The 144179-nt window shown below is 43.0% G+C and overlaps 4 protein-coding genes across 9 annotated transcripts; 3 read left to right on the forward strand and 1 right to left on the reverse strand.

The window, feature by feature from the left end:
• Nucleotides 1-950: 950 nt before the first annotated feature.
• xkr9 (XK, Kell blood group complex subunit-related family, member 9) lies at nt 951-5380 on the reverse strand. The gene is made up of 4 exons (XM_036522626.1): nt 5143-5380; nt 4414-4901; nt 2045-2253; nt 951-1869 (listed from the first exon to the last, which is right to left on the reverse strand). Exons 2-4 carry the CDS (start codon nt 4692-4694, stop codon nt 1241-1243), a joined length of 1119 nt encoding a protein of 372 aa, XP_036378519.1. The 5' UTR covers nt 4695-4901; nt 5143-5380; the 3' UTR covers nt 951-1240.
• A 5681-nt stretch (nt 5381-11061) lies between these two features.
• On the forward strand, nt 11062-19102 carry tram1 (translocation associated membrane protein 1). Its single transcript, XM_036522055.1, has 11 exons — nt 11062-11333; nt 12559-12622; nt 13916-14037; nt 14198-14314; nt 14443-14501; nt 14943-15027; nt 15342-15412; nt 15503-15607; nt 15987-16130; nt 16404-16555; nt 18492-19102. The coding sequence occupies exons 1-11, from the start codon at nt 11211-11213 to the stop codon at nt 18563-18565; spliced, it is 1116 nt and encodes a 371-aa protein (XP_036377948.1). The 5' UTR covers nt 11062-11210; the 3' UTR covers nt 18566-19102.
• A 3031-nt stretch (nt 19103-22133) lies between these two features.
• Nucleotides 22134-102896, forward strand: ncoa2 (nuclear receptor coactivator 2). 6 transcript variants are annotated; one of them, XM_036518037.1, is made up of 22 exons: nt 22134-22610; nt 53787-53869; nt 69452-69562; nt 70900-71072; nt 75130-75233; nt 77629-77806; nt 78269-78454; nt 80095-80196; nt 80818-80958; nt 81413-81560; nt 82783-84067; nt 89978-90179; nt 91132-91332; nt 92443-92664; nt 93125-93254; nt 94439-94604; nt 95822-96112; nt 97562-97639; nt 98162-98630; nt 99808-100003; nt 100418-100604; nt 102278-102896. In XM_036518037.1, the coding sequence occupies exons 3-22, from the start codon at nt 69474-69476 to the stop codon at nt 102287-102289; spliced, it is 4560 nt and encodes a 1519-aa protein (XP_036373930.1). In that variant the 5' UTR covers nt 22134-22610; nt 53787-53869; nt 69452-69473; the 3' UTR covers nt 102290-102896. The 6 variants fall into 6 exon arrangements, with proteins under 6 accessions (XP_036373930.1, XP_036373913.1, XP_036373936.1 ...); XM_036518020.1 differs by lacking the exon at nt 22134-22610 and adding an exon at nt 26535-26737; XM_036518043.1 differs by lacking the exon at nt 22134-22610 and adding an exon at nt 26535-26737 and having other exon boundaries at nt 99826-100003.
• Nucleotides 102897-110827: 7931 nt separating this feature from the next.
• On the forward strand, nt 110828-115161 carry prdm14 (PR domain containing 14). The gene is made up of 8 exons (XM_036554054.1): nt 110828-111446; nt 111715-111768; nt 111873-112033; nt 112290-112560; nt 112827-113029; nt 113619-113720; nt 114274-114493; nt 114983-115161. The coding sequence occupies exons 1-8, from the start codon at nt 110828-110830 to the stop codon at nt 115159-115161; spliced, it is 1809 nt and encodes a 602-aa protein (XP_036409947.1).
• Nucleotides 115162-144179: the final 29018 nt, after the last annotated feature.

Below are 144179 nucleotides of genomic sequence, written 5' to 3' on the forward strand. Positions count from 1 at the left end.
GAAAGTTAAGTGCTCTTTTAAATAAACAAGTAAAGAAGCCCCTGAGCCCAGCCTGAAAACGGCCGTGTTTATTTGAGAGCCGACTACTGTTTGAAGAACCTGCGGTTCGTCAGCATGCCTCCCAGGTGAGCTCACCAGCAGATGTCAGAGTTGGAAGAAATATCCCAGAGGAAACGTCGTGTTGAATACTCTCCTTTGGCTCCCACAATATTTTGATGGTAGTCAAAACAAAATTAGATTAGTTTATTATCTTCAAATTAACTTGGGAACGGACCTTAGATATTTGATGTTTCGGCCCATTTCGCTATGTTTTCTCTGGATTTGGTGAACTGCTAGGTCAAAGTTGAGGTGTGTATACTTTGAATGTGTAATGCTTTTTGAAGAATGACATACTACCACACAACATAAAAGCTTTTAAACAGCAAAAACACTTTTGCAATTAGCAGCTGAAAGGAGTATTTATTTCAGTCATAAATGAACAGCTATTGTATGACGAAAATAACATATCTGGTTAATTAATTCATCAATAACTTATGCAGTTTAAATAACATAATTTGTAATCTATGCCTACATTTGTAAGTATGCTTACATGTATATATTCCAACAGTTATTTTGATAATATGGCTGTCTGTTTCTTCATATAATACCTTCCTAAAACATGCAAATTCAGCTGAATAGTCTCACAGCTTGCGCCACATAGACTGAGCTAAGCCATCAGAATGTTTCCATTGGCTTGTTATTTTCCACAGCATGTGTTTAGCCTCATCAAAGTGTCCAAATCAACACAGATGTAAATGAGGACACTGTGTGATGAGGACTTGTATTATCAAATGCTTTTTTTGTCATTTCCATATCCATTGGTTATGAATAATATTTTCACAACATATTCAAATATACATTAGTCAGTGTATTTATGTAATATTTAAATGGACTATAACTAGTTATGCAGGCAACAAATTTCAGGTGACACAACAGTGCCACCCAGTGTTCACTGATCGCTGCAGGCATCGTAAATCTTTTGAGAAGGTAGCCACAGATGAGTCCATGAAGCAATCCGATAAACTTTCAGAGTGAAATGTATGTTCCTTTGTACACAGACCATAATACCAGTGTTTGTCTTGTACATATGAGCCACTTTATTCCCCTTTGTGTTTCAAGCTTTGCATTGGCTCACATTTTGGCTCCAGTATATTGAGTCTCAACAGCTGAAAACCCCACCAAAGCCAAACAAATATTTATATCAATGCTGCAAAAACATTTTCCTCCGCCGGGAGTTTTCTGACTCTTCCCCCAGGCCGTCCACCTCGTCAGCCTCTCGGCTCTCACCCCGCGGATGCATGAACGCGTAGAACACAGACAGGCACATCAGTCCTGCCAGCAGGCTCCCTGCTATCGCAAAAGTTACCAGCCAGAAATAGCTGGACATCTCATCTGCAGATTTCAAGAAGAAAACCATCACGGGAACTGCTAGGTTTTGTAAAACGTACAGCGTGTAGTAGATAACCATTGGCACTCTTGTGTTTTGGCCTTTGACGTTGAAAAATGTGAAGATGAGTATGACTCCAATTACGCCCCTATAAAACTCCTCCAGATATTCAGACGTGCAGAAATCTGTCTGAAGTACGTGGGTCCACACTGTTCCCAGCAGCCAAACAAAAGCCAGCACCAACGCACAGTAGGCGTTCCACACAACCAGCAGACTGAGGCTTAAGACGCGAGACAGGATAGTGAGGAGCTTGTAGAGCAAGTACACCGCTGTCGGAAGACCAGAGGGCATCTCTGTTAAATGCGGCAGGGATCTTCGAAAACATCTGCGGTAGTCGACAGTTGCCCAGGCAATGCTGAGGAAGGATCCAGTGACACAAATATCTGAAAATGTAACAAGTTTTTTTTTTTTTTTTTTTTTTTATCAATACAACATAATAAATATTTTTTTCCAATCTTACGTGTTCCTCATGGGTGGAATGGGCAAAGTAATCCCGTACAAATCAGGGATATAATAACACGCACAGAAGATCTAAAAGATAGAGCTGGGGAAACTTACACTGTATTATGGATCTGTGGCTGTGGCCCAGGATGATGTAGACCTGGAGGAGCAGCTGAGGGGCGCTTTCCAGGAAGGTCCTGAACAGTTTGAGCATGCTCAGATCGGTGGCCATGCCGAACAGCTGCAGGTGGAGTGTTCTGTCCTGGGAGCCCAGGGAATGTTTGGTCTGGATTGCTGTGACGCCCTTCTTCAAAAGCTGATAATACCTAGGAGGGAACAGAGAGAGGGCCCATATGCTCACTTTCACTGCCTTATTAGACATCACTGCAATGTCCCGATGATAAAAAGTAGCCCTTAAATTTTCATCTTTCAGTTGTGGGATGTAACATTTCTAGAGGATGGAGACCGCTAATCATTTTATCTTCCCCAGCATTAGTCCCAGTACATAATTAATTCTGAACAGCACAATAATGCATAAGAAAATTTTCTGCCAGAGCAGTGACTATATTCAGCAGGGTTAACTGCATTTCAGAAGAAGCAGCAGATATAACATAACACTGACCATTATGCAATGTGACACGGAGATACGTACCTAATCATGTGAAATTCAGATTTTTCAAATTTATTTATTTTTATTTTTATTAGAGTATCATCTGCTTTTATGTTGATTACAGCATGATTACAGGAGTTTGATTTTTTTGATTGATATTTTAATTAACCAGCTGAAATATATGCATATTCAATAACACTATCACCATGAAATACAGCTTCTTGTGTCATTGAAAGGTAGCTGTCAATAAACCCGGCTGTAGATAGTAGTAAAATACAGCCCACAGTCTTTACTACTGCCAGCATAGCAACTGCTGTTGAACTAGAAAAAAATCTGAGACGAATTCAAACACCAGTGAGGAGCCATTGAAAGGAACAGCAGAGAGACAAGTACTTCAGGTCTGCATGAGACAGAGCCCAAAGCTGAGACACGCAGAGAGAGAATTCAGAAGCCATTGCATGATCAAAGATTAGACTCAGTGTTAGAAAGGGGGTGCATCCCACGAGTGCTATACCAGAAGGTTCCGTCAGAATGCATTGAATAAAAAAGAGATATACTGAGTAAACATGGATGACTTTAGGGTGGTACCCGTGTTTTCAACAGAAGGGGAACAGAAATGATTGAAGGACTCTGGAAAGATAGAGAGGTCATATCTGGCAGTTCAAACTATGTTTTGAAACCTTCAACAGGTTGCCTGTTCGCTTAACTGTGTGCCCTATTTGTATACACAACTGAATCCCTGGCTGTGGAACCAGATCTTGTTCTTAGAGGGCCACTTTACCAACCACCCCCACCAGATCTAAAATTATTATTTACAGAGAGGTGAAAACCAAGAATGCAACCATTCAAGTTTAAGTTTCGGCCTCCTTGGTAATGTAATAGCTGTCTGTGTATGTACGTATATGTGTGTTTGTGTTTGTCTGTAGTTGTGTGTGTTATTTCATAAATAAAATCTGTCATGCTATCATACAAATATACATAGCTGAACTAGACATTGGCAACAACAGGTAAACAGGTAAACGTCTTCTGAAGCAATGGTTGTTGTTTGGTTTGTTTGTTTGTCTGTTTGCTTGATTTTTTTGGGTGGTTGCATACACATTCTTCGGCAATCTTTGAAGCCATTTATCATAATCTATTGTGCTGGTTCAAAGTTTGTACCAATGTTTTCAGCAGGTGAATAGAGCAACCCAATAAGGGATGTTTTCAAAGTAATACAAAGAAGGGTTTCATATTTCATTTGTGGTTACTGTCTTACTCAGACAAAGAATAAGAATATAACAGTTATAGCTTCTTATGAGAATGGTTCATTCGGTATTTGTATTGCAACTGCTCCTTGACTCACAAGTGAGATAAATGTTTAAACATCTTAATGGAACTTTGATAGGTTACGTAATTTTATTACAGCACCTCACATGGACCTTAAAGGTGTGACGCAGGCTTCCAAGTAAGAGCAATGCGCAAAGATAAGCATATTAATCACTGCAAATCATGGCATTCCTAGTGTAAGACTTTTTTTCTTATGAAATAGTCTGTTGCAGGAGCTTATGATGAGGCATTGGGCGTCACCCATTCACAGTAAGAGAAAAAGGTTACAGCTGCTCAGCTTGTGAACATTGATGTAATGTCATGCAGACAACACTGACTGATCTACCTTCACTAATACCTGTTTCCTCTTCACAAGCATTAGTCATAGGATTTTTACCTCTGGATGGTGAAACCTGGCGGTTGGTCTGTTTCAGTGAGGCCACACTACAGACAGTGGATGTGAACCTTATGCCATCATGTAGAATACCTCCACTGTTTCCTGAAGGTAGGGAGGAAACATCAGGTAGTAAGCGGGGATGAGGCTTGATCCACCTAAATTGACTGGACATACCTTGTAAATGTGCCAAGCTGCAAGACATGTAGAAAATTGAGTTGTGTCTTGGTCATTCCACATGCCAGATCCCCTTGTTCAATGTCGTCTCTGAACCAGGCGTAGCTGAAGATCTGAGTGCTTACAGACCCACTCAGCACGAGTAAAAGAGTCAGTGCAAACCAGGCGTAGTGTCCATCATGGTAAAACTGCACGGCGACCCAGATGTCAGAGCCGATGTCCACCACGTAAAGGACAATCCCTACTACCGAGCAGAAGTACCGGAGTTTTGTGAACCTCATGCTTCAGCGTGAGCTTTTCCTTTCTCGGTCTTGGTTTGCTCGCTCCTCAGCTCTGAAAGTGTTAAATCTTCCCCTCCTGCGAGATGTGCCCTACTGTTGCATCAATGCAGTTCCTCCTTGTTTCCAAATTCGGTGTTTCCCATGTGCTCCTGGCTGCTTGTCAATGGCCGTTTGCATAAAACATCGCAATCTCTCACCTGCGCAAATCTGAAAATGTAATTAAAGGTGAGGAAGTCATCCAAGACATTCATCTAACGTTTAAAATATATATTTTCAGTTATAGCAGTGAATAAGATAAAAAATAATCCAGTCTGGACTTTACATTGCTGTGCAATGACAAGTGCAAATGTATCAAGTCCTGTATCGCAATCATGTAGTCAACCTTTGAACTTTCTTCAAAGTCTTCCAAACTTAAGCCCAGACAATGTCAAAGTAAAAATCAACATACTCATGATCCAGCTGAAGTAAAACAGGATCCCCACTGACTCCAAACATTTTGTCTCTCTCCTCTGTGATTTTCCAGGTGCAGGTAACTCTTCACTGCATGCGTCTCCTCTTCTGTCTTCTTGTAACTCAGCTGACGAAACCCCACCCGCTTCTCTTCCAGCCGGAACAGCTGCCAAACCCTATTGCCAAACCCTATGATAGCCAACGTCATCAGGCTCTGATACAGGACCATATCTATGTTTACAGTAACTCCATGTCCTCTGTTAGTGACTCTGTGCTTCCTCCAAACCAACTGCATCTCACACAGGTGTCCTTCCCTTGTGTACCTTTTGATTCTCTAGCCGTCAGTACTGAAAGGAAAGCCCGGCAGAGTGGAATGAGAATACATTCTGAACATCGTTTCAGTTCCATGAAAGGTATGTATTAATTGTGTACAGTGCTAGGGGCTGGTTCTTTGGAAAGCAAGATTACGCTGCCCATAGTATGTTACCTAGCTCGTTTTGGGTGTGAATATTTATTTATGTGTTTGCTGTTGCTTTCCACCTACAATGCAATCTAAAGAAATACTAAACTGGATTTATTGCAGTAAAAAAATCATAATCTCATGCATTGTTCCTAAGCTTTGCAATAATTGTTCTACCTTCTTTCGGGCCTAAAACCAAACAGGAAATTCCAGAGTTGAGGTGTCTGTCGCCTGGTAGGAAAGTTTTCACCAGACGTGTGCGCATCCATCTATACATTCTATCTAGATGGTGTGCAAGCCAGCAACATGCAAGAGATTGATTAGATAAAATAAGATAAAATAAGATCAGAAATCTGCACTGCTTTTCCCCAGGTGCATGACCCAGAATCCTGGGTTCTGCTCAAGTGTTTTATATATATTTTATATGCTGTGATGCATAGTGGTAGTAGTAATAATAATAATAATAATAATAATAATAATAATAATTTAGACTATATGAACAATTATAATACATTTCGATAAATGTATTATGATATTTGCTGCTCATCCTCTAAGTAAACTAGAAAATCACTGGGCGATTGTCAGTGTCTTTAGATTTTCAGGAGTGCTTACGCCATCAGATTGTAATCCTCAGTATGTGTTGCTGTCATTACAATTGCGCTGTGACAAAAGCACGTGCTTGTACAATTCAAAATGGGGACGTGTTAATGTAGTTAATGGCAAGTACAAATCACTAGGTGGCACTGTTGTATAGACTGTGAGTAGATTTCTCAATATTGCACATGTGCAACACCTTTGTAATGCACACATCTGACCTGAATGGGCATGAAATCACTTGCAATTTAATACAGTACTTCTTTGCATTTATAGCTGGTGCATTCAGTGAGGGTAGCCAGCTAAGCACCCAAGTATGGTTCTCCTCTGCACGCTACAGCTTCTTGATACCAGCATACTGTAATCAATTGAAATAGCCACTACTTACATTGCTCTACAATAAAAAATAATAATATTAATTCTTACAGATGAGAGAAATATGATGAATAAAATTTATAAATAAAATAATAAGAAATAAAAAAGAGAGAAACAGCAGCTGTGTGTGCCAAGTGGTTATCTTTCTGATTTATTGACCATTTTTAGTACAGAATCAAGGATATCATGTTTATGGTCAAATATGTTATAATAGTAAATCACATTAGCTTAGTGAAAAGTGAAGCTGGTATGTTAATGTTTTCCTTGTAATGCAACACCAGATAAGATTCCTTTAGAAATAAGAGCAGTTATTATTCTCCTATATATGCTAATTCCACAAATAGAGTGATACATAACTGGATGCAACATTAATACTTGATTGAATACCTCAGATAATTAGTGTCTCCTTTTCATTTTAGAGAGAAGCACATTGACTAGTGATTCTTCACCCTCCCTTCCTTCAGCCATCATTTATGGAACAAATCTATATCTGTCCTTTGTTTCCATGACAATTCAAAATAGGTCAAGTGCACAGAATCAGTGGAACATTCCTTAAGAACACTCTTTGGATCACATAAGGACTGTCTCTTCCTCTGTGACTGGGCATTGCTTTTCAATATTTGTATACACAATGGTCCTTAAAGTAAAAGCTTTTTAATTAATTAAGCATTTTGTCTGTACTGCTGAGCAGTACAGACAAAATTGTTAATGTCCTAGTCATAAAATTACCTTCATTAATGCGGCATGTTGTCTCGTTTATAGTGAAACTTTCTTTTCGTTAAATGACACCTTCTGCACATCCAGTAAGCTACAAAAATCACTAGGCAATTGTAAGTGTCTTTACATTTTCACAAGTGCTTACACTATTAGTATTAGTTAGTTAGTCATTATGTGTTATGCTAACTACAATTTTGCTGTGACAAAAGCAGTCTGTTTAGACTGTTGTTATTCAAAATGGTGATGTGTTGTTATCCTATAGTTAATGGCAGGCACCAGTCACATCTACTATGACTTTAATTTTTCCCATTGTGTCAAGGAGCAAGCCTTCAGAATAATTATTCTATATGAAAACATAGACCAGGTCAAGACCTGAGGGCATCAAAGTAGATTGAGATCATTTTGTCCATGATTTAAAGTCTCATTCAGTTTGACCTTTCAAACACATTATAAAAAACTGCTATAAATAATTCGAGAAATGGTGCATTTGAGCAAAATGGCTAGGAAGACCTCTTTTGAAAGTCAGGTCATCCAGCCCCTAAGACCCCCACCACTACCTTTGATTTGCAAACTGTTGCCACTTTTTTTCATGCCAATTAAACCCAAACTGATCAATCCACAGTCATGAAATTGCAGATGACACAATCAGGCCACATGGCACAGCAGGAATCTTGAATTTTATTTGAAATTGCAATCAATAGTCACAATTTTTGTCCATTAGGTTTTGTCCACCATCATGTATTTTCTGCTGTTTTCAGCTTTAGATATTGATAAAATTACATCTCCCCTTTAACTGATCTATAGAAATGAGACTTTCTCTAAAATGTTCTTTCAACTGTGCTCTAGTAGTTGTGAAAATTCCCTACGTGAAAAAAGTTACAAATTGTCACTGTCCAGACAGTTTGCAGCTTTCCTATGTTATCATACCTGTACATCTGCAATAAAACCCAAGCTGTCAGAGATACAGACATGAAATTTGGTCAGACTCAGGCTGTAGAAAGCAAAAAAGAAGGCAAACATTGGGTTAGATGGTAAACTACCATCTATGGTTTTGTGTTTGAAACGCTGCTGTATAACAAGACCACCATAAAACAATCAAATTATCTTTTACTATCGTATATTTTGTAGTAACCTGTTTGTATTGTAATGTATTTAAACATCTTTGAATCTGGTCAGACTGTAGATACGTATTTGCATATACCAGTATGCATGAAATGCATCATAATGTCTTTAACACTGTAACATGACATTATGTCAGATGCAGGCACCTATTTTCAGTCCTGTACAAGCAAAAATAGTGATGTTAGATCACATGGTTTGGTTGCCACTTAATTCTGGTGGTGGCCATGATTTGTTATGACATTCTTTGTGAACACGGATCCTTTCCACTTTAAAATGTTAACAAGGAGACAGTGTTGTCCCCCGGACTGAATATTCTTGCTGAAAATATCCTTGAAATTAAATTTTAGTGCAATATAGTGAAGAGAAATGAAGCATTTATACCACTACATATGTTCATTTGAGTTCATCTGCCTGCCTCCAAAATGATCTATAGCCCTTCATCATCCTGTTTTTCTCATCGCTTATCTAAATAAGAACCCTGCCAGGGGAACTGAATGGTCACAGGTGGGTAAATTTTCTTCAGTCAGCTCTATTGCAGTTCCAGTGTAATGAATTGTAGCAGCTTCTGTCTTCCATGTGAGGAAGCAATTTTGATGAATCATTCATTGGATGTTTTATGAAATGGAAGAGGTCAATGTTTTCTTCAGGCTAACAAACTGTAGGAAAATATTTGGTCACCAATGTAAAATGAACTGATTCAGTTCAGATTGATAAATTGCTCAACCTGGATCGACAGAATGCCACAGATGATGAACAGCAGACGTATATTAGGGTAATAGTATTAGAGAGCAGGAGCACCTGGCCTTCTTGGAGACAGCAGCACTAACAGTAGAGGTTTGCATTAATTCCATGTAATTGGCTTCTCATGACTGCTAACCTCAGCTGCAGGCTTGCAGAGGCCTGAATAAACCCCTCTGAGAAATTACTGTTAAATAAGCACTTATTAAATACCTGCCTGGAGATCTGTAGATTCTGAAATCACAATGAGATTAATTTGTTTCTAATTCAAGAGTAAAACTAGGACAGAGATTGTTTCATACCCAGCTGTTATACTCTCTCTGCCTGTTCGGTTCTTGAACCCAAGCCATTCGTAGAAGATGTCTGTCTCCTCCTGAAAGTGAGAAATATTAGATTCATAAAAGGATGCATAGATAAGAGATTTTGATCTCCATTTTGGGTAATCAATACATTATACTTTTTAAAAAAGCACTGATTTGATTAGGTTTTTGTACATCTTTGCAATGTATACACTTATTCTTCACAATTGGGGGGCTGTTTTGAAATAACATTCTTGTGTGTCTCCATTCCTGTCTATTTACACAAGTGAGCCTTAGACATTAGACAGCTGTTATGGTACATTAGTTTCACAGATACTCGTACCCAGAGTGATTACACAGTTTACAAATTTATATGATTTTGTTTGACTGATTCATTAAGCCTATTTTATTACATAGCATACGACTTACCTCATATTTGTGAAGAAGAAAGCTGTCCAGATGTGCCATTGCAAGGACACAAAGTCCAGGGATCAAAGACTGAGAGGATACATGCAGAAAAAGAAGCATTGGCAACAGGACAGTTCATTGAACCATGTGTCCTTGTCCACAGCTGTCTACAAATTTCACTCTGTCTTTACCCTTTTCCTTTATGTACCATTAGAACACAAGAAAACAGCATTAATTCTGGTTTTCCGATTGTTGTCCAAGGTGATTGGTCAGATGAGGAGGTCTTTCAGCATGAGAGTTCTAAACTATTCAAAACTTTAAACATATGTCACTTTTTCAACCCATTTCTTAATCTTCACTCCCTTTCAGAGAGACAGTGAGATCAGGTAGCCCCTACCTATAACACTATTTGTATCATCCTTAAATATTTCTTAGTAATAGTTGACAGCTACATATGATGTGCAGCTTTGTTCCTGCATATGAATATTTAGATGGTCTCTTTTTTGGGACTTTTTAAAAATACACATCTCTAAGTCTAACCCACAAACTAAAAATTGATGCTCTTATATTATGCTTATGTTAATAATGCAGGAGCTGACAAAGCTATTTGGAACATGATGGTAATGGTCTTTATTAAGCCTTTTGGTGGGTTTACTGTTCCATGTGACATGGTACTGTAATGTTTCCATCATGGCTATCTAATTTCAAACCTGCTGAAATCCATGTACAAATGGTGAATGTCATACCATGTTAGTCATACTACAATATACTGCAAGAAATTACAAATGTAATCTTCATGAACACTTTACAGTTTGATCATGCAATACCTGTACAATGTAAATAAAGTGCTATAATACCAAACCATGATCTTTTTCTTAATCATAAATTAATTTCCTCTCAACTGAGTCGTGTGAGGCTCCCATTTTTAAAAGGTTATTCTTGAGCGAGAGCCAATCTCTCTGATAGGCCTTGTAACCTACTGTTAATCCTGATGAAAGCAACCCTGATCAAAGCACCATATTTATTTCTTTTTTTCAGTTGTTCGATCGTCAGTTCAGCAACTGATCTCGAGTGGCTCGACATTTCTCAACTAAAGTTGCGTTGTGAACTCCAGGCCTACATGAGGCGCTAAAGAGAGGAGTCGATGTAGCATGCTCTGCTATCCCCTAGAGGTGGAGACCAATTTGTCAGTCGGCGTTTCTGATGAGTAGGAGGGAATAGTAGTTAGCCAGCTACGTCGGTTGGCAGAGGAACTGCGCGCATACCAGATATCTAGCAAGCCGAGCTGGAGACGTGTTCCTCATTTTGCAGTGGAGCTGCACGGGGGGAAAAGTTAGCCGAAAATTTACGAACATGGCAATCCGAAAAAAGAACAATAAGAACCCGCCTGTCCTCAGCCATGAGTTTGTCATCCAGAATCACGCAGATATTGTATCATGTGTTGCTATGGTGTTTCTTCTCGGGCTGATGTTTGAGGTAAGTTCGGAAGATTTGGGATGTAAATCCTTGCCTTCTTAGTTATGGGTGGGTTATTTAGTAAACGTTACGCGAATGTTTGTCTTTCAATAAGGCAGGGAACAAAAACATGAATGAAATTAGCTAGATGCGAGCTGGCTCTTTCAAGATGGACCCATTTCCTTTTTAACGTATTGCTAGCTAGCTAGTTAGCTGGTAAGTTTCAACAGGCGTTTGATCTAGCTAGGTTTATATTTATGTATGTCTTAGGCGCACGCTAGCTATTCTAACTACTGAGCTATTCTCGCTAGTAGCCTACCTTTTAATAGTTGTTCGTATCTAGCCACCGCCACACTTTTTAGAATACAAGGTTGAGTTAGTCATGATCTGTGACGCAAGGAAGTAGACCCTGATATGATTTAACCAAGCTGGTATTGTTCACTTAGCTATCTGTCTTTTTAACTAGCTAACTTGCTAGTTATTTGAATAAATCATTGCATAGCCGACAAACTCCACCGAAACTGTTACAGCCCTTGAAGGTGAAGCAGTTTGCACAAGGAGCGTGTTTGCTTGTCGGCAACATTTGTAGCTAGCACGGCAGCTAGCCTAGGTTATATTGTGCTCTCAGTCCAGCTGGATACTTTCGCTCAAATCAAGTGTTACGTGGCATTCACTGAGCGATTGAGGAGGCTGTCATCATGTAGGCTAATCCGTTCATTGGAAAACGGAAGTTGGACGTTGCAGTCTATGGTGTGGTGGAACACATTTGCTCGTTTTCTCACACCGTGGTTTATTAAAGGCTACTTATATTTGCAAGGTGTTGGTATTAAAATCAGCGACAGAACCAGGAAAAAAAAGAAACGGCTAGAAATGATGCATCCTGGGAGTTGAAGTTTTCCTTACTCAATAGCGACACAACGTGCTCAACATGTAGAGTACAGCTCCCAGGAATTGTCCAGATGCACGTTAATTCTCGTCATCCAGATTAAAAGAGCAAATGCCTACCTCTTTAACTGCATTGACTGTGCCGTTAACAAAGCCTGGTTACTTTTACCTGTCCTGACCCGAATAAATATGTTTTAACAGCTTGTATTTATTTCTAGTTTTTCTCACCATTCACTAACTCTTGAAATACTTTTATTACATGTCTATGGTGCAGGACGTCATAAATTAAAGCTATAGGTAAAGACAGCTGTCAATGTAAGCAGAAAGTTTCCCTAACGTTACGTATTCTTCTGTGATACAGGTCACTTCAAAAGTTGCGGTTTTGTTCATCACAGTCCAGTATAATGTCACCATCTCCGCAAATGGTAAGTTTCTTAGGTAGTTAGATAACTTAGATAATATCTGAACATAAGCGGTTTTATGATCTCCTTCCATTGGTGCTGGTTTGTGTGGTCACTGTCATGGTATCAGTGTGCGTTTGTCACGTAAGATTATTTCACTGAATCATTTTGTCTTTGATGATGACCTTTAAATTTCTGTTTATTTTAATGTAGTATAGAATACACTTATCTGATTTGCCTGCTGGGGTTAAAATGACGTGGCATTATTTTTCCAAGTTTCCTGGAAATGTTTGATAAGTCAAGCTTAAGTAGATTCTTTTAAAGTGAGACTATTAAAGTTGAGTATGAAACATGCTGGTCAAAAACACTCCATTTTTTATTCTCATTGATCTGCTACAATGATTCCTCTCCCAGGTAGCCTGACATAAAATAGAATCTTCTATTAACTTAGCTGGTACCATTATCAAGGCCAAAGCACAATAGTTTATATTTTTACATTTCGCCCATTCATACAGTTGGATATAGTATGCAGTGCTTTGGGTTAAATACCTTGCTGAAGGGTACAACTGCAGCATTGTACTTGTGTTCAAACCTGCACCCTTCTGGTCACAAGCCAAGCTGCAGAACCACTGCTCCACATGCCTCTTGGCAGATAATACTTATACTTCCAGTTTCTTAAGAACAGTTGCGTAATGCTTTTCCCCCTTTTGTCCATTTAAAGACAAATGCCGTGTTCCCACCAGAATCAACTGAAATTCACGAGTGCTGTTTTTAGAAGCCATTCGAAAGGTGATTCTCACACTATTAGGAGCTCTCTGCCTTTGTTGTTGCTATATTTAGTTTGCCTGGTTTGTAGTGAAAAAAGGAAAGAGGAAGAAGCATGCCAAGGCCTGCTGGCAGAAACCAGGTTGAGGTGCGATACAGGCCGTTCCAGTCACATATTTATCACGGCCTTCTAAACTTCGATTTCAAATGGCATCTGTGGAATTCTGAATCATTTTCAGTTGGATGCTAACTGAACAAGGCAAGCCATGCCTGGGAAAAAAGGTCTAATTGCTAGGTTTTTGATACAGATGTGAAGCTATGTCATGAGAGTCTAAATATTATATGGAGAATATAGCACTGTCTATTCCTCTGTTGTGCCTCTGAGATTACTCTCTCTGTTGGACTGCCACTCCATTGAAGGATTCTTTGTCAGCATCTGCTTTGCTTTTAACGGTCTATATTGTTTTCAGCACTCGAACAAGCTGCTTTTAGAGAAACCGGTGTCCAACTAAGCCAAGGCCTATTAACTTGTGGTGTTTGTGTCACTCTCAGAGGGCCCAGATGAGACACCTGTGAACTACTTCCATCATGGACTGAAGGACCTGGCGACTGTGTTTTTCTACATGCTGGTGGCCATTATCATGCATGCCATCATACAGGAGTATGTGCTTGATGTAAGCGATGTCACATTTGTGTTACGTGGCAGTATAATTTAGTTTCATTACCACATTGTTAAAACGTTGTATTTCCTTGGATAATCAGTTTATGCTGAAAATTTAAGTAGCTGTAATTTGAACCAGATGATATGTGTGTCTTGCTTGTACTCCTATAAAGAAAATCAACAGGAAGATGCACTTCTCCAAGACCAAACACAGCAAGTTCAATGAATCTGGTCAGCTCAGTGCCTTCTACCTCTTCTCATGTGGGTGGGGAGCAAGTATACTGCTGTCAGTAAGTATGTTCTTTAAGTGTTTTTGCTTGTGGCTCTGAATTATTTTATTGAAGTAAAGTAGCCCGGACATTTGCCTCCATGGCATTTGATTTCCTAGAATGACCAATATGATTTAATTCATTTCTAGGAAAACTTTGTGTCCAATCCTGTCAGCCTATGGGAAGGCTACCCTCATACCTTAATGTCGTAAGTAGTTAGGCCTAATCCCTTTACACTGATTGAAAAAATAGTAATGTGAATAATTACCCATATTAAGACCAGTTGGATTCCTGATACACTGATGTTTGATGGCTGACATCTCTTTTTTCTGGTTGTGCGAGTTTCCTTTGGAACCCATGAGTTTTTTGTGAGACTTCAATTGCATGGCATCTAAGAAACCATGCAAATATGGTTCTGTAAAGTAGATAAATCAGGAAGCTATCCTTATCAATAGAAATAAACTGTTCAGTTTATCTAAATCACATGCGTGCCTGTTACCAGGGGCTGTTTCAGCTTAAGTAGTGCCCTCAGCAACCTTTATAACAACCATTAGTAATTGTATTCCAATGCAAACTTATGTAATTTAACCTGATTTTTTATTTTAGATTTGTTACATTAAATGTTTATTGTGTGTGTCTATAACACCAGGTTTCAGATGAAGTTTTTCTACATCTGCCAGCTGGGTTATTGGCTACATGCTCTGCCTGAGCTGTACTTTCAGAAGACCAAGAAAGTGAGTTTGTAAGCTTGACATGTGCTTTTAATACAGCTTGTTTTGGGATGACCGGGACAAATCAAACACTGAGGAAGGCTGACTTCCTATAATTGTGACCAGACACAATTCCTATTCCCAGTGTCCATTGTTTGTGTTAACTTTGTTTTCGCTTGTCTGAAAAAATACCTCTTCACTTGAGAACATGCCTTTAGAATTTTTTTGAGGGGGTATACATTATTACCGTTTGAAAGCAAACATTTGCATCAAAAAACAAGTGAATCTCACTCCAGATGATTAAAATTTACAGTCTCGCTTTTGTTTTTGTTGTACAGGAAGACATCCCACGTCAGCTGGTGTACATCAGCCTGTACCTCGTCCACATCGCAGGAGCCTACATCTTAAAGTATGAGCTTGCAGAGTGTGGCTCTGAGTGATGCGCTGGGTCTCTGGAGGTGTGCAGACACAGTAACTGCTGGTGTTCTGTGCTTTGCAGCCTTAATCGCCTGGGTCTGGTCCTGCTGGTGCTGCATTACTTCGTGGAGCTGCTCTTCCACATCTCCCGCCTGGTCTACTTCAGCAACGACAGCCGGCAAAGCGGGTGAGTACGGCCTGGGCTCCAGCTCAAAGCTGCGTGTGGAGCCGGTGCTGACTGCGGGCGTCGCCGCACGGTAATGCATAATTCGTCTCTAACACATCTGTGATTGTGCATTGGGGGGGGGGGGGGGTGCATGTATATGGCCTGCTTCACATCTTACTGGTTTTATTTTGAAGCATCTTTTTTTGGCATCAGTCCAGCGAATTGCGTGCTCACGTTCTCTCAAGCACGGATGTCTTGTTCACGAGAACATAAAAATGAGCTAAACCGAAGCAGTAGACCTGGGCCTGTTGCTGTTGAAGGCCGAGTGATGTGGGGGGGGGGGGGGAGTGGAGTTGAGCCTGTGTTTACTATGGAGGTCTCATGTGCGACTGTGCTGCAGGTTCACGGTGTGGGCCATCCTCTTTGTCCTTGGCCGGTTGCTCACCCTGTCCTTGTCTGTCCTCACCGTGGGCTTCGGCCTTGCGGGGGCCGAACAGCAAGGTCTGGATCTGGCCGCAGGAAACTTTAACGTGCTGTTTGTTAGGTAAGCTGGGGGAAGTCCGTGTATATCTGCCAGCTGTTTGTTGGCATTTAATAGCAGATTCAAAGGAGACTGTACGGTGAATGAACAACAAATGGATGTAGGACTTTGGTTGTGTCTCCTATGAACATTCATGTCAGTGTTGAGAATGACCGTGTTGCTGTTGAACTTAATTTTTATGTCCAGGATTTTTTTTTTTTTTTTTAAATAAATAGATAATGATTTCTGTGTCTTTGATTTGCATTGTGACTGAAAGGAAATATCTTTCCTGCCCAGGATCACTGTGCTGAATACCATCTGTGTGACCCAGGTTTTCATGATGTGGAAATTCATCAACTTCCAGCTGCGCAGGTGGCGAGAGCATGCACAGGCCCAGAGCCTGAAGAAGAAACCTGCCCCTGTTAAAAGCAAGTCTAAGAAAGACAAAGGTGGGTCAGAGCTTTCTCTTAAAGTTAACAGGGTGTCACACGTCTTCCGTCTTACACTGTAAATTCTGTCCCCACCATGGCTGAACCGAAGTTCAGTCACTAGATGTCATGTATTTCAGCTTATGCGTGTTTTCCCAAGAAACAGACTCTAGGTAGGTAGGTAGGTAGGTTATTTAAACAATGGCATCTACCACACCTCCCACTTAAAAGATAAGGTGCATCCTGACACCAATATTGATGTGAGATCTGTTTGATTTGTTTGCCTTTCGTACTGCATTGCTTATAATGTTTCAATTATTACCAGGGAAATAGGTCAGAACAAGTGTCTGCCTTCAACAAGCCGCCTCCCATTGAAAAACCTGCCCTGAAATATTCCACAATAACTGACATGTGGGATACTCAAAACTGTATAGCTTGATTTTACAGTTCTGTCATGTTAATTTTTATTTGACATTTTATATTAAAATGTTTGGTGGAAAGTAATATTGTATATAGTTAAATCAATGCTTTGTGCTGGACAATTTGTTGTCACTGAATAACATTCTGCTATTGGTCACTGGCTGATTTATACGTGTTACCTATTATTGACAATCGTCATCATAAGGAGTCAAAAAAGGGCTATAGACCTTACTGAAGTCATCCTTAACAGACCGTGTCATATCAAATGCTTCCTGAAATGGAAATGGATTTTTATTGGCTTTAGAGTATTAATCTATTTAAAATGGTAATAAATAAAAACTGAGTGAAATGGGGGGAAAAAAGGATGATGTCATGCAATAGGTATAACCTGCTCTGAAGCAGCATGATATATGTGCTGATGTTTGTTGACAGTTGATGTCATTACCTAACTTGGCAAATAGTGCATAAATTTGTGATTTATTGATTTGAAGTGTCATTCAGTCAGCACTTCACTCTACATATTGTATAGAAATATTTGATTTGATTTACCATTTAGTCAATAGCTTGTCAACCCTTTATCAGTCTTTTACAGAGGAGAGATCCTCTCCAGCATTTCACAGCTGAAAGCAGTTTCTTCATCATACTCATTTAGCCTTAGCCAGGGAGATTTGCTGTGTGGCCTTGGAAATTAAACTGATCTTGCTGGCGCATGCAGTCTGAAGGACAGCCTAATTTAATTGACATTCAAATGAATCATGCATTTTTAGTTTGCAGCTGCTTGTTCGAGATGCTGAATTTATAATCGCAGAAAGAAAAATGGTGGATGGTATATAAAGGGAGGCAGCTTGTCAGTGAAAATTACTGAAAATGCTGTCAAGTAAGCAAATGCTGACCATGTCCACTGCTGACGTGAATACATTTATATTGTTTTATACTGAGCAGAAATTGTAATTGGCTAGCTACATGAATCAACATGCCATAATCCAGCAGGTAGATGGCTATTAGGGTTAGCTGGTAGCATGCCTCTATCATGCCTTTAATACCATATGCATTGAGAGATTCCTATTTCTATCAAAGCTGGCCTAACGTTCAAGTGATTTGTGTTTAACAAGTCAGTGCTTAACTGAACACTCTAGAAAGCTAGGTTCATGGTGTTATTTATCAGGAGTTGAACATGTGGCATGAAGATGTCTATCAAATGTTAGCGCAAGAAAGGTAACCTTGTCAACACGTGTCAATGCAGATTGATTCCATCTGGCCTGCCCTGCCCCTTTCCCACGCTTCCTTCATCAGACAACCCCAACAGCCATTCATTCTGGTTTGATCAAAGGCCCATGATAATGTGCTCTGATACTGTCAAACAGTAGTACACAACTTAAAGAAAATGTAAATGCAATTCTGTAGAGCTATCTGATTTACCCCACTAGACATATCAGGTGTGGCACTCTTACACATTTGTAGTAAGAGGTATGTTATATTGACTTGGTAGATGCCATTTGGTTGATTGTTTCCTAATGTGTTTCTGTGGTAATTGCAGCTAACGGAGTGAATGGAGCACTGAGCTCCAATGGAGCTGACTCGCCAAGAGCAAGGAAAGAGAAGTCGTCTTAATCTGCCCTCGACCCCTTCTCCAGAACCACAGCCAGCCTTGTCATTCCATAGCTCATCCACTTTGTTTGTCTGCAACTCTTGTAACAACTGCAAGGACCCAAACTCATTCGGCTTTCTTTATTTTTTGTTGAACACCAATCTGTGACTCTGAAATCATGACAAAAACTGTGCCATTGTAGAAAATTGAGTAGAAGTGTATTTAAAAGTGCCTAACAATACATATGCTGTACTTGTACGGATGCTGAAGACTTAATCTTTCAGGAATAATATTGTTAAAATTCAGTGTTTTAAATCTATTTCAGATCATGTGTGATGCCATGCTTTTTCTCAAGTTCAGTGGATACTTTTTTCCACCCTGTTATATATTTGTTGCCCTTAATAGAAAGCGGGAGTATCCAGTAACCATTTTGCTCAAATGTATAATATTAATGCTCTCCAGGGACCATTGTTTCAACTTTATTATAACATCTTCCTTTTACTCAACACTCAGACATCATATATGTATTGTTTTGAAAATTGTTAAATCAGTGACTAGAACAGCATGTAAAATGTATAATTAGCCAAGTATAAGTTCTCTTGAGCACATTGTCAGCTGATGGAAAACAGAGGGTATAAAGGCCTGAAGTTGTCCCTCACTTAATGGGCTGACACCAATTTCCTGGGCACCACTGATGCATTTTTATGGCTCCTGACAAACCCTAGGATATGCACACGATTGATGCCTGTTCATAGTTTAAATTTTTTTGTCAGCTAACCTTTTTATTCATTTTGTTGAGTAGTGCCTTCCAAACCAGTAGAGGGCCCAGACCATATTTACAAGTTAATGAAACTTCCAGGGACAAACATTTCACCAATAAATCTCTTCCCTCTGATAAACTGGACAAATTGCAAGTTTAGGTTAATTTCCCAAACAGGAACAGGAGACATCTATGCACATATAAAGAACTGAATGCATCCTGTTGTCAGCAGTAGTATTAATAGATTTACTAGGAATAAGTATTGTCATTGCAGCTCTGCCTGATGTACTGCACTGGATAGAGGAGTAGAGGAGACTTTAAAGGTGTAAATCCTGTACATTTGATTAAAATGGTTACATATTCTTTCAGTTAAGTTATGAAATCTACAGAACTAAAGCTGAATTTAAAGAATTTGCTTTAAATGTAGTATTTAGGAACCTAAAGGGAATTTGATGTATATCAGGGTTGGCATATACACAGACCAACGTTTTCATTTCCGTCTTGAAAATGTAAAATATTTGAAAATTGGTTATACAGGGACTGCTTTTTAAACAAATTGTTATGCACATCTCTGAAATGTCTGGTTAAATTATAATGTATAAAACCAAATGCACTCAGACTATTTCTTCATTGTATGCAGATTTTGAAATTGCATATATTTCACTCCTACAAAATTACTGTAGATTACAAACAAGGTGATTTCAGTTGCTCTTTAAATATTTTTTTATTGTCTGGTTGATTGAACACATCCATCACTCAAGAAAAGTAATGGTTGGTTAATATTTAGATTCTGTTGAGTAAGATTGATACCTGGGCCCTACCGGACTCAGAGGTCGGGGTGACCCGATAAAAACTTCTGCAGGCATTTGTCTCCTTGCATGGTGCCAGCCATCTGTGATCAAATTCTGCTTTTCATCATCATGAGCGCTGTCAAGAGAAAGGTTTACTTCAACAAATGCTCATATTTACAAGTTAACATGTGCAAATGCTCTCAAGGAATATGGTATGTTTGACCTGGAGTTCTGATTGATTTGTCCCAGGAGGCAGCGTCCATGTTGGTCATAATTTTCAAGGTGTTCTTGACTGGTCCTAATCGAAAATTTTCCAAGTAACGTGATGGAAGTGTTTTAAGTTGGCACATGGTTTGTAAATGGCGAGGTTGTATTTTGTATTCATCTGTGTTTGAGAGCAACTGGGGATCCTTTCATGAAATCCAGTTAACATGCATGTGTTACCTCCTTTAACCATGCGTAGTTATTACCATTAACATCAATTCTGTGTTGGCATTAGTTAATTTTTAGCATTTGACAGCAAGACAAACTATTTTGTTTTCATTGACAGGAAACTGACTGATCCCCAGATAAATCAAAATTAAATATTTTTGGTCAGCCATTACTTTTTTTCCTGACTGTCAAGACCATACAAGACTGTAATTTAATTTTGTAATTTAAGGTCTATATAGAAGTGATGTTTTAAGGCTAAATGTAAATGTTTTGTGATTAGAGTGTTTAGATTTTAAATGTATCAAGACACTTTTTTGTGAAATGGAACAGCCAACATCTTTGTTTGAATTTCATCACCAAATTGATACCCAGGAATAAGTGAGTCAGCCACCTCTTCTTATGACGTCAGTATTCAGAGATCTGCTCCACTAAACCAGATTAGTGTCAAAATGTAATAGAATATTAAAGACTGATTCAATGAACCATACTGTGCTACTTTTTAAATTTCTATATGTGTATATAGCAATCTGCTGATGGGAGGAAATGCTTTACCTTGTACTCAAATGCCTGGACAGAATATTTTCAAATAGAGATCTTTATATTTATACAATTTTGAAAATGAAGTTTTCTCTCTACAGTCGTATGCTAGGTAAAAATATTTTCAGTTGCCAAACATCTATCCTTGCACATTTGGGGGAAAATTGTTGCTGTTTGAGACATACCCGGTTCTTGCATGATTTTTAGACTGCTATTTGTGAATACTCCCTTCAGAGTAGGCCTTGCGTGGCGATGATGGAGTGAAAATGCCTTGTTTGCTAGCTAAAAACCAACCAAAAAAATATATATATATGACCTTCGGAATAAAGCTGTAAATGAGACGTTTATCAATAAAGTTCATTTATTCATAGCTTTGTGGTTTGATGCATATTTTCTGATGCAGAATTAACGTTGAAATGAAACAACCGTAGTTGAAGCGATATTAAATTGAGCTTATAGTAAAGTGGCCGTAAATTTTTATAATCTTAGAAACTGACATAGACTTACTTCAGACGTTCTGCCACTTTTTTTATGTTACTGTTAATTTTAAACAACATCCTTACTAGAAAAGGCTGCTGATAAACCCACAGAGGAATTGCTTATTTCAATGCTTATTAAGATAAAAGAAACTGTTGCCATGCAGTTAGCAGATCGGCCTTGAGGTGAATGATGGGGCAGCCAGTGTTGTTAATTTCCTTCACTTATTCGAACGATCTTCTCTGATAGTCATTGTTGGTAATACAATATGATCCATGTAAGATCAATATTCAGAGATCTCGGAGGTATTGCCTAATACTAATGCAGTCGTTTTGCCTGATACATATCTCCAATCCGTCTATGAATCCATCAATGAAAGTGATTTTGTACAGTAATCAAAGCATGATACTAATTTATATTATCATTCATGAAGTGGTACTGGTGAGGTGATACAACTTGAACTAAAATCATGATACTCCCTGACATATGGTTCAGCGTCCTCTCTTGTTAAGTAAGAATCCATATGGTGGCGCTATGGTATAGCTTTGTATCGTTGCTGACCATAATAAATGCACTTTGCTGGGTTCTGTTTAACCTTTCTTGTACGTTCGAATTGCGTTGCGTTTGGGTCACTTTTATCGATGTTAAGTTTAATGTATTTCGATAAAATGGTAAACGAAAGAAAGAAAACCGCGATCAAAATATCCACATTATAACATCGTGTGCGTTTATGGAAGTCCTCTAGACGAACTCTTCATGGCCGCGTTGAAGACAACCTAAATCCCGATTCTTGCGTGTTGCAAAAGCAGATGCGTTGGAGTGGTCAGTGAGTGATTCTTCAAATTGAACAAATTGCAGCATTAAGCAACTATTGAAACGGCAACAAAGTTCAATCGCCCAATTCACACTGGATCATTGCAGATACGGTATCCCGGCGTGGTCAGCTACTGTGGTTAGCTAGTCCCTACCATCGTATGAAACGGCGTTCTACTCCGTGGAATTCAAGACTAACGTTAGCTTTAACTTTGGTGTTTTGACAGAAGGGGAATAAATCATTGTCAAGTGACCCAGGTAGGTTCATTTTATTATTTATTAATTATTTTTGGTATCTCGCATGGAAGAGATGCAAATGTCTTGAGTCCGTGGTGTGTTGACATTTAATCGTTCCATAATATCCTGACAGATGCAAGCCACCAAGCAATCTCTTGTGTTTGCAGATTGCTCTGGTAATACCAGAGATATGTAAATAAGAGTGTTGAAACACCAAGTTACACGGTGGTTAACACAGGTCAGTTTAAAATACGACAGTTTCTGGTTAGCCCCAGTCTAGACACTATAGGGAATAATAAATAAAATACTGCAGATCTTCGGGAATGTATTTTACATTTACAAAGTCGCTTTACTGTAATCAGTGTGGTCACATCACAGTATGAAGGGGTTTGTTGTGTACAAGCAACCTCTCACCAGCATTAACGCGAACGCACTGATAGTGACCTATATAATGAAAGCTGAACCATTGTTGCTTCACTGGTTGGAAATTCTTAGTCCCCATTTCCTGTGATCACTCCACACCTTTTGTACTGTCACGTGAAAAATAGGCAAAGTAAATACTTCTAAGTCAAAGGAATCTACAAAAATCGACATGGCATGTCATACTCCAGTACTGTTAGTGGATAAATAAGGTGCAAAACGAACTATTTTTGGACACCACGGTTGCTTCATTTTATCAAAATTACGAAAGTCACACAAACACACTCAGATATGCTTACTTAACCTAATAATGTTGTACAACTCTACATTTTACCATACCTCAACCTGCACTTGCTCTTGTTGGTGAAATTCCTTACTTCCTTGCATCACTCTGCTTTGACAAATTCTGAAAAGTTATAACCTAATACTGACAAGGTGTATACATTTTGATTAACATATTGAGATTTGAATGGGTAGTGCTTGTTTGTAGTATGTTAGTGGGGTGGGGTGCTTTGTACAACTTTAATTAGAAACTGAGCTTAAAAGTTCTTGCACCATTGCACATTTCTGTATTTCCTGATTTCCAGGCTGGATCTTGAAGAATGTCAAATTAAAACCTTCAGACCTAACAATATTATGAATTCTCTAGTGAATGTCACCAAATGCTATGTACAAGTCTGAAATCAAAATTAATTGAATGGATGTAGCATTCACACAGTTATCACCATTAGAGGTAATGATTAAACAACTCTTGTTGAAAATATGAGCTGAACTGTGTTGGTTTCTCTTTTTGTTATTGTAAAATTCCTTTTGCGATTGTGGTTTGTTTAACAAACTCTTTGTAGCTCCCTGGCATTTTCAGTTACTCAGATGACTTTCTTGGATCTGCCACAGTTAAGATGAAACAGTCATCATTTTGCTTATTCTTGATCGGCACTGCAATGGCAAGTTGTTTTTCTGAAAGCTTTTATTTCCCTCGCGGAAATGGTTTGTGACACCCACATTTGCCTACTTCTCCATATCTTCTCTATTTACCATCGGTACCTTTCCAACTTCTCCATTTACCACTGTGTGAGGGGGATAGGCCATTCTGTGTAATTTTACTTTCACTATCAAACGAAAAAGTAAGGAGTGTTTTGTTTTGTCTCCTCTGAAGGTCTGCTCAGCTCTGCTAAGATGTGTGTGCTTATTCAGGGAGATAAACCTTCATTCATTTTTCCTCATTCAAGCAATGTCACTTCTACGTACTTTGTGTTTGGTGTGGGTGTGTAACAAACAAACAGCCTTAGTGGTCTTCTTTTGCGTGGTTGACACACTGAATTGAAAGGCTGTAGCAATGGAATAGGAAGGCTGCGGAATAGTACACTAAGGCTGCCCCCGTTTGCCTGAGTGGCTTCCTGCTACAGCAGGGCAATCAGAAACCACACACAGTCTTTCTGGCATGAGTCCATGAGTCAGGTTCCAGAATGCTCTACTAGAGGTTTGTGCATTGCTCATTATTGATTTCATTTGGTGGAAAAGGAATGATTGTGATGTATTTTACCTAGTCTATCTTTAATAGCATTGCAAGTATTTATATCAACTAGGATTTGAGATAATAATCTGGATATATTTCATAGTACAGCCCAGGTGTAAAACCTATCTTTGTAATCTGCTGAATGAAGAAGTCTGCTAAGTAAATGACCATCTAATAAATTATCTGTAACTTTGTTTTCTATGTTGTCAACCATGCCATACTCACATTTTAACAGCCGGAATGAACTAGAGTCTTGAACCAAGATGAACATCTGTGCAATATTAACCAATGAATCAAATAAAGCTGATTTATCTTTACAAACACACATGCTGTTAAGAGTCAGATGAAAGTGCATGTGCAGCCAAACTCATTGTTGAAAGGAGACACTGCAGTAAAAAAGGACCACCTTTTTCCCTTCATTATCTGTCAGAAATTAACATCTAGCTTTAAGACAGTTGCCAAAGCTTCCGTTTTTGATTTGCAAAGGCAAAGACTGCAGCACTGCTGTGCAGTATTGCATGTTGTTAGACTGGGAGTGTTTTGCATTTAACATGATATTATGCAAAAAAATTCATAGGCTAATGTTTTGTATGGGCTTCACTGAGGACAGAATTAAATGTGGTAAATATGTTTGTAAACAGACATGAGGAATAATTAATATCCCAACACGTGCAATGCTGAATAGTGGACTGTGATTTGTTATCAAATGTATGTATTCATCTTCAAGATCTCTGCAATGTCGACATGGAATTTTCTTTAAGGAAAAAGAAATACTTTTAAAACTCCCTTGTACGGTGCCTTGAGGATTGTTTTTCAATCCTAGATACTAGGAGGCTGTAGTCATGGTGACTGGTAGATTGATCCTATATATAGCAGCTGACACCATAGCCACTTTATGTTTGTCTGTTTTTTCCCAGTGCTCTTCTGAATTACACAGGGAGTATATTGGGCAATGCATACAAAATACCTAGCCAAAACACGGCAGAATTTGGAAATGGGGATGGGAATGGATGTGCTACTTGATGTGATGCCTGTGCCTTTACTATATGCAGTATCTGATAAATGTGTGTGTGTGTGATAAAAATCCATCTGAACTTGAATATATTTGATCTCCACACTTTTCTGTTTACATATTTAAGTATTATGCTTTGCAGTGCACCATACTGTACACATTTGTATACCTCCCTTTCAAAGATGACACAGCCAAACAGTCTGATAGTGTACTTCATATAATATTGCTAATGCTGGTGGCAAGTGCTGAGTTTCTTCAATGATAAACAGTTACCCGTCAGTTGAGAAAAATTCCAAGTTACAAAACATGTCAAACCATTAATTATGGTAAAATACAGATTTTGATTTTATTAAAGGAAGAATTGAGAATGCGTTACTTAAAGCCATTATTGATTACCAGCAGGTCTTTTGAAAGCTTGTCAAATGAAAATATTTAATTTTTAAGATGTGACCCCCCCCCCCCCCCCCCCCCCCCAAAAAAAAAAGAAAATGGACGAAAGTAGATAATGCAGCTGATTCAAATAATATAGCAATAATTTAAACTTACTGGTGTGCTTTGTGAAGGCTTTTCAGCACATTCGATGCAGACTTAACAGTTAATCAAACCCTGGAAACCTTAATGTAGACTGTACTAAAAGACACCTTAATAAAAAATGCCAATACCAATTAGCACAATAATAATAATAATAATAATAATAATACATTATTTTAAAATTACTAGTTGTTTTATACTTGTGTTTAATCGGCATTTTATATTGACTAGCGATTTAAAAGTTGCTGCCCTGACATTTTTTTAAGATCGTGTTCGATTTTTCGTTTTAAATAATCTCTCGCGATGCGCTGAAATTTACACTTGTTTTTGCTTTTAAAGTAAAAAAAAAAGAAGAAAGAAAAGCCGCCGCTGATACGTTTTCCAACCATCGCTGACTGTCTCACGAGGTCTCCTCTCCCAGAGAATGCTTGCTGTATCATCAGTTTGCCTGTTTGCTCGCCGCAAGCTTGCTGTAGTAAATGAGTAGATAGACTGGTGCCCTTAGTGTGTGGGGGAGGATTGCTGGCGAGATAAACAAGCAGAGCCAGTCATCACCAGGCATCAGGCAGTAGGAACATGGCGGCGGCACAGTTAGCAATAGTGCTGTTTCACAAATCCGAAGGTCAGAGCCGGACGTAACACACGGGATTTATGAGAATACAAGTCACAGTAAGTCTCGAAATGCAGCTCCTGGCGTGCTCTTTCATTGTGGGGGGTTCTTTCCGATGTTGTTTTTGCTGTGCAATTTGGTCCGGAATCTGCGAGGGGTCCAGTCTGTTGTGTGGCGACAGTGTCGCTGTGCGTGTGTGTTAGCTCGCCAGCTAGCTAGGTAGTTATTTTTCCTGTGTCACTTCGGTTTCGGAGTGAGTCGTTTTAGCGCAGTGTGGTAGCCCCAAATTCAAGCTAGTTGTACTGACAATGTAGAACTTGCAGATATGCACTGGCATAATAAACAGCATTACTTATTGCTTTGTAATACTTTATGTTCGTATTTATTTTGGCTTTAGGGGGGAAATACAGAAGTTTAATTGGGTTAGCTGCGCCTGCGATTTGACTGAGCGTGATGGAGGTATTTAGAGGAACGGTGCTAGTGCTGCGGTATTTCCATTGTGCAACACCAAACGTGTTTAAAATCTTCACGAGGAGCACAGCTGAATCAAAAAAGCATGTGATCCTGTAAATGGATAGCAGTCGGCGAAAACCAGCAACACGGCGCTGAACCAGTCACACAGTATTGTTTTCTCTTGATCAATGAGTTTAGCCAGCAAGCTGTGGTGTAGTTTTACTAACTAAATTTCTGTGTCTGTTACTGTTAGTTAGCTCGCTATACCAGTTTATCGATTGTCTCAGCAAAAAGTTATAAAGTAGCTAGCTGAATGCAGCCCTGCAGCCTTTAGACTCGTGATACAGTATCATTTCAACCCCCAACTTACTCATCAACCTTTAAGGATGACGTGAAGCGGCTCTTTTTTTCAAGGAAAGAAAAATGACAGGAAGAAGCTGGCTTTTGATGGACAGATTTACTGTCCACTCTCTGTTGAGTTGCTATGCGATGACGCGCTTAGTGATGTTCAATTCCATAATCATGGGTTTCTGTTTACATCAGTTTTTTGATCTCGGCGTTTCTGTAAAGCTTTTAATGTAGCTATTATACAACATACATGAAGACTTTCGATTGCCTTGGTTTGCTGAAAGGCAGTGCGTTTTCAGAATGGATAGGTCACAGGTTGTTTATCAGCGAATTCTGCTCTTGTTTTGGAGAAATAAAACCCGCTTGTTTATTAAACAAATCTTAATTGTAGGCCTAGAATTTGTTTTGGGGTGATCAACGATTGGGTGACATGTGGAGATTTTAATAGCTAGCGCAAACTTTAATTCGCTTTACCTCAAAGCGAATTAAATTAACTCGTACTTATTTACGTAATCAGTAACTATTAACTATGTGAATTATTTTGAAATTTAGTGGAGGAAGCTGAATAAGGCGTTATGAAGGTAGTGATGTAATGTCAGATGAAAGTTTCACTTTTTTTTCTTGCGCCCTCGACGCTGAAAGCCATTGTAATTTACAACAATGATAACGTAAATTGACCATTATGCCCGCGTAGGCCCTCCCCTGACTTTGCCACCGCAGCGTGAGTTTCGAATGGTATGACTACATGATTCAGCTGGATTCATAATGAAATTATCTCAGCATATGAACGTGAAGTAAGCAATGTTTAAAAGGAAAACTCGCTCAGTGAAATAATGAGTTTTCTTAACGATTGTTTGATTTTGGCAAAGATTATCAGGGGAAATACTAAGCATGATCTAGAATGTTTTGGTATTCGTTTATTGATGTAATCGTGTACGGATTCGAAATACGCATTGTTTTCAGTGTGACTGGTGGTAGTAGCCTCCTAATGTGTGTTTGTTAGTTATTATCAAAAGTGAGGATAATATGGAGAAGGCAAATACAAACAGAATCTCTGGAAGCAAATTTTGTGCTCATGTTCCAGTCCTTGTCTTTATATATATAAAAATATGTTGAGTCCAGAAGATGAATTTCAGGAGTAACAGATTTATTTGGTCGTGTATTGTTATTTGTCAGTTAATTTGTCAACAGGATTTAAAACAAATAATAGCTGTTTACAGCTGTTGAGTGTAATTGTGATGGCAAATCATACAAGACAACATAAGCAGCTCATTTTGTAGCATTGCAGCCTGGCTAAGTGGACACTTTCATTGTATCACAACTAATTTGATGTTTTGCATATTCTGTGCTAAAGAGATTTGATAGCAAGAAAGGTAAGTCTCTGATTTTATGGAGATATTCAGGAAATGTGATTGTTTTGCTAAAGCAGACATATAAATGCACACTAAGCTACCTAGGGAATGGTGTGGTAGATTGCATGTAAGCAGAGGTTTGACACTAAGAACGGGTAACTATCAGGTCAACCTCACTACTGGGTATGTCAAGTGTACAATGCATAGAAGCTATGAAAAGCACAGATGGCCAAAGAACAAAGGAGGAAGGGGGAAAATGGAAAACACATCGGGCTTAGCGGCGTTAATTGTCCTGAATATGAGTATGGTGGGCTAAGTATTTTCAATAGGTGAGAATTAAGTATTTCTTAAAGGAGAAAATACAAGTTTAAAGGTGGTTTAGATCCTGGTGTTTTCCTACTCAATAAAAAGCTTGTTTGCTAATACGGTTCATCCATATGTCATCTGTCATTTATCTTAAACTTGCCTAGTCATTAGTGAAAAAGAATTTGGCAATTTTTCTGACTTCTGATCAACAGTGAACAGCATTTTGATGCATTTACTTCTGTGTTGCTTTCATTTAAATCTAGTTTGCCTTGGGGAAGTTGTGTCATTAGTGTTTTCCACCCAAGAACTTCTGTTTGGATTCTCCAAGGCAACAGACGGCAGGTTTTCACCTCATATTTGCATCCATTCAGTTAAAAGAATATGCAGTTGAACACAGCCTGTTAGACCAGTGGTTTAGTTTTGTGAGAGGTGTTTGTAAGGATAGGTGACATCATTCTAACATTCCATTGGGTTTGTGTTGGATACCATTATGCAATTGCATAGCAAAAATTGCACCATATCTAGACAATTATCTAGATGAAGTTTTTCAAGGTTTTGAAATTCAGGCAGCTGTCAATGTGTCATATAGTTTGATAAATGAAATGGTGAGGTCACTTGTTCAGAACTAGAAATATCAGTGCTAAAGATTAAGATGAATTCAAAACAAGTCTGAGCATGTAAGAAGTTACTTGCAAAACAGTTTCTCTGCAATTTCAATCTGTTGACAATTTACCAGCTATTTACTGCCTGCTTGCTGACAGAATAACGTCAGGAAATAATGGTAAGTCATGGTTAACATGTATTGTATGGAACCATTTAGCAGTAAAAACAGGCCTGTGAAATTCTATGTGACAGCCAAAAAGATTCCAGTTAATTCAACTGTAGAGTGTCAGGGCAGCAAAAAAACCTGTCATTTCTGCTTTTTTTTTTTTTGCTTCTTTCTCCCTCAAATCAGGCATCAGCCCTACCTCGGTAATGGACTTGTTTAGAACACAGAATTATTTAACTGTAGTGCCACAAACAAACAAAAATCATTTAGACTTGTATGTGGAAAGACAGAGTGTTCAATTCACTTTACAAATAATGTTTGTTAGTTTCTATACAGTGTGCACCGAAACAGGAAAATGCACAGCGACCTTGACCTTCAGTGAAATGTTCATATTGCAGAGTAACAGAAGCTTCTGTTTGTCTTGTTATCATAGCGCAAGAAAGAGTGTTGGTTGAAGTGCCTTGAGCTTTGCTCAGATTCTGCTGCATGGTCTGTGTGCAGACCTGTGCCTGACCTTCGGATCCGCTGTGGTATTTGCGTTGGATTGGATTGCTTAAGCAACATTGAATAAGGTTTTACTGTATATTGAACCGCTGATGAAGATGTTGGAAATTCTTCAGTCCCCTTAGTAAAATTCAGCTCTTTCAAATTACAAAAAATCAATACATTCTTATTTTTAATTGAGATTGATGACTCTGTATAAACAAATGCTAGCTGGAGCTTGTGAGTGGTAGAGGGGTCACCAACAGTTCAGTTGAGGCCCTGTGTCACCAGGAAATGAATTCCAACCATAATGATGACCTTGCAAATATTAAACCTTGCTATAAGTTCAGTACCTCAGTAAAGAGGGCTTTAGTGAAGGAGGTATGGTACAGAGGTTTTGGTATAAGACACAGCAATGAACACGCCAGGCATTCAGCTTGTATTTCATCTAATTACAAAGACTGTGTAGATTTATTTTGAAGAATTTAAGTTCCAAATCCTAATAAAACCCTAACCCAACTAACTGGCGTTATATGTGCGTGGTAATGATGGGACAGTTGTGTTGTCACAGTGTCAGGCTGAGTCAGCACAAGTACAGGATGACACCTGAAACAGGAAGAAGAGGGGGCTTTAATCCTTGCAGGTGGTAAACTGAGTGTGGAAACTGAAACAGGCATGTAACCAAAGCGTAAGGATGAATTAAAGAGGAACTCTGGTCAAAATCAACAAACCTGTGTGCAATAATAAAAAATAAAATGTAGATCCAAATTTGTATTGATGTCCTGGTAATATTACTGAACTCCCTAATTTCCTGGTTTTAACTGTGCAGAAGTGTTTGCGCCACTTTCTAGCCCTGTGTGCTACCCCATGGTTGGTTACTGATTTTTGCACTGACTGTGCTTTTATTACCATTACCCTGTTTTTACCATATGGTTTACGCTAACTTTATCAAAACAATGCTGTGTTGTGTTTGCAGTGTTGTTAGCTTGGCAGATATTTTCGAAATGTACCTTTACAGTAAAGTCATTCTGTTAAGTTTGAATTTTGTGATCGATGGCTATCCGTAATACAAGGTAAAATGTCTTGTGCTTACATAACCATATAGATCATAGCCTAAGTCACCACTCCAATGTGTTACCTACAGTGTGCTACTATCAATTGAACAAACTGGTTAAACCCGTTGAAGAAGTATTTATTGGAGAGGGTAAAGGACTAGATCCGGGCACAAAGTCAGGACAGGAAGATTGGAGGCTCGCATCCAGTGTCTCATTCAGCACTAGTGTACCTTGAAGTGCATTTGTGGGCAGAAGATGTAGATTGGTGCTTGATAAGTGTAATGAGCCAGCTATGTGTCTGTGTCACACAACTTTTTTTGGCACTCAGGGAGCATTTTATTCATAGCTATACATTGTAAAGCATCAAATTATTGATTTTGATTCCAGTTCCCATCAAATTAGTCTGTGCATAAAACAAATGTAGAGTATTGAAATTGGACCGAATATTTCTTTAAAACATAGAAGTCCTCCCATAGTTTTAGATACGAAACATACAGTAATGCTCACAAAGTAGCTGTACTATAATCAGTTTTGATTTCTTAGTTTATTGACAAAACCATACAGTATCTTAATCTATATAGATTTAAAATTTTTCCCCTAATTTTTTGGCCATTAATGAAATTGTCACTTCATAATCACGGTTATAGAGGAATCACATGACCAATCAAAGAGCAGTTTATTTTGAAGAATGCCAGGTGTGGCTCATCATTTGGTATTTAGGTGTCTGGAACCTTGGTAACAGTCACCATATTGACAAAACTTGAGTATCTAGTTAGTACCATGTGAAGGGTTTTTTTTTTTATTTTGTTTTGTTAAATACACTGCTAGACATGTTAGCCAGTGGAATCACTTCAACAGCTAAGTGAGTCTTCCCAGTAGTCACTTGTGTAAGTATGTGTAGTTTGCTAGCTTTGTTGATTATTGTCGGTTTATTTGTTATATTTCTTTTTAGACCTATCATAGACCTCTTAATAGAAATTCAGTTTCAGTACAAACAGCAAAATTAGCTAGGTTGTTGGCAACAATCCAAATGACTGTTCATTAACTTACAAATGGGGTAAGACTGTGTACATCGGTTAATTGTTTAATTCTTAACTAGCTATTCATCTAACTTGCTAACCTCCCACAGCAGTTTTAACAAGTGACACATATAGAGGTTGAGCCTTGAGGTGATGGGCACATGTCTACTGCTTGATGATCATAGTTGTCTGGTTACACCATGACTCATTTTGTCCATTCGTTTTCTCACTGATGATTTTGGGGAAAAAAGAGAAGAGTCTAATTATTACTGGAGATTTTTGCTAAAATGATATGGATGTTTTTATAATAATCAATGATTAATATAAAGTACAGTAACCTTTGTTGTTGCTGTTGAAAGTACTGATTCAAGGCACAGCCACTGTGGTGCTAGTGTATTAGACCCAGTTTTGTCAGTGCTGTACCTGGCTGCTGTAATGTTGCTACTGTTAGGCAGGATTGTTCAAGTGTAGCTTGCTATTACATCTGTTACTACTACTACTGCATGAATGCTGTGAAAAGCCTGCATTTTGTCGCATGCAGACAAAAATTTATTTTCACGAAAGGATATCGTAATTACGTCGCCTTTACCGTTTTAATGGCTGTTTTGGTTTCGTGACGCAATTCAGCAGTGACAGTGAACGCTGTAAGTGAAACGAAGATCAAAAACTAAATACTTAAAGCTGTGCTGATACGTACAACAGACACAGAAGCAATTACGTTACTCTATTGTGCGCACAATGTTGCCTCGTTGTCACAGTGTCTAGGTGTTGGATGAAATTGCAGATGTTGAGTGTTCTTTTTGTCCTCCAACCATTTATTTGGTTAAAACACTATAATTACGTCTGCACTTCCACTAATTATGTAGGCCACAACAAAATATACCTTATCTGATGTAACCCTCAACTCTCCCTTGCCACAATGATAAAATGTTCTTATCACAGCACATGTATGAACTGGTGAGTTTGGAGTTAGTAGGAACAAGAGTTCTGATAAATTAGGCAAACAGTGAAAATGTGTATATTCAGATACTGTCATCGACTTTAAAAGTGTTGATGTGGAAAGTATGGCTTTAGTAAGTAGCATGGCTTTAGGGATGTTGTCTGTTTGGGTCCCACATAAAGGCTACAAGCAATGCAGTGGTATCCACTGTTGATGGATGAATACAGCTGAAGTTGAATGTGACATCAATAAGCAACACTATGTCAGCAGTTCCAGTGAAACGTTCCAAAGGCCAACTCCAGTTTTCCAAATACAAGCAGCCAATCGGCACACAGCTGATGGTAGGGCGCTGTTATGCTGTTTTAGTACCGATTCGTTAAAAGCAACACAGAATGCAAGCTCAAAATATTGATTCTGTGTCTCAGACCTAAATGTATTTCCCATACTCAGCTGCAGTAAAATTATTTCATTTCACATAGGACATTGTTTTAGTAATTTCCCCCTAAGGATGTATGCTGTCATGAAAATGTGCATTTTCCTCTTAACAATAAGTAATATTATTATGTAGGTCATTTTAAAAAGACATTAAGAGGAACTTCAAAGAGGCATTGGGCCGCCATTCCTGGTGAAATTACGCTGGTTCGTGTTTGTTTTAATAACCCTGAAAGCGTGCTGTACAGGTCACAAAGGTGCTGTTTCGCAGCAGCTTGGCACCTGCCATGTGAACACGTCTTTCCCCCTGTGCGCCTTCGTACGCGCAAGCTGCGATCTGCGATCGGCGACGAACGTCCAATGTCCTGCCAGCTCAGTCTGACTGTGAGGCAGGTTTCTGTGGCTTAGACGTGAGGATCTAAATATGGTAAATCCTCCGGTGGTTTCCATTGTCACATGACTGGGCTATTTCTCCCTGTCCTGTCAGATGAAATGGTGAGCTCACATGCAGAGTGAGCCGGGGAATCGTGTGCATTATTCGAACACTTCTAGCCTCATACTCATTAATCGTTTTGGCTGCATTTATGTATGTTTGATCACTCTCCAGTATTTGACTGAGATCACCGATCAATTACCCAGATCGGTGTTCAGATTCTCAGATGCATGATAATGAACAAAAAATGGAGAGGAAAGGGGAGTTGTTCTGTTCCCATCAATATTCATGAGTAAAAGCCTAAAAATGGTTAAAGTGACAGATAATTCATTGAAATTGTTCATTTTCCTGCGTGAAGGTGAGAATGGCAGTGTCATTGCAGTGAGTTATTATGTCCACCAAACTGATGTTTCAGTGCTTGCGGGGGTGGGGGTTATATTGTTGAAATATTCAGTTGTAGGATTGCAGGCCATATAATACTCAAATCAAAATACACACGTAACATACACAATATTTCACTATTTGACTATTTTTTTTAATCTTTATTTGATAATCCGATTGTGTCAGGGGTTTATAGTACAATGCTACCTCAACATACACACTTGTTCACCGCCGGTTGCGCCTCAGGAACAAATGTCTACCAATAAAAAAAGTTCAGCTGATAACATCAACTGTGTAATGCCAGCAATGTTTTCTTGCCAGTTTTAAATTGAGATAGCAGGTGTTATATAGAGGACCAAGTGTATGATATATTGTGCTTTAATAATATTGGAAATGGGTCTCAAATGACACTCCAGTAAATGACTCCTCTAAATTTGGTCAAATCGACCAGTCATGTTGTTTCTTTAGTTTGGGAATTGAAATTGGTCTGGAGACAGAAGTAACTTTTTGTTGTCTCTGTCTTTCGTTGAGGGAACAGCTTGATAAATGCTGGCCAGTGGTGCTGTAATTAGAAATTATTGCTAACTGGCTTCAAATCACATGGATCCTGACCAGGCAGAATGTCATCGAGCTGCGCTTGGAACCTCCTCACTGCAGAAAAGCCAATGATCATGGAAACCCTTCCTGGATAAGTTTTCCCGTGCTGTATGCCTAATGAAATAAATTGATAAAATAGTCATGTCAGATATTAAATTTGATATTTAAATTTGATATTTATTGCATTTAAAAGGAGCAATTGTGCACCCTCAGCATCGCACCAAGTGTTCCTTGAATAGTATTGCATGCACGCCCCTACCATAGACGTCCTACCATTGCAATCCACTCCATGCCATTGCTTAAATAAATGCGTAAATGATGTCGTCACCAAACAGAAATGATGTGGAGTGTCGTCAGCCATTTTACTCATGTCTGTATGGAATCTCCCTCCAACGCTCGGCAGCTTCAGTCCCCCTGCTCGACAGCTCCATCGCTGGGGAAAAAACATTTTCGAGGGGAAACATTGTTTATTGCATCATGGTGAGTTCCAGTAATAAAAGAGGTCTAGCTTTAGGATGACATCATTTGGAAATTTGAAGGCTTTAACTGCTCTTCAGCGGTAGGCCGCAGCGAGCCGGCTGAGGATCGTTGCAGCCAAATTGAGTAATTGTCATCACTGTCTGCTCTCACTCCAGCGTCGTCTCCTGCAGGTTGTTTTGTGTGGTGCTGAGCACGAGCGTGTGTAGTGTTCACAGGCTCCATTATTATGGTGCAGGAGAAGCATGTCAGCAAAAACAGAGGAAACCCGGACTGTTTGTAATGGCACAAGTTGTTCTCTCTGCTAGAAGAGCCAGCTTTTGCTAGTCATATTACTTTGTATTCCTACCTTGTTGGGTACCAAAGATTATAATTGACAATATCCTCTCGCCCTTGTCAGATGTGGGAAAACACGCTTAGTGTTTCTGTTGTGGATTAATGAAACTTAAATCAATAAACATGACTGTTATATTCATATCTTCATCTTGTATAATGCCCCTTCTCATAAAAAAGGAATGTTTTGAAGAGTTCAATATCATTTACACCAATGAAGACTGCGTGTGGCCACTGTAGCACCTAAAGGAGATTAAAGAGGAATCCCACCTGTGATTGGCATCTTGTGGGGAGCATTCATTATGCTGTCTGCAGTGTGTTTAGATGTGTGGAATTACAGCAAGGGGCTCCAATAGGAGGAAAGCCGACTTTGGGAGTGAGTTGTTATGGAAACAGTGGTTTGACAGAGCTCCGGTCGCGGTGACGGATGAGCCGTAGTATAATGACCAGGTTCATCCCAGTGTAGAGAAACTGGGGTTGCGTTTCTGCTCGAGTGCTGTGTCCTTGCACCGAGAGCCCTGAGCACGTAGGCCCTGTCTCTCAGAGCTGAAGGCCTTCCGCCCCCCCCCCCCCCAACCCACCCCACCCCACCCCCCGTCTAATGGGCCTCTTTATGTAAATACGATTGTATTTAGTCAGGAGAAAGCAGAGCTCCCGTTACACTGCAGCTGCAGGGAAGTGCTCTCTGGGTTCATTCGTATTGGTCATCTGTTTTCTGCTCTGATGTGCCAGTGAGTGAGAAATGCATGAGTACAGTCCAGGCTGGAAGGCTCGCATGTCTTTATGACAGAACATTTTCCCCTTGTAAGAGGCTGGGAACTTTATTTGAAACTGTTTGTTATCAAGTCAAACTAATGATAGAAACAAAATGATTTTTTTGTCATGCTGTTTTTGATATCCTCTGCCACTGATAATGTGTTTGGGCTAAAGCTTTATTTCTACATGGCCGTTTACTTGCATGATCCTGCAACATTGCAGACATACATCTCCATAACTTCCTTTGTTTCCAGTATTCCACCATATGCGTTTAGTAAGCCGTTTTTATGCGGCTCAATACAGCAGTAATTGAGATTCAGCATTGTACTCGGGGGTGTAGTGTCCCAGTTGGGAGGCAAACCAAGCGAGCGCACGGCTCCCTCACCACATTACAACATGCTGGTGCTCTGATGACGAAGGTGCAGCCTTTCTGTGTCGGCAAATAGACACGCCTTCCACACTGAGCGGACGTTTTCACAGGGTTTAAAGGAAGAATAATTGCATTACATTTGAGTAAATTGATTTGGCTGTACCGCCCCAGCTGTTGCCATTGCCATGCAACTTTTTCCCTTTCAGTAAGAACGCACAGCAACCGTTCTGCTCCTCGCCTGACCCGCCGTAACATTGAAGCTGTGCGATTCATGTACAAAGTGAAACTCGCAGCCATCGTAAATGAATTGCAGTTGGTTTAGGAGATATATAAAAAAGGCTATATATTGTTGCACAGACAACAAGTAGCCTTTATAAAGTTTGAATGGCATCTTTGATTTTCTTCATTATTACATGGTAGGTTAGCATCATGTCCAGTACAGCTGCTTTTTCGGGATTATTGTGGCTGAGATGCCTTCCTGAAACTTACCAAGGGGGGAGTCTTTGACCCTTGCAGCACAAACCTGCACAGAAGGGCTCAGGTTCTCTTCTCCTCCCTACAGGTTGATACTTCAGTCCCCCTCCAAATGTTGGCCCGGATTTAAAGAACAACAACCCGTAATCAGATCTTTCACTCATGATTTTAAAAGCAGTTAAACAGATCACACTGGCTCGCAAGTTACACTAGGAGCAATGTGTCCTGTCCTTCCGTTGAAGATTGGGGGGGCGAGTTTGCTGGGATTCCCTGGCTGGTGGGGGCAGCGTGTGTTTTGAGTGCAGCCTTCCCGCGGCCGGTGTAGGCGAGGCTGACGGGCACAGCGAGATGGCGCGCTGCCTGGCGAACGGGACCTCACCGCTCGGCTCAGTGACTGCGGCAGTGGGAGAGAGCAGTGCTCCTTACATCGCTGTCTCTCGTATCGGGGGCTGGGATCCTAGCATGTGCTTGGCAGCTCGCCGCGGGTATGATCCTTGGCAAAGATCACTGGCTCCAGTTCAGGATACCTTTTTTATACAGTTGCGGGGAGGGGGGTTACAGCCAGTCCAGATATAGGGGAGAAAGTCTGATTTCAGAGGTTACCAGCAGGTTGCCATAGGTTTAATGCGAGGCTGAACAGCCAGGGAGAGGTGCGATTCACTTTCACAGCATAAACTCTTTTGGAATGTGTGGATTTAGTTTTAGGCATTCTTTTCCATGCTGTTGTAAGGACTGTACATGAGCTGGCATCAGTCTGACGTATTTTAATGGCTGCTATCTGACATCGTGGAATGGACACAGCCTTTAATTATTCTGCTTTCGTTTTAATCCAGAAGCATGAATGTTTGAATATTGCTTAGTCTGATCTGTACTGTATTTACAAAATCAGATGAATGTTACTGTTTTATGCCATATCCAAGTCTGTGCAGTCATATGTACTGGAAGGAAACATTAATTTTGAATGTTGATGGTTTTACTACATACCCTGTCATTCCTAATGGGTGCTGTCAGATGTAGGCTCCTTTCACGTACACCCACAGCAGCTGAATGTGCCCCTGTTTGTGCTCCTTTCTAATCTGTTATGGCTTGAGATGACTCTGAGGGATACACATCAAGCCATCTTGAGAGGCCACTAGCATCTTGCTTTCACACTGTACCTTAACACAAGGGACTGAAGCGACACTTTGTCACTCTCGACAGTAATATGCTCGTGTAAGTAACCAGGGACTTAGCAAGAAACATTTGTTGGGGGGAGAAAACAGAAGAGATAATTTGTTGCGATTTCACAAAACGGGCAAGATTCCTTTAATACAGTCAGGTTGGATTTGCCTTTAGCCTGCAAAACATGGAATGTCAGAAGTAAACAGTATCATTTTGTTCATTTTATTTGGTAAGCATTACACATACACAACCACAGAGTTGTGTGTGTGTGTCTCTGTGTGTGTTTATATTAAAGGGTAAGTGAAAACTGGCAGTCATGTTAACATCTCCAGGCCTGTGATGAATAAGGATGAAAGGTGGCTTGAAAGTGCTCAGCCTATAGATGCTCAGCATTTCTACGGCTGTGAGAGGAGGCGGGCACAGAGTTCTTTTAGTGTACAAGATGAGGACTCTGGAGGGTTACAGACTCTCAGTTGTAACATGTTCTTTTTGCCCAGGCCTCATTACCATGGTAGCTTATCAGATAAGCTTTCCTCGAAAGTACTCTTCTGTTTAAACAAACAAGAACAGGGAATTTAAAAAAAACAGGTTAATGTATTCATACGTTTTCCCCCACCCCCTCTTCTCTTGGTGTCCAGTGATTTAATAGGTAGTTGTGGAGCCGTTGCTCATTTCTGTACTGTTGCTTATAAAAATGTTCCTGTGATGTTGTGTAGAAGTAGAAATGTTATCATCGCCCTGTATGATATGCTATTTTATCGCAGACTTGTTGGCTTGCACTTTTTCTTGTCGTCAGGTTAGCGTCTTTGAATTTGTCTTTCTGTGTTTTTCCCTACTGTTGTCAATAGTGCAAGCCTACAAAACAGGGCTTGCGCTTATGGCATTAGTTTTAATGCGTCAGTTGTGATTGTACCGGCTACAATCTGGTAATGTTTTTGTTGTTGTTGTGTTGGTCATATTTTTGTTTCTGCTAGTAAACTGCATATCTGATGTGACCCGATGAGAGAATGCAGTTCCGTTGCTACGTGAGGGCCCTAACGTTCCAGTATGGCATGTTCTCTGTGTTACTGACTGTCCCTTTTCCAGGAATGAAATGTTTCAGCTGGGGCCCCCGGTCCCCCTCCAGATTGTCCGACCCACTGCTCAGGCAGCATCCTTCCTGCTGCAGATTGAACGATTTATTACCCGTTCACTAACACAGTAAACTGGCCCACTAATTTAATTACTCTTTTATGCAGCACAGTCTGTGATGGAGATGGAACAGGGGAGGGCCCAAAGCCTGCGCTTGCTCACTGTTTGTGTGCCGTCGGACTGAGGAGGGTATGGCTGGAAGGCGCAGGTAGAGCCACCTCTGAAGCGCTGGGGTAGCTCTTTTGGATGCACGGTGACCTGTCCACAGCGGGAAGTGTTTTTAAGGATCGTTTTCTGTGGTTCTTTTATTCATTTATTCACGTGGTTGGTCAAAAGCAAATTCACATTACTTCTGGTTGAAGTGTTTGGTCAGATAGCAGGACCTAATAATTTTCTCTAACGGTATTAGCTTGCATACAGTTTGCAAAAATACTGGTGTTGATGTGTGAAGAATTTTTGTATGAACTCAAAAGTGTGGCCTCTTACAAGTGTAGCATCAAAACTCACCAGCTTGGTGGTCACAGAAGGTTTCCCAGAATTCAATGCTTTGTAGAAGAAAGTAGTCTAATTTTACACTAATGCCCAGCTGTGACAGACAAGGCTTGTGTTCCAACAGATTTGTGATAGTTGGAGTGCGCTGCGCTGTGTTTATTTGAGTATGAGTCATTAGGAGAACTTGGCTTCCTGTCACGGCATATCCTTTCAGTGCTTACAAACAGATCCAATGTCTGGCCAGTGCCACTGTAGCTCATGGTATGTTTCACGTAAATTGGGCATAATCACACTCCTCGATACCATAACAGTCGGAACGATCCAAAGTTTCTCTCCAAACAGCATCTGTCGGAAACCATCTCTCCACATGGTTAGAGGCGAGTGTCCCAGAGAGCTTGTGGGAGGTTGTAGTTGTGGTTATTCACATTGCAGTAAATCAAAGAGGAAAGTAAAGCAGTCGTGTTGGGGGGAAATGAGAAAGTTGGTCTGTGCCGTAATCACGAGGCAGCACTGTTCTCAGCTAGTTCGCTGCTAGTGACAGAGCGGTCCTCACTTCCCGTACTGTCCTCAGGCTTACCTTCAGCTGGGGTGGCAGTGATCTTTCCTGTCTGTTAATCAGGCCATGAAATTGAAGAAACCTGTGCGAATTATCAAAATACCGCACCTGCGATTTCATTCAGTAGCATTCTTTTACAGGGGCATTGTTTTGGAACAACTAAGTGTACTATAACTTTTACATTTTGGAAACAGTATTCATTTCCAAAGGAGGCCTGCTTTTTCGTATCGGTATAAAGCAAGTATGTTTAAAATGCAGCTGGGAGCCAGTCATACTACTGAAAGAATGCCTTCAGGTGCTCTAGTTGTTTAAGAACATGGAACATGTACCGACAAAGTAGAAATAATGCCGGGTAAATCATAGCTCCGTGCTTCCTATGAGAGGGAATTTCCACAAGCTGAAAGGTACTCCCTTGCAATGACAGGCCGCAGAAGAGTCTGAGTATCACTCTGAGGCTAGGGGTGCCGCCACTTCCACAATGTGCTTTTTAGGCCCGCCGGCTCCACGCAGTTGTCCCCCTCTCCCCTCCGGTGCCGGGCGCATTCTGCGGTGCCGGGAGGTTTGAGGCGCAGAGAGAGAGCCCCTTGCAGGTGATTACCTCTCCGGTCCCTTTTCATCTGTCCGCTCCAGCTACGTCTGTGGTTTTGGCACCTGGAATTGTAGGTCGTCAAAACAAATCCACGACTTTCCCATCTGGCACGAGAATAAAAAAACAAGTGCACATGTGAGAGGCGGGGGGGAAAAGGCCTGCAGGATTGCACTGTAAACTTGCCAGCGCTACTGCCTCTCGCTTTTATGAATCAAGACCATTTAAGTCCAATCTGGCACTTTCATCTCGGTTGCCATTAAATTGTGTCAACACACCCTGGGACTGCTACATGGTCTGTGTGCACAGTAATCCAAAGCAGATCCTGTGTGTGTGTGTGTTTGTGTGTGTCCCATTTATGGTTGAGAGTGTGTTTTCTGTGTTACACTCCTCAGTGTGCTCCTTAGCCGTGGGCTAATGTTACTGCAGCACAAAGGTCAAGTCAGCACTCCCTTAGGACACCAAGCTATCTAGCACAGAGGGGAAACCAGATTTTTCTGTTTGACCATCAGCTGTTTTCTCCCGACACACCTCCCCACGTGTGTTGTATGTTTCATGCCTCCTAGTGTTTTGGAGATGCGATGCAGTCACAGTGAATCCTCAGCTTGCCGTCAGTTGAGAACCCTTGAGTAAATCGTTTCATGAGGGGCTAGAAGGGGTATGCTTTTTCCATGCATGTAAGATTTTTTCTTCCCATCAGAATGTAGCCCCAATTGCCCAATGAAATGCAAACAATACGTGACATGGTAACAAGAGTAGTGCACTTACACAACATTTGATCTCTGATTTGAAGCACCACTCAAAGTGAGCTTGAAACCGTCCCAGAAGAAAGCTGTCACTTTGCTAAGTCTCAGTGTCTTGTCCAATTACGTGTCGCCCTGGAGAAACAGCAGTGTTCTTAATCAGGTAATGGAGGATTTGCGGTCATCCCTTGAACCTGTGCTGCATACACGCAGCAGAGCCGAACATTTAAACAGAGTGTAAAACGCTCTACATAGTGATGTTACGTTAGCAACCGATCCGAGTCTTTTGAACGGCTCTTTGGTACGAACGAAGGGATCCGAGTCGTACTTGAGAGCTGTTCATTTTGTCGTTGTGCCGTTCTTTTTATTGCGCTCATATTTCACTGCGTGCCCTAAGTTCAGTCAGTGTAGCATAGTGGTTATGGAGCAGGAATTGTAACTAAAGAGTCGCTGGTTCAGTCCCTGCTGTGAGTGAGTGAGTGAGAGAGAGAGAGAGATTTTGCCTTCTGATTGTTTAATGGCAGTTACGTTGTGAAGCACAAATACACAATGATATTAGGTCTGGCAATACGAGTGTCATTATACGATATGATTATTTCACAGATAAACCTAGTAATCCCCACACCCTAAAAGAACAACGAGCCGTTCTTTTGAATGGCTCTCGGAAAGGAACGGAGCCATAAGATCCGGCTCCCTTCAAAGAGCCATTATTCCCATCACTAACTCTACATCCCGGTCGCCTTTTTAAACACTGGCGCACTGCATTCAGCGGCACTACAACATGCTGCAAGCCACTGCCGTTTTTTGCAGATGTTTATGCAAATTAAGTTAAGAATGGGCACTTGAGCCATCGAAAAAAAAGGGCTCAGAAAGCCTCAGCCGTCAGATCATCCCCCGCCAATATGCCAGTGTCCCGTTCTTGTCAGCATCCCTAATCAGATGGTGGATTCCAGCTGACCACACTTGAGAACCAGACTGAAACTGAACACTGAGACCTGTGGTTCTCGGTAACGGAGCGAGAAGGGACGGACAGCCTGTGACTAGCAGCTGCGCCGAGGGGCCTTGTCAGGTCAAGCCCCTTCCGTGCTGAGCGATCTTTCTCCCGCCCTGGGAACAACACGGAGCGGTCCGTCAAAGAGACGACTGAATCACTGTGCTTCCTGCCTCCCGCAGGTTGGATCTGACAGGAGTGAGGAGGATGAACGGGTTTCGGTTGGGGTTTGTTCAACTTGCTGTTCTGCAGTGCAGCTAGGCAGTACTGTTGCTGCACAGAGGTGGGGGCCTGGGTCACTCACTGAAGTCTGCACTTAGCTCCCATTCCAAAATTTCACCCACCTGTCCTTGGATTCTCCTTTGCAAAATTGGGATGCTGTCTGGCTTTGGACGACATCATCATCATTTAGAACAATAGTGTCAAGGATCATTTCCCAAATACAAGGGATTTAATATGGCTGTTAATGGTAAAGATTCACACTCAATTAGAACTGTTGGCAGTTGTTGAGTAGCTTCAGTCCTAATTGTCCCTTCTGTATGGTGCAGCCAAGAGAATGGGGTTAGTAGGCAACATTGGCCCAAGTAAAGGTTATGTAACCTTTGCTAATTTGGTCTTGTGTTTTCTGTGTGTTTTTTTGACTTCCCCTGTAAGTGAACAAGCACATAGAACTGTGGGTAATGCCCGCTCTGCTCTTTGTTGCTGCTGTTCTGGAATCCCACGCAGTGTGAAGGGTCATGAGTTGGAGCTGCCCTTTGTCCTCTGAAAGGCTGCTCCTGGCTCATTGGAGCTCAGGGTGACATCAGCTCAGCAGTATTGGGATCGCTGTGGGACAGTCAGTTTGCATCAGGTAGCCATGTGATAATGGGCATCACATTGTTACAGGGGTTAGAATGTACATCCTTGCATTGAGTAGTGTGTGTGTGTGTGTGTGTGTGTGTGTGTGTGTGTGTGTGTATATATATATATATATATATATATGTTTTTTATCAGTCTACATAGTTGTTCTTAGATTTCGGATTGTCTGCAATAATTGCTTTGGCAGCGCTGCTTTTGTTTGTCCTGCCAATAAAGCACCATTGTATTGAATATAAGAGCTTCCCTCTGGAAGGAGCCCCTGACAACCCTCTGGCTCATTTCAGCGTTACAGTCGGCCGACATTACAGTTCCCCTCGCTGGGTTATCAGCCAGGGCGTGATCGCAGCTTGGCCTGCCAGAGGAAAGGTTGTTTAAACAGCATCGTGGTGAAGTGTTTAAACTTGATATCCTTGTTGACCGTCGCTTCTCAGATGCGTGGCATTTCAGCCCCTGCATTGCAATTTTACTTTCACCTCCTCCCCCAGTCCCTTCCTGATGCACGAGCAATCACAAGACTGGTTGTGTAACTTTTTGTGACTTGTGTAGTTTTTTTTAAAACATGTAGAAGTCACACTCTGCTGTAGCTGTGCCATACGTGATCTCTGAAGTCCTCTCAAGTTTCAGTCACCAATGATGTTTGCTTTCGGTTTGAAATAATTCACCCAGTTGAGTCATCTAACTATGACTGCATGACTTTGTTGCAGTCCACCGCTGCTGTTGTGATCGTTGTCATGTTAGCTGGTGGTTTATATTTTGTTGTAAAGAATGATACGAAAAACATTGAAAGCACCTGAAACAATACACTGAAAGCTCCTATTACATACCTTTACAAATTCTGAACTCCAAATGACACAGTAGGTAATCAGTTAAATAACAGGCTGTTCTTATATACTAAACATTCTGGTTTAAGTTTAGTTCTGGTGCTGTCATAATTCACCCAACTATATTGGCCAATAAAGATATGGATAAATGCAGGATCACGTAATAGCTGAATTCTTGTTAGCCTTTAAACTTCCTGCTTCCGTTAACTAGCTCAGAATCTGTCAGAATCCTCTGCTCATTAGAGTGAATCCTCTGGCACAGCACCAGCTGCATGCTGTCGGCAGGCCACCCTGCTGAAGCTATATGACAGTGACATTTCCATTAGACAGAATAAATTCGTGGAGTAATGATGAATAATCCTTACCTCCTTGTGTTTAAAGGATGAAAACATGGTTCTTGTTCTCTTGGTCTGGAGCGTAGGTAGGAGCAGTGATGGCCATAGGAGCATAGAGTATTTTAACCTTTGACCAGACAGCCTGGCAAACATTATGATGAATGCGAGTGGTAATATGTAGTGAATTGTGTTATTAAAACAAGGATATTGAATGTCCTTGTAGTGGTGTGTTTATGGGTCTTGTATGTTTGACAGGCATAGAGTCTGGTTTATACAAATAAGAGTGGCGGTTCTCAAAACATTACCACATTGTATTGTAGTTTTGTGGAATGCTTCACCTGTGAGTTTTATTTACAAAACAGCTAACCCGTTGGTGGGGTGCATGCCTCGGGGTGTGTCACATTCTGTCAGTTCACTGCAGCTATATGTGATATGTGTAGATACCAAGGTTAAAATATAAAGTCACTTTTTATCTTTAGCTAGCAGTTTCCAGAATAAACTAAAGCACGCCAGCCTTTCTGAAATGATTTTGGTCATTTTACTAATTAAAGCTATTTAATTTAATCTTACCTGGTTTGAAAAAAAAAAATAAAAGAGGGCAGTATAATAGATTTAAATAACATAATGGGTTAGAAATTATAGCCACATTTACAGTAATTACAGATACAATTATTGGACCATCTTACATTTACATTTATTCATTTGGCAGACGCTTTTATCCAAAGCGACTTACATAGGTTACAGTTCTTTACAATGTTATCCATTTATACAGCTGGATATTTACTGAGGCAACTGTGGGTTAAGTACCTTGCCCAAGGGTACAGCAGCAGTGTCCCAGTGGGGATTGAACCAGCAACCTTTCGGTTACGAGTCCTGCTCCTTAACCACTATGCTACACTGCCGCCGAAAGTTCTTCACAGAAAGTTAGCTGCTAAACGATTGAAGTCAAATGCTTCAACAAAAAATGACATGTTGGAAGACGTTGTTCAGGAAATCACTGGATTGATTAGTTAACAAAAATCAATGTTCTCTGGAACCAGAGTGAAAACATATTTTAGCTAGATTATAAGCTAAGACACAGCTGACCAACAAGGTGATTTAACAGCTAACCAGCAAAATATCAGTACCAGAGGAAGTGCACAATGGATTGCTTTCACAAACTTCCAGTTCCACAGTTTATGAGCACTGCCCCATAATGCAATGCAGCAGTGCCATTTCTTCTCCCAGACTACCCTTTGGTGTGAATAGTCACTATTATGCACAATTAGAAATGGCGATTGATATGGTTGGGGGCTGCCCTCGTCATCTGACCAGACTGATGGGTGTGAGTCTGAACAAGATGGTGCAAACGTGATAGCACAAAACCGAAGCCAGAAATCTGTTATGGCTGAATAGCTGGCCACATTGCGTACGTCAGCCTGATATTAATTCGCGTTTTCTTCAGCAGTAATTACCACACTGAAATCTCATGTCGGTAATTTGGTCAGAATGTCCTTGCTTCTTCTGAATTGCTGTCTTAAGTCCTGCAAAAAGCTTGTGTGTCACTGGGTGTGCGGTGCTAACACCCTGGCCTCTCTGTTACCAGCAGGGTTGCTTAGTAACATACATTAATCATAGTCTGGAAGTAGGCCTCCCTATGGCCGGGAGTGTGTCTGTGAAATAATAATGTGGGCAGTGCAGCCTGTGAGAGCCCTGGCGCGTGATTCAGTGCTCAGGTATTTACTGAACCCGTGTAAATACGGACGCTGACGCAGGAGAAGGGCCAGCAACACGCATCAAAACGTACCTTTTTTCGTGGGGTTGTAGATAATTGAGCATGCGTAGCAATCTCACGCTGTAGCTTTCGCACAGCTTTCAGCGTACAGTGTTTTGCAAGCACAATCATTTATTCTAATTATGCGATTGGTGTCGATTATTCTGTGAATTATTTGTTTTTATTGTTAATCAAAGAGGGTAAAGGGGAACGGGTTGAAAGTAATGATAGATTTAAAGGTAGTGTTCTGGCTTCCCCTGTTTCCAGCCTACCCACTGTCACTGCTGGTATTCGGTGTTGATGTCACAGCAACAGCACTATGCTGCTTCCATGTGGTAGATGGAAACACGTGGCTATAAAGATAGAAGAGTGAAAACACATGCTATGTGTTTTTTCAAAGCTAATAGGTAAGTTAACCAACATATAGATACAAGTGATATTCTTCTGCCCCGGAAGCATTTCACTGAACTTTGGAGGTGTGCTCCCACATCAGGTATGACTAAAGGGAAAACAATACGGGAAGAAACCTAACACCGCATACCGGGGATAGCTCTTATGGCGGATAGCTGTTATAGCGGCTATATCGCCCAGCCCCAATATGCGTGCAGGTGAAAATGTTGGTAATGAGCGTGGGCGCTGCATGCAATGTTGTTCATGGATGAAAATTCAGATTCTTAAGTGAACGTTGAAGTATGAGTTGTCACCTCATTCTGTTCATGACTGCAGATCAGAAGCGGAATTTGATTTAAGATAGGTGACATTACAGTCACAAAGGCATCCTGCCGTATGGAAAAGGTCCACAAGCCCGAACTCTTGTTTGGGCCACTGAGTCACGGTGTCATTAGCCCTGCGGATTCTTAAGACACCGGCCCGTAGTGTTTAGCTCATGAGAGGGGGCAGCACCTGTTCAAACAGTTAAAGATGTCAGCCTATAGCCTAAATACCAAAAGCTCAGGATTACCTTCTTTCAGCTTAAGGTATCCCATTGCTCTTATTAAGTGAATTGGGCTGAAAGCATGAAAGCTGTAACGGATACGGGCCCCCGTTTGGTTTTCATTGCGGCCTCCTATTGACAGCCCGGAGCTCACTGGATTCCCTGTTGATATGTGTAAGCAAAGGGGCGGTTGTGTCGCTCTGGGAATGTTATATGTGTGCTAGCCACTAAATGTGACAGATGACCCACTGAAAAGAAAGTAGATGCTGGAGTTTCATTTCCTCAAAACCCAAGAGCCCAGTTTCATGTGAAGACCAGCGGTCTCATCTTCACGAAACTCCTGACTGTTGGACCAGGTGCATTTTCGCTATACATCTATATTTAGATTTGTTTTAAAGGTCTATGGCATTCTGGCTTCCTGAATATTGCTTCTGACTATTGCCTTTTTTTGTTTTTATTGTGGGCTCTTACATTGCAGTTTTAGCCTGACAGAAAACGCTTTGAGCGTAACATGGAGTTTGGCTACTGCAGAGCCTCGATTCGATTGGCAGGGAGCAAGTGAAAATGCTGTAAACTTTTGACCCTCTGTCAGTGGCAGTGGCGAATATAAGTTTGCAAAGCACCTACAGATGGCAGGATTGTGAGGCCCATCCCCCCTCCTGCTGTCTCCCCTCCCCCTCCTGCTGCTCTGTGGCGCTGATCGAGTTACACCATGAGGACCAAGGAGGGAAGCACTGCCACTCCAACAAACGGCAGCACTGAGGAGGAACAGGCCAGTGCGGTCTCTTGCTGTCAGGGGCTCTGTGTGTGTGTGTGTGGGCTACACATGGGTCTATGTGTAGGGGTGTGTGAGTGTGTGTGTGTGTGCTACACATGGGTCTATGTGTAGGGGTGTGTGTGTGTGTGTATGTGCTTTGCAGAAGCCCAGTGTTTTCTACACCTTGCATCTTTTTGAAATACTAGGGCATATGCTGAGCATTTCAGAGGGACCAACAGCAGCAAAAAAGCCAACTGCATTTTGTTGTCTCTGAGTTTTCGAAGCACCCTCTGCCCGGTCATCAGAGCTGTACCCATCTCAGCGCCCAGCTCATTCTTCATGAATGGTCTTGGGTGACATTAGAAGCTGGTGTCCCTGAGAGGTTGTTGGAATGCTGTGTCACTCGCTTCCGCAAAGAAGTCAAGTGGCAATGTGCCGTTACGAGCCAAAGCTGAAGCCAAGACTGAGACAGTGCAACTAAAGCGAAAGTGTCTGATTGGTCCCGTCCAGAGCCGGACAGGCTCAATATCTCTGCAGCCACCGATCTGGTGGGCAGGCTGACAGGACTGGGCAAACCTTGTGACTCAGCGAAAAGCTGCGAAAGGAAATTCTCCAGAAGTAGCAGAGGGGTCACAGAGGCACATATGGAGACAAAGGGGTGGGGGTTGGTGGTGGGGGGTGGAGTCAGATTTACATGGATGGATTGGGACATCCAAGGCATTCGTTAACCAATACGTTATTGCAGAGCCAACAGCTCTGTGCTTGCATAATTGTTGTAGATGGACATTTTTTTAACCGTTTGTGACACTGATTGGAAGCAGATATTGTGCAGGTTGTAGCCCGCTGAGGTGGTAAAGATTGCTACATTTTGAGTGTCAAACCCAGGGGAAACGATAGCCAATTAAAGGATTTGCATGCAAATTCCTTTATTCTTCAAAAAGACATCCATGGCTTCTCAGCACGATTGTAAGCGTTTACTATGGAATAGCCTAGCGTTCCTTTAGATCTTAGAGGAGCAACGTGTTTAATCCTGGGATCAGGCAGATGAGCAAGAGCTGGTTTTTCCCTAATTAGGCTATTCGCCGAACGTAATTAAAAAGGCGTACTCCGTGCTCTCATCTAATAATTTTGAAAAATATCCCAGGAGGAAGCACAGGCCTGAGGCCAGGAGCGCGCTATTAAAATGCCTCACCGGACAAACGTTGATTGACGTTTGCCTTTTTTTCCCCTTTAACTGTCATCTTTTTTCTTTTCTTTTTTTTTTACCATAATCACTGCAGTGTCATTTTGTGCTTATTAACGGAATGAGCAAAGTTTATTTTGAACGTATGTGTTTACCCCCGGCCAGTCATGTGGGACACTGAGCTTGGCTTAATGTGGAAGGATTTGCACTGCGCCTGAATTCCGTTAAAGGGGATGGATTAATTGTGCAACTGTTGCACGGCCCGGCGCTGCCCTGAGAGAGCGTTTGTCTTGCTTTGGCACAGGAGGGTTAGCCATCCTGTGAACTGACTCTCCAAACAGATGCTTGGAGGCTGGATTTGAAGTGTTCTCGGCTTTCGAGTGCCAAGCTGCATAAGCTTCTTCATTACTGCAGGATACCTCTTGAAAATTGTCCTTTGCCCCAGTGGGCTTTCCCCCTATTGTGTGGCTGGAAATCAAAAGCACATGATTACACGAACAGAGCGCGAAAGGAAATAAAATGGATTCGTTCAAACTGATTAAGGGGGCTGTCCCCCCCCCCCAGAGCGCTTCGCAGCCAGGGGGCGCCAGTCTGTTCAGATTTAGGCCTGCCTCCCTTACTCCACAATTCACATTTCCATTCAATACAGTGACAAAATGGATTTCCATTGACCTTGAGCCAAATACACATCCTCAGCACAGACATTGGATTTGTTTTTGTCAATTGTCAGGCCTCTCAGAGAAAGATACATTTGAAACAGTGAAACCTTTCCCAAAGTACTGAATCAACACGCCAAACACTAAATGTTGAAAATGCAGATCTATACTGTTTTTTTTTTTTTTTTGTATTGTAACTAGTAATAGTGTTATTGCCGTTGTTTCATGACTGCTGCATAGGTGTGTATCTCCCATCTTTTTAGGCATGTCAGTAATCCGCTTGCTTTTCAGGAACAGTAAATCAAAGGCCCCTTGATGTACCTTGTGAGAGAAGCTCCAGTTCTTTTTTTTTCTTTCCATTTTTCATTTTCCAACCCTGCGTTTGCATGTTATTCCTGGGCTGCAGCTTCCACGAGGAGAACGAGAACACCCCCTGTGCCTTTAAATGAGGCCTAAAGCTTTCTGGTTGCAGCCCAGTGAGAGAGAGAGAGAGAAGGAGGAGTTATCCTGCCGATAGCAGGAAGGGCATACTTCAAAACGTACATTACACCAATGTGGGTAATGAGGCTAGGAGTAAGCACTGCTGCTTATATCCTTTTGATTTCCATTCCTCCCGGATATCTCTTCACGTCACTGTATTGCTTCAGGTGTACGCCAAACATACTGTGTTTGAATGGTTAAAGTTGCGTGTGTATATGAATCCTTTATGAATGTGGTGTCTGAATACAGGCATTCTCAGATCCACAGCCTGCTTAGCATAAAGATGTTGCCTCTTTGACACGCTGCAGAGGGAAGGAAACCCATTTCTGTTAAGAGCTGCATTTTTCTTGCATACTTGCCAGGTTGACAGACAGCGCTGTGTGTTTTAATGGAAAAACCTATTTGACAGCAACCAAACAGCAACAAAGAGAAAAAATACAGTCGAAGATCTGGGGGAAAAAAAGTAGAAATCCTTCTGACCCAGAACTGCACCTGTTAAATTTTCAGTTAACGCGCTTTGACTTTTTACATTCAGAGCCTCATTGTTCATAGTGATGTCTCATTTTTAATGTCACAAATCTGCTAATTCCAAAAGCCATTAGCAGCTCATCCCTATCTTGACTGGCCCACTTTTTACAAAAGAAAATGGACACATTGCTCCCAAAAATGTATTAGCTGGAAGTGAATTACAGGGTTTTGTAGCCGTCATTACTCTTGTCTTTTGAAAGGCATGATAGGTGTTTCCGATTCAAATGTGTGGATGTCACAAATACAGTAATACCACATGTTCTGTGTGGTTCAATATAGTTGGCTAATTCTTGTGGCCATTGAAGGAATATGCATAAAAATAGCAGCTATAGGGATAGGGTTCAACAGTGGTGTAGTGTTAACAGTTGTGTTTGTTAATAGTGAATTTCTGCAGTAATTACGCAAATAGTGCTAGATCTGAAACAGAGGTACACACGTACCATTTGGCGAAAAGACCATTGTCATTTCATACACTGATTTTCTCTGGTACTTAAGCAGTATATTTGTGTTAGTAATTTATGTACAATTGAGAATGTTTGTTATCCCGAATGAATGACATTTGATGTTTTTTTTTTTATTTTCCAGCTAAGCTTTTCATCTGCAGTTCTTTGAATTCATGAGTAATAGTTATTCATCCTGTGTGACCACATAGTGGGAGGTGATACAACCGCTTTTTTTTTTTCTTTTTTCAAAGCGCGCAATAGCGGAGAACTTGATATACCTGTTGTACAGTTCCAGTTTACCTTGGCACAGAACCTGACATTGTTTTTTTTTTTTTTTTTAAAGTGTGGAAGGCACGAGCAATGGAATGCACACTGGAAACTGAAGATACAACTTGATGTAGTATTCTGAACAGATGCCAAGTGTCAGACCTGCAATACAAACGCACAGACACGCGCAAATGAGCGCGAACACGTATCCACATAGTTTTGTTGTCCATTTTGACAGTCGTCTTTTTCATTACACGGCGAACGTCTATGGAAATGATCAAACGGACTCTCTCTGTGCTACCAGCGCACACTTTCACTTTGGTGGCCGTTGAAGCTCCCCACACCCCCCCCCCCCCCCACCCTGCTGTGGCTGAGCTTGAGGGGGGGAAATTTCCCCTCCGCATGTGTTGTGAGAATCAGCAGCGGAGAAGGGCAGAGAGCTTAGTGTTGGCTTGAAGCACCACCTGACCGTTGACTCGTATCAATTTACTCAAAAGCCGTTGAGTCAAATTGTCTCAAAAGCGCGGGCTCCTCAGCCGCGATGTGTCGTTTTGGGGGCGGCCCCCTCACTCCTCACAAGTTCGCCGGGCGTCCTCGGCACTTCCCTCATCCTGCGGTCTCCTGACAGGCACAGGCGCATGGGGATTCGCTCGGCGCTCTGGGATTGGGAGGCCAGACCCATCCCTCGTCCCACAGACGTCCCCTTTGCGGGAACTGCTAACAGATGTTGCTGACAGTCATTTCAGGAGGAGGGAAAAAAAAGTCACACCCTCCTCCTATTTTCAGTGAAAGCACAGTGAAATTAGTGTGATTTAAGCCAGTTATCTGAGTTGCACTTTATCATATGCAGAGTTTTGTGTGTGTGTCGTGTGTGTGTGTGTGTGTGTGTGTGTGTGTGTGTGTGTGTGTGTGTGTGTGTGGAAGGGGGGGGGGATTTCATAGACATGAAAGCACCAGAGCTGTTTTGAGTCTGAAAATCTTTACTCTCTGAAAAACTGTCAAAAAACGTGCCGTGATTCAGCCGTTCTGTCACATTTGCTAAGTTTTAGGTTGTATGATGAACAGCCTTTCACGGGAGGAAAGCTGATCAAAGTTAACATTCCTTTCCAAAGCGATGACATATTTCCAGAGTGTGAAGTGATTGGTGTAGTTCCAGAACACTGCGTGCTGTGTGATACATCATATTACCACCCTTACGCTTGGTGATTTCTGCTTGGAATCTGGTTCATTCAAAAGTGATCTTTATTTTCTATTTAGAAAGGGCCCAATAACATGCATGTGTTATATTTTTGGAAAATTTCAGCAGAGATATATCAAATAGCACTATGATTTCATTAGTTAAGCATCCACTGTGGGTTTACCCAAGAAAATGAAAGGAATGCAGCCAACACCTTGTTTGAAATATGTTGTGTAACCTGAGAGTAAATCTTAACTCTGCGTGTCTTCTTCTAACAGAGTGAAGTGGATGATGCCTAAAGAGAACCAAGTATTCCCCTGCCGCAGAAATGCCTTAGGGCTGTTTTTGGACTAAAGCCAAGGTGAGCTGGTCAAATGTTTGCTCAGGCAGTTACCTCCCACTCTCCACGAGCAGCATCACAGTAGTGATATGATGGCCGATCGTTTTCTTACTCTCCTGGCACAGAGTCTGGGGAGAGCAAGGAGGGCCACACAGTCCCAATTCATGACACCCTCCTTATCAGTTAAGGTGGCAGTTATATCTTTCCCATTAGTTTACAGACATCTTTGAGGTAATTCTTTTACACAAAATTTAGCTGTGTGCTCTGTGCGTCATGATTGGTTCACAGCTTTATCACCTTTTAAGCAGTCTTTTACCTTTAAATCAGTTTTTAATATTCTTCATTTTGAAATGTTTCTTACATGTATAATTTGGATGCGTTCTGTATTGTGGGTATGAATGTGATTGCTTAGCTTTGTACGTTTGAAGTGACTGTCACATTAGAATCTGATAAACTGCACGATAGAAACTGGAAAAACCTATCCCCCCACAGTTTGCCTATAGTGAAATCTATGATGAAGAAAGTCTTACAAGATGTGGTTTATGTGGGAGGTCTGACATCATTTCCTTTTGGCGTTCAGCTTGAGGAAGATGAATGGAGAATATTTCTTCATTTACAGTATGGGGCTAGATCCCTGAACAGTTACCTTAATGAGTCTTTTTTTTTTTCTTATCCACTTAACAAGCATTCACCAGTTTGTTTAACTGGGGAATTCTGATTTTTTTTAAAAAGGCTAGAAGAAAGACAAAGTACTTGCCTTCACTACAATTTGTGAAGAGCAGAACAAAAAGGCAAATTTTTACAGTGAAGCTTGAAAACAAAAACATTTGTTTGTGTATGTACGTGTGTGTGTGTGTGCACGTGCATGTGTACCTCTGTGTGTATATGTGTGCACCACGTTATATGCTCTGTTGCTACGAGGCAGCCATTGTTGCTGCTGTGTCATGTGACAAAAGAGCAGGCCATTATCTTGGTAAAAAGGAAACCACTTTTCTGAGCTAAGCGTCAGAAGCGAGAGGAATTTTCGAGTGCTCTGCCGGGCTGGATTTTCCGGGGGGTGGGGGTTGGGGAGGGGTGGAGTGGGGGGGGGGGGGGATTCTAGCTCATCAGCAGCTCGGAAAGGATTTGCATTGGTAGTTTGTCAGCTGCCATTAGAAGCAGATGACAGAGGAGATAAGCTGCCGTTTGCGCACGTCCTTGTTCAGCATGTGCTTCAGTTTACATCATGACAGCGCACTCTCCACCACAGAGGGAACCTCACATCGACGGTCTGCACTCCCCCCCTCTGAAACAGACCGCGGGCCCTGCACTGGAGCCGCGGGGCTGCGGCGGTCACGCTCAAGGGGGTGAGTGGTCATGAAAGCATAAACAAAGAGAAGTGCCTCTTCTCCTTTTTTGCGGCGCGGCCCTCCCAGTCTTAACTTCGCGCTGTGCGTCACAGTGCCTAGCCGAGCGCTTTAAGAAGCGAAGGCCGCGGAAAGCGTGGAGGGAGTCGTGCATGCGCGTGCACCTGTGTCCTCAGTGCGGATCCACCTGTTCCTCACTCTGCTCTCCACCTGTTCTCCAATGTCTGCGCTCAGAAGAAGAGTCCGGGAGAGAGCAAGGCTGTTCGACCCCCTGCAGGCCTGCACTGAGTCTTTGGGGTCAGGGAGGAGCTGCAGCCGACTGTTGCCTGCCACTCAGAGTGGGCCCACTGACCAGAGGAATTGTGTTTTAAGCTGACAGTCAGGGATACAGTACCAGTCAAAAGTTTCGACACAACTTTCTTTATTTTTACTATTTTCCACATTTTAGAATAATAATGAAGGCATCAAAGCTATGAAATAAAACAAATGGATTTACGCAGTGACCAAAAAGTGTTCAAAGCTGTCTTTTGCTTTAGATTCCTCAATGAATCTCTTTTTAGATATTTTCTTGGAAAGACATTCATGCAAAGACAAATACAGATAGCAAAGCTGATGCCAACTAAACAAATTTCAAGCATTTACACAGATTTCTTTAGATCAAAATGTCTTTGAATGCATGTTTCCCATTATCTTAATCAGGTGTGTCCAAACTCTTGACTGGTACTGTAAATGTATGAATGTACTAAATGTATGACAGTCCTATGCCTCAGCCAGTGTCAGAGACCTCAGAGACAAGGGCTGTAGTGTGAGATTGCATGATGGAACTGATTTCTATGCTTCATATTTTAGACTTTTTTTTTTTTTTTTTTTTTGAAGCAGCGGGCGGTTAGAGGTGCAGTTCCTTGACGCAGAACACCAGTAAATGCACATGCATTGGTCTGTTGTGACATGAGTCTGAGAGTGATACGTTGTAATGTATAATCTGAGGCAGGAGAGAAAGGGTCCAGTTCATCACAGATTGAATTCGGAGCACACAGATTTTGTTGTGATGGTAAGGAGCCACAGCCCAAGGAATGAGCAGAGCAGAGCTGCTGTTGATGGTTGGTTTTTTTACTTTAGGCTCAGAGGAGAGGGGAGTGTTTTTACTGGTAGGGCAGCTGGGAATTATGTAGTTTGTGTCCTGCTGCCTTGTTTGTCAGAAGTGTTGATACATCTGGCCGAGGTGTTGACGTGGCTCCACCGCTTTGACTCATTTTGACACAAAAAAAGGGAGCACCTGCTAGTGTTCTCACGCTGCGTCAGAACAGAAAGGAAGCGCGTTTCCAAACGCCGCGTAGACCACACTTGTTTAACAGCCGCCCATAAGTTACAGCCGCAGCCCCCCAGGCTTCAGAGACCAGAGTTACGGGGAAAAACATGCAAATGCAAAAAGCATGTCTCTCTTTTTCTTTCTGTTTTTTGATAGAAAGTCTGCTGTTGGCATCACGGGCCCTGCTTTGTTTCCACGGAGACTCCTTCAGCACTCTCTGTGCTCGATGTACAATCCTGTGTTTTGATGGGTGAGATTTTTGGTGAATGGACTACTCTGTCACATGATGTGTGATCTGTGTCAGAATGCCCAGGTGTGCGCTACGGGGCTGAACAAGCCTTTATGAGCTGACTCTACTGTTGACATCACTGTCTGTTTCAGACCACCAGTACAGTTGTAAAAATATCTGTTGATCCCTTGTGAAGGTACACTGTCACTCTAAGTTTCAACCTTCTGAAGACAAGCATTGTCATCTGGATGAAGTTAGTTATTTTATCCATTTCAAATTAACCCATTATAACGACACAAACTGGCTAAGTAAAGTAAGCTTTTCATTTATGTTTGCCTTCTAATTTCATTTAGCAAGTCAATACAGATGCTCATCATTTCTTCTCAAAATGAGATGTTTCTTTCATTTACTTGGTAACATTTCAGACAGCATCATGCTTAATCCCATTCTGTTAAAGTATCTGTTTATTTTGGGTGATATTATCATTGGTTAGGGGATCAATCTCTTCCTGTAGCGCTCTGTAGCTTGAGGAGAATGAGAGAATAGGTGAATTCTGTGGATGCACACACTGTGACTGTGTTTTGTCATGACCTCAGAGAGTTGTGAACTGTGTGCCTGTTTGATCCTGTCATTGGTTAGACCAATGGGATTGCAGGGTTTTTTCTCAGTTACTGAAACTGCTGTTTTTCCAGGTGGCTTCCAGTAATGAATGCACGTTTTTTTTTATTTTTTTATTATTATTGTTCATTTGCATTGAAAGCATGATAGCTAACCGAGAGATTCTCGACAGCGCTGAAACTGCACTCTACTGCTTAACAAACAGTGCTAGATCACAGGCGGCGCATTCCAACACATCGGCGTTAGAAACATTTAGGAAATTAGGAAAACCGAATAAATAGGCTGACAGATTGCCGCTTGTAATTAAGATGGTGCAATTTGGGAGGGGGGGGGAGACATTTTCGGTTATCGCCCCGGTTTTGTCAGTAAATTGATGTCGGGAAGCGGATTTCCCGCTGAGGTGGCGCTGAAGGGACCGTCTGAGGATCGGTTTGCTAGTCCGAGGTTTGCGCTGCTGCCTGTGTTGTCGCCACACAAAAGGCTGATTGGGGACGCGGACGTTCCGTCCCGGGCTGAAGGTCTTTGTGGTGGCCCCCTTTGTTCGAGGCCATCAGTGGCTGTGCATTTCACATGGCCAGATCCTTTGTAACAGCCTGCCGTAGCCTTTTAATGGAAGGCAGAGAGCATATGGAAGGGTAGACTGCGTAATGTGGCTAAGGCTGGAAGGGCCCCCCTGATTCAATTTAACCACAGAGCCTGGGTTGATAATAGGTGGCTCCGGCTCTAACTTATCGCCTTGTGGCATCAAGAGATTTCAGGCTGTGGCTGTAGTCTTGCTGTCTGCACACATTGCTCACGCCAAGAAGACAAAGGGGGATGCGTACATTTAACATCATGCAGATATCAGAAGCATAGATAGCACTGCATTGTGTACTGCTCTTAATATATGCAACACATTTCTCTAAGCTGCTCATGAAGATTCCCCCCATACTTAGAACCCAATGCGCAATGCTCAGAGTGAGCTAATAGTGAGTGTACCAGTTTCCAATGATGATCAAGGTTATACCCTGCAAAGGAAGACGAATCAACTAAGAATATCACTAGACAGTATTTACTCTAAAAACACTGTGTACTTTAAAACGTCTGTGTACAGGAAGAAACTCATTCTCATTTGTTCAGATTATTTTCCAATGGGGAATGCTTCTTAAAAAATGTTCTGGAGCCAGGAAATATGATAACAAAACATTATGAAACATCATAAAATTTATGAAAGTCTTTTTACTGGCTTATCTTCTAAACTAAAAAACATAGTGCCAAATTAATTTTCCTAGTGCACTATAAGTCCAGGTATGATTGACATGCCCAAGTACCCGGCAGAGATGGAAGTCAGTTCTTGACCATTGATGTAAGCTCGCTAATGTGTTTCTCCCATCATCCATTGTGAGACGTTTCTGTTTGTCGTACTGCATGTGCTTATTCCCCGTGTGACCTCTCCCTGCCCCTCTCCTTCTCTGCACTTGGAAGAAATTGATGGGGAAGCAGGCGGGAGACGTCCGGAAGCACATGCTCACAGGTTAACCTCATTGCATTTACTTTAGTGCCAAACAAGTCGGACCCAACCACGTGTGAAAGAATCAATGTCTGGCCGTAATGGTAGTAAATAAAAGTTTATCACTTGTGTAGTGGGATGACGCATTTCCATATCAGAACCACAAACAGAAGAGCATGTGATGGCGGGAGGCATGAGGGCGGTGTGGCCGCACCTGTATTGGAGACACTGGTCTCAATGAAGGTGCGTTCAAACCCCTCTTTTCAGTGACGCATACAGGGGTTACTAACTTGTTCTAACAGGGTGGGCGCAGGTACATCAGTCAGTACATATTTGCCCTCTTTTTAAAGCCATTTTCAAATTAGATGTGATTTTGTTCCTGGAAGCAGTAGGTGTCTTGTTATGCAGTGGACTTGTGTTGACACTGGGAGAAATTGACAGAAATAGACCCTTTTCTCAGTTCTCTCTGCCAGCCTCTGACGGCCTGCGCCGAGTAGCCCGGATCTACCATTTGCAGCTTAATGTGTTTATTATACAGTTCTTCCCAGTGGCATCTTGAAGTGGCTGTCAGTTTAAAAGATTCATGAATGTGATCAGCTTTCGGTAAATGGAAGTTGGCTTTTTGTTGCTGTCTGACGCTGGCACTTTAAAGCCATTATGTGCTGGTAATTGTAGGGAGAGCTCATGAGCGGGAGCCCCCTCTCCTTAGAGCTGCCTTACCATCTGGGACAGAGGCTGGAGACCGGGCCCAAGGCCCGGGAGGGGAGACCACCACGCTCCATCCCCCCCAGTCCTTTTGGTTTCCCACTCTGCGTCCCTCCCTCCTTCTCTCCCTTTCTGTTCCTCTTTTAGTCTGTCTTCAGTCCCATGCTCCCCCCACCAACCTCTCTTTTTATTTCTCTTTTTATCGTTTTTTTTCCCCTCTCACTTTCTCTTTATCTCACTTAGCAGTACTGCAAGTGATTGAGGGGAAGGAGCGTATGAACGAACTAAGTTCTGTTTTTTTTTTTTTTTTTTTTTTGATGAATTGGAGTGACAAGAGTTTTTAAAAATTTAACTTAAGCCATTACTCAAGATATTCAAGATCTTACCTCTTCACGAAACCTCCTATCTAAGCACACTTTCAAGGTGTAAATCTGAATCCTTCGATACTGGTCGGCTGATGGCACAATGGACAGAGGAGCAACTGATGGAATCTGACGACACCCAGACACATTTCTGTGGTTTTTCTGCATTTTACTAGTAAATGTTGAAATCATTTTACTTGAAATGCGAGGAGGACAGATCTTTCGTTTGAATGCCTTTAAGTCATTACTGAGGTTTGAGGACATGGTGTGTTTGTGTGTGCGCCTGCTCGCGTGCAGTCGTTCAGAGGCAAATTCTTCAGATGAATTCTGCTCTGGTTGAAAAAATAATGGCCCTGTGATGCAATCGCTGCCAGCCGTGATCCCGCCCTTTTCCATATGGAGAAGGCTGTCAGGGCTCAGGGCAGGGACATTGTTCGTCGCTACCCGGATCTTTTAAAAGCAGCGTTTTTCTGGTGGCCGCTCCTTTGAGGATTGATCCAGGAGCCCTTTTGAAGGGGGAGTGCGGACAGTGCCGGTCGTGCCGGGGCGGCGTGTCGGCACCCCATAAACGCTGGGTGTGTCTGGAGAGGCTGCCGCTTCCAGCCCACAGGATTACAGAGATGGCGCAAGCACTAAGGACTCGAGCCGCCTCCATACGGTCCCGCTGTGTGCAGAGAGGGCACTGGGACTGCACCGATAAGAACGGGGGGAGGTCAGTTATCAGGGCCCCCCTCCCACAGGACTCGTCCCTCTCCAGGTTCTGGAGTTTGCATTCTGACTTTGCATTCTGATGAATCCAGACTGAGTGGCTCCTTCTATTCCAGAGGAAGTCTGCTCCTGTTTCACCTCAGTGGTAAACAAGGCACACACACACACACACACACACAGACACGCTCACTCACACAGGACTCCACAACCCACTTGACTGAAACGCTGCAGCCCCCAAAGTCAATTGATTTTCTCATCTTGGAAAAAATTGAGCTTTCGTTTTACAACCTTTGTGTGCGTGAGAGGAGTGTGTGTGTGTGTGTGTGTGTGTGTGTTGTCAACTGTACCTGGATATGTTGTTCTGTTCAGTTTCTTATACCCAGTGGAACGTACCCTAAATCGGTAGATCAGAGTTTTAAAGCGCTCACCAAAATGTTCTCTGTGGAAGAACCTCTGGTAGGTTCTTGTTTTTCAAGTCCTGGCCGTCTTGTGATTTTGATTTAGATCCAGAGCATCCGTTAATAACAAATGTCATTGCCGGAAAACCTGAAGCATGCCGGCAGGATGGGAATTGGGTAATCACGCTGGGTAATTGGCTGCCCAGTGACTGGCTTACACATTGAGGGGGCAGGGTCACTGTGTCTGACTGTGTTTGACTTTGATGTCATTGGAGTGTCCTCCTTCAAAATGATCCAATGGCTGTGTTCTGGCTTCCTACGCAGTAACCGAAAAGGACATTGAATAGCACTGTCTGCTGATCTTTTCCAACATAGCGTCTGCCTGCTCAGACACTGGCTGCACCCTCTTACCCTGTCCAGCAGGGGACGGCTGAGTCTGAAAAGGTTTAAAGGCAGAAATCACAACTACCACTGAACTAGCTCACATAGGAATTGTGGCTACCAAGGAATTAGCACTGCTTTTTGTTTGGCATCCAAAAGTGGTGGTATATCTTTTATGTATCCTGCATACTCCCTTCCTGTTTTATTGCGACTGTTGCATGTTCTGTAGGAAGAAAATGTGGCTCTGTGCATGTCTGTGTGGAAGGTGGCGGAAAAAGGATGTGATGGAGGATGTCCTCTCATAACGAAAGAAGACACAACTGTTTCTCTGGAATTGAATTTCTGTGAAAGCAGGGTTTTGTGCTGAATTTGGAAAAAAAAATGCAGTGCACTATGTCACAGTTGGACTTCAACACCACTGGGCCAAAGGGTTTGAGGTGGGAGACAGGCTCAGTTACTGCTGCGGTGTATAGCAGCATCATGTTAATATATGGTTGTGTAAGGACACACCCACCAAGATTTACATTGTAGTTAATATTGTTAATGTACTACACTCATCAGGGAAAAACGATCGTTCTTCAACCAACTGTAACTCAGCACCGGTCTGATGAAGAACGGTAATGACATCCACTCACTTTTCATCGCCTTGTGTCGTAGGACAGGTAGAGTTGTTTTTCTTCATAACGCTTTACTTTATGCATCCTGCATTGTAAACCTGACATAGGAATTCCATTTGAAGAAAGCGTCCATGTAAAAACGTTAGCGCGAAAATGAAGGCCACAAATCACTGCAGAGGTTCGCGGAGCAAAATGGCAGAGGATGTGCTTTACAACGAAACAGAACAACAACAGTCGAGTGGCCCTGCTAATCAGCTCGGAGTGAATATCCAGTAGTTCAAATGCACTAATCAATCTGCAGACTAATTCATTTACGGCCCAGCTGACCTGTGAACCCTTTTTCTTCTGTCTTCAGGAATTATTTGTAAATGGGTCTACTTTGCGAGACATTGGACGGTGATAATTCTATTAGAATTGGATTACAAGGAGGGCCAGGCTTGGGGTAAGCATTTGTAGGGTGCTTCATTGGCGTTAATTTATTAAAAGCATATGCCTACCTTTCACATTTAAGGGAAAAGGGTTTAGCCAGTGCTATGTTTTTTTTTTTTTTTTTCTTTTCTTTTTTTCAGTTTAAGTAAGGTCATCATATTAGATCCTAAAATGGTCCCGGGGTCCCAGTGCAGCGCTTATCATGGAATCTGCACTGCATTCAAGCTTATGAAAATCTTCTGGTTGTAAAAACTCCAGCCGTCCATGTTACTGAAGGGATCCTGAAAGTCCTGCGAGAAACAGTGTTTTTGAATGGCGCTGCGGACCGTCTGCTTAGCAACGGCAGGTGGGCGCAGTTGGTGTGAGGGCCCGTGATTGAGCCACAACTCTTCATCTGCCCAAAGCTCCCCGCATATTTTATTTATGGTGTCCTCTAAATGTCTGACTGACGGATTTAGAATTTATTGCTTTTCATTTTAGCTCTGAAATCAGCCCAGTCTCCCTTCTCTCTCTCTCTCTCTTTTTCTTTCCCTCTCTCTCTCTTTCTCTCTTTCCCTCTCTCTCTCGCTCTTTCTCTCTCGCTCTTTCTCTCTCTCTCTTTCCCTCTCTCTCTCTTTCTCTCTCTTTCCCCCCCTTTCTCTCTCTCTCTCTCTCTCTCTCTTTTTCTCTCTCTCTTTCCCTCTCTCTCTCTATCTCTCTATCTGTTTCTTTATTTATTTATGTAATTATTTAATTTTTGAGCTCTCCTTTGGGGGGCGAGCCCGCTGTCCACGCTGCGTTCCCTTTGAAACTGTCTGGGCCACGGGGCCCTGCGTGTGGAAGGAGGCGTCCTGCTTGCTGCCTGCCTGGACGGAGCTCGGCTCTATGTCAATAATTAATACTCCATATCACTGCAGGCCCGGCCTCCCTCTCTGCACTCGTCTCTCTTGTAAATGGAGACTCAGAGCTGGCTGTTTACACAAGGAGGCCTGTGCCTGGAACCAAACAAGAATGACCAGCCTCTGAAAAGTGGCGTATCCATGTGTATCCACTGTATACGTCTGATTTGTTTCATCGCCACTTTGGCTGTAATTGGGAGGACTGCATTTTGTTACAACAGCTGCAGGTGCAACATAATTAATTTATAATCCAGTTACTGTAGACATAGAAGGCAGGTATAAGCTCTGGAAGGCATTAAACAACTGTGTCATGAAAGGCTTAGTGCGCTACACTGCACTGCTTACAGCGATATCCTCACTCGCAACATTTTATTCTGTGTATTGTGCTGTCAGACTGACAGGATCAGTCGAGAATTAACCCACCAGAAAAACGGTAATAAATGTGTCTTTCCAACAAAGTTGTCCAAAAAAAAAAGAAAAAAAATCAGGTTTTCTCAAAGACCTATTTAGACTGAAGAAATGATGCATCGATTTTTAACAGAAAGAATATTAACGCCTCGTAGTTTGTCCTTGTAGTGTGACACCAATCAGACATCATGGCACCGCTCGCTCACTCTAAGAGGGTGGTGATAACCTTGACCCGACCTGATATAAACGCTCTATTGGGGTCACGGGATTCACTGACTGCCAGGAGCTGGCCTAAATCCACAACTTCATCTCACCAAAGGGCCCTGCTGAAAACGCACTGCCAGGGTTTATTGAGCTGTAGAGAAGTGGGTTTCCCTCCAGTGTAACCTCTGCTGTGGCCGAGCTCCCGTCCTCGGCTGCTGGTAGCATGGCACACGCTCTGATTTTACCGGAAAGCCAGGAGGCACTTCAAAGTGTTTATTTGCTGCGGCCAAAAAAAGCGAATTAGAGAGGAACTAATTCTTTGTCGGATAATGTGAACTGAAGAGCTTTTCTTTCTACTGTATTTAGCCAATTATGCTATTAATGTCTGTTGTTTCGTTCCAAATGTGAACTGTCTCTGTAATACAATTTTTAAAGTGTGACTTGGATCCAGTTGCAGTACCACTCGGTGGATGTCAGCCATCCAGCAGAATGTTCCCTCATTTTTTTGGGAGGGGGTGGGGTGCTGTTGATAATTGAAGTGAGTTGTCAGAGTGGTGTGGATCGTTACAGGCACATACCACGCTGGGAATTTTTAGCCCCGGGTGAGTAGCGTACATGGTGGGTGGGTGGAAGGGGCTTTGAATCATTGTAAATATCAGCACACTTAATATCTGAGCAGCCTTTTCCCCTCATGTTCTGTAAAAGACATCTGAAGTGGCAGTGCAGCATTGTGGTTAGGAGCAGGACTCATAACCGAAAGGTTGCCAGTTCAGTTCCCCCCTGGGGCACTGCTGCTGCAGCCTTGGGCAAGGTACTTATCCAAGAATTTCCTCAGAAAATATCCAGCTGTATATATGGGTAACATAAAAAATTGTAACCTATGTAAGTCACTCTGGATAAGAGAGGGCTGTGATCTTTTTCAGAACGGGCAGATCCGATTGGATGATCTGGATACCATTTCTCTCACAGGTCAGTGCATTTCGCTGTCAAGTGATTCGCAGTCGTCGCCCGACGTGACACATACAGCAATGCAGTGACTGGCGAATGTCCCCTTACAATGGCAGTGTCCACTGCAGCTGCTGCTGATCCCCAAACAGACTCAACTGCCCGAGATGCTCCCCGACTTACCTCCTCCTGCACCCCTGTGAGAAATAGGCTGTGGTAACACACACACAGCTCTTTTATTATTGTTTAGTTTATGCATTGTTAGAGTGTTTGTTGCACTTTACCATTCATACCATTAAAATATCCACCCTGGTTATTTTAAAAAGCCTAGTTGCAACAAAGTTATTTATTGCCCAAATTTATTTTAATGTTATCGTCTGCTGGAAAAATGATGTGGGTTGTGGGTGTATAACAGAATGGCCTGTTTAACACCCTCTCAAGGAGACGAAAAAGATTTGATCAGTTGAATATGAATTCCATTATATTAACTCTAATTAGACATGGTGTCTAATAAGATTATGTTACATCTTGATAAAGGAGGTGCAATCCAATTGTAGTGTGTAATCGCTAATACATTGAACATAAGGATAAGATGTTAAGATTTGGATGTGGCTATTTGTAAGAAGGTCTGCATGAGTATACAATGTGCTTTCAAGTAACTGGGGGGAAGGGGCCTCTTTCTTTGGAGCAGTGAGTTTTTGATAGCAATCTTCTGATTTTTGGGAAGAACTTTGTATCATGTATCAGGAAAGTGGATTCAGCATTCCCACTTTATTTACAGTCCACATTTTTTTCATCTCATGGCTGTAACCCCCCCCCCCCCCCTTTGATATTTGCCGCTGTTAATCTTTTCTGTACTTTGTCCTTTCCTTTTATGGTAAAGCATCCTCGACCAATCCAGTTCCGGCAGCCGTGAATGGAAGCAGCCTCTCTTAATTCCTCACTCAGAAGCTGCCTGCTGTCTCCTGCCTGTAATTATCAGCTAATTTGCTGCTCAGTGTTTGATATTTACATTTCAATCAGTCATGTTTTTATTTCGATACAGTAGCTTTCTGCATGAATTCTTACAAACATCTTTTGTAGTAAATTGATTTAGGTCAACAGTATGAAGGTTTACGGTAGTCCAGCCTGTTATAAACAAAGGGCTGTAATGGAAGACTCGGAGCTAATGCTTGAATGTCGCTCATGTGCGGGGAGAACCAGCGCCCAAGTGCCAGCCTCTCGTCCGTCTGTCATTGAAACGTGCGCGGTGTCAAGGTGGCTTGGTGGCTCTCATTGCCGGCGCCGTTTACTCAAGGTGACGGCACGGGCAGCAAGAGCCAATCAGATTCTACACCTCATCGTAACTGCATTGCTTTAGTTTCATGGTATGCTCCTCTACGAGAACAGTGTCATTTATGGAAACCGTAACCCCAATATACATCACTGCACTCTCAGAGGACACTGCATCTCTGATAACGGTCACTGTCCGCTGAATCATTTAACTCTTCTTTTCTTAGATGACAGTCAAGGTGTTTTGTGTAACATGTAACAGCAAGTATCTACTTAGAGACAGGTCGTGAGGGACCTTACATTGAAGGAAACACTCCACACCAAGCTCATCAGTGACATCTCTTGTTGCTGACACCTCTTGCAATTCAGTATCTCACAGTATCTCACAGTATCTTGTAACAATCAGCCTCTTATAATATGAAACATACAGCACCAGTCAAACGTTGGACACACCTGGTTACGATAATGGGAAACATGCATTCAGAGACATTTTGAGTCCAAAGACTTGCGCTTAAATGCTTGAAATTTGTTACCTAGACAATAAATTCACTATAAATAGTGAATTTGTTGCCTATGCATGAATTTCTTTCCAAAAAAATCTTTAATTTAAAAAAAATATATATATATTTTTGCCTTGTCATTTTACATGTTTACTTTTGTGGTCACTGCATAATTCCACATCTGTTATTTCATAGTTTTGATGGCTTTACTGTTATCCTAAAATGTGGAAAATGGTACAGAAAGAAAGTGTGCCCAAACCTTTGACTGGTACTGTATTTACAGCCTGGTCTGGTTTTTAAAATGATCATTGACTGTGCCTCAGAAGACAACATTTTGCAAGCATTTATTCATGTTTTGCTATTGAGCTACTTCAATCACAGGGAGTCTAAGATGCTCCGGACACATGATCACAGGAAAACAATGAAACACTGAAAGCACCAGATATAAGGGTAGAATACAAGGCCTGCAGAACATAGCATAGTACAGTTTTTTGATGAAACAGATTCCATTCGGTGAGCAAATTTGATAATTAAATGAATGCCGCTGTCCAATTTAGCACATCTGACATCAATTTGAAATGTGCCACTCACTGAATATTGGGATCTATTTTACATAACTAAGATGTTTGATTCAGGACAGGACATTTCATATTTTCAGTGAAGTTCCATCTTTCTTCTCTCAGCGGTACATATTCAAGGAAATCAAGGCACCATCATTTCTTATAAAACAACTTTCGCACTAAGATGATATTTTGCGCTACTGGTGGTTTGGCCTTTTGCTGGTGTTTGTTGTAGGGGGAAAAAATTTTTCATTTGATGAAGTGGAAACTTTAAATTTAAAAGGCGGAAGAGAAGAGTATGGATTAAGCAATACCCATCTCAAGATCGCTGATGCAAGATTTCATCACTCAGATCTAAAACAGAGGACTAGAATCACAAATCCATCTCCATCAGAAACTAAATTAAACAGCCTGTGGAGCTTCGATCATTAAATATGTTTTTTTTTTTTTTTTTGCCCCACTCTTCTTCCTTTTACTGCCACTGCTTTGATTTCGCTGCCTGCCTGCCGGTTCCGGGCTTAAGTAGGCCACTGCAATCCAGCAGGGATCCCTCCCGATGCTCCGTTCAGACTTGCGGCTCGGGCTCTCTCCCTCGGCTGCGGCGGAGCGAGGCTGCTCGGCGTTACGTAACGGCCGGGCGCCGTGGTGGGCCCCGCTCGGTGGCAAGGCCTCGCGCACGGCGCGGTGCGCGCACCCGGCGCGGAGGTAGAACCGCGGCGGAGACGCGAGCGCTTAATTATCGCGTGCGCGCAACAAATGTCACCGTGCCATCTGACAGAACAGAACAAGACACGGCGAGAAATGTGCTCCGCATCACAATGGCCCAGCCTTTTTTTTTTTCCCCTTTACATAACCCACCACCAGCAAGGCGGCAGCAGTGGCATTGTGGGATTCAACAGATAACCAGCCCGCCCATTGTTTTTGCTCATCGCCGTAAATCTTTTTAAGTGCTGTTGTTCTTAGACAGTTCCCCTAAAAAAGGTAGGATGAGCATGACATGCTTAAAATATTACAGTTTAATATTTAATACCTCTCTTTATGTAAAACTGTCCACGTAAGAGTTTCACTCCTTTGCCCCGCATGCTAAAAAGCAGTGCTTTTTAACAAGAAATTAGGGGACACTTAAGGAATTTGCACACATTCAAAAGGTTCCCCTAGGAGTTCCCTCTTCCACCTCTGTTAGCGCTGTCCTTTCTCTCAGCTTTGTGGTATGCTTCTGTGAGGATCAATACCAGCATATAGCAAGTATGTACTTCCTTGTCTGTCCAGCGCCTTCTCAGAGCCAGCATGTCCAACATGAAAAAAAAATTTCATTTGTAATGATCTCTGAAAGTCCATTACCCATTAAGCTAGCTCCTGCAGATGGCTCTTTTTACCTCGATGTCAATTATTAAAAAGCCATTTCCTTTGCATTAATTGATTATTGTTAATTTAATGCAGTGGAAGGTCAGGCCATCGTGACATGCGAGGCTTGATTATGGCTCTCCTGGTGAGACACATCTGCCTCGACGGCAGGGAAATCTAGCACGTGGCGTCAATTGTGTTCAAACACCTATCCAGTGGGGTCTCGGGTTTGTAATTAGCAGACTAATAAGGAAAGGATATTTGTACAATGTGTCCCCAAGTCCAACAGCCAAATGCTTCCTGTTCAGTCTATGTCAAAAAAGTGATGTTAAATGAACCATGTCAGAACATCATGTGTCTGTACATACAGACTGTGTGTACCATGGAAAGTACCCCTGCTTCATTTATTTATCCCCACATAACTTGCTTGTGTTGAAGGGGTGTGTTCTGTGGCAGTGAGAATCGGGAGTTATCGCTTGCTTGCTGTGCTCTCATTTTGGTTTCTCTGGGGAACCCCTCTCTGGCAGGAAATAATTGAATCCATTGCTTTGCTCCGATTTCAGATATCTCATGCCATCGGTCAACTGATGTCCCCTAAATTCTTAAGTTTGTTTCCTCCTAATGATCATTATGGGAGACAGAAATAACTTTCTTTGGAATTTTGAAATGTCAGGCTGCTCACGAGTGGTCTGGAACCAGGGAATCTGCTGGAGTATAGACTTACCCAACAATGTAATAAGAAAAAAAATTGTGTGTGTGTGTGTGTGTGTGTGTGTGTGTCTCCCTACAGCCCAACACCCTGGCCATGCTCACCCACCAGTATGGTATTAAGATGTGTTTAGTATCTAACTGCATTTGTAGAGTGTGACCTTGCTTAATGTTATGCTTTCTCTGTCCTCAGCAGTTGCTGATATGCATTGAAGATGAGTGGTGTGGGTGAAAATACCTCAGACCCCGCCAGGGCGGAGTCTCGGAAGCGCAAAGAATGTCCATCCGATCTCCTGGGACCCAGGTGAGGAACTACCTGTTCTATGGTATAGCAGTAGATTTGGCCTGACCTTCAGGTAAGGAGCAGGTCTTGTAACCTGAAGGTTGCAGCTTAAATTTCCAGGTGGGGCAGTGTGGTTGTGTAATGCTAAAATGTAATACTTAGAGAACTCCCCCCCCCCCCCCCCCCCCTTTGAATATAATTTAATAATAATATTAACCTGAAAGTGGTATATACGTGTCAATGTTTTAACCATACTCAGTGTATTCAGATGATGAGCCAGAACAGACCCTTGCCAGAGGTCCAGACTACAGTCTTCTCAACAATCATTTAGTTTTGTTGACTTGGCATTAAAAGCATTGAAAGTCATTTACTAAAGCTTACAGCACACCTTGGGCGTTGTGCTGTGAGAAACATTTCTATATAAAGCCTTCCACTCAATCGCTTGGCGGGTCAGTCTAGCGAGGGGGATGCCTTTGAATCTGAATTATTCAGGGAGGAAAAAGTTTTCCATGCCACGCGTTATCGACACTACTTTCCATGAATGCTGAGGTTGCCAGAACGCAAATTAAAACTCAACCTTGATCCAGTCAACTTCGAAGCGTTCTGCAGCCTGAGCCTTGCCTCCACCTGCATCAAGGTGACGTGAGAACCCCTTTAAATAGGTTGATGCGGTGACTGAATGTTCTGTCCATGGACGTCTCAAAGTGTGTGCATGTGTGGACACTAATAAAAAACTGGACGAGTGCAGCTTGTAGCGTAGCGGTAAGGAGTAGGGCTTGTAACCGAAAGGTTGCTTGTTCAATTCCCCACTGGGGCACTGCTGCTGTACCCATGAGCAAGGTACTTAACCCAGAATTGCCTCAGTAACTATCCAGCTTTATAAAACGATGCAAACTGTATGCCAATAATGTAGTGTTAGGCAATGGGGCTCTCATTCAGTGGCGTATCCTTTTACATCTCCTGTTTTCATATGGATGATTTTATATTGATTGGTCATCCATGCCAATACAGAAAGTTGTGTCTTATAAATGTGATCATCTAAAAAAAATGTGTTGCTTCCAGAAATGGAAAGTATGTCGTTGAGATGTGCTGTGTGTGAGTCTATGTAAAAATTTGACCAAATGAAGAGATACTGTATCTCATACTGTGTCATAGTAGAACACTAATGTTTGTGTTCATAAGCATAACATTTGGAGGACTCTGAATCTGCTTGCCCATACATTGATATTGATTACCCTTGTCTGACTTTGATCAACAAAATCAAAGGGCTTAGTATTAGCTGTCTACATTTTAAGATACTACCTGGTACATGCGTCCCAGCGTCGTCTTACACAATGATTTTCCTCTTGTCTCCACAGCCCTAAACGAAGCACTGAAAAACGAAACCGTGAGCATGAAAATAAATACATAGAAGAACTTGCTGAGTTGATCTTTGCAAACTTCAACGACATTGACAACTTCAATGTCAAGCCTGACAAATGTGCAATCTTAAAAGAAACTGTGAAACAGATTCGTCAAATAAAAGAGCAAGGTAAGTCTGTGTTTTTCCTGCTTTTGGACACTGGGGGGCAGGCACCGTGTCTCCAGGGGTTACCCGAGCTGTCTGTTTTTTTTTTTTTTGCTGCTGTGACAAAGCATTCAAAGTGTTAAATGTCTGATACATTAGGCCAGCCTCACTTCCGACCGCTCAGTGGGGTCCGCGTCGCTGGCTCTCCACAGAGATCGGCCTTCTGGGAAATGTAGGTTGGCCTGCGCGCAGCCGGGGATCCGCTTACATGTGCGAAAACCGCGCCGGACATCTCCTGGCATCTTATCAGCAAGCTTGCGGGGGCCGGGAGGGCCTGGAAAACGCACCCTGTCAGACGAGCCATCAGACGCCGATTCGTTTTCATAGAGCGCATAAGTAAAAGGACGGGATGGGCTAACGCGCTAATATCGTTAGCTGCCCTTTAGCCTCGGGCCGCGGCGTTGTATAACTGCAGAGTTGTTACCGCGCCTCTGCTTCCCTCTGCGGTGACTCAGTGAGACAGGCAGGCCCCCATAGGTTTAAAGCACACCCATAAGGTGGACGCAGAGGGGGGATCTGATGTTTGCCCGCGTCCAGGCAGAGACCGGGGTGCACAGACAGAAGCACCTTAGTCAGGGGCTGATGATGTCGGTTGTTTGTGATTCACTGGGCAAGGGGTTATGTAATGGTGAGCAATGTGATGCAAAATGCACAAAGCAGCGGCCCGCGGTCTGTCGCTCTCCAGCGGTAGAATTACACCCCCTAGCTACCCTCGGCCTCGTGCTAGACTGGGTGAAAAAAAACATCATCTCTGTGCTTTTTCTTTTTTTTTTTTTAGATCGGCATAATTGCGTTTGTACATCGACCAAGTTTAGGAAAGGGGCAAATAGGCTTGTTTGTGTTCTGTTAAGCATGGCTCTTAGTGTGAGTTTCACAGGGCCAGTCGCTCACAGATGCAGCACATCCTGTTCCTTTCACGGAGACAGCCCTTAAACTGCAGAGGGCAGACACATTGCACACCCCTGTCCCTTCAGACCTTGTTTCAGAACACATTATTTTGTAGAAGAATTGCATTATGTGTGTGTGTGTGTGTGTGTGTGTGTGTGTGTGTGTGTGTGTGTGTGTGTGTGTGTGTGTGTGTGTGTGTAAATGCATGTTTGTTTTTTCAGTATTTTTCCAAAATATACAGCATACATTTGCGCGGACCTCAGTGCATATATTCGTTAACCCTTTAACCACCTTTAAGGGATACTTTTTAATTGCATAACTGTTTGTCTTTATTAGTTGTTAGTATTAGGGTACACCATAGAAAACAAAATAATTACAAACCTATTCATTCATAATAATTAAAATATCATCCAACTACTTATTATCTAGATGTATGCAAGATATTATCAGTTCTCATGAGTTTGTTATGTGGGAAATTCAGACAACAGTATCTTTACAACAGTTTCCGTCAGTGAATATTGTTTTTGGAATAGACAGACAGCAGTGTTGATAGCATGCACGAACTTTGTCCACGTTCCAAAATTTCCAAAACTGAGTGAAGACAGTAACAGAAGATCAATTCTGGCTCTATAGAGAAAAGGAAAACTCTGCTCTGCCTGTATTTTGCAACGTATGTAATGTGCAATATCTTTGATTTTCATCAAAGAATGTTGTGCCCCAGTTAGGTAATACGTCAGTTAAAGAAGTTTAGTAATATTAGTACATTTTTAACATTTAAATTTAGAAAAGTAGTAAAATTTCTACATGTAAAGTGCATTAAAATCACAAGGTTGGTCTGTGCCACTTAATCCCATCTTATTTTTGTTTCAAATGATATTAATTGTATTTTCAACCACAGAGTTTCTGTGCATGACAGTTAACACACAGAAAACAAGCTGTATGTTCTGTATGTAAACATTTACTTCAAACACAATTTTAGTGTATTTTCCGTATTAATATATTCATTTTTAACCAGTTCACTGTGTCAATATGTTCATAATACATTCATGAGATTTTTACCTAAAGAAAAATCAGATCTTTCACATCTGACCTCAGTCTCCTCCAAGTGAGGATTAGTAGACATGCTCAAACTGAAATACAATATGTCTTGTGAGTACAGTATTCAATACCTTGAGCAAAGGTTTCCATGTACAAATGAATTTAGCACAATCTCATGTGCCGAGATAGACTAATTAAGACATGCAAAGCACTATACCTACAAATGGAAGATACCAAGGATGAGAATAAAGGGTTCATAAGAGGAGGTGCGTCATGCGTGGATATAATGAGTGTAAACGTAGAGTATTATAAATTTAGATGAGACAGGCAGTCGGGGGAACAGAAACAGAGAGCCCTGTGCTGAAAGGAGAAACGGAAGGGCTCAGCTCGGATTGGCTGGGAACCTCAGCACTAGCAGGGATGGGGCGCCGAATCAGGGAGGGCGTGCGTGTGGAGGATGGAGGCGGAGGCACGACTCCTGGCTCGGTGTGGGAGCAGCGGACTCCTGCTCCTCGCTCCTTACTCGCTCCCCGCACAGGCCGCAAGTGGTCACGCTGGCGAGAGCGCAGCTGCGCCGCTTTACCGGGGCTTCCCGGAGCCGAGCGGCGTGCCGTACATCGGCATTAAAAACGTACACACACACACACACACACACACACACACACACACACACACACACACAAGATCTCATCCTATTGAAGCAGATTCAGCAGAACGGCGCACACAACCATGTGGCCTCTTTTCACATCGTACGCTGTCCAGTATGCCCTTAGTGTTATACTGCAGCACATAGACTCAGATGCCATTTGACAGTGCTCACTGTCTTGACACTGCCTACTGCTGAATATATTTTGAAAATGTTGTCAGTGCCAAGTTAAAGGAGGCAAATCCTTGTCAGAGCATAGTTAACTGTCATTCTTGTGGATAAATACTTAAAGCACTTGACTGCATGTCGCAAAATATGAAATGATCATCTACAAAGTGATGAAAGAGAAACGCTGTTTTATGTTGCTCTGACAGTATAAAAATCCATCTGGATGCATACTAATTAGCATTTATTACTCTGCGTTAAAAGAAAGATACGGAATTGTCTTCTCTGAGCTAAGCATTGTACCCCGGGGATGGCGCGTTGGCAGGCTGACTCGTTGGTGGAGTTGGGGGTGTCTGACAAGGAATGCGGGTACAGGGTGTCACAGCTGGCAGCGGTCATGTGGCATGACCTCAGCTACACGCTACGGTTTCCGTAGATCGCCGCACCGTCACACAGCGTTGCGGCAGTAACCTCTCACCTGCTCTCCCGGAAAGCACCGAGCTCCTCACAGCCAGCGTAAACTCGCCACCCCAGTTTTCCCCAGGAGTCCTTTTTAGGGTGTCACCGTTATCCGTTCCCATGCTGTTTTTAAGAAGGCGCAAATGTTGTTCGCACCCTCTCAGGAACGTGTGTGAAGTTAGGCGGCGGGAAGGTAACTTTGTTTCAAAGTGCGACGCCCCTCGTCTTTACATAATGGCTCTCTCTCTCCGGTGACAGTGCCATCCATCTCCCGGCTGCTACCGGCACCGCAGCTGCACAGCTTCAGATGGACTCGTTTGCAGTGACCTTTCACATCGCTCGGTTGCTAAGTTCTCGGGTGCGCGCCATAGCAACGCATCTTAACAATGCGCGGCGCATGGGAAGGCTTTGTGCCGTCAGTGAAAAAAAAAAAAAAGATGTTTACAGCATTCAGTTTTTACTGATGAGAGTCCACAGGCAATGCGCTTGCTTTTGAAAAGGGGCAGCTGAAGCATTTTATCAGAATGGTGTATTTTATCTGCGGCAGATAGTCGAAAAGTTATCGGTTAGATGTGGGCCTGTGCAGCTGTTATTTACTCTCAAGGATTGCGTGCTGTTTGTAATATAATGAACTGTTGTTTATTTATTTATTTATTTTATTTAAGGTCATTGTTATCTCTTTAAACATTCAGAGTTTGTGACTGGAGACAGAATTCATTCGACTCGAATTCCTCTGCAGAGCGGTTGTGCCTCCAACCTGTTTGTTTCTAGCAGGGGGTCACATGGTTGGATGTGTCTGATCGGCTCTCTTCTCCCCGCACGCAGAAAAAGCTGCTGCAGCCAATGAAGAGGAGGTGCAGAAGGCTGACGTCTCGTCGACAGGCCAAAGTGTTATTGACAAAGATGCCCTTGGACCAATGATGCTCGAGGTGGGTGGAGCAGTTTCGCGCTTCCGCAGGTTCGAGGGGCTGCGCACCGACCCTGGAAGCCCGCTGTGCTGGGGTCAGCTTGGACCCTCGCTAACAGAACAGAACGTGATTGTGAACGGAGTGCGAGACGCTGCTCATTTAGACATGCCTGTTTCGGAAGGTGTTTGTGCATCATTCCCCCGTTTGTACAGTGTGTATTCATGAATATTCGGTCTCACATGGATGCTGTTCAAAGGGAAGAAAAGGCTACGGAAACAGAGCTGACAATAGCTGATGAGAGAAATGCACTCCTGTACACCGCATTGCCAGTAAAGGCAGTTTCTACACTTACGGAAACAACATAAATGGAGCTGTAACCTATGTAAGTCACTCTGTCTGCTAAATGACAGTAATGTAATGTAGTGAAAGCATTATTTCACGTGCAAGCCATGCACGTAGCATTCCTCTGAAGCTAACTAAATGTAGGGGGAAAAATACCAATTATGGGAGTGTGCATAATAAAACAACAAAATAGTTTATTTCTCCATGAAGTGACTGTAAATCATAGTGGTTTGCAGTGGCTTTTGTTGTTTCATTGAGGGAAAATGAAGTGCCGACATCTAATGGAAAAGCGAGTGCCAGAGCCCCGCAGAATGAATCAAGCCATTCAGGCCCCCTGCTTGCCTGATTCCTCTGTTTCAGTATCTAATCTGTCTTGTCAGGGAATATTTATAGCTCCTGAGGTCCAACGTCACCGCATTGATACGCAGCACATTCTAAATATAACCCGGTCTCGCATGTTTTCTCGTCCCCTTCGAAAATGTGAAACGGAGGGACAATCTGCAGCCCTGCACGGAAAGGCACTTGGTGAGCTAATTGAAAAAGAAAAAAAAAAATTACGCACCCCGCGCCAAAGGCCCGGCACGAGGAAATGCGCTGATCTGCCCTTTACTCCCGGCAGCCGTAAACTGTCCGCTTAAGTAGAGCCTCGGCAGTCGCTGAGTGGACAAACAAGTCGCTGTCACCCCCCCCCCACACACACACACGCGCGCGCGCACACCCCACTCCGTTGTCTAAATGGCTTTTGCAGTTTTTACGGCGCACGGGCGCTCGTGAAAAAAGCTATTGTGTGCTGACGGTGGAGCAGTAGCACCCGTAGGAGCGGTGAAAGAGGATCTGTCTGGAGGTGAAGGATTGCGGCGATCTTCTCCGTAAAGCGCGAGTGGCCGAGAGGTCCAGGCACGTTAAAGCTCTGCTATAAACGTGTATATATCCCTTATAAAATTGTGCCGTATGTGCTCCTCTGGGCACACAGGAAGCATAAGAGGGGTTAGGGGTACACCACATCCAGTCGAGCCTACATTATTTATGTTACAGTGTATATGGTGAAGATTAGCTTGGCTTAAAGAAGGACACGTTGGCTAATGCTGTTACATAAGCTGGGCTAAATAAAGGGTGACATGGCATGCATAATTGTTTTCTCTGTTATGTGTGCTTCATTTGCCCAGTAGATATCCAGAGCAAAACACTTTACTCTCGATCAAAACACCACTCTGTGTTTTTAGAGATGGCTTTCCTGATATTAATTTCATTCAGGCTTTTGTTGCAGAGGGGATTTGTAAAGGATTCGGGTATTTCAGCCAGCCAGAGCTGTATCCGGTCAGAGCAAAGAGTGTGGCACCTTGTTTGCTTTGGGTGCCAATTTAGAAGCTAGTCCCTGTGACTGATGCACACTTGTTTCCTTGCGCCCCTGACTAGGAGAGTGATTTTGGCACAAGCGCCATGTCTTCAAACATATGTAGGCTTTTATTGTGATTGAAACACCCGCAGGGAATACTGCCATTTGATGAGCTAATTGGCACCATCTTGCACGTAATGGTTGACTTGGGGCTGTATTCTTTCAATTAAGACTTGCAAATATTGCCCTTGTCACACACAATCAACTGGCGTGCTTGTGGCCATGGTCTGTCGCACTCAGGCAGACAGGAAATGTGAAGTTCCTGAGATTTTACAGATACTGCTCTTGTAGTCTCTAATCTGCATTTGGAACGAGGGCGCGCAGCTGTTCCAGTTTGCCTGGCTGTCACACAAAGCAGTGGCGTTCAGCGGAGCGCTTTTTAATAGACTGCTAACAGGCTGCGATGAGACTTCCTTTTTTTGCAGCTAATTAGTTCGTTGCGGATGATTGGAACGGAGAAGTACACTTACCGAAGTGCAGTTTATTTGGAAAATGAGAATAAGGGTATCTCGGTGGTGGTGCCCAAATTGAGGGCTTCACCATAACCCCAGAAACCAAGCACCGCGCCCGAAGTATCAGAAGGTGACCTTACCTCAGTGTTTTGAGTGATTTGTGAGTACAAATCTAAAAATGACCTTCTCTTCTCTTTCTCTTTTTCTCTCCCCCATGGTTGCACAGGCCTTGGACGGGTTCTTCTTCGTGGTGAACATGGAGGGGAACATTGTGTTCGTGTCAGAGAACGTGACCCAGTACCTGCGCTACAACCAGGAGGAGCTGATGAACACCAGCGTGTACAGCATCCTGCACGTGGGCGACCACGCCGAGTTCATCAAGAACCTGCTGCCCAAATCGCTGGGTGAGCCTGCAAACCCCCCCCCCCCCTTCTTTCCTCCCTGTGTCCCTCCCCCGCCACTGTGAAGCTGCCTCTGTCCATCCCTCGTCGCTAAAACACGACACCCGATTTTCCTCCGAAGCATATTGTGTGTGTTCGGCGAGTTCAAACCGAGGTTGTTTGTCTATCTGTCTGGAAGCCTCTGTGGAAATAATTAGTGGAGCTGTGTCCCAGATATAGAGGCTTATCAATGAGAAATGATGTAGTTGAACTAGATGGGGCGAGAGGGGCTGCAGGGAGAGGCCATACTGGCAAGGGCATTTCAAAGGAGTTTTCTCTCGGATGCCAGCGGCAGCAGATAGCGGGGGAGCGGGAGGGAGGGGCGGTTTTTAGACGTGCGCAGGGAGCCTCCCTGCGGCTGTGGTCAGCGGCTTCCACCTCGGTGACCCTCCCCCCACCCTCCCTGTCCTTCCCCCGTGTCCCCAGTGAACGAGGTGCCCTGGTCCAGCGAGAACACACGCAGGAACAGCCACACCTTCAACTGCCGCATGCTGGTGAACCCCCACAGCGAGCTGGACGAGGAGGCCCACGACCACGAGGCCCAGCAGAAGTACGAGACCATGCAGTGCTTCGCCGTGTCAGAACCAAAGTCCATCAAGGAGGAAGGCGAAGGTGAGAGGGCGAGTCCGAAAGGCACCGCAAGCCCTCCCCCGGCTGGTCGGTTCTGTCCATGGTCCGTAATTGCGTTATGAATCCAGTCTGGTGCTAATATGGTATAGGACAAATGAGGCAAAAGCTGTTCATCATGTAATTCCACTTCATTATTAGGTGGTGATAACCTGTGCTTGATACTGAATATGGATGATATTGTGCATTTTACATTAAGCCTGAAGTAATTTTTAGGTGTAATATAAATTGTTCATTTAACGCTAAAATATAAATTAATAAAATGATTAATAATCATTTAGAATTTTAATTTTATATGTGTTTAAATTAAAAAAGTGCCTAAAGAAATCAGCGTAGCCATAACGCGGGTAGATCCACTGTAATTTGTTTTTTTTAAAAGTTTCTTAAAAAGTAGATATAGAAAATAAGGTTCACATACATGCCATTTCATTTTAATGGTGTCCCAAGTAAATGTTCATGCTTTTTTGTTCTCGTGGAGCAAGTAAATCCATTTCAGAATCAATTGATATAAGGTATTTCAGGACCCAAGAATGTTAGTGAGCATGTTTGTGTCATGGTTAAAAACCTCTGGAAGATTTCTGTTATCGGGGGCAGGGTGGACTCCAACTGGGAGTCCTCTGCTTTATAGCACCGTAGATGCAGTGCACAGCTGCTGCCCTGAAAACGACACCGGACTCTGGAAGTTTCAGTCTGTCTGCCTTTGTTTCCCTCCTTCCCGTTCCCTTACACATGTCACCCAGAGTTCAGCCGGCTTATTTTAGGCCCACTTTGCCAGTGGATCGAGTTAGTTTTCAATTGAGCCTTGGCGGCGGCCAGTGTACTGTCTGAGAGCCAGGGATGGGTGTGAGGAGATGGCAGAGAGGCGAAACCCTGAGGTCATGCTTTGTGTTACTCTTGTCCAAGTTTCCCCCCCCATCGGTCTCCCTCCGTCCCCTAGCAATGCTCAGTGTCTTCCAAGCTTCGCTCTTCCGCAGAGGAAATCATTTTATTACAGCTCAATGCTAAACCGTGCTCCCCCCGCTAACCACCCACCCGCTTAAAACTGTAAATGAAAGGGAATAAAGTTGTCCCCCTTTGGCCGTTTCCAGCTTGCTGCTTGCCAGGTACTCTCCAGTTTTCCCCTCCCACCTTTGAAGCCAGTTAGGACGGGAGCCAAGCATTAATGCGAGGGACCCGCTCAAGGTGCTGACAGGCATGTGTTGATTGAATATGAAAAAAATTAAAACGCTGCCCGCAAGCAAGGCCGAGACCTCCGAGGGGAGAGGCGATCACGTTTCCGGGAGCGTTCCACGAAGCCCTTGCTGGGCGCATGCGAGTCGGCAACCTGGAGTTGCCCCGCCTTCCACTGGGCAACCTGGCAGGCGTCGACTGTCAGTTATGAAGGATTACCTCTGTAAGTCTGGGGCCGGATCTTGCATCTGGCGAGAGAGCGGCACAGTGAGGACCTGTGGCATAATGACACACATTCCAAAGGTCGCATTCCATCATGTTCCCAGCGTTGGCTTCCCAGCGGCTCAGGTGGGAACGACGCCGGAAGCCTCTCTGCTGGCTTGGATGAAGGAGCGTTTCTGCTTTGTTTCCTTTCGGGTCACGCGTGCTCGTCTTTGAATCTGCCCGTTCCCCAGATTTCCAGTCCTGTTTGATCTGCGTTGCACGGAGGGTCCCAATGAAAGAGAGGCCCATGCTCCCGGCCCACGAGAGCTTCACGACCAGGCAGGACCTGCAAGGTAAGAGCGCGCAGCCTACATGCCTCTTTTCTCAGTCTGATTCCCGGCAGTTAAACTGGTGAAATTGTTCCAAAATCTTCAGCTTGTCGTCATTTCTGGTCAGACTTTCTGTAGTAGGAGGGAACTTACCGAACATAAATCACCTCACGCTATAAAATGTCATGCATTTATTGCAGAAATTATAACCTAGGCAAAAGCCTTTAGGATTTGACACTTTGTACTCTCTTGGAGGTAAAAACATGTTGGAGCACTGCCTCAGTGCCTCTCCTTTTACAAGAATCTAAACAGAACAGATCCCTGTCTGTTAAAAAGTCTCTAATGCTCTGCATGTGGTGCTGTTAGCCCTCAAAGGTTTAAACCTTCTCAAATGGAACTAAACCTCACAGAATTCATTGTAAGATCTCAGGCTTAGTCATATCTACCAGGCTTCTGCCACTTCCTCTCACTCGATGAAGTAGGGCTTGAACAGTCACCACACTCTACTGGTTCCGAGGTCTCAAGGGGGCAGCAGGGAGACCTAACCCAGTTTAACAGTTTGACTCTGTATAGGGAGCGAGTAGGAACGGCTAGCCTGGCCCTTCCGCATCGTCACTCCTTAACCTGTCTGGTTTCTGTCGCTAGGTAAGATCACGTCACTGGACACCAGCCTGCTGCGAGCCTCCATGAAGCCCGGCTGGGAGGACCTGGTCAGGAGATGCATTCAGAGGTTTCACCTGCAGAACGACGGGGAAATGTCCTTCGCCAAGCGGCATCAGCAGGAAGGTAAGACCCGAGGGCTTCCTTAATCAAGACTAGGTCCGCAAATGAAGGGTCCAGTCCGATGTCTGCACATTTAACCGAAAGCCTTTTGACAGCCGTGGGAGCGAGCCCTTTCTGTGACCACACAGCAGCTCGGTCTGCTCAGTAAACTGCATAGTTACAGGTTGATAAATGCAGTGGAAATGTGTCCTCTTTATTGCCTGTTTTTACAGTTGTTTTACAGTATCACTCATCGTGGATTTAAGGATGACTGATACTCTACTGCAGGAGCAGTAGAACATTCCAGGAGCAGTTCATAGATGTGAATGTTTTTTCAGACAGTGGAAGGTGGCATCTCCATATGAAGCCAGGGCAGGAAAGCTACACTGGAATGCATAATGTTTTTCTTGATGTGGCATTGTGTTCTGAGGTACTCATTTTTAAAAATCTTCCTCTTCCTGTTTCCGCCACCCTCCAGTTCTGAGGCAGGGACAAGCGTTCAGCCCCATCTACCGCTTCTCGCTGTCGGACGGCACCATCGTCTCGGCGCACACCAAGAGCAAGCTGGTGCGCTCCCCGGACACCAACGAACCTCAGCTCTACATGTCCCTGCACATCCTCCAGAGGTACGGCCTCGTGGACGCACGTACCCTCGCACCAGCGCGCGTCTCCGCGCCACTCGACAGCCTCGCGCGCGCGGGGCGCGGCACACAGACGTTCGCTGTTCGTCTCCAGGGGAAGAGAAACGGAGCCAGACGCGGGGGGGGGACAACAATGAGAGGCCTGTTGGGAAGGGGAGCCCGGAAAGTGGATAAACACAGAGCTGCGAGTCGGCTCACTGAGGGGAATCGTCGAAGAATCGTCATATTCACGCTCGTTGCCGATTCGACACAATGGCGCCTTTGTTCGTTTACTCCTTGCCGCCTGGAGTCGGCCCTGTGCGGACAGCTATTAGAGCATCCTCGGAGGGGGTATGTGCGAGGCAGTTACGCGCGGCTTTCGCCTTGTTGGCCGCTGAACTGTTCGGGAGACCCTAAGCGCTCTGGTTGTCTTCGTCTAATGGTGAACCCTCCACTTCTGTTAAGTATGCCTTAGAAATGGCAGAAACTCTAGTTTTTCAGATCACAGTGGTCTTATTTTACCTGTCTTAAATCTGTGGCTTACACATATCTGTTAGCAGGTTCAGACTCTAAAGATTTACTGCCAGCTTTAGTCAAGTTTGCAAAAAAAAACCAAGCACTCATTGGTAGTAGTAAATTAATTCATTAATTCATTAATTCATCTAAACGGTTTTGTAAGCAGAAACCTGTATACAGTTAATGGTAAGACAGCACTCCCTTTTGTTTCAGTAGTTAGCAGGACACACTGGTGGATCTTGGGATCTTTATTTTTTCTCCCAGGTTTGCTCTTCCTTTACTCTTATTCCTGCCGGAAGGTCAGGTTGATGTTATGAAAGGGGCGAATGGCAGCGTGCGCTTGAGTCTCAGCTCCAAGTGCGCTTCCACAGTGCATCTCACAATAATTGCCTATTTGTCAAAATCACTCCAGCCAATAACATTGCATATTACATTATCGGCATTTAGCGGAGGCTCTTATCCAGAGCAACTTACATTGGGTAGAATTATTTTTCTTACATCTTACCCAATTACACAGCTGGATATTCTGTGAAGTAATGCTGGGTTAAGTGTCTTGCACAAGGATACAATAGCAGTGCCCGAGTGGGGAATCAAACAAGCAACCCTTTCGGTTGTGAGTCATGCTCCTTACCGCTATGCTACACTGCCGCCCAGTTGAATGGTGTTTGCTAATAGCTGCGTGTGCTTGGTGTCCCTGTGTGACTCTTCCCAGGGAGCCGGTGGTAGGCGGGATGAACCAGGATATGGCCGGACAGGGGATGGGGAAGCCGCTGACCGCCGTCCCGTCGATGACTCCTCCCACCCAGGGCGGCATGTCCGCAGGCGTGCAGGGACAGGACGGGAACTTCCCCGCCGTAACGGGCCCCAAGGAGGGGCCGACGGGGGCGGGCCAGGCCCAGAGCTACCGGTTCGGGTGCCAGGGGACGATGAGCCACGGCCCCGGCATGCAGGTGGCCACTCCTCAGGGTAGTAACTATGCACTCAAGATGAACAGCCCCTCACAGAGCAGCCCCGGCCTGGCCCCCGGGCAGCCCAACTCCATGCTCTCGCCGCGGCACCGCGTCAGCCCGGGCGTGGCCGGCAGCCCACGCGTGCCCCCCGCCCAGTTCTCCCCGGCAGGAAGCCTGCACTCCCCCGCGGGGATGTGCGGCAGCACAGGAAACAGCCATAGCTACACCAGCAGCTCCCTCAACGCACTTCAGGCCCTGAGCGAGTGCCACGGCGTCACCCTGGGCCAGTCTCTGGGCTCGCCCGACAGGAAGATGGGCTCCCCGGGCAACGCGGTCAACCCCCACCCGCTGGCCAAGATGAACAACTCCGACTTCAAGGACCCGCTGGGCTCGTTCGGGGACCAGGTCCCGCCCGACCCGCCCCAGGAGGAGGCCGGCGAAGACCAGAAGGAGGAGAAGGAGAACAGCCTGGGCCAGTTTGGCGGTGGCGGTGGGGGCACCGGTGTTGGCAGTACGGAGGGCAGCGACGCCCAGAGCCGCCTCCACGACAGCAAGGGTCACACCAAGCTCCTGCAGCTGCTGACCACCAAGTCAGAGCAGATGGAGCCGTCCTCGCCTGTCACCGCCCCTGGCGGGGACGCCGGCTGCAAGGACCCGGCGCTGTCCGGGACTGGGGGCGGCCCCTCGCAGGGGGCAGTCGGGAGCCACGCCACGTCGCTTAAGGAGAAGCATAAGATCTTGCACAGGCTCCTGCAGAACAGCACCTCCCCGGTGGACTTGGCCAAGCTGACCGCGGAAGCCACGGGGAAGGACCTGTGCCAGGAGGCGGCGGGCAGCATGACCGCCGTGGCGGACCTGGCCACCAAGCAGGAGCCCACCAGCCCCAAGAAGAAGGACAACGCGCTCCTCCGCTACCTGCTGGACAAGGATGACACCGGCTCTGACAAAGGCATTAAGATGGAGCCGGCGGACGGCAAGATGGACGGCTCAAAGCTGACCAACATGAAGAGTGAGAAGCTGGACAGCGGCTATGACAGATCAGAGCAGGTGAGCGCAAATCTAACATAGTGGAGCTGTAATGGGACCGACGTTCTAAACAAAAGCACAGCATTCAGGTAGCTGGTCAGCATATAAAATGAGCAGCGAAGGAAAAAAAAATTACAGGGTTATTTCATTCTTAGTTTAATTATTTTTGTCATATAAGAATAAGTGGCCATATTCCAGTTGGCTACACATATCCCGAATCATAAATGACTCCATTAATCATTGCTTAGTGCTTACCTATTGAGATTGTGGAAAGGAGATTTAGAGCACAGCTTATTGGTGGTTTAATTACTGAAAGTTTAAATCATGATACATCTAAGTCCATGAATGATTTCCAAATAGGTCTGTTGCTCTTTTGAATGTGCATAGCTACTCGCACAGACAAATGATGAAAAGGTCCACGTGGGTTTTCATCAGAAGTCCAAAATGCAGAATGCACAGATCTGTTCAATCTGTGCATTCTGTACTAGCTGTGGATAGACAGAGGTTTATGTTCTGTCAGTTTTCCCTTCATGATCGTCAACGGGGTCAGGAATTTGAGTGTGATCATTCGAATTCAGAACGTGTTTCAACAGGACTGTGGCTGTTGCGATACGTGAATCCTAGTCAGCGAGATGTAATGAAAAAGGCTTATAATGATGTGTCTGAAACAGTCCCCAGAACACGTTGTTCCCGCAGCCAGTGCAGCCTCCAACTTGTTTCATAATTGCTTTTGTTACCGTCCTGCAGCTTAGGTGTTAATGAAATCACTGACTGCTTCAGTCTTCCCGGCCAATCAGGACTCAGCAAGGTGGCAGTGGGGAAGTAGGCTGGCATGGTCAGCCCTGAGATGGTCGGTTTTCCCTTCTAGTTTTTATTTTTCCCTCAACGCAGCAACTGAAATGTTTAAGAAATAAGCTATTTGAAAAACAAGCGGCATTTGAAAAAAGCCTGCTGGCACTTGGGGCATTTGATCGCAAACGCAGAGCACGGCCAGCTTTCCAGGCTTGGCACCGAGCTCGAATCAGGTTTGGCAGGAGGAGTGCACTTTGTAACCTTAGAAATTGCCAGGTGATACGCGAGTAAAAGTACAGCGGTATGTTTAAGGATGCTTGCACACCGAGAGGACCTCCCGCAGCGTGCCAGCGGTGGGCAACGTCGGCAGGTTTTGGAACGGACCGTGTGAACGTTCTCATGAAGGCACACAACACCAATAAAACACTCAGATGAAAGCAACAGAAAGGCAGCGCTCCAATACAACAGGGGCAGCGAGGCGGTCCACCTATTACAAGTGACTAAAAAAATTGAAGAACAGTGAATGATGGCGTTATCAGTTGTTGTGCAGTTGTAAACGGTATCGGCAAGATTCATTTTAAAATGCCAGGGCAACCAAGAGCAACTTAAAACGACACCACCAAATATTGACTTAATTGCCTTTTGATTTTCTATGAAGAAGGTTTCTGTTTTCCACAGGGGTTTAGAAAGAACCGATCAACACACACCCATTGTCTGTACCCTACATATGTACTGATATACAACACCAGTCAAAAGTTTGGATTCTTTCCTTTCTTTATTTTTACCATTTTCCACATTTTGGGAAAAATATTAAAGACATCAAAACTGTGAAATAACAAAAATGGAGTCATGCAGTGACCAAAAATAGAGTTATAAATAGCTCAGACAAACAAAACTTAGATTCTTCAAAGTAGCCAAAAAATATCATTTAAATTTTTTTTTAAATTTTGAGAAGAAATTCATACATAGGCATCAACTTCACAGGAACTTCAAATTCCCTTCTGTAACCTGACGCGTAAACATTTCTTCATGAAGTTGTCAGCAAGACAGCTTGGTCTTTGTGTCCATATTCAGGAGCTCAGTCCCTTTACTTGTGATTTGATCTTCAGGGCATTTGCAGTGCCGTTATTTTCCTTGTCGGGGGAAAAGGAAAAATGAATTGTCCAGAAAGTTACACGGCTGTGTGCAGCTATGACAGTTTGGGAGCTAACCTTCCTTGAATTTCCAGGAAACCAGCACCTCGCCGTTTTCAACTTTTGGGTGCAATTATTTTTATTCTCAGAGAAGGAAAAAAAATTATATAATTATATAATTATAAAAATTATTTAGCCACATCACATGTTCATTATTGGACCAGGTAGCGGGCCTCATAGTTGGCAGGGGAGTGAGTTTAAGTATGGTGTTTAATACATCTATACATTTGCCAAAATGTTCTTGAGCACCATTCAGATGGCCCTGGACAGCACTATGTGATGCTGATTAGATGTGATGAATTAGGAGGAATGGCTGCAGACAAGGCAGACGCTGACATGCAAGACCTACCAGTCTGACGTAGCCGTTTGTTTTGTTTATCCAAGGAAGTTGGGTCAGTGTGCAGGCAACTTAACACTGGCACATGTTTGAGGCCTTCTCCATTCTTTGACTCAGCGCTGTCAAAACAGTTGTGACTGGAGGTGCGAACAGTGTCGGTGTTTACACAACTGTCTGTGCTTCCCATTTACCTAAAAAAAAAAATCCCCCCCCCCCCGAACGTTCTGCAGGGGGCGATGTTGAATATTAACAGTGCCGGAAGAAGAAGAAGCCTGTGGAAGCGGTTTTGTACATGCCTGCTCAGGTTTTAGGCGAGCCAAAGTAGGCGATGATTAAAAGGAAAGAGATGCACACAGCGGGAGCATGCTGGCTCTGTAGTCATATAAAAATCATGAGCCATATGCCGCCGCGCGGTCCATGCTGCCGGGTCGCTGCTGGACGAGGACAGGGGCTTGGGGACAGGGGAGGACAGCAGCAGGACCAGGGGCTGAGAGGAGGAGGAGGAGGGTCTGTGGGTCAGGGATTGCAGTCTGAAAGCATGGCATTGTGGGTAGTGGAGAACAGGTTAAGCACATGGGGTTGTGGGTAGAGGATTACAGTCAGAGCTGGGGGCTGTGGGTGACGACAGGTTGAGGGAAGGGGGTTGTGAGTAGTGGGGGACAGGCTTTGAGCAGGGGGTTGTGGGTAGTCGGGGACAGGCTGATAGCAAGGGGATGTGGTAGAGGAACACAGGCTGTGAGTCGGGGGATGGTTCAGAGGAGCCAAAGTACAGAGTCTCAGTCCTCATACCTTACTGTAATTGTAAAAACAAGATTAAAAAAGGGGTTTTACTGCTGGATGCGGATTAAAGCATTTGGATGTTTAAAGTAACAAGGCATTGACTAATGTGGTTTTAATGCCAGGCAAATGGTCTCTAAATGATCTAAATTTGCTCATTTCTTCCTCAGCTTCCAAAGTGGACACTGGTGAACCGTTAAGTAAACCATGACTTCATAAGTGCTTTTCAACTAGTATGGCACGGCTCCTTTCCTCAGTGGTAAAATCTTTAGTTTGGCGTTGTTCAAAGTCCTTTTGCTGCCTTCCCTTTCAGCTCTTCGCTCTTTGTTTTAAGGGCTGAATTATTGATGGCTTAAACAGAACTAAATGAGAAATCAAAGCGCGGCGGAGCGGGCGGCCCCGGTGAACAGCGGGCCGAGGCCTCACCTCGGGGAGGCTGCGGTAGCAGTCCCGGGGTTTTATTAAAGACAGCAGGGGCGCGCTCCCCACATCAGAGGCAGGGTGTCGCTCGCCAGTGGCCGCGGAGTTCCGAGGAGGCCGCGCTTTCCCCATTCCTGGGAACCCTTTCCGTGGCCACAGAGACAGGTGCGCCAGCCCTAGCGGCATCCGATTAACGGAGCCGGCCCTGCCAGTTTACCCCCGCCCCTACCCCGGGCGGCTTCACGCGTGTCTCCGTGCGTGCCTGCGGTAGCTGGCAGGAGCGAACGCTCACTAACATTATATCGGTTTCGTCGCAGATAGCGCTCCCGTCATTCTGCAGGGGGTCAGAAATGCAGAACAAACCCCTAGACGTCTGAGCGGGGCTGACATCGCGCTCACCTCTCAGTTCTGCGTTTTGCAAGTCGCGCTCGGACCTCGCACCTCTAGCTCGAGAGCGAGCAGCAGACATAGCAGCACAAGGCGCGTTTGAAGTGCTTTGCGAAGCGGGAGGTATTAAAACGACCCCCCCCCCCCCCCCCCCCCCCCTCAAGGGGTTCGGGAGGTTTCCTCGCTGGCGGGCTCGCAAGACAGTCGCGGGGTCCCTGCCGCCGGCACGTCACACTGGCGAGGCTGGCTCGCTCTCTCCCGGCCTCCGCGCATTCCGTGGTCGGGCCGGGTCGAGCGCTCCTCCATCCGGCCCCAGCCGAGCGGCTGCCATTTCCCCTTCAGTTGGACAACTTTCACCGCGCAGGAAAAGAGTGACACACCGCGGGCCTGAAATAGGAGAGAGCAGTAGTAAATAATCAACAGCAGGTCTCGCTGGCAGAGCGCAGGGAGACAGACGGTGCGAGCGCTTTGGAGCCTTACATCATCCATGACCTCATTAGTGCCCCCCCCCCCCCCCCTTTATTCATATCCTGCCTTTGAACCGCGCTTCCTTACTTTTTAAAAAATCAGCACCGACACAGCCGAAAAATCACTAACACCGCTGCAGAGACGCCTGCTGAGTGTTGCTGCTGATTAAAAATGTCATAGTGTTGTATTCTCGTATTACTTCTGGTTGGTTTGAAAGGTCTGTTTTACAGTTCATTGGGCTGGTATTGGTTTTCAACTATGAGAGCTCCAGCTGATAGATAAATACCTCGGAACTGGTGTCTTTGTTAATTTTAACTGTAATGTGCAGCATGTTGTTTTTGTTCATTTGCAAACCCCAGTGCCGTGATCAGACACTATTGCGCAGTGTAATAGAGACGTCTTGTTTGCTGCCCTCTTGTGGCTGTTAACAGAATAGCCGGTTCTCCCGTGTTTTTCCTCAGTCCCTCAGGTCTTGTTTATTCTAAGAAATTACGTAAACGTTTACACATGATGTGGAAGTATTGCTTTGCCAAAGGTTATTTAATTTTTTGTCTCCTTTATACTCACTGAATATTGTTTCAGTATATTTGTCCTATTGGTTTATGTGCTAGATGTGCATGTATCAGGGGATAAATGCAATTTGAATTCGGCTAGGATTTTGCAACAGCTTCTCAATAGATGGCCTCAATACAAGGGGAAGGCACATGTAACATTTTCATGTCAGCTAATATGCTGCTCTAGTTCAAGGATGGATCACCCCTTTGTGTCCTAGCTTATATGTGTTGAAAAAGTGTAGGAAAATGTTTACAAAATCACTTCTTACATTATTCTCTACTTATTGTATCACCTACAGCTGTCATGATTTGTAGCATCTTTACAGTCGTGTATTTTTTTGAGAAATGGTATAGTTAAAATGTGCAATCCATGCCAAATGGCAGTGTACAACATAAGCATTTAAAGGTATACCAGCTAAATCAGTTTCTCTAGATATCGTATATAATAGCTGTGTGTGTACACTGAAGTCCAGATAGGCCAAGTGGCAAGTGTTGCATAAACCAAAATGTTTGTCCTGAACTATGCCCACTTGGCAAATGTCAGACAAAGGGTCTTGGTACTAAGGCTTCAGTGGTCGCCCATACCTCAGAACTAGTACAGATGGCTGCCGATAGAGAATTATTCTGATAACCTCCTTTTTCTCTGTGTGAAGGCTGGCCTAGTTTCCAAGATTCCATTTCAGAGAACGTGGCGCATTTCTGCGTCGGGCTCACAAGTGTATTAACTACACGCCCTGCAAGAGCTCCTCAGCATCAGAGATACCACATGTAGAGGCCTCTTCACAACACAGTGCAAAGGGATTCAAACCGCACTCCTCTCTGTCAGTGTGTATTCAGAGAGCAATGTTTGAAGCTGCTGTATGAAAGGGTTGTGTTTCCTTCAGTTGCCTATAAATTGGAAGTGACTGACTGAGTATTGACTGAATTAAGTGAACGATAGCCTGTGTGTATATATATATATATATATATACATGCCCATGTGTTTATGTGTCTGCGTGCGCAGTCCAGCGAGCTGGACGACATCCTGGACGACCTGCAGAACAGCCAGCCGCAGCTCTTCTCTCAGTCCCGGCCCATGTCCCTCCCCGCCGCCGTGGACAAGCAGTCCATCATCAACGACATCCTGCAGATGACGGGCGAGGGCGCGGCGGCCGCCGGCAGCAGCATGCCGCCGCAGAAGGCCTTCCCCGGCATGGCCCCCGGAAGTGAGTCCCCCCACCCCCTTCCCCTGCACCACGCACGCTTCCCCTGAGCACCCGTAGAGGAGAGACCTGCTCTCCGCAGCCTGTGAATCAGCCAAACCGTTAATCAGCACATCTCAGCCGTGGGCTGCTTGTTTGTCAACAAAACTGACTTGAGGTCGGCGTTTTTTTTCCGAACCTCCGTCAGCAGCGCGTCACTCTCACACACCTGCACTGTCAGTCAGAGGAGACGAGGGGGCGACTTTCCAGTCCCTCCCCAAAGCGCTTAGCGCGGCTCAGTGTCATTATCATCCTCTGGGACAGCCATATAAAGGCTTAGACTGCCCACATGATATAATCCCTCTAAGGTTCTGCCTCTGCGTTTGGGGGCATTTTACAGCAGACGCACATACTAGACACTGCAGTTTAAAGCTGAAATGGTCTGCTGTACACAGTCACCGTGTTGTTCAGAATCTGAGTCTGTGTGTGTGCACGTGGTTGGATGGTGAGTTGCATTTAACTTGTTGTGGGCAATAGAAGAATGAAAGATGTTAATGAATGTTGTGTGTATAAGTGTAATGTTTAAGGTGTTTAAGACTGGATGAATCATATTTCTAGTACGTGTTGTGTATAATGTATAATGTGTATAGTGTGTATAAAAGTGTGGTATGTGTGAAGGTGCTAGTGAAGGTTCTACATATATAGATTTCATTAATTGTCGTGCGTAAAGGTGATGGCACAGGTGTTTTGTAAAGGTGTGTGAATGTCAAAAGTGCCACAATAGTAGTGAAAGTTGTGTGTAACAACAGCGGTGTGAACAATCTGTGTAAATCTTTTGGTGAATAGTGTGTATGTAAAGATCTTAGTGAGCATTGTATGTAGTGCTGCTAGGTAATGCTGGACGTATAATGCTGTGTCAGTGATTGCTGTGCGTGTAATGCTGTGTGAATGAGCGCTGTCCCCACTGCGTCCCTAGACTTCAGCGGTCCCAGGCCGGGCCAGCCGGGCAGAGGGCCGCCGGTCCGCAGCGTGTCCCTGGACATGAACATGTCGTCCCAGGCCTCCGCCGGACCCTTCCCTCCCATGAGGAACAACAGCCCCTACTCCGTCATGCAGCAGCAGGGCATGATGGGAAATCACGCCATGATGGCCAACCAGTCTGGCCTCGTCAACGCAGGTGAGTCAGTGCGTCGGACGCATCACAAAGCCATGTGTCACGTGTCGTCATCGCAGGGAAGTCGTCACAGCGCGCGCTGCCAGTGCCTTGGCCTGCGTCCCCGTGCACTCATACCACATTTCTTTTGCTTTATGTCATCTGTGTGTCACTTTGGCGAGTTGGAAATAACACAAGCTGAAAATGGATCCCACTGCGGTGTGTTTCATCCGGCCGGAAAAAAAAGGTCCTTCCTCCTCGACCGTGTGCAATTAGAACTCCGCCAGCAGCTACACAGCAATAATAAGGGAGCAGCCAAGTGAGAAATTAAATATAGATGAATGTGATTTTCGGTTTGTTCTTTGATGGCTGACAAAGTATGTCAATAGAGTGTGTATGAAGAGAAAAAGGGCCAGGGTCACTTGTAGCCACTCTCGGAGTTGGTCACCATCCGTGGTATTGATTGTTGATAAATACCTCGGGATGCAGATCAATCCATGATCAGCGAGGCTAATTTAAAAGGACATAAATAACCAAGGCGATGCACTTCCTCTTAGTATTTCTGTGTAATCATAGGGTGGCAGAGGCTTGTTCCATGGCGCGGGGCGTGGTAAGAAAGTGGAAGACTGAAGGGTTTCCCCTGGTGGGCCTTCTTCTGACAGGAACGATCGCTGGAAAGTTCCTCTGAGTAATTTCGCTTCCTGTGCTCGGCAGCTCTTTAACACCCTCCTCAGCTACCAAGCATCAACGGAACACAGGAACACAGAAACAAACAAACGTGAGACTAAGCAGCGGTACAGAGCCATGATTAGACGATTGAAGCATTTGTACGCGATGACTTGTAGCAGCGAGCTGTGTTAATCAGAAGCTTCTGAGCAGCGCTCCGTAGGTAGTGATCTCTCAGAGGGGGGAAAAAGGCAGGCTTCATGACGTGCGTCGGTGCCGTGACTCACTTCCTGAGGAAGGAAGCCGAGGGTTACCTCGCACGTCCGTGAGGTGTCGTCGTCAGTCGCCGCCGCTCCGGCTCGGAGGCAGAGACGCGCATCTGCACCCAGCGCCTGTGCCCCTTCCATCCCGGGGCATGAGGATCCCGCCTCCCGCGGCCAGCTCTCAGGTGCGCCTTCTCTCCCGCAGGCATGCTGGGAAGTAACCCCCCGCGCGCCGGCCTGCAGCCGGACGCCTGGGGCTCCCACGGGCCCGCCGCGAGCAGCGCCGGCCCGGCCGCCGTCAACCAGCCGCTGCAGCAGGGAGCGGGGCCCGGACGCATGGCGCCCAGCGCGGGCGCCGGAGTTCCCATGAGGCCCGGCGGCCAGCCGGGACCCAGGCAGATGCTGCCGGCGCAGATGATGGCGAGCGGTGAGTCGCGGCTGCCGCCCTGCCCCACATATCCTCACGTCCCCAGCGTCACACCGCAGCATCGGGGCAGTCTGACCACTGGACCAGTCCAGTCTGTAATATGGCTCTACTCTAGCTTTTATTCAGCCTGCACAGACCTAAGGTATGCACAGTATTTGTGATGTACGCATTCTACAAGAGCCGACAGGCGGAGTATCGACTTATTTATTTCTTTGGCCATTGTTTTTACTCATGATTTTTGTTTCACTCATGTTTGTGTGGAACCCTGTTCATAAGCTACTGATTAGCATCGCATTTTCAGTCAATGAACCAGATCATATCCTGACCCCCACCAGTACTGACACGCTAACGATCGGCACTGATTGTCAACACTAATTATACCGCTGCCGTGTTCACCCAGTTTCTCGCTCGCCAGCCGGGCCGCGGCTAACAGCAGCTCCTTCTCTCCTCCCGAATCCAGCGCAATCGGACCTGGACCTGGGCATGTCGGGGCCCCAGTTCTCCCAGCAGCAGGCCCCGCCCAATCAGACGGCCCCGTGGCCCGACAGCATGCTGCCCATCGAGCAGGGGCCCTTCGGCAACCAGAGCAGGTACCCCCGCCCACGGTCCCGGCGCCGCCCAGACAGGACAGATTCGCAGTCCTAGAACCTCAGAAATTAAGTAGGTCACGCTATTATTCTCTGCCTCCAGTGTAAGCACTGGCAGGACTTAGCTCAGCATGAGAGAGGCATATGCAGGGAGCATTTGGCTGGAGTGTAAAATCACTCCAAAGATGACGGAAGGTGATGAAACTGCTGCATTCGCTGTGTCACTGCGACCCATCAGTTTCTAGTTGGTGACTAATGACTTTTAGCCCCGCAATCTGGGTATTCAGCACACGGTTATATATTGTAAGGTAAAATGGCTATGGCAGTTATTATAGAGGTTATCACTACGTTACACAGGGCACTGTTTTGAAAGCTCAAAAGAGGACCCAAGGGCCATGTATTGGACTCACAGATCTGACAGTGCTGTTGTAAAATGCATAATTGTGTTTGACTGAGTATAAATTGCAGCCATATAAATGGATCATAGACTGCAAAGGATACAAAACACTGAGTATGTCACTCTGGATGAGGCAAATTAACCCATCACTGGTAATGTAGGGTGTATTTTAATCAGCTTTGAGTCTGAGGAGAAGTGCTGATGGATATGCCAGCAGCAGATAGATTTTGTTTAGTTTTGTTTTATGGTACTTATATTTCACCAGCCGTCATCGTATACTACTTCCCTTCAAAATCAGAAAGAATTGTATTTATTGCTTAGCCTTCATCACTTCGATTTGATGTTGAAAAGATATTGATTTGAGATTGATCTTGATATTTTGGAGCTGTTAGGTATGCTATACATAGAGCATTGAAATATCAGTGTTGTCATGTTATGTGTTTGTGCATGCAGGTGTATTATATTTTTCAGGGAAAAATGTAGATTTTGGAAACACTCCTGTGAAGACTTATGACTGAGAATGCATTTATCCAGTCTTGAGCATCATGGGATTGCTTCATCATGCAGCATTTTATTTATTTGTATATTTCATTTTCTCATGGCTTGAAAGAAGGAGTAGGATATTGTCACTGAGATCCTGAGTGAGAAATCATTATGAAATGTGTTATTCAGCTTATCCACAATACCTTTAACGTAGCACTCTGTGCTGTGCGGATGAGTGAAAACCCCCTGAAGCCTGCAGTGAAGGAGAATTTAGACCCTAGAGCTGAGCCGACACTTGTTTCTGCAGACCGGTGTACACCAATCCCCAGGAGGAGGCGCTGTGTCCGCCTGCCACCACGGACAGCCAGGCGGACGAGGGAGCCCTGCTCAGCCAGCTGTACACCGTGCTCAAGGACTTCGACGGCCTGGAGGAGATTGACAGGGCCCTGGGCATCCCTGCGCTGGTCAGCCAGGTATACCTTTAAACATCATATTTATTGCCATTTACCCGGTGCTCTTATCCAGAGCGTCTTACATACAGTGGTTTACAGTGTTGTCCTTATATACAGCTGGGTATTTACTGCAACTGTAGGTTAAGTACCTTGCCCAAGGGTACAACAGCAGTGCCCTAACAGGGAACTGAACCAGCAGCCTTTAGATTATAGTGGTAAGGAGCAAGGCTCATGCCACACTGCTGTTCCTCGCACTTGCATTACTGAAATGCCCCAATGAGGCAGCATGACATGTGCTGTAGATGCACTGCGGAGAGGCACCTTACCATATCAGGGAAAGGAACTTGCTCACTCAAAGGGCAAACAAAATTTTGCCATTATCCCATACCAGAAGTAAACAAAGAGAGAGGGGACATTGAGTTTGCAATGCAAAAGCCCACAGTTTGGGAAATGTGGACTTCATTTACTAGAAAGCTTTGCTTGTGTATACAGCTTCAGAGTCATGTTTACTGTTGACTTAACATTCCCGCATTGGTTTAAATGAGAGTCAGGTCCACCCGCCCAATCTGTTTCCCTGCACACTGCTCCTTTTCCCTTTGAAGCGTAGCACAGTGTGGTTGAGTCTCAACAGAGGAGTGCTCCAATCCAAACCATGATTTAATATGTGAGGAAAGACTCATCCCATTAGATGTGTGCAGAAATGCTTGAATGCACTCAGCGTAACAGAAGGTACGAGTTTAGAGGTCAGGCGCATTACTTCATTGCACAGAACTGAAGAGAACCGTGCCAGTGTGCCCAGGCGGTGAGCTTAGTGTTGGATTTGAGCAGTGTGAATGTATTTCTCATAGGAGTGCAGTGAATGGGCTGCAGTGTGGAGTAGTGGTAAGGAGCAAGGCTTGTAATCAAAAGGTTGCTGATTTGATTCCCTGCAGGGGCACTGCTGTTGTACCTTTGGGAAAGGTACTTAACCGACAGTTGCCTCAGTGAATATCCAGCTGTATAAATGGAAAACATTGTAAAAAACTAACTGATGTAAGTCGCTCTGGCTAAGAGCGTCTGCTAAATACCAATAATGTAATGTAATGTAAATGGATAACGTGAAAAAACTGTGACCTATGTAAGTCTCTCTGGATAAGAGCGTGTGCTGAGTGACATTAATGTAGTGATAATGTAAGGAATAAATGAGAGACAGCCATGAGTATGCGCATTGCATTGTGGGTGTCTGTGCGCCTTTGCAGGGGCAGTCCATGGAGCAGGAGCAGTTTCCCAACCAGGACCCCGGCATGATGCTGGAGCAGAAGCCGCCCATGTACGGCCAGCAGTACACCCCTCCCGCGCACATGGCCCAGGGCAACTACGCCTCCATGCAGGACGCCAACTTTCACGCCATGGCCTCCCCGATGGGCCAGCGGCCGGGCTACCCCATGCTCCGCCTGCAGCCGCGGCCCGGGCTCAGGCCGGCGGGCGTGGTGCCCAACCAGCCCAACACGCTGAGGCTCCAGCTGCAGCACCGTCTCCAAGCACAGCAGGTACCCGTTCCCCTGAAGCTCCTCACCGCCGCCGCTGCCGCCGTGGCTCGTTCTGCGTCTCCTAGCCGGAGACCCCCATCAGACACACACCCTCATGTTAACAGTGCACAGCTCCTCCCAGCTCCTAATCAGTGCTCCATGTTAATGGTACCTGGTTCCTCCCATTTCCTCAGTGGTCGTCCTTTAATGGTACTGAACTAATCCATACTAATCCATATTAGCACTCCTGTTACTAGACCCTTCCCAATTCTTAACTTATGTCCCTGTTAAAGACGTCTGACTCCACCTAATGTGAATTCCATCCTGTCCCAGTGTAAGTATTCAGACTGGTGCCAAAGATTTTTATAAGTATTCTTCATTCTATAATTGCAGTCAAAGTTCATTCTGTTTTTTTCTATAAAGATTGGCATTTTAAACAACAAATTGAATAAAGCTAAAAGCTGAGATAGCATAGGTTTTTGTACTCTCTGGTAGTTAATATTTATTATTATTCAGTCAGTTATTAGAATCAAGTGCTGTGCTTTGTTATGAATGTCATTCCACTCCATTGACTCAAGCTTACCAGACAATGCAGGTTTTCAGACTCTGAGTAGTTTTGAGTGTTATTAAGTCTGTTGCTGAAATAAAATGACATTGTTTCTAGTACAAGTGCCATTTACCTCAAATAATTAAATGAATTATCTCTGCGACAGTATAGGCTTGTGATACCTTTTTTTGCCTTTATTCATTAAGTTATTGGAGTCAAATTGCATGCTTGTTGCTCTTAGAAATGTCATGTAACTGAAATTACTCATTTTGAGAGTGTATCAGGCAATGCAGGCCTATGACATAGTTGTGCATGACAAAGATCATTCTAGTAGTAGTCTACGGTTGTGTCCCTCCTGCAGCAGCGATTAGCGGATATTAATAGACTGTACTGAATCAGTTTGATATAGCTGTTTTCACACTGTAAAGAGGCTTTCTGACCCTGTTTACATCCACATATCCATGTTTTCTGCTCACTGTTGCCTTCAATTTGCTTCATATTTCTTGGTGAAATTTTGTGCAGTTACAGTGTACCATTTTGCCCAGTGATGATCTAATAGGTACAAAATATGTTTAACTCGTTGCACTTAAAAAGCAACAGTTAAATCCACCCATCCAGAGATCAGAGCAGCGTTTTCTCTAGTCTCTACTATGTAGATTGTTTTTTTTCTGCCATACAGTTTAATGTTGACTGCCATCTGCTGGACGTAATGGGAACATATCTGGTGCATCTGCTGTGTGGTCTTAAGGGTATAGTGCCATCTGAATTGGGTCATTATCATTCTTTCAGTTTGGTTACTTGTGAAGCCTAATTCTCATAAAACCATAAATGTATGTCCGTCAGACTCCTTTCAATGCATCCTTTAGCTTTATTCTAATTCAAGGAATTGTACCTAAGTGTTGCCTTTCAAATGCCCCTTCCAGAATCGTCAGCCGATGATGAACCAGATCGGCGGAGTGTCTAATTTGAACCTACCTCTACGACCCAATGTACCCACCCAGGTGAGTCGGGCTGGTCACCCAGGCAACGCGGAGCATTCCAACATAACATATAACGATATCTGGTAACAGGTAGCATGTTTGGACAAGTTGTGAGAACTGTCAGGTTCTTACATTTGAAAGCTTTGTTAATTACTGGGCAGTAGTCGATGCTTTGTCAAAAGGCAAGTATGAGTGTATACTGACACTGGCAATGAAGCTGCACTTACGTGAACATGACGAACAAACTAAGCTATGTATAGGCACAGACACACACGCACACACACACACACAACATATACACACACACACACACACACACACACACATACACACACACACACACACACACACACACACACACACACACACACACACACATTGATTCTCTTCCTCTCTCTTCCCTGTTCTTCCCTGTGTCTGTTGCTCTCTGTCCGTCTCTGTCACTCCCTCTGTCTCTCTCTGTTTCTCCTTCACTCGTTTTTCTCTCTCTCTCTTTCTGTCGCTCTGCTTCTCTCTCTCTCTCCCTCTCTCCTCTCTTCTCAGGGAACCATCAATGCTCAAATGCTGGCTCAGCGGCAGCGGGAGATCCTGAGCAACCACCTGCGCCAGCGGCAGCTGGAGCAGCAGCGGCAGCAGCAGGTGCAGCAGAGGACCCTGATGATGCGGGCGCAGGGCCTCAGCATCCCGCCCAACATGGCCGCCGCCGCCGCCGCCGCGGCCTCCGCCGGCATGCCGGGCGCCATGAGCAACCCGCGGATCCCCCAGGCAAACCCCCAGCAGTTCCCCTACCCGCCCAACTACGGTACCGGACTTGCGTCCCCGCCCCCCTCCACCAGTCCCTTCTCCCCAGTGTCCCCCAGCCTCCCTGGGTCACAGCTCCTCTCCCACAGCTCCTTGCATGGCTCCCAGATGAGTCTGGCTAACCAGGGAATGATGGGAAACATGGGAGGACAGTTTGGGGCTGTAATGAGTCCCCAAATGCAGCACAGTGCCTTCCAGTTTCCCAGCTCAGGTACTGCCTTTTACTCGGAGTGCTTTGTGTTGGTCTGTCCCACAACGATGTGACAGAGCAGGCTTAACAGTGTCGCCTCATTTCTGACAAATTTGTGACCGTAATCGTGGCTCTGTGCCCGTAATGAAACGTCAAAACTCAGGAGCGCACAAAAAATCAGCATGCCTTCCTGTGCCCCATGACTTTAAAAGGTAATATCAGCTTTTGTCCACAAGAGGGCAGTACATGCTTGGCTTTTGTGCAAGACATGATTTTGTTTTGCACTAGCTGCAGATTAATGCTATTTTCAGTGCGCTGTAAATTTTCTGCAGAAAAATTGAATGGTTGCCATCTTATGCATGAGCGCCGATTTATTAACAGCTTTCCCTCCTGTGACTATGAATCTCAGTCATTTCAAATGAACGCTCTGTTTTGGATGATTAAATCGATTTACAATAAGGTCTTTTGAAAGTGAGATTATCTGATAAGCCTGTGTATAAATTGGTGTTACTTGTTTCACCCGTGTTGTGTGTTTAATGTACTACACCTAGACTAATTGGCTGATGCTTTTCAGTGGGTGCGGAGCTGTTGATTTGAATGATCTTTTAGGAACCTTTCGACCTCGTATTCCCTCACCCCCTTCTAACTCACACAACACTTACCTGCATGTAGTGTTCCATCTGCAGTGCCTGAGAATAACCAAGCGTATTAACTCTACACTTCTAACCTGTGCACTCCACACATTGTAACCTGGGAGGTGAATTAGTCAAACACCAAAACGGATTGGCCTTAACTCTTGATACTACATTTGAATCATCCTCCCTCAAGTCAGAAAGTGATAAAAAGATGCCCTTCTCTGCTGTTCTTAAACATGCTGAGGTACGCATCTGGATTATTCCATCTGACACTCGCGTAACAAACAGTGTCAAAGGTGCTTAGCTTGAAAAGACACGGCATTGTAGCGTCTCATCAGACTTGGAATGATCAGCTAATTAGTTTAGAAATAAATGGTGCATTTCAAAAGACTGTATGGATTTCATTCCGAAGGAGCTGTTCTCATCAGTCATCACATTTACCACGAGTGCAGTAATTGTCCTTGTGTACGAGCGCCCATCGAGGGGCGCTTCTGCGTTGCCCGGCTCCCCCTGCCAGTCAGTGACGCCGACCCCCTCCCCTCCCCCTCACGCCCCACTCACAGGTGTGTCCGGGCCCTCAGGTATGAATCAGCAGCCTGACGCAGGGTTTGGAGGAGCCACCACCCCCCAGAGTCCCCTGATGTCCCCGAGAATGGGTCACGCCCAGAGCCCCATGATCCAGCAGCCACAGGCCAACGCCACCTTCCAGTCCTCGTCCGACATGAACGGCTGGGCGCAGGGGAACATGGGAGGGAACAGGTGAGGCTGCGGAGCTCCCGGTGCCCAGCCCTCTGCGAGGGGACGGTCTGAAAAAAATGCTTTTCGTGTCCTTGACCCAGCATAGAAACGTCAAAGCCATGCTGTCTGCACACGCTGTCTGGGGCGACAGTGTAGCATAGTGGTTAAGGTGCAGGACTCATAACCGAAAAGTTGCCGTTTCAATCCCTGCTGGGACACTGCTGCTGTACCCTTGGGCAAGGTACTTAACCCACAGTTGCCTCAGTAAATATCGAGCTGTATAAATGGATAACATTGTAAAGAACTGTAACCTATGTAAGTCACTCTGGGTAAGAGCGGCTGCTAAATAATGTAATGTAATGTAAAAAAGTTAAATGAGCCATAGAACGAAGGTTTCCTGATCCTCCCCCCTGTGCTCCGTTTCTCCGGGAACAGCATGTTCACACAACAGTCGCCACCTCAGTTTGCGCAGCAGCCCAACGCCAGCATGTACAACAACAACGGCATGGGCATCAACGCATCCGGCGCCATCAACAACATGAACCAGATGTCAGGGCAGATGAGCGTGACCTCAATGACCTCTGTGCCTACGTCAGGCCTGTCCTCCATGGGCCCTGAGCAGGTGAGAGACCCCGCCCCCTTGTCATGCCGCTCAGGAGGCTGTGGTCCAATCGGCTCACTCCATTCCCAGTAGCCCGAGAGGCTTTGTTCGAAGGCTCAGTCGCATGCCAGAGTTGCTGCCACTATCACGCACCACACAGATAACGATACTTCCACATAACTAGGACTAAATTACTAACGCAGATGTGGTACAGTGCTCTTACCCCCTGACCAACCTGTGGGCACACTCTTTCCTAAAAACACCTCACTAATTCGGTAGGTAAGCCTCATAATTTAAATTTAGTCGAACACGTCCGATTTCCTTCTCATGCAGGGAAATGATATTACCATGAGAGGAGGCAACCTGTTTCCAAACCAGGTGCCTGGGTTGGACATTCTAAAACAAGAGGCAGAACCTACTCGAGTGAGTAAACTCTGCTGCAAGATGGGCCCCTCTGTGCACCTCATTTCAGATGAAATGCGCATAGCAGTTGGAAAGAGGTTTGGTCATTAATATCGGGGTCTGTGCTTCACTGATGATTCACAACATGGAACTCACAGGAGTTTAGTTAAAAAAGTCCGAGTGCCTGCTCCTGATTTATGGAATGCATTTCTTTACTTAACCCATTACAAGTGGAAGGCCTTATAGTAAGGCCTTAAGTGTCTGGGTACACTTAATTGAGCCCTTCTCAGGACAACAAGGTTGTGAATAATTTACCGTAATTACCTTATGTAATTCTGCAACCAAGAGTTATAGTGCTAGACTGGCTTAGCCTAGACCCTGAAGTCGGTGATGTAATTAGTACTGTGCACTTAGTGCAAGACTGATTTGTACTCTTGGAGGCAATATTTTAAATGACAAGTCCTTGTAGACTTTGAAGCTATCAAGGACTGTGTTGCAGACATAGACAAAGTCTCAAATAGGGGGGGAGGTGTCTTATAAGAGGAACCCCCACCTCCTGGACCACTCCAAAACCCAGTTACGGTGCTGTGTGACCTCCCATTGGGAACATTTTAGTCACATGATGCACTTTGTATCTTCTGTAAGACTATGCAAGTCAGCCAGGTCTGATCAAACATGTCATAACATTTCAGCAGAACTCCCAGCTTTGTGTCTGGGTTTAAAAGCCTGGAAGCACTGTCAACATTGCAGAAGTATTTATCTTGTACTTGCATAGCCTGCTGTCGTTCTTGCTCATAGAATAGGTAAAAGCAGCATTAAGCTGGTTAATAACTTTCACCAAGTGTTTTCCCAGTTCTTGTTTTATTTTCTCACTGGTATAGTAACTTCTTGAGTTTGTAGTGCTGTTGCTGTTAAAGCTTTTAAGCCTTGTAAAACAGTATGAATATTTAAACAAGATGCAACATTTTATGTACTGTATGAGCAAGAATCGCTGTTATAAGACCACAGGCCCTGAACGTTTCATCACCTCTGTTTATTTTCATGGAGAGCTATTTTATCTACCATCTGTAAATAATTTAGCACTTGCCCATTAGTGTGCAGTCACGGGAAATTTATTATAACCTTGTTTTTTAACAGTTTAAAAGTCTCAGATCGTCCTAGTCACACGAGACTCTTCTGACAGACTTCCCTGCTGCTAAAACGGCTGCCCGTTGGCAAACTTTCCTGGCTTTTGAATTCCACTGTCCACTGGCAAAGTTAACTGCTGTTAATATGTAACTGTCCATCCACAGAAGTATTGTTGACTGGGGTCACCGGTGGAACGTCAACTCTGTAGCATGGCGCAGGGGGCCCGTGTCCATCTGACACCAACCCAACCAATGGTCTACAGCCCACAGTCAGAGACTGGCTCCCACCACCGCAGGCTTGCCCCAGGCCACCTCTCCAAACCTCCACAGCCACCTCTCCCAGGAACACCCCAGGGACTACAGCAAGACCCCCCCCCCCCTACTGCAAGAGAGCACCAGGCACTTGCTCTCCCCTTTCACACCCCTGAAAGCCAGACAGTCTGTCGATTGCATTCACCGTAGTGTGACTTAGGTCTCCCCCTGAATGACAAAACTGCAAGTGGCATCAGGACCCTCATCAAATGAATGTATTTTCCTTTCTGGGGACGATGACCACACTCTCGAATCTTATCTGGAAATATGCCCAGTTCGCTCCTGTCCTTCTGGCTCTGTCCTGTTTTTTCCTCTGTTCCAAATTAGGTGTGAAAACTCTAAATACGTTTGGATTCTGGACAGCGTTCTAAATTCAGCCAATTTTATTTTTGTTTGTTGTTGTTTTTTTTTTCTTTTGTGTGAGAATAAAATATTAGAATGAAGTTGAAATGGTTTCTATATGAATCAAGAGAGAGACAGACAAATGGTTTGAAGAGCTTACACAATTTTGTAAAATTGTTCTAATGGTTTGTATTATAAGACTAATCTAGTCTAAAGAGAGACTTATAGTGTATTAAATTAAGATTTATTCTTATGTATAGTTTTCTCTTCGTTTTTGAACAATGTAGACCATTACTTTATGAAACTGTCATTGAGAAAGATGAGACTGAGTTGGCATGAGTGCTTAAAAAGGCACTGTTGTGTTTTAACCCCAAAATGGTTCTATTGGAAATGTTCTTCTATTCTGTTGGAATTATGGATTTTTTTTTGGTCCAGTAGTTTCAGAAAATGATTAAAAACGTATCTCTTGTGGTTTAGAAAAGTGGAATATTGATAGGTTGTATATACCAATTAAAATGTTTTGTTTTTATTTTTATTTTTTTTTCTTGTCTGGTCTTAAACTGCTTTTGAAATGAGAATGGCGTTTCACGAGTTGAGAAGGTGAGAGGCAGAAATCACATGGTGACTTCTGTTTCTGATGGTACCGGTGAGTGGGTGGGTGGGGTCAGGGGTGGGGGTGGGGCAGGGGGGGTGGGACAGCTATATTCACAAAAAAAAAAAACTATTTTTATTGGGGAGGGGGTATGCAGTGTATACAGTGTATAGATTATCGCTTGCTTCTAAGCCTTTAGCATAGATACCACGAAAGAAAGGAAAAACACAACACAGCCATAACCCAATACTGAAGTGTGCTTTCTTTGTCGTTTGGAGTGAAGTGCTAGATACAAGCTGCTAGGTACAAACTGTTCTGGTGTGTGTAACCAAGCAATAACTATTACTTGAGAATCTTTTGTTTTATAATTTTTGTACAGTTTTTTCTGGAGGTGCATTTTGCTCCCTTGTTTGATTCAGTATTAAACTCTGACACTTTTTTATTGCAGTTTGTATTAAAAAAAAGTCCAAATAGATATGTACCTCTGTCACGAGCAGCATTTTTGAGGGAGGGTGCTAGGTTTTACGCGGCCAACTCTGGGTATTGCTGGTATTTTGTAGTACTGCCCCCCCCCCCCCCCCCTCTGTGCTCACTGTTTAAGGGCCCGAGTGATTTGAGCTCCAGCGGGGGCCGGGAGTCAGGCCTTCGGTGATCCCTAGAGCTGCTTCAGCAGGCCACTCATCACAGCATACGGGCCTGAAGAGGTAGAGTACTCTGTCACATCCATCTCATCACAGCCCGCTGCTTTCTCCCTCTTTGCCGCCGGTATTTTCACTTCCTGTGTCATGGCACAGCGTCACCTCAACGCACGTTCCCAACCAACCCCCCCCCCCCCCCCCCCCCCAAAGATATTCTGATGAGCCAGCCAAATTTCTTTGCCTTTGATTTCGATAACACAAGTCTCCTGGAGAATCGAGACTCCGTCTTTACAGCTTACATGACTAATATCATGAAGGACCCTTTGAGCTATGACTTTTTTTGTATTTTCCAGGTAAGATATTCGGCCCAACATTATCTGTCCTATCTGCTACTAAAAATCATGTAGTGTACGTGAGGAAGTGCAAAAGCAGAGAGCTGATGTATCTATGCCATTTTACAGGAAGCCCCTGAGGTCATATGACCACTGAGGTCATAACTTTAATGGATCAAATGAGATGATCGTGAACGCTCACCTGGAGTGTTCCGGCATTGTCGTTTGCTGGAGATACTGTGATTGCAGGAACATACCTGCTCTGTAGGTATAGCTTTTAGCTGCCCTTTCCACAAAGTCATCAGTAAGATTTCTCCTCTGTGTCCTGGGTTTTCCAGTATTGTTTGTGATGTGTGGCCCAAATGTCGGTCTCTATGTCCATTGTTAATTTCGCAGTCCTAGCCTTTCAGCAGGGAAGCCCTTTTACCACCTGCCAGTTTACACTACTGTCAAATCTTAGGTTCCCACAATGAAATTTGAAAGCAGTTGACATTTGCAAGTAGCAAACATTACCTTGATGAAATTCCATTGTAGACAGTTCACCCCTAAGACTGATCACCATCTTTTTGTGACATGTTGGGTGTTTTAAAGAAAAGTTGGCATAAATGAGTGAAGACTGATGTAGAACAGCCGGTTTTATCAAACAAAGCGAGTGTACCACTCCCCTTGCAAATCCAAAGAGTTTCATCAGTTTTAAAACTAACATAAGCCATGACATGTTGGTGTGGTTCAACATCCTTTTATAGTATTTGTATCTGGGCAATTACGACTGGGAGCAAAGAAACTATTTGCCTACACAAAAAGAAAATATCACACAGGCTTTGATTAAATTAACAAAATTTTGTCTCTACTTTTGTTTTCATTTTGGAAATTTTACAGTTTCTTTCTTTTGTATAGTCTGCCAATTTCTTAGAGCTAAATGCAAGAACCTTGAAATGCTGAAACCTAGCATAATGCCTTAGATCTGATTTTCTGTCTTGTATATTACTATAAAGTTGTCTGTTGTATTATATTTGTATAGTGAATTGTGTACAATACCGAATGAGTGCATCATCACTCAACTTGTATTTGTTGCTGGATACAGACTTACGGCACTCTTTTTGGCATATTCAGATCGTTTTCCATGTTTTATTTGTGATCAGTTGTGGGTTATATTATTTGTACAATTGTTTCTCATTTACTGTTTGTGAGGTTTGTATGAAAAAAGATGATGCAATGGTAAATCTAAGCAATATGTAAAAATATCTGGACTTTCTGGAGAAAGCTTACAGTGTTGCGGGCTCTCAGATGTATTTTTCCAGCTATGTTGTTCACATTAAACATCACCTCATTCACCTGCATCGATGTTTGTAATCTTAGTGTGAGCATTTTATGCAAAGTTAGATATACTGAGAGAAATTTAAACACATTTATGCAAGTTGTTGACTAATATTGCTTTGCTGATGCTATTTGCTATTTGATGTTAAATAATACCATTGTAAATAAAGAATTCTGTTATTGCAACATTTAATTAAATGTCCTGAGTGATATTTTTCGTTAAATGCATCCTCGCTCAACCCTTGTGAGGTCCAGCCTTCCCGTTACTATCACTGGAGTTCGGAATGGTCATGGTTCATGGTCCCTGTTTCAGAATCACATTGTGCCTAGTGAAAAACCTATAGTCTAACCTTGCTCGCCGTTGCCCAGGTGACCAGAGCGCCACTATAGGCTTAAAATGCCCGCATGACGCTGTGGTCAATTCAAAACATTTCCCCAAAAACTCCACTGCAACAACAAGAAAGGAATGCAAGGTGAAGTGAATGTATGCCTCTAGTTACTACTTTATTAGTATTGACGTGTTCTAAGTGGCAATATCAGCTGCAATAGCTGAATATCACCTCCCACTTTCAGTTCTCTTTGTACGTGAATCTATCTCTTTTGCGGTATGCATTTTTGCTTTGTAATATGCGTCGTACTGTGAAAATGTAAACACGCGTCTAGCTCAAAAAGTATGGCGTTACAATGTGTGTTGGCGCTCTATATAATCAGCAGTATACTCACGTCAGACTCCAAGCTCCCCCTCCGTCCTCCACCCAAGCATGTATTAGGCTTACTGTATAAGACACTCCTCGGGAGTTACGGAATGACTCTTTCAGTGGTTTTGGTCTTTTCAGTGGTTGATCAATCATTTAAAATAATAAGCAAATCCGCAGCTCTTTTAAAACAATAAAACGAATATTTAAATATCAAATTGTTTCAAATCATTTAAAATATTTGATTATATTTCAGATTGTATTACAACACTTCAGATTCTGTATTTCAGATCTGTTGCTGTTAGACGGCATTACAAGAATCAGTATCGCGTTAAATATCATCCTGGCTGAAGTCAAGTCCGTTTGAGGAAAACTTCACGCGTGTGAGTATGATATTTGAAATAATTATTCACGTTGTATTTATTTGGGGTATATTGTATGCATTTATTTAAAACCTTATCAATGCACACAAGGTCCAGACATTTACTTGTAGTGTATGTTTTCTTTCTTTTTTGTTGGTAATCGTGGCAAAACGTGAATAATAATGATACTTAATAAATGCATAATAAGACAATCAAAGACATGACCCAAACACCGACACAAAAAATCCCATGTTAAGACGTTGTCCATTTAAGAAAACTACATTATGTCTATGTATACTAAGTTGTGCCCAGAGAAAATGGCCCAACTGAAAATTTACCAATAATCTGCAGAATCCACAACCCCATATTTTCTTAGCATAGCGCAGAAATGAAAAAGGAAGTAATATACTATGATTTGTCATAAACTATATGTATTAATACATGTATATATGTATTAATAACAACGGCATTAATTTTTTGGGTATTATGTGAGTATTCACTTCATAGCTTATCTGACGTTACACCTCTTTACCTCAGTTATTTAACAAAGCCGGTCCTTCTTTTTCAAACACCCTGCGCGGGTTGTGAAGTTAGCCGTCCTGCTGTTGTCGCTCGTGTTGATTTGTGCAGGACGGACATCATTGTTTGGTTTAAGTGTGTATGGAGACCATGAAACAGGGCAATAAACCAACCAATCTAAAAGAGTGGATTCCTCCCCCTCCACGTGCCCTGTTTGTGTTCTGTTTTGTATTGTTTTTGTCCATTTCAAGAATTAAAAACCTACTTTGCGATGATGCTCAGGACTGTTAAAATACTGACACAGGAAGTCATGATATAACGGAATGCGAAGGTTCTTATGCTGTCTGCAATGTTTGCCAGGTTTAAATAGTGGCGAATTACATGAAACATCAACTTTTCTCATACTAGTTCTATATATGATGTATAAGTACATAAGTAAATGGCGTGCATTTTGCTTTCCATAGTTAGATTTTTTTTTAAATTACTAAATGAAATTGCAGTAGAAACTAATTGGAAGCAGAAACCCAGTTCTGTTTGTTTTTTTTAATGGTGTGCATTTTTCCAAAAGTCATTGAGGTAATTAGTTTTGCTTTTATAATTATTGTCTTTGAATATATCTTTGTCTTTGATCGTTTAAAACTATTAATTTGTCCCCTTCGTTGGCTAGATATATTTGACAGTATCTGGGTTCCGATATTAAATTGAAACACAGGTTTGCGTTGGCTTTCGAAGTATAATCCTACATCTGTCTACATCCAATGTCTACATCTGGACATATATGTACCCGCACAGTGCGATGGCTGTATTGCGGTAGTAAGTTACCAAGCAGTTCCAACACACTTGTAAAGGATAAAAACAGATCAATACGGGGAAATGTTTGTTAGCCATGGACCAGGTTATTCTGGCAGCATGACCAAATCCTGTAAAATTATTTCCAAACACTAAAATTAATTAAACAAATTCAACAGAAGTAGGGTGATTATCAGTTATGAATATTTAAGTTTGCTTCATAGGGTGACTATAAAAGTCCCTCAGTGTTGCTAATTTTCTTTTTTCCCGATCCTTCGAACCAAGTGGAAAATTAAGTTCACATATGCAGATAATAGAATTCCTTCGCATTTTATGTAATTAATGTGTTTAAACAACGTCAAGCCTATTCTTTCTTTTATTTCTTTCTTGTGGCAAAGGGGATTTAGTCAGATATATTTGGGGCAGAACATTGTATCTTAGTTCAGGTTTTCTCCTACACGTTCTTACGAGTTTAGATTGGATTTCACAGTCTTATCAAACGATAACAATTAAATATATTTGTATAACCATTTCCGTCCTCTATTCAAAAAGTAAAATTCTCAAATGAGTTTGTCTCATAATGCTTGAGATAGAAATACCACTTAGGTTGCACATTTTGAAATGAATATTTACTTTTACTTGATTTAAACACTTGTTTGTTGGTTTGTTGGTTCTTGTAAATTCCTGTCAAAAAAGTGTGTTTCAGCTGAAATTCGTGTGGGGTTATTTATGAAGAAATATCAGATCCTTATTCGAATTGTTAAAATGTTTAAACTGAAACATACATAATGAAGCTCTAAAGCTCTGTCTTTAGTTGGCTGAAAAGTATTAGTCACCGTGTGTGATAAAAACCAGTCCAATAATAGGCTATATTTCATTTCTTCGTGTAAACGTATCAGCCAGGTCTCTGCCTTGATAAGGCTACAGTAACTCTTAAACATCAGCTTTTATTCCAATACCATTATAAGTAAAATGACATTATAATATGTTAAATCGCACAGTTGATATTTCAATTCGTGTTTCACACCTTCATGTTTCAGTCGGATCGATGCTGGGTTGCAAGACGATGTTTTAGAGTTAATGGTTTTGATACAGCATCGAGGCAGAAACGTGTTACATATTATTCAAAACAGGAAATCGAATGATTAACGCAAACTAAGTTGGTAATAATAAAATGTTAACCTGCGATCTCTCAGGGTTTACAACGACGTTCATGATGATCTGATTTCTGACCAATGGCAGTGGAGAAGGGGGACGGAATCTTTCGTAGTCCTGACTCCGTTCAACACTACCCCGCTACAGTCCCATTTGAAGCCACCAAGAGCCAACAAGCCTACAAACTGTTGTGTCCATGATTTTAAACAGTTGAATTTTGAGTGATTTTTTTTAAATTTAACATTGTTTTCAATTTCTTGTTTAATTAAAAGCTTGACAAGACGTTTCCAGGACGGGATGGATTTCACAATATCTGCCAATTCAATTTAAGAAATACTCTTTAAAGTATTTATTTGAATGGTAAGTTTATTTATTTTCATTACACCTCCTCAAATCGTTCTAGAAAGGTTTGAGACTTTTAAGTCAATATCTATCGCTGCGTTACTAGCTTGCCTAGTTTAAGATTAGTGTAATTTTCTCTTAACTATGATAAATTTGTATTAATTACCATTACTATTACTCATTACTATTTTTTTTTACATTACTGTCATGTTATTGTGCAAGAATTTTTCAGTTCCAGTGAGTTTCTGTATGAAGCTTTTTAACAAAGTTAATGCTTTCTGTAAGAGCTGTGATGGCTTCATTATTGCTGACCTTTTCGCTGACCCGATGTTCTTTAATTTAAGTGTCATGACCCTAATTTGTTTCACCTATTGGCTTCCATCGATTTGTATTGTTATATTAAAATATATGTCTTAAACCAGCAAGTTGGCGTTTTATTCCTAATGTCGAGAATTGTAAACTATCATCAAATTATACACATACATGCAGAATAACGAATTAAAGCACGTTAGCTGAACAGTTTATACGTTTAAATGCTATGTAGCCTACGTTTAATGCTCTCTTTTCTATGCTTACCAATACTACCATGGAAATCTCAATTTATGAATTAGAATAGATTTTCCTCTTAGAAAATGCTTCCATTTGCTGAACGATTTCACAGATCACAACTAAACGTTTCCTAAAACTATCATTACCTTAATTTTCTAGGTAAGTGCCCTTTACAAATTTAGCTACGGTGGAAGGCTATCGCTGCGGGCTATGAATTTGTGTGGAGCCATCAACCAGGTCCTCTTAGGAATTCTCTTGAACCCATTTAACTTCAACTTAAGCATGTTTTCTAAGTCGTGCAGTGTGTTCTTAACGGTTTGTAGTGCTGCGAGGAGTGCGTTTCCTTTGGTTTACTTAACTTATTCGCCTGTGTGAGATAAAAAGGTTATATAACGATGTTTTTAGTAAATTTAGTCAGTTTAGTAGAATTAGTCAGTTGTTAATAGTTTTTAAAAGTTATGTCATAATTGAAACTTTAACAGTTAATTTTTGTGAACATGTAGCCCCTAGTTTTACTAATAAACTTTCCAATTTTTCTCATGGGGGGGGGGGGCTCTCCCTCTGTCTTCCCCTTCCCCCTATTCATGCTAAATCTTATTTTCGTGGCAGTTGTTACTGCTATCATCATCGTTATCATCATCCTTCATCGTCTCAATTATAATCTTAGCAATACGAAATTAACATGAAGAAATTTTATTTTCTCCCTTACAGAAAGAATACCTACCAGAGCTGTCCGTTATTTCTTCTGATTCTGCGCTACTGTCTGCAGTGATGTCGCTGTCTGTGTCATGCAATCCTGCGGCGAAGGACAGGAGTTACCATTTAGAACCTCTCAAAGGGAACCCTTGCAGAGTGTCGAATTACTATGCCGGCACTCTACCCAGTTCGCAGTACATGGGTGTCTTCAGGAGCGCACAGAGCGTCTTTCATCCTCTGAAATCCCTGGGACGCCTCGTCACGGACACTCAAGCAGTTATGCCTTTCAATTTCAACGGAGTCCCGTCCTTTTTCAACCATAATAGCCACCAGACATCTGTCATTCAAGAGCAAGTCTACAGCGTGTCCAGCGCTCCGTACCTCAACAGAATGCAACACACCCCGCACGCCCTGTACCACAAGCACGAGGAATTACCCACCAGAGTTAGCGGGCATACAGCGGGATCCTTGTCAGAATTCAGCAGTCCAGCAAGCGATAAATCATCCATCACGTCGTCTTCATCTCCGAAGCAGAGTTTAGTCTGTCTTCGCAACTCAGATTCAGTCACAGAAAAAACAAACAGTTACTGTTTCAGCGAAGAAGATCTTTTCACCGTTCTCTATGGTTACTCAAAGAGCCAGGACCAGAGTGCTGGCCATGCCATCTCTGGCCTGGTCTTCCCTGGAACCACAGGTAAGGTCTCCTTGATAACACGTGTCAAAGAGTAAACTATGTTTGTGTATAAAACAATATTGGATAATTTTTTGACGTTACCGACTCTTTATTCATAAACGAATCAAATTTGAAATTACAATCAGGAACAGTAACTTCAGCGACGGATGATGTGTGGACCTTTCAAGTATATAGTCGGCGAGGGAGAGGATTAGCTTGCTTTCGATTTCAGTGCTATTCTAAAGAGCGAGAGCATGGTTACCTTTATTTACGCTCAGTTTTCTTACAGTTCCCGATAATCAATCTCAGCTCCTGGACACAGAGGCTCTAGAACTACCGGAAGGTGAGTTTTCTCACATTTCTTTTCTTGTGAAGGCTTGCTAAATAATGACACATGTCACATACAGAGATCATAACCCATAGCGTGTATTCCTGTTTTCTGCCTAGGATTGTCTATACTTCAAACAAAGTATGGAGATGTTCCCCACTATGGAGTTTTTGCACACAAGAGCCCCATACCTAAAGGGACACGGTTTGGGCCTTTCCAAGGAAAACTGGTGAACACCAGCGAGATCAAAACGTATGATGACAATACATTGATGTGGGAGGTAAGAATGCATGCATTGTACCAGATATGCACAACCGCTATTGACTGACAAAAAAAACCTTTTCCTTCACAATTATCAGTGGCCGGTTGATTAAGAATGATATAGTTCGGAAAAGCGATTAATTTAGACAATATTGTTAGAAAACTCAATCACCGCTATGTTTTATGCAGGCTAGGAAATTGGCGTTGAAAAGTAGCCTACCGTATGTTCGTTTAAGTGAAATTTAATCATGATCTAAACCTGTCCCTTCATTTAGATCTTTGAGAATGGTCGCCTGAGTCACTTTGTGGACGGCAGAGGGTCGTCGGGGAACTGGATGTCTCTGGTGAAATGCGCCCGATTTCCAGAAGAACAGAACCTCATCGCCGTCCAGAGCCAAAGTCAGATCTTCTATGAAACCTGTAAAGAAATCAGGTCAAATCAAGAGCTCCTGGTCTGGTACGGCGACTGTTACGTGCAATTTCTTGGAATCCCGCTCACGCTGAAGGAAATGATCAGTGACAGAAACACACTGATCCCAACCGAAGGTCAGCTTCTCATCAAATAAATTTGTATACTGATATTAGTCACATAAACACAATCGATTCCAAGAGAACAAAACGAATCGCAATAATATAACCACCGTAAAGTTTATATTGTCGTCCAAATATTGAATGTTTTTGGGACACTAAAATTTGGGATTGCGAAAAAATGAATAATTGTGATAGTTCGAAAGCGCTGATCTTCGCACGCATGTTTGCGTGCTCGCGCCCACAGCAATCGTACTAACATTTTGTCCTTTTTCTGTTTTTAGACTCGGGAGAAGGGTTCAAGTGTGATCGATGCGGAAAAGTCTTCGCGTACAAATACTACAGAGATAAACATCTGAAGTATACGCGGTGTGTGGACCAGGGGGATAGAAAGTTCCCTTGTCATCTTTGCAACAGGTCATTCGAAAAGCGCGACCGACTCAGGATCCACATTTTACACGTTCATGAGAAACACAGGCCTCATAAGGTAATTTTTGTTTTATACTGGTTTATTTACATCAACGGTAATGGAATGGAGGGGAAGCATTATGAGATTTAATATTAATATGTATAAAAAAGATTTAATCGCACTGTGTGAATGTGTGTGTGTGTGTGAGAGAGAGAGAGAGAGAGAGAGAGAGATTTAATCATATGTTGCGCACTACTCAGTCCAAGATTCCCTGCCCGTAGTTCTTCTGCAGTTAAATGTTTCATCCTTAAATTGTCTGCTGAAGTGCTGAAAGAACAGCTCCCGAGTAGGCTACATAAGTAGAAAATCTCTATATTTTGTAGTTCTAAAATTTTAGCTTACATTATATTCCTTAAATCATTATGTGAAACATCATTTTAGTTTTAGTTTTAGATTCAGTCACAGAAATATGTCTGTTGAAAAGTTCACACACGACAGTTCATCTCTTTCTCTCTTTCTCCCCCTCTCATTCTTTCTCCCTCTCTTTTTTCGCTCTCTCACTTTCTCGCTCACCCTTTCGCCCACATAATCGTGTGAAAAGTCTGCACACAGGATAAATGTTAACAATTGTTTGCGTAATGATTCCGTTGTCTTGTTTGTGTTGCAGTGCACCGTGTGCGGGAAAAGTTTCTCTCAGTCGTCCAGCCTGAACAAACACATGCGCGTGCACTCGGGAGAGCGGCCTTACAAGTGTGTTTACTGTAACAAGGTGCGTTCACGCCGAGGCGCGAGTAAAGACCTCCATTCAGGATTTTTCTAATTTCATGGCGCATTTACTGAGAGAGTGGTCATTATCACCCCCAACACAGACACACTCCGAGGAGACACTTACATGCTAATTAATGCCAGATGTACAGCCATTCTTTTGTTAGACGACATTATGCGTTAAATTTACGACTCCAGAACGAACACAAGTAGTTTTTGTTTTCTCTCTACTCCCGCCTCCTTATTATTTTCTCATTGAACGACTTAACCAATACGGATTTCTAAAAAATGTTTTAAGCCCGCAGAATATTCATATGATGTGGTGTTTACTTGATTGTTATTTATGTTCCGAGTTGGTTCAAGTGAAATGTTTAAATTGTTTTTTCAGACAAGTATAGACCAACAACACACCAACAGCCAAACAACACCATTTTTCAGATATGAAATGTTAATTTTCTACTGAAAATTAGTTATTTTTCTACTGAATCAGTTGCACTATTATAACATTTCTGGTACAGTAGCCTACTATGAGTTTAACTGCGAATTGATTTTTTTAGGCATTCACTGCCTCGAGCATTCTACGGACCCATATCAGGCAACATTCTGGCGAGAAGCCCTTCAAGTGCAAGCACTGCGGAAAAGCCTTCGCCTCTCACGCGGCACACGACAGTCATGTGAGGCGAACCCATGCCAAAGACAAAGCATACTCCTGTGACGTTTGTGGCAACACTTTCAAAGATGTGCAAGAGCTCAAATATCACATGAAGAGTCATAAAGGTAGGGACTTGCAGTTTCGTAAACCATTCCAATTTTAGCGTCATTTCACTGTTGCATATTCAGTTGTTTTAAATGAAGTGGTTAAAATAGGCTAGCCTGTGTACAATTACTGGTTCAATAAGAAGAGGTTGCAGCAATGGTTTGCATTCTAATGAGTGTTTATCAAAATGCTCGACATATTAGTATGATTATTTTCAGCTTTATACTGCACTAACAAATTCAGCTGAATGGGAAGACTATTATTTTATTTGAGTTAGTTTCATGACGAAATAAATACATCGATCATTCGTTATTTTCATCTAATGGGTAGATTTGTTTTTCAGGCAAATGTAGTTGTTTCCAATTAATAATAGAAACGAGATGTCGTCACTTGCGGAGATCATTTGAACATTTCTAATGAAACGTGTATCTATAGTCCATTGACTAATAACTAAAGAATAATTACTTGTTCATGATTAATACCTAATAATATGTTCTTTTCTGATTTAGGGGAGCGACCACTTTTAGACAGTGTCCTCTCATCACCAGTTCCTTCAAACCATTCTGTGGGCGATAAGGATTTGTTTTCCATAACCAAGGACTGCGCTGGGACTCAAAGGCAACTGAGAGAGAACTATTCCTACAGCGGACTGACCTCCCTAAATACAGAATACCGACCTTGGAATTAGTTATGCGGACAATGCTGAGTAAATATTCAGTAGAGTTGAAGATGCTGCTAAAAATTTATGTTACAAAGTTGAAATAGCTTGATGTTCTTATTTAATGATTATAACAGATATATTTAATATCTTAACTTTTGTGTAAGGGTGAGTTGTTGTTTTGCCAAATTTATTTATTTGTGTCGACTATATATTTGTGAATTTGATGTGTGGTGTTACGTTTTATATATGTGGGTCATCTTCATGCTTAGCTGAGAGCTACCATTCTTGCTTTTTGTACTTCTACAAACACGTAATTTTCCATTAAGGTGGCGATAGAATCTACCACAAAACGCCTGGGCATTACGGTATCTAAGAAGTAAATTGAAATGAACTTGAGGCAATGTTACATTTTTCGTTAGGTGCACAGTATGTTTTTAAAACTGATAAAACGAAACATTGTTCGTTATCGCACATTCCATATTTAATTTTTCCAAAGTGAAAGGAATAAAAATGTTGTGCACATTAAAAAGCACCATGCTACCCGGCATTGTTGATTCTGTAATTCATAGTATATCTGATTATTATTTTTCCAGTGTGTTTTTGCGTTTTTAGGTTTAATCAGATCCAGTTAGACTGCAATTTAAGGAATACTTAACATACGATGTTGCACCCTAACAAGCAGCTCTAACAATAAACTGACTATTTTTGGTCAAATTTTATTTCTCCTCATTGATATGCACCACTAAGCAAACATTTTTAAAATGTATGAACTACTGAGTTCACCTTTCCAAGCTTTCAGGTGAATAACATAATGAGATCGTGGATACTACGCAATTTACGTAAAATTGCATTTTAAATTTATGTAATTTTTAGTTCCAAGTGCACAGTGTACATGGATCTATTTTGTAAATGTTCTTGTGAAATCGTTTCGTGCTGGTTGCAAAAGCAGTTCAAGTATTTGTCTGTGACTACTGGTTGCTATAAGGCAGATATATATTTAATAGATATGAGGTAAATAATAAAATCACGTGGCATGAAAACAAAGCCTTAATTGCATTGCTTATTCAGATGAAATTCCCAAGACCTCAATTACGTCCATACCTTTTATTCATATTTTTTTCTTATTCTTTGTTTTCTCTTTCTTTTCTTTTTTCAAAATGCAACGCAATCGGAACTGTTGCTGAAAGCATACTCTCTTCTGTCGTGGGAGACACGAACTATTTCCGCACCAATTACAAAAAAAAAAAAAACAATATTCAAGAAAAAATCGGTAACTCTTTTCCACAGTACAGTAATTATAAACAAAGCGAGGTACGACAGTTTTACTGCACAATCGGCACGCAACTGATTTATCTGGAAAACAAAGACAAAATTCGAAGAGTTGAATTATATTGTAATGCATTTTCCTTGACATGTACAGACGAGGTGAGACGAGAAAAAGTAAAAGGCCAAAGCTATGTTTTATTAAATTGACCAGGCCCTGACAGTCGTTTACTTCATTAGCCAAAACTGACTGAGATGCGAGTGGTATTAGAAAAACAGACGGTCCTTTTATGCTATCAGCCAATTGAAAAGTGATTCCAAAAGAGAGCAAGAGAGATAGACTTAACAAGGTCAAGCACTACACGTAATGGTAATAATGTAATTGACAGGATTAGTCTAACCTTATTTCGCTGATTTCACTTGTAAATGATAAACGCTCGAATTGGTTGTTTAGAAATCTCACATTGCGCTCACCTCCTTAAAACTTTTGAGTAAGCATGGGTAACATGGCCAGGTCGTTAACTTTCACACACTGAGGCGCAATGTTATCATTATCATTATTATTCAGCCAGTTTTAATAACCAGCGATGTAATAATCACATGTGAGTATCGGCCCTGTAGTCTGTTCCGCGCTGACGCGAGCATGGACACTCCTTCGTGCAACGTTGGAATTCACTGTGGGTGGTTACCTTTCTCCCAAACGCAGAATTTTTATTTTTATTACTTTATTAAGTTTATTATTAATAGTGATGTAACCACGTCTGTATTCGTCAGCTTTGGAACAGTATTGGAGCTTCCCACGTCTCAAGTGCTCATTGTTGACATAGTGAATATAACAGCTATACTTTGATAAGGAGTGCAACCTAGTTACACATGACTGCAAATTATTACCAAATTGTATTACTCACTTAGGCTGGTTCTTATAGGCTAATATTATGAAGGCAGCATATCAGAGTGGTCTAGCAGTAGTGAATGTTGCCGAGGGTCTGTGTTTCCCTCACACAAGAATAGCCCATGCTGCTATAGGGATCATCTGAACACAGATTGGTATAAAACAAGGGACAGAGACCTGCTGTTCTTTCCTTAAACTTTCATCTGTCGCACTCCCCCAAGGATTACTGTAAATGGACAAGGGTGAGTCAGAGGGAGGGGGGAGGGGGAGGGGCTGCTCCCGGAAAGCCCTACTGTAAAGCAGAAGTTGGAGATCCACAGGGACTGGCCCTCCACACACCACACCATCGTTATTACTCTGCTGATGAATTTCAGCTGGGGAATGAGTTGCTTTGAGTGGAGTACACGCACACACACAACACACACACACACACGAGCGGAAAAAGATGAAAGCACACACAAAAATGCACACAAAAACAGATAATGTAGTCTGGATGTGGAAAAAATGCATGAAAAAGAATAATGAATACAGGGATGTTATTTGGTCTTCTGTAAAAATTTTTTGTCTCCATCACTTGATTAATTTCCGTAGCCTTCACGAGATTTCTGCTTTATATGTCAGAGGGATAATATGAAGTTTGTGTTAAAAGCAAGCAGTAGGGACATGCACGGAACAGTTACTATGTCATGAATAGGGAGAGAGGGTGGTACGGGGGGGGTGGGGAGGGGTTGACTCTGGGCTGAGTGAAAATGAACAAACCCCAGCAACAAATTAATGACAATGGACTGTAGCAATGAGGTGGTCTGAAAGCAAAGAATGGCAAGGGCTGGAAACAAAGGCGGTCCCGTTGACATCTGCTGCCCTTTGATTTGTCCCACCACGTTACCAAATGTCCCAAATTTGTTCTCCGGAGAGCCCCCATGTGCCAGGATTGCAGGGAGAGGAGTGTGTTTCATTGGGGCTGTGCCGCTGCTGACAGATGACGCGATGGCTCGCTCCCCCATCACTGAGCTTGGCAATGTCGCCCTTTAACCTGAAAGCCATCACTTCTTACTAAGGGTATGTGGAAGCAATACACTGTAATTGCTAAAAGCTGGATGTGCAACAAGAAAAAACTCGCACATTAGTATGTATGAGCAGATATAAATCCACTGCTGATATTCCTAAAACAAATTTGCTCTCAATGTCATGCATGATAATGTTTGTGATAATCTGATTTACAACTCTTGATCTTGAATATCAAAATGACTGCATATCAGGTGTCAGTGCAAAGGATTAAACTTTCGGTCCATGTGAGTTTTGAGAGTCTGGCTATTAATCAATCAGTCACCATGTCCTCCTTAGAGAGTCGGGTCATAAAAAATGTTAAGGTTTTGATGACTGAGAGGTTTTTTTTTCAGTTATTCGGTGTCCGTTATCTCTAAACTGAACCAGAAACAAAGTGACCCACACAAACCCAGCACTTCTGTGTCCTGAATTTGGACTCAATCAGATTAGTGTTTATGTGCAAAGCCCCAGCAGTTCATTTAGAAATGTGTGGCCGATTTGTATGCATGTGTCCCTCCGCAGGTCCCCTGCGCTGAGAGAGAGGAAAGTGTTGGTGTGTCCGAGGCACACTATAATGGGCCCCTGCCGGGCGCGTCACCCTCACTGGTTACACACAATAATGGACGACCCGCGGTCAGGGGAGGAAGGGCGCTGCCGGGGTCAGAGGTCGGGTTTCAGTAGACAATTTAATTACCCCTCGTGCTGCAAATGGTAGAAATATGTGATCTTTAACAACTGTGGGCTTAAATCAACCATCAATAGCTGGCCCTCCCTAAAGTGTGGCCTCTGAAATAACTGCGAGGAGAGGCGGAAGGAGCGGTGTGATGTTCTTCCCATTCTTCCCAAAACACAAAAAAACGAGAGAGCTGCCAATGTAAAATATGCACTCTGAATGCTTCACGGTGCTAAAAGCTAGATTTTACTATCACCCTGTGTGATGAGAAGATTTAGAGTCCGGCCCTCACAGTGCTCTGAATTTTTATACTGCTGTTTATAGGCATTGATTTCACACTTAAACCCCTCCAGTTGTTAAACCCTCTCTTATGAGGCTGAGGCGACCTATAATTTATCTTTATTTTTCTATTTATGCGATATTAATGATATCCAATAAAAGGTGAATTTCCTCATTGGGTTATTGCTGAGGTTGCCCGAGGTCAACTTTTGAGAGCTTGTAGTAATTCACGGAGGATAAGGACCACATTGTATCAAATTGTTTTAGCCATATCAGTCAGTCTACCAATCTGCTTCTTGTTATTCCCTGCCCCTACCCCACCTTGTCTTACTCAGTATTATGAATATATTACCAAATGCTTAAAAATAAGTTATTCAATGAATGACATACACTATAGATGCAGATAAGCATTCACAAGCCAAATAGTCCAAAACCTTAGACAACTTGCTCCTATTTGCACTTAGTGAAAAAACACTTGGTCTTCATGGTCTGTGTTGAACCAGACAGTCCGGTCATATTCAGTCCCCAGGTTGAAGCAGTAATGTACATTTGCTGCAAGATGTAGATGAGATTAAGCTCAACATCACAATACGGATAGCACACTTGTCCTTTGACATACATTAAGAAATGAAAGAAATAAACCATCTAGCTGCAATAATGGAAAAGCTGAGATTAAAGGTAGAGAGAGTGTGTCCATTCGGAATAGTGGTCAGACAGCCCATTGGTGCCAAGTTATTCAGTGACTCAGAGATGTATGGTTTCTTCTAGTCAGCTGGTGCAGAGTTTGTATGTCTGCAACACTGAGCTAGCACAGAGGTGGTATATTTATGTAACTGAAAGAGTATAGAAGAGATGAAATTATGCTATTAAGGTGTCAAAGAAGCAGCACACATTTATCTACCCCTGAGTTCATTCAGTTGCGTTAAGCTCATATAGAGCACAGTGCACGTGTATTTGTTTCACTTAGCTGACAGACTAGTGGTGTAACTGTATCTCTAAACTGGTACAAGAGTGCTATATTAGTTCCACAAGCTGGCTCACAGGAGGCATTTCTGTGTACCTGAGCTGGCATTCAGTGGTTTGTTTGAAGCCCTGAGCTCTTACAGACCACAACACAATTGTACTGCTTCCAATTAGCTGGCACAGAGGTGGTATAGTTGCATCTCTGAGCCAGTACTGGGGTGTTGTATGTGTGTAACTGAGCTGAAACAGAATAGCTGAATTTGTTTCTGTAAGCTGGTACAGAAATGATGTGTTTATACCACTGAGTTTGCATGAAGGGGCACATTTGTTGATTGTACCCAAGTGTGTAGACAATTGCATTTGTACCACAGAACTGCCACAGAAGTGGTATAAGTGCACTTCTGAGTTGGCTCAGAGACAGTATATCTATGTCCCTGAGCTGGTATGAAAAGTTGCACCTGTACCCCTGACCTACAGAGCTCAATGTGCCTCACTGTCATGTTAGGACAGCAGGTGCTTCAGCAAACCCTCAGGCTGCTCCATTATGTAACTCCAATGTCAACTTCACCTGGCAGCGATTGCCTGACAAGGATGGGTCTGCTTCAGCTAAGAAAGCAGTGGAGGCAAGCAAAAGTATAGCTTTACAGTATATGCGGCAGTATAGTATAGTAGTAAGGAATAGGGCTCATAACCAAAAGGTTGGTGCTTCAATTCCCTGCTAGGGCACTGCTGCTGTACCCTTGGGCAAGGTACTTAACCCACAATTGCCTCAGTAAATATCCAACTGTACAAATGGACAAATACGTACAAACTGTAACCTATGTAAGCTGAATGACAATGATGTAATGCAATGTAAGTTCGGAGTGATTGGAGTGGAAAATGAAGAGCAGACAGCGAGGGCACTGCGCCGCAGGGCCCTGATAGGTAGAGCGACCGGGGACAGCTCAGCTCAGCTCAGCTCGCTGCGCCTGCATGCAGCCTGGTGCTCACCGGTGACAGGAGACATGGTGGGATCTCCCAGGAGAGGCTTCACTCTCAATGTGTTTGACCCCACAGACTCTCTCTAAGTGGCTACCTGTCAGTTCCTATTTCAGCCGTACTCCGCTATGAACAGGAGTGCTGACCATGGCCTGATCTATTACCTGTATTGATTCTCTAATAGCTGTCAGCGCTCAGCACGAGACTATTCTAAGACCGCCTTTAGGCTCTTAGCTGAGTGGGATCATAAACTCAGCATTAAAGGGCCCTCCCTCTAAAGTGATTATTGCCTTTGGAAAAGTGAAAAAACCCTCATCGTGCTTCGTGTTAATAATTGATCATTATAGACAATTGTTTTTGTGACGTGGAGTTCAAAATATGACCGATGCAATGCTTTCCAAAGCTTTTCCCAACCAAGAGAGCCACTTCCAGCCGAAGCGATTACAAGCACAAACAGAGTCACACAAATCCGTGCATAAGTGGCCCTGTTTTTTTAAGAACAGCTTGCGGACAGGTTGGGAGAAATCCGTTTGTGTTTATTTACCGGCAATTTCCACCAGGACAGTAAGGCGAGTGGAGTAATCCCCTGGAAAGCGAAGATAAATGCCCGGAATGCAGCTTACTGGATGAATGGCAGATCAAACACAGCAAAGCCCCTTCACATTGGTGGCAGGGGCAGGCCCCAGCTGACAGGGGACAGTGGCAGATGGCTCCTGGTTTCTCCGCTGGTGCTGGTGTGAGGTTCCACTGTGGCCCTGTCCCAGGGGGCTGTCTGCCTCAGCCACCCCCCTCCTCAAACCCCAGGTAAGACTCTCATCTCCCAATGCTGACAGAGGGAAACACCGGGCTGGAAAATAAACAAATACATCATGGAAGCAACTCAGTGGTGACACCCAATCAATTACAGTCATCCACATACAACAAGAGTAGTCAGTCAAGTTTTGATACATCTCTGTACTGATAGAGAGGAAATCATTTATTTCAATTATCCTTACAGTACGTCTGGAAATACAACCAATTAGTAAATTGAAAACAGGCAAATTGAATTGAACTGAATTGTTCTTTTATAACAGTGCACTGGATATACCAGAATGCATCAGTTAAACGTGAAAGTTAAACAGTCATACCTCTGTCAAAGAGAACTCAACACTTTTAGATTATTCTAGATACATATTATGAGAACTTCTGTGTACCTTTGAGCTTCACAGCAGTGAACGTATCCCTCATTACCATGTGATTTTGTTTGCACATTAAGCCTGAATTACAACAAAATTAAAGCTAAAACAACAATGCTTTTAATTTGTGTGAGTCATTATCACATGTTGTCATTCTGAACATTTAATATTTCAGAGTGTGAGTAGAGTCACCTTATTGACAGAAACTGCAGCCTTGTGTGTCAGTGTTTGTGTGCCAGGTTTTTTGTCTGGCCCTTCAGTGTTTTCCCAGTGATTGTCAACCCAAGTTGCGGACTGGCTGAGTGTGTCATGGGGTGACAAGTAGGGAGTTAGAGACAGAAAGATATCCAGCCCACTCCGCTGTGTTGCTCTGTGCAATGAGAATCAGTTGGCCTTTTCACTCTCCCTCTTTACCTTGGAAGTCTCCTCTTCACACACCTCCGCTGTGACGGCCGATGTCCATATCAATTGCACGTATGGTTCCCTTGTGGTGTTGCTCCCCCCCCTCCAGTCCCCTGTGAATGCTTGCCATTCTCATGTGAACGCGGCCATCGGCGCAGCATTCTGCGTGACAGCAGGTCTGAAATGGGCTAAAGTAATGCGCCGGGCGAGCTGGCCCACATACAGGCCAGCGCAGAGTGGATGGAAGGTCATGGGAACAATGGAGGACAGCGCAGGGTGGCTTTGTTTCTCTTCTCACTGGCATTGTTCTAACACAACGGAAATGTGCCCTAACACTCTCAGTATTCACATTCAACACCTCATTGTCGTCTGTGAATGGGCAAACCATGAATATAGCCAGATCACTGGTACGCCAGCTCCATGTTTTAGTGGCTGTTTGGTTGTAGCGTTATAAAGTGTTGTATCAGTTAATTGAAAACAGTTGTATTCCATGTAAGTTGTTGGTTTTTGTAACAATGTTGGTGGAGTTTGAGTAATTGGTGTTGATTTGTACAGTGTCTGTTAATAAGTGAGTTCAAGGAAATTTTGTGTATTTAATAAGTACTTTGGATAGAAATATTTACATCATAAATAAACTTTGTATATCAGCTTTATCATCACATAATAAACTTTACATCATAAAACCTCATACTCAAACCATCATACTCCTCACTGGGAAAATGAATGGGAAAGTGAACACATAACTCGTTTGAGATCTTGAAGATTCCAAAAACGATTACATTGCTGTTCACTTGGATTCTGAATGAAATGACTATCTCTGATCGCTGCATAGAATGATTTCAGGTGGGTTTATTTTGGATCGTGGAGTATTTTCTTTCAACAGTGCAGGATCAAATGCCGTCTTATTATAGATGAATTGATATACTTTATTGATTGATTTGATTGATTGGATTTCTCAACCAATTCAAATTTCACACTGCGGTCTCACCAAAACAAAGGTGGGGACAGGAGTTAGCAGCATGCACAGCCATGCTCCAATGACATGACATTCCAGCCTCTGAAATAATCATGTTGGTATTATCCCACATAATCCCCTCTGCTTTACATTTAGACCAACATTTTACACTCTTCCTGCAGCCAGAGGCACAGGAGCTGGACCGCATCTCCTATGCCCGAACCCTGGTCAAACAAACCACTGTTTGCCCTCAGCAGCGGTTTGGGAAATTGAACTGTGTTCCAGCAGCCTGGACTGGATTAGCCAAATAAGCACTCAGGTTTATCCTCCTGTCATACCATTACCAGGGCGAGCTGATGACTAATAATCAATTCCCTGATGACCGATCGCGGCCGAGCTCACAATCTCAGGTACGGCATTAAGCAGCCAACACCCCCCTCCTCTCCCGGCCACTGGGCTGGGCGACCGCTCCTCCCCTTCCCCATTGATGGATGGAAAGGGGGCCGGTCGGCGGAATTCCCATCAATAGCTGTCGGTCTCATTTAACCAAGCTTACAGTGCTGTGGCGGGGAGGACAGCGAGTTTATCTGTTAGTTAGTCCCCTCCCCCTCCTCCTACTTTTGCCACGTTGGCTCCCCTAATCAGGCCCTCAGCCCTTTGTGCACTCGAGGGACTGGGAGCTGGGGTCTGCCCTCATCCACAGGTAATTATGGCAATGGGGATGGGAGTATGGTAATGACACTGAGTGCGACCCCCCCAGGGGGGCTGGGGGGTGGGCGCATTGGCCTCAGTGCCAGGGAACGGCAGCCCTCCCGAGTTTGTAAAGCTGTTTAATGACTGCTGTCAATGAACTGACTGTGCACTCCTCCTCGCCCAGCACTGCGGGTCACTCCATAACCCCCTCTTTTGTTCTTAGGACAATTGACAGTGACCCCTGTTAACTCCCAGAGGGTCCGAACGAATGACTTCAGAGTCTCCAGGATTCATTCCATCCAGGCCGTGAGAAGAAATGCTGAATGCTTCAGTCCCCAACGCATTTTCTTTGCCGTTACTGCAAGCCAAAGCAATTGAAAAAAAAACACATCAGATCAGTGTAGGATCAGAACATGACCAACTGATTTCACAGATCCAATATGAGTTCTGTTGTGTCCTTTGCACATTGTAGGTGGTGTTGAAGAGTCAATGAACAATTTCTACATCTGCTCTGATGAGGAAATGAAACGCTGATGGATGCTTGGTGACACAAAGCCCTTCCCAGAGGAGGGAAATGGAGACTCCGTCCTAACCCTTGTCCATCCTTCCCATGGAGCCTTTATGAGATTTCACTGAGGAACGGCAAGACGAGTGCTCTGGTCATACTGAAACATTTATGAAGCCTTATGACCCTTTCCCAACTAATGTACCCTAACGGTCTTTATGGCTTCTCTAGTCTAGCTACCCCTCTACTTCCCGGCATCTAACTCCTTAACACCCCACTTCTAGTGCTTTTACGGTCTTTTCTGCATTTTTAAACATTGTGTTTTACTCTTATTGCCGCTCTTGAAAAAGCTATTACATATATGTGCTGTAAAAAGTGTTCCATTGCAGATACATACACTGCATGCAGTTATGTCGCATTGCTAATAGGGCAGCAGTGTGGCATAGTGGTTAAGGAGCAGGAGCAACCCAAATCAGGCTGCCAATTCGATTCCCTGGTGGGCCACTGCTCTTCTACCTTTGGGCAAGGTACTTAACCAAATTGCCTCAGTAAATATCCAACTGTATAAATTGATGACATATAAAAAATTTGAGGTGAGCAAATCACTCTGCATAAGAGAATCTGCTAAGTAAAAAACATAAAATGTAAATTTACTGTAAGGAAATGAAGGAGTTTGCTCAATTTCAGAAATAAAGTCCAATTAACATCTTATTAAAACCCTTCACCTCCTTCACTGAGCTTTCTAATTTAAAATATTTATTTCCAGCCACATTCATACGTAGCAAGACTTGTATTAAAACAATACTGCACTATTTTTCAGGTGTTTGTTTTAGGCATTTGTTAGCCTTCTGCCTACCTCACGCCAAACATCTTCTCTTATTTGCAAGCACATCGACAGACGTTGAAACCCAATTCTGAACTGAAAATTGATTTGTTAATGTTTTTTCACTTAAAAAAGACCCCCATAAATGTTTAAGGTTTGACAGTTGATATCAACATCTCTCACATGTTTAAATGCAGGGACCACAGGCGGGGTTGGGAGAGTGGTCCGGCCTGCAGTCCCTGTATTGAATTGCTTGACCTCGAGTTGTCATTGCGGTGTAGAAATGCAACTGGACGTTAGGCAGCCTCCATTAATGTCCCTGAATGAATGTTAAAGCTTTCCCCCCCTCTGGGACAGCCCATAGGAACGTGTTTTACAGTTCCCTTGGCTTGTCTCCTGTTTACATTCAGTTGTTAAAAATGCCATATGCTAAATGGGTTTGTGTTTCAGGTCAAATTTCCCAACATTCGGCCCCTGCACTTACCAGCCTGAAAAGGACAGGTCAGGGGTCAATGAAATATTTAAAATCATTTAAACAAAGTCCACTTTAGGATTAAAAAATTTGTTTACTCATGATAGCTATCAGATATTGCTGCAAACCACACCACGTGTAAAATTGAGCAGCTCATATTTAAATGGTATATTGATGTTTGGAGATGTTTTCAAGTTTTTGGATTGATCTGACAATTACTTTGATATTTCATTAACAAATGTAGAACAACTGTATTTTGTTTGGTCTCTGTGACTTATCATTACTGTATTAAATTTTTTACAATTGATAATATGATGCAAAAATGAAAACATCAAAGAACTGTATATTCACAAACCTTCAAATATTTGCTATAGATAGTTATTTATGGAATTATTATAAATGATACAATTACAAGAAACTGTAACATATAGGATGACTTCCTCAAAAAGAATAAAATAATTTGAAACATAATTGGTGGTAATGGTATTGATGGCTCCTCACAGACAACCGGGAGCAGGGATAAGTGGCAGTCTAGACCATATCCAAAAATGACTGTTTTGCTTCGTTTTAAAACACAGAGCTAAGCGTGTATTTTCAGGGAAGAGTGGGTTCCGTGTGACGAGGGTAGGGCTGAGAGGTGCTTTCAACTTGAATAGCGGATCAATGGCTCTGAAATGGAGAACGCTCTTCATTCACGGCAGTCAGCCTAATGGTACAGAACGTCATTTTAAAGCCGGCTTCCCATAAGCACCGCGCAGGTCACATTTTCAACACAGTCAAAACAAACTGGCGGAGAGGGGGGAAACGGAGGTCAATACCCACGATCCTCCAACGGGGGTGCATTGGGTTTCCCTTACAGTGATCTCTTCATTAGGATCATGTCAAATGAAGGAACTGTGTCGGGGCGGCGTGTGCTTGTGATAACATGATACTTGTCTTCCTGGCAAAAAGCATCTTTTTACATAAAGTGGAATAAAACTACCCCCCTCAGGTCTCCGTGTGGGCTCAATATGAAAGCATTACATCTGTGTTGGCACCTCATATGACATACAGCACATTGGACAGATTTCATGACTATATACTGAAGATGGTCAATTATATTGTTGAACTGTGTTGTACGATTTATAGACCACATGTTTAACCACCAATGACGCATGCCTCCATCAAAAATTACGGGCTTGTTTAAAAAAATACACATTCGTTCATATTGCACAAATTTGCCCTATCTGCCCGTATAGCTGGCCTGTGAGCGTCAAACTCCAAGCTCTTCCAATGGTGATTCCGGATGTGCTGCAGGTCCCAGAATAGACTGTCTTGGGAGAGTTGGGGAGGTCTGTGCTGTGGACGCTGGTCGATGTTCCCCAGAGTGAGTGCAGGGGGTCACAGGTATACAAAGAGAATGGTGAATTTCGCTGGGTTTAAGTAAAAGTGCACCCCTTTGTGCCAGTCGACCCCACTGTACCCCACTGTCATCAGGTGACTGTCTCCCACACAGGCATCCCTCCTGGTTGGCATCACTGGTTGCACTACTTGACAAATTCTACTTTGCCAGTATTCCGATTCATCAGTACTTTTGTACCAACCTACAGACTCTCCCTGCAATTGCTGGGTTTGCATGATTCTGGTATGCACACACAATACAAGAACCACAGATATTTTATCTGTGATATATCTGTGATACCTATACAATATATCAAAACACCTTTGTTTTGGGAACCATTACAAAAGACTGAGGCATATCAGCAACATACTCTAGTACCATGAAGAGAGCTAAAACATTTCAGATATATACATTACCACTGACTGCATCAGACACAGGTCTTTTAAAACAACAAAGATTTGTACCTATGTGATTATCAAACAATTATCAGTATCAAAATTACCTGCTCAATAAAAGTTAATATAATGGTACAGATAATTGTAGTCTGTGATTAAAGATAGCAGTGACAGTTTCCTCATTGTGTGAATATACGATCCGTTTATTTTCTGAGAGAGAGAGCGTGATTAGTTTTGCTAATCATTGTGTTCCCTGAATCATTCCCTTACATTGTGTTGGCAGCATTTTTTTTGTCCTTGCAATGTTCAGCATCAATGGTCTATTGATTGGAATTAGTAAGTTAATAAGGTTTAGGCTAATTCATCAGCAGGCTAGGGACTGGAACTGCTCCGCAAGGCTTAATCAAGTCATCAAAGCTCTCAAAGCATGAAGAAAGTAATTAAAGAAAAAGGCTGCATGTTAGATGGTTACAGGAGCCTAGGCCAGCCTGCGGACGAAGATAGAGAACTTCCATCTTCTCTGCCGTTCTCTCTCCGCACATAAACCAGAGAGGAGGGCCAGGGAACAGCACCCAAACAGCAGCTGATGGATTGGCTGAAGGGAAGCTGCGTTTGTTACCACTTTATTTTAAATGCGATCCATCAATGCAAAATATTTGTTTAGTCACGAACGTGAATCCCTCCCTAGCCTTGCAAATTAATGAAGCCATTGTTTATTGTTTAATGGTTTGGTTTCCATTTTGAATGAGGTCATTTTCACATGTATATTGTGATTATAATTTATACACATGAGGCTGAGGCTTTACATCATCCAATTGCTTTACAGTGGCTTTTGATGCTGTTTGGTGCTGCTTATGTTATGAGCAGGTGTTACGTATGTAAGCCTATAGCCCTGAATGTTAACTTGCAAACTACACAGAGGACCAGCCTCCCAAGATCATATAGACAATGTTTCAGTGGACTTGGGCTAATTCTGATGTAAAGCTAGTGGTGATTGACTACATGTGTGCTCTCATCCTAGATCATAGGCAAGCAGGATCTGGAACACCCAAATTATATAATGAAATTTAAATTTAGTTGTGTTTTTAGAAGTTAAACTGTAAAAACTCTAAGTACACGGAAGAATTGGATCTTAGTCTTAGATCCTAATGAGTGAGGGCATAAGGGTTAATCAATGCGGATTGCACGCCTAAACACAATACATCAGGCGGGTAATAATCAGTGATCCGAATGCAGGACTTTAGGCAGGTGATACATTCACCCACAGTTAAAAGCTGATGTCCCTGGTCTAATGACAGATACAGCTGGGAAATCACCAATAATTACCCCAATCATCTTCCTCAATATTTCACCACTGCAACAGAACCACTATTGAGAGTTGTGGCCCTACGAGAAAGATGACCTCATTTGGAGCTATCACTGATGGTTGAAGCTGGGTGGATTTATGGTTGTGCCCCAAGAGTAATGGCAGCTCACAACCCACAACAACTTGCATTGTAGTGGAGTAGAGGGAAAAGTGAACTAATTTAAAGAACTGGTACTTTTAGATTTATTTAGGTAATGCAAGAATGCAATAAGTTACAATGCAACTGCATTCACTTTGAATAAACAAATGAATTGAAATGAAATTGGTGCCTCAGTTGCTGAAGAAATACTTGTATAGGTGAAATAAGAGGTTCATATATAGTTTGCATATGATGCTTCAATAATATATTGGAATGATTGAAAAGCAAGGAGAGGAAACTGAATACATTGTACTCACATTACAAAAAAGCACTTTTTTCCTTTGAAAAATCCTTGAATAGTCCATACTATGAAAAACAAATCCACTATAGTATTCCGATCCTTGATCGGAGCCCTTATTATTTGGCAATAAGGTGATGTCTACCAATCAGAGTTGTCCACTAGGGGTCACATTGCGAGCTAAAGCGACTGCAAAAGGTTTGGATGAGTAATTGCAGCCTTTTTCCTCTCGGATTTCGGACTGTAAATGTATTAATGAGGTCCCTCGGTGGGCCAAATAAGACACATCACCGCCGAATGAATTTGGGAACCCTATTAAAGGCGCCTCGGTCGGCTGGCCGTGACCAGCGGTAACCCCTCGCGTGTCTTATTCCTCTGACGGCGCCGCCGTTCCGAGAGCAGCGATGTGAGCGCCAAGCTCGCTCAGGTGATATACCCCTGTGGCCTATTAGCCGAGTGCCTGTCCATTAAACGCCTTTTCACAATCTGCACAAAACAGACCTAATGAAGTCTGACTTTTGCCCGAGTGGCCTTGCGTGCGGGTAATTGCGACTGTTGTTTTCCAAGCCCCCGTCCCTCTGACGAACGGATGGCGCGCTGACGGAGAGCTCTTATTCCGCTGTCGCTAGTTAGTGCAATCCCTCGCTCTGTTGTGTGGCGGTGGCTGACAGGGGACATTACCGTCAGCGGCGTTCGCCAGGCGTGGAGGAGCGGCTGTCAGACCGAGGCCTTTTTTGGTGCCCTTGCGCTAGAGCACGCTGCAGTTCGGGCCATCTCCCAGCGCTGGTGGCTACCTGCAGCAGCCACAAGTTGCCACCACGTCTAAGAGACAGATGTCTCTTAGATATGGTGGCGTATTCCTCCTGACTGCGTGGCTTCTCAAATCCTCAGTGCCTGCCTGTCTGTGACACATTGGCTGTAGCTGAGGATGATCCACTTATTGATCTCAAGACTTCAATCTAAACTTTGGCCCTCCCACTAATCACACGCTGTGTCGCCGGAATTCAATGCACACTCCCTCTGGGAGGGAGCCCAGGGCTGCAATCAGTGCCAGCTTTCAGATCCGTGATTAACTCGTAGGTCAAATAAAAGTTGATAAGGGTTTGATGTGTGCAAGCGCAACTGCGGTCAATGCATTCATAAAGGGCCTTTGCCGAAGAAGCCCTTGTGTGTGTTTAAAGAACAGCACATGAGTACAGTGCTCAATGCTCTGCTGGCTTATCTGAGAGCTGGATCAGGGAATCAATACAGTAAAACCACAGAGCATTTCTTTAAATGGGCCCATCATTAGTTTTGCCAAGTTGTATAAATCAATTCCGATGGAAACCTGCTGATGCATTTTACTGGGGACGCATGATTGTTGTGTCTTTGGGCTGCCAGTGTGGAGGAGACTGAATGCCCATTGTGCTTTAGTAGGCTAATGTCCAACCATTCTGCCTCGATGTAGCCCTGCCAGCCACTCTCAGTCAGAGACATCCTATGCCTGTGCTTTGGTGGATCTTGCTGTTGTATCTTAGCATCAGATTCAACCTGGAACAAAAAATCCTGTAAAAAAAATCAGAGTACTGCAAAAAAAAAAAAAAAATTATGTGCAGAGGCTTTTTCGTATTGTTTCAGATTCTGTCAAATCCCAAGATTTTCTTTTCCTGTTGTGCTGTCAAATATTGTTTTAAAAACTGTGCTGCATGTTCCTCATGGAGTAATTAATATATAGAATAAGGTTGAGATGCATATGATGTGCTTCCTTGGAATATTTCTCACTTCAAAACATCTCTGTTTTTGTGTTTATACTGTACAATCCAGTCCTCTCAGGTAAAATCATAGATAATATAACTGAAATAAAAGTTCGGATTTACACTTTTAATTTAACTCAGATATTAAACTGATTATGCACAATATACTATCAGTTATAAGTATGTACAGTGCACAGTTACAGTTTCTTATACAAAATCAGTCTTAGGAGATCAGAGCAGTACAGAGATTCAATTCGATTTCAATTCATTCATTTTTATAGCAAATTTCATACAGTAAAGTAGGACAAAGTATTTTACAGCCATAATAAAAAGAAATAAATAACAACAAAGACAATTTATAAAGTTAAAATTAACAAGATTTACGTAAAGAAAGGACACCAAAGAAAGAAAGAAATGAAGATATAAATCAATTTAACATCCATAAAATGTTAGTAAATATTAGTTAAGAACAATAATATATAAGTAAAAGTAAAATAAAATAAATGCATCTTTCTGGAATTCCATTCTAAAACAAGTGTATTTTGAGCTGTATTTTGAGCATTTAAAAACTGGAACTGAAGGGACGTCTGATAAAATGAGGAAGCGTATTCAAATCTTTGGGGACATAAACACTGAAAGTAGCCTGTCTCTTATTTCTAAAACAGACTTCTGGAATATACAATATAAGAGTGCAGTAGTGGCTAACCTAAGTGCACTCTGTGGTTTATATGGTAGGGGCCTGTGCTTTATGCAGGCAGATGCCATCCATTTTTTACTTTTAAAAACCAGCAATGGAATTTTAAAATCAATTCTAAAAGTAATGGGAAGCCAATGCAAGGATTCAAGCACTGGAGTAATGTGCTCCCATGTTTTTGTCCAAGGTGGTATACTGGCTGCTGCATTGTGGTTAATCCATAACTTTGAGTTACATAGCTGAGGAGGCCAGAGAACAAAACATTGCAATTGTCCAGTCTAGCTGAAATACAGGAGTGGGTAATAGCAATGCTCTGTAGTAAAGCCATTCTCCCCCCTTGGCATTATGTGGGATAAAAATGACCTCAATTTTGCAATATTTCTGAAATGACAAAAGGTAACTTTAGTAATATGCTAATTACAAGATTTCATATTAATATCTGAGTCTAAGATTACCCCCAGATTCCTAACCTCAGACTAACCTCAAGTTTGGCATTTGGGAAATAGGATTTATGTATAAGAACTGTTTCTGCCTCTTGTGTCCAACTAAAATAGCTTCTGTTTTGCTTTTGTTTAATTTCAGGAAGTTTTGTGAGATTTTTATGTCTGACAGACATGTAGTTGAGACAGCAACTGAAGAGCTCTCCCCAGGCTTTAGTTAGATATAGTTGAGTATCATAAACATAATTGTGGAAGGACAGGCCAGTTCTACCAATCACAACACCAAGTAAGAGCGTGTACAATGAGAACAGTAAAAGGCCAAGAACTGAGCCCTGTGGGATCCCACGAGTATCGCTAGCTCTCTGCAGTATGGAATCACCCAGAGGAAAAAAATTCTGTTGGTAAGATACAATTCAGAAAGATATTGATAAACTTGCAGACAACTTTGCCAATAATTTTTTTTCCAGATAGCAGTGAAAATAACAGGCAAATTTACACCTGGAAAAAATCTAGCTGTTTTGCAAAGCAGCAAGGTTGTACCAGGTCGTGCTTCCCAAGTGAGCGTCACCTCTACCATTGAAATGTATACAAGTGCAATTATACGTCACACGCTAGCTGTTATGCCAATAGGGGAGGAGGTTTTTTGGGGGGGGGGGGGGGGGGCTCACTCGATGCCAGGCTAAATGGAAGCACACGGTGGAGCTGCCAAACACCTGTCGGCATGGTGCCACTCTGACACACAGCATCAATGCAACGCTGCTGTCGGCCAGCCCCGCTCCTCATAAACCCGACAGACGTCTTATTCCCACCCGGACGCTCCATCATGTCACAGGACCCCCTGCTCTGGGATTAATCTTAACACACTGTGACGTCAGCGCTGGACGAGGCCCGCCTGAGAGAGGTGTCCCCAGGGAGAGCCGGCGGGACTCTTTTACACACGGTGGTTCAGCAGGGCTGCCCAGTCATACTGCCCGTGAAGGAAGGGAAGACATCTGTTTCAACACTCTCCAGTCATGAAAACATGTGACTTTGCGCCGCCACACAATAACTGAGCATTCAGATTTATCTGTGCCTTGAAGACATATATTCACTACATCTGTTGTGAAGAATAAGAGCGAGGTTCTGGCTTCCAATTCAAACTTTGTAGGGCATTTTGGAAAATTAACCTGTAATAGTAACCTTGTCTTGAGGCCCACATGCTGTTATATGTGGACCTGTTATAGGGCTATAATTTCAACATTACAATGAGCTGTGGGGCATATTTTCACTTTTTGTGATATTTCTTACTGAGAGTTTTGAATCCAACCATTTTTTCTTCTTTTTATTTTTTGTATATGCTTTTTGCCAATTTTACCATAGTAAGGGCCTTCATTATCATTAACTATCATATGTTTAACAAGAACTTCATTTTAAAGCAAAGCATTTTCATGGCTTGGCCTTTCCATCCACACCGAGCTGTTCCAGAACAAAAGAAAAATGTTTATTTCGCTGCTCCTCTGATTACATCACTAATAAACTGTGGCTAGAAGGCTAAACAGATGCTGCTAACGGAGACCAATCACAGTAGCCCCAAACGGAAGTCGTGCAGTAATCTTAGCTCGGGGTAACAGACCCCGGTGTGTATTTACAGTGCTGGATAAAAGTTTGCCATTGTGCGCACACTTCCTGCACTCCTACACAACATGCTGTCAGGCTGCTAATTGTGGCTCATTCACCCTTTGTTGTGCAGCACACTTCTGGATCAGAGCTAAAAGGGGATCTGTGCACACGGGGGCAGAGGGTCTTTTTCAGGGTGATGAGTCTTGGGCGCGTGCACCGCACAATGGACCCCCCCCCCCCACCCCCCCCCAGATTAGGGATGACACAAAGACACGGTGCTTTAATTACCCTGCAAACAGCCCAGGCATTGAATGGGGGCCCGGTACTGCTCTGTTTGCAGCTGTGATCCAAGCACCAAGTTACTGTAAGTGGAGGGGGTGCGGAGGAGAGGAGGCCCGCCACACATGTCTCACAGCACTGCCCCTCCATATGTCTCCCCTCCCCCTTCGCAAACACAGGACTCAACTAGGATATTCTGTTGTATGCAAACAGGACAGGGAGAGAAAAAAATATGTCTATAACATGACAGAATTCATAGTTAAACAGAGAGCTACAAAAGTGATATACCAAGTATCAAAAACATGAAACAGAACCACGTTGCTAAACATTACAGACATATAAGTGTTGGAGAAAAAAGGTAAATTAAGCAGATGGTATGTGGTATAGTTTAATTGTGTAAATCATAGCAAGCCCTGAATTTTGGGAGAGGAGGTTAGGAAACAGGCAGAAGGAGGTGTATTTAACTACTGGGGATAGTGGGTAAAGTTGTGAAAGATTTAAACTCTAGGAATAAGGTGCGGTGTTAGGCAGCATTAGCTATGGGACGGCTATTCACATGCACCCAGTCGGGACTGAGCTACTTAGGAAAACGGCCCAGTTTACAGTGTGGGTGGGTAATTAGCCAGCAGAGACAGGGGGATATAAGCCTTGAGGTCTTTAGCTTGACAGAAACACAAGAGGCTGATGTTATAGTGTGCTGGCGTCATTCACCACTAACAAGCATCACAGTTCTTTTCTTTTCCTCTGATAGACCTGGAATCACTACGGAAAATGGTAGCTTTGCACCTGCCTGGCTTGGAAGCCATGTGAAAACCGGATTCTTCCTAAAAAAAAGTGTGATTATTACATTCTGTACTTTAGAACTTAATAAAGCCATGTATAAACCAGTATCATGTATAAACAAGTATATTTGCAACGATCAAAAATGTTCATCCGTGGTCAAAGTGGGTTTGAATGGTATTCTTCATACTATAATTCAGTAGTGCTCTCTGACCATGACATCTTCCTTTAAGTCCCACCTTTGTCATGACCCTTTGGATTAGCAGGAGTGCAGCCAAAGAGAGGCAGATAGCTCTGTATCATTTAAATCTACATTTGCTCCCTTCACATAATTATTGGATACCAAGACAAACACGAAATGATTGATAAATTTGTCAAAAGCATCATGTCATCCTGTTTCCAGGGAATACCTGACACCATACCTTTTCAAAGCCACACTCTTTCATTCAATTAACCTAAGAAAACCTAGCCAAAATTGGTCTTAAGACCCATTTTTAAAAAGGAAGGTTGGTTTGGTAGATGGTCTTTCCCCCTCTCTCTGTCCTGTTGTCCCGCCCAACGTGGCGATGTTTTTTGCGGAGGAAAGGGCAGTCAGTCGGAGCGAGGAACCTCAATATGATCAATTATTCATTGAGCCACTGGGTCCAGCAAGAGGCTCTATGGGGAGTGACTCCACTTGCAGCTCAATACCAGGATGCTACACTGGTCCACAGACATTACCAGAGTGAATAAAGCTCATTATCTCTGCAGATGCTCTTCAAAAACACCCACTCCACCCCCAACACACATACACACACCTGCACACTGTTCACCGTCTTAAGAGTAAGGTCTCAAGCATCCATACTCAATCAATCAGCACAGCACCAAAGGTAACAAAACTTTGTTTTTAGACAGTCTTACTCTGTTCCCTTACAGAGGTGCAAAACACTAAGGGCAGTGACAAGCAGCTCAGATCTACCATGGTATAAATTTTTTGACCTCTTACTGACCCCCCTCATCTGAAACAACCAGTTTTGCATTGACAACAGTTACTTTACTCCTGGCCTCATATCTCAGGCCACTGGGTTTATCTTTTGTGTTTTGCGGGGTAGGTCAATGTTTTTTGTTTTTTTTTTCCCTTCAGTTTGGCCCATTGGCTCTTTTAATCTGTGCCCACCAATTACAAGTGCCGTGGTTCCTAATAGTTAACATGCAAAAGGAAGTCACTCCTTCTTAAACAGTCTGCCTGAATTGGTTCAAACGTTTGGAGGCTGTTTTCAATGCAAGCACTTCAACAGGTCTTCCTCTGTGTAGATAAAATGTGGCAATCACAACTGATGGCAATCACTCTGGCTTCGGGGCGCCGCTGAAACAACCAGGCATACTTAACATGGTAGTGTAATCTTCTCAAGAGCAATTATGCCTTTCATATGAGGTAATTGCCTTCAATGAATATGAAATGTTTGGCAGTTTCTTTAAAACTGAAAAGAACTTTGTGTTTTCCTTGACTGGAACAAAGCCTGAAGGTGTTGGCCCATTTCCATCTATTTAAAGCACAGGGAAGAGCTCTGAATTGGCCAGTGTTTACAGTAAACTGGTGCTACCTGGATGAGGGCTCTACGTGCTGAAATGCTCCAATTCACCTCTCAGCAACATGCTTTTTCATGTAAATTTATGTCGATAGCTACTTAAACTCAATTAAAACAACTAATTATTTTTTGGCAATGGTTTATGGACATATATTAGGAGAACAAACGATCTTGTTATTTTTAATGTCATAATTTTAACACTGTTCAGGGAAATCACAAAGAACTGCACTTTGCAGAATTTATTGTTTTACAGCACAATTGGTGTTACTGTATGAGTCTTTAAGACCACTGCTAAACATGTACTGTATGTAGTGGTTAAACAACTGTAGATAAGTATTGTAAGCAGAGATAACCAGTGCCAGAATTATATAGATTTTCTAGGTCTTTCAAAACAATAAACTGTGACCACGTGGTCTTCTCCTTTTTTCATTTAATCAAACTGGTAATGCTGTTATACAACTCAAGGTTCAGACAGACTGAAAACCAGATCCACTGCTGGTACTCCAGAAGCAGGCTTGCCCACCCCTGTTTTAAAGCATGCTATGTCTGCGCACTGTTGCTACAGTTAACTTAGATTATGATAACCAATCACTGAGAGGGAGGAGCAAACAGAGAAAAGCCCCTAATCAAAAGAAAACTGTGGTTTAACTTCTCAGCAGGATTTGCTTTGCCTGAACTGAGTCATTGTTAAGCAGGGCTGTATGTTATCCATGGTAGAAAAAGGGCATATGGAGGGTTGTCATGCGTTTTCTTTACTCGGGCTCTTATTTGCAAACGTCCCCGTGATTGATAGTCAGGGAGCATTTCATATTCTATTGTCGGCAAGCCAAATGCATGTGTAGCCTAGCATTACCATCAGGCCCATTGTCTTGGGTCCCTGTCTTTTGCATACACACAAGAGCAATCCACTGTGATTGTTTCTCACACCCAGCAAGGGCTTAGCGGCTACTGTTCTGGGGGTCTTTATTTAGGAGCTCGGCCACTGTCTAACTCTGTTTTGGATTACTGCCCCTCCGGCCTGCAAAAGCATCTCTACAGAGGTGTTACTCTCCAAGAGATCCACCTCACCCCTGTACCTCCCTAATGTGACCTTCAGAATACACCTAGTGACACACACACACACACGCACATGTGCATGACCACACATATAAATACACCTGTGAGGTCCAAGGCATTATTTCCACAAAAACATTTATAAATAACTGGGATGACCACCACAATCTTCACTGGACATCCAATGAAACACTACAGAGAATTTTACATTGTCCATAAAAGCAGGAGAAAGGAGTTGTAAACCCATTTTGCTAATGAAGCTGAGTGAGGTACAACAGGACATGTTGCCTTTGCCTTTCAATCACACTAATACACACAAACATCTGACCTGTTAAACGACAAAACCAGTCTCTTCTGCTTCTCTGCCTTTTCAGATCAGCTATTGAGTGATTCACACGGCCATATTATAGTTCCGGAATAGACGTTTACGTTCCGGAAAGCCCATGCGAGCATGTCTGATTTCCCTCCATAGTTAAACGAGCAGACGCATCGTATGAAGACCCAGACGATGTTTCATTACAAATTCCTGAGATGTCAATAATGTTTTGATGGTTGACAGGAAGAGCGTCTGCACGGAGATAACGATGCCGTTTCTCTGAACTCCGCTGTGGCTGCTCAAGGCCACAAAGTGCCCAGTCCAGACTGGTCCAGACCGGGGCGATATCATTACTCACAGCTAACCGCGCCGACATGATCTCAACGACTTGGGTCCACATTCTCTGAACTACCGCGGACAGGCCGATAAGAGCCAGAGGCACTGTCATGCTCAGCTTGTCTGGTTGAGTCCGGGAAAATCGGCCGTTATAGCGAATAGACATTTCAGCTGCTAGTTTTCTTGTTTTATTTCTCACGGATCGAAGTTACAATGTCCATATTTGTAACCAACGTGAAAGAAGTCCGCGCCTCCGGCGAGTGATGTTCACTCACGTCCGACATAATTTTATTGGGTTCATCGTGTGTAGTATCTGACACACTGTACTGTACTTTGTACGTTTTAATCAGTCCACAGTTACACTGTGTTTGAAATCTTCCCAGGTAATCAATTTCCTCCTCCATTTCACTGCGAGTGTCAAAACTAGGCCCCACTGGTAAAATTACACAGGCGGCATCGCCTGGCTTTCAATACAAGATCTCTAGAGGAGTTGGTTTGCCATGGAAATGTACAGTGACTAACTGCTACATTGATAAGTTCTAACTGGAAATTCTAACACCACCAAAACGAATTACTGTTGAGTTGTGTATTAAAGGTTTTAAGTTTCATTACTTCTCAATATGACAACATGATGCTGAAAGTGCAGATGAATTTGAAAGCCCTTATCATACCCCCATAGTATGTTTAAACACTTTTGATTGTATAATTGCACATTAATCAGTTTTGGATAATTGCTAATTAATTCGACGTTTTAGTTGAAATAAGCGTTTAGCACATATTGCAGTGCCATCTACTGGTGTTCCACTGTAGCACTGTGAACTGATGTAATCATTAAACTAAGGACTTGTATCGAAAAGTTAGCTAATATTGCTCTGTGCAGTTCTATTAGTACTGATGGTATTTGATCACTACAACTGTTTTTAATCCATATCAGGTTTATTATCAATAATTTGAGAGTTGTGGGTGATGCAGTCACATTTAATCTTTATGACAGTGCAAAGGCCAGAAAGCACTCCATCGGTGAGATTTTACTAATTATGAGAAACAACTCCATCTTCACATTATAAAGATGTCTAAATCAAAATATTGAAATGAAATACAACATGGACATTGATTTAACAGATATTAACAACGACTATCACTGTTTTGATTTTTTTTTTTTTTTTTTTTTTTTTTTTTTTTTTTTTATGAAATTGTTTGTTACGAAGTTGTAACGGATGATGCCAAATTCTAACCATGACAGTGTAATATTGCACCAGTGGTCCAGTATCCTAGCACAGCGAAACGCGAGGTATCCTGGAATCCTCAACTGAAGTTACAGACTGTACATTTCTAAGTGGGTGCTATAATGGATCTATTCATCCAACTTTTAATAAAGAGAAATTACAACCTTTTAAAAATGTAACAACTTTACTTTTTTATACATAAAAACGTTAGGGTTGCCTATTAATCACGCTTTAGAACACTTGCAACCACTAGGCGGTGCTGTGGCCTTTCAAATTCAGTTTAATTTCTTTTAAAACGTCAGTAGGTAATATTTCTCAACCAACAGGAAATATTGCACCCCCACCCGAGAAAAAAAATAAATAAACGAATACATAAATACACAAAAATAATATACTGACAGGTACAGGCATGACGTTATGTCTCCTGTCTCAAAAAAATATCCTGATGCTCCAATGCATACTTTTCTTTTACTATCCACGTCTTCACTTACATATACGTTCTTTACCCAAGACAAAGCCTAAAGAAAACCCACTATTTTCTCTGCAATTTCCACAAGTATTGTTCATGTCCTCTAAATTTAGATACACATGCATACATTTCCTATGCACTGCTAGCAAATAACATGAGGAGTGAAATAAAGTAGTGAGGTTGCGTGTAGTGTGTGAGATCATCTCTAAAAAAAAAAAAAATTCAGGCAAATGATTCATAAACAAATGGAATGATTATTCCTCCTGTATGCAGGAGAACTGCAGCGCATATTCAGAGGTCACAACACAGCCTCGGTCAGCCAGAGAAACACTGTGGCATGCCGTGCTGCCTGGTGGGATATGATTCCATTACACTGAGAAAATAAATCCCAATCTAATCTTTACGCATGTGGGCCGCTTGCACAGCCGGCACGCGTACCAGTACGAGCGTGTGTGGTTTGAGCAGCCGTTCCAAAACCTCATCGTGTCACAGAATGCAATTGAGTTGAACAAAGATCAGATGAACAGAGATTTAGGGCTGGATGAACTGGGGGCTTAGATGAGCCTCACAAAGTAACGCTTTGGCTGTGATCAATACAGACGTTATCTGATTCTCCAGTCCATATCACAGTGACAATGACTGCATAAGTGCTCTGAAATACTTCCCTCTAATAAAAGACTCCATTATCTAATGCCTGTGTTTCAAAAGTGAGATGCTTCTGGTCGTATCTGGTATGAGAGTCAAAATATTTAATCACAGTGCAGTTGATTGACTGTTGAATTCACTGTTTTCCTGAACATGTTTATGTAAGACAGGGCTTAAATCTTTATGGGAGAAGTTTGATATCTGAAGTACCCAAATACATTTATGATCATCACTTGATAGGTTTTGTTTAAGTGTAATGAAATTGTAAAGTTTTTTTTTGTGTTTTTTTTTTATCTCAAGTATGGGGTTTACCACCCTGTAAAGCCCATCCAGTGATGCATGGTAAGGCCAAACAAGCATCATCCTTGGGTTTATTTCTCAAATAATAATTATCCATTTTTGTAAATATATTTGAAGCTCCAATATATTATATCAAATACCAATAATGCAATGAAATGAAGATACTTTTTCTCAGAGCAGCTCTAGATTTACTTGAAGACCCTTAGGATCATATTTTCATTTTATGTAACTCCATTAAAACCAGATACTTTAAAGTCTCTACAGATGCCACAAAGTGCCCTCGTTCCACAAGGATTTCATAAGCCCTTATCTGATGAAGGCCTGAGAACAGTAAATTTGGACTTTAGGAATGAAGGATGGAAAACATTAATATGCACATATAAAATCCTGGATAATAAGCCTTTCAAAATCAAATTGTTAACATTTGAAAATGACATCCATTTCTTAACAGGTCATGGCACTTGACTATGGCAGGAGAAACCAGAGATAATGAAAGCGCTCATTTGTGTGTTTATTTGCATGACGCTTTCCTTATGTTGTGGAGATGTTACAGGGTCTCTTACTGGATTGAGGCCATGCTGTTTGATCACTTCAGTGTAGTTCTCCTCCTGCACATCATGGAGGCTCAGTGGCTTTGCCCTCGAGAGCGTCGGTTTGCGGCACTTTCTCGCGTTGTCTGAGGGGCATGGCTGCCGTGTGAATGAGTGTGAGGGCGATGGATCACGGGGACCGCAGTGTCTCAACTGTCTGATGGCGTATTCTGAGCAGCAGCCTCAGAAACACCTTCATCGGGGGGGGGAAGTGTGTCCTTGTGAGGGCAGGATCTTGTCACAACGCCAATCCCCCCTACAGCTCCTGATGGTAAATCTCAAATTACCATCAATCATATCTTTGATATGTTGTTCAGCTTTTACCAAACAGGCCAAATAAGAATACACCAATATCTATGAGAATAGAAACAACTGGCAAAATTTGATCTATCTGATATTTGATAGCAATGTATGCTGTTGGTAATTTAAGATTTAATGAAGGGCACTTATGCTGCTGGGCACAAATCTAATAGATGACAGAGTGATTCCTTACAGTTTAACTCACAAATGCTCTAATACACAAAATAGCCTTTTTTAATCCTCCTGTCTGACTGGGGCTGCTCACACCTTGTCCCATTAGTTCTGTCACATCAGTTGTGTGACCCCCCCCCCACCCCCCCACCAGATTTGCAGGTAAATGTCTCAAGATGATTAGAGAATTAGCTTTAATCTGAAATTAACTGATGTTATAGTCGATTGGGGACTTGGAGGCAGTCATCTACATGAGATGAATGGTGGTTGGACAGACTAGGATGGTATTTTTAGATTTTAAAATAGGGATCCAGCAACCTCAGTAAAGCCCATTGTGCTATGGATACATTTAGTTATGTAGCCTGTGAATAAGTTATGCATCAAAATGAAAGCCAGTGTCAAGGTATGCAGGGTGGCATTTTTATAGCCACTTGAATGAATGATGCGTGACGCGGGCAGCATTGTGAAGAAGCGCTGGCCCGGAGTGTCTTTGTGATGGACGATGCACTGAACACGCTGCTTTCAAAGACGTGACAGCGACTATGGGCGTTTATCAATATTCGGCCCTACTCTCAGATTCGCCTGGTGGATAAATGCTTCTGTCATCAGAACACAACCTTAGGTGTCCTTTAATGAGATTATCGCACCACCCTTTTCCACAGCAAAACCCATAATCTGGAATGAAGCGCACAGTTCATGGACCACAGAATGGAGAGTTGCGATTCAGCTGTTCATTGCCTGTCCTTGCACTGGGTACATCTGCACTCATGCATACAGTACATGTAGGTCATTCACAGTGGTTCGTGATGATTTCAATGCCATTGAAATGCTGTATTGATTTAAAACAACCAGTGCAGTTATGAAAAAAACTACCTATACCAAGGGGTTAACATTCTTATTCTCTCACTGTCTCTGGAAGCTTTACTGTCTGTACTGCATTGTTCCCTAAACAAATTCATTAGGCTACATGTGCTCTCATTTTAATACTTACCCAGTAACAAACGCCCCAAACCTAACGTGAAGGTCACTCGTAAGCCCATGCTTCACTGAGTAGCCTCTTCTGAGTCTGGTTTAAATGCCTGCCTCTATCTTCCACATCGGTGCTGCTGTAGCTACTCGGAAAACAAACGTGCTACAAGCGCAGACTATTCCCTGCTCGCCATTTGCGGAATTTTGCACAGGCACAACTTTCTGTGCTCATTTTGCGGCTGGTTCCACATGCAGGGACTGTGCAGCAGCCATGCCAAAGGCACAAACAATACCAGAGGCAATATGCTGTCATAATGCCACCCACAAACAAAGCCAACGCATGTAAACAAGCCACAGTCTCAGCCGGGCTTGAATTCCTTGCTATTTGTGTGATCTTAGCTCTGCTTTGCCGGTCCCTAAAAATGAACTGCAGAGGCTTTGATGGTAATCTTGTGACCTTGCCAACCATGGCCAGGCATTTGGCATAATGCAGCATCCTGGAAAAGTCTTTTAAGTTCTCTGAGACTAGCTGCTTTGCTAAAGACAAAAGCTGTGTCTGACCTTCACTGTATGTCCCAGCTTGCTGCTTGGCTGCCTTTCCCATTTCGCTAACACGCACATAAACAAACAGTACACCAAAAACAAGCACAATAACATTGTCTCAGTTTTGACATTGAGCAAGCAGGGATTTTTGGTTTTTTGCCTAGGAAACAACAAAGAATGTTTAAATAACATCATCAGAATGAAATGGTTAATGTTTAGTAACAGCTGCTATCACATCTTGGTAGAATTTCAAATACACATAATTAAAATATGTGTTTGAATGACTTTGTCTGAAGTTATTTTCAATTACTTCAGATAAGGTGTTATGTGTTTTTTTTTTTAGTAAAATACTCAAAGTGGAGAATTTTGTATTGGCAACATACTTCAAATACATT

Source organism: Megalops cyprinoides, chromosome 2 (genome assembly GCF_013368585.1).
Source record: "Megalops cyprinoides isolate fMegCyp1 chromosome 2, fMegCyp1.pri, whole genome shotgun sequence".
Taxonomy (NCBI): domain Eukaryota; kingdom Metazoa; phylum Chordata; class Actinopteri; order Elopiformes; family Megalopidae; genus Megalops; species Megalops cyprinoides.

Excerpts from the sequence above, each read along its gene's own strand:
- xkr9 (XM_036522626.1), bottom strand. The coding sequence starts at position 4,694 with ATGAGGTTCACAAAACTCCGGTACTTCTGCTCGGTAGTAGGGATTGTC. Across the intron at positions 2,254-4,413 it reads CAGCTTGGCACATTTACAAG|GTATTATCAGCTTTTGAAGA; the intron begins GTATGTCCAGTC and ends GTTCCCTCCTAG. Across the intron at positions 1,870-2,044 it reads CCACAGATCCATAATACAGT|ATATTTGTGTCACTGGATCC; the intron begins GTAAGTTTCCCC and ends TTACATTTTCAG.
- tram1 (XM_036522055.1), top strand. The coding sequence starts at position 11,211 with ATGGCAATCCGAAAAAAGAACAATAAGAACCCGCCTGTCCTCAGCCAT. Across the intron at positions 15,413-15,502 it reads GCAGGAGCCTACATCTTAAA|CCTTAATCGCCTGGGTCTGG; the intron begins GTATGAGCTTGC and ends TGTGCTTTGCAG. Across the intron at positions 16,556-18,491 it reads CAAGTCTAAGAAAGACAAAG|CTAACGGAGTGAATGGAGCA; the intron begins GTGGGTCAGAGC and ends TGGTAATTGCAG.
- ncoa2 (XM_036518037.1), top strand. The coding sequence starts at position 69,474 with ATGAGTGGTGTGGGTGAAAATACCTCAGACCCCGCCAGGGCGGAGTCT. Across the intron at positions 77,807-78,268 it reads CCTGCTGCCCAAATCGCTGG|TGAACGAGGTGCCCTGGTCC; the intron begins GTGAGCCTGCAA and ends CCGTGTCCCCAG. Across the intron at positions 100,004-100,417 it reads GGGAACATGGGAGGGAACAG|CATGTTCACACAACAGTCGC; the intron begins GTGAGGCTGCGG and ends CTCCGGGAACAG.
- prdm14 (XM_036554054.1), top strand. The coding sequence starts at position 110,828 with ATGTCGCTGTCTGTGTCATGCAATCCTGCGGCGAAGGACAGGAGTTAC. Across the intron at positions 113,030-113,618 it reads AGAAACACAGGCCTCATAAG|TGCACCGTGTGCGGGAAAAG; the intron begins GTAATTTTTGTT and ends TTTGTGTTGCAG. Across the intron at positions 114,494-114,982 it reads TCACATGAAGAGTCATAAAG|GGGAGCGACCACTTTTAGAC; the intron begins GTAGGGACTTGC and ends TTTCTGATTTAG.